General features: G+C 46.1%; 2 protein-coding genes and 1 long non-coding RNA gene across 3 annotated transcripts; 2 read left to right on the plus strand and 1 right to left on the minus strand.

Moving 5' to 3' along the window:
- Positions 1-5,851: 5,851 nt before the first annotated feature.
- Positions 5,852-45,812, plus strand: LOC144174469 (cytochrome P450 2A12-like). The gene is made up of 9 exons (XM_077703186.1): positions 5,852-6,007; positions 12,948-13,174; positions 21,040-21,164; positions 21,288-21,394; positions 27,543-27,844; positions 30,916-31,028; positions 31,631-31,889; positions 40,761-40,951; positions 45,529-45,812. The coding sequence occupies exons 1-9, from the start codon at positions 5,972-5,974 to the stop codon at positions 45,705-45,707; spliced, it is 1,539 nt and encodes a 512-aa protein (XP_077559312.1). The 5' UTR covers positions 5,852-5,971; the 3' UTR covers positions 45,708-45,812.
- Positions 45,813-52,956: 7,144 nt separating this feature from the next.
- LOC144174470 (cytochrome P450 2A9-like) lies at positions 52,957-86,913 on the plus strand. Its single transcript, XM_077703187.1, has 9 exons — positions 52,957-53,094; positions 57,932-58,161; positions 67,224-67,348; positions 67,480-67,586; positions 68,599-68,900; positions 70,233-70,345; positions 70,965-71,223; positions 83,240-83,430; positions 86,665-86,913. Exons 1-9 carry the CDS (start codon positions 53,059-53,061, stop codon positions 86,841-86,843), a joined length of 1,542 nt encoding a protein of 513 aa, XP_077559313.1. The 5' UTR covers positions 52,957-53,058; the 3' UTR covers positions 86,844-86,913.
- LOC144174471 (uncharacterized) lies at positions 73,020-77,958 on the minus strand. The gene is made up of 5 exons (XR_013323479.1): positions 77,809-77,958; positions 75,747-75,888; positions 75,400-75,559; positions 75,190-75,312; positions 73,020-74,750 (listed from the first exon to the last, which is right to left on the minus strand). It is a non-coding gene; the product is annotated as an uncharacterized LOC144174471 (long non-coding RNA).
- Positions 86,914-113,691: the final 26,778 nt, after the last annotated feature.

Raw genomic sequence — 113,691 nt, forward strand, 5'->3', positions numbered from 1 at the left:
CAAGGTCTTAGGAAGCAGCATCAGCTAAACAAGCGCCGAGAGGTCAGCTTTGGACGGGATGACGATAGCATCGTCGTTTTCTTGTCGTCTGTCTAGAACCTTTCTTTTCCTGTGCCAAACAACGTGGAAGTGGTTTTCGCGGGCCCATTGCTTAGTTTCCTACAGAAGCGTCCGACTTCGGTTAGATTTTACTGAATGTAGACCAGTGACTTCGTTTCCCTTAACTTCTTACGAGCGTGATACCAATCATCTCTGACAGACTGCCTCGAAAGGGGACAATGACAGCAGGTATCTTGTCTGGCGTTGAAGCAGCAGTGACGTCATTGCCTTTTGAGTTCGGAGACCTCGAGTTGCGCGGCAATTTTGTTTATTTTACCGAGAAAGTCTTCTTTATCGGTCTTGAATATGCCATTGAACTCGAGGTTTAGTTTAGCCACTTAAGCTCATTCACATTGTGTTTTATCTCTGTGATTTTCCCTGGTCTTGAATCAGCGTCCACGTGCTGTACTCGTGGAAGCTGAAAACCTTAAGATACACTCGTGCCCACCATTTTTCAGCCTTTCCTGGTAATCATCTCTCCAGGGTGAAGTGGCCTAACATTTTTTTTTATTAAATGTGTCGCACGGTCCAGATATCCGGGAATAGAGCCTCGCGTTACAGATGGACGGATGGACGGAACGACAATTTTCGGCCGGAGTCACCTTAAAATTCTTACGCATAAAGAAAGCTGGTGGCCACCGCTCCCCGCCGCCCGTCAGGTTTGGTGGTGTCCGACGTAGGACCAAAGCATGCCTTATGCAGATTCATTATCCTAACTACGTTGCCGTCAAGAGAAATTCGTGGTTGCAGCGCCCTACGGGTATTCTCTAGAATTGGAAGTAGTGGGCCAAAAATCGAAACCGGCTTTGTTTCCACTCTGGGTCGCCACTGTGCCTTCTAGAACGGGTATATGCAAAAAGCCGTATAGGCCTTACAAAGAAATATGCAGCCGTTTCTCGAACTTGAAACGGTGTGTGTTGTCATGTTCCTTCTAGCGTACAAATAACATATGCATTAATACATGTATAGCTATGGGCATCTTAGGCCATAAAGCTGGCCGTGTACTTGCCTGCTCCCCTGCAAATGTCGTCGAAAGACAGCAGTCGCCTACCACGTAGCTCCTTCCCCGCTCTCCGCTCCCACCACTCATGCCCTTTCCTTCATCGCTTCTCTCGCGATGAATTAAATAGACGTTTGCTCAATGCAACTCAATTTTCTCGTCCCTGTACTGCTCGCGGGCCACCTGTTGGTGCAGCTCGCATATTTTTATTTTGTTTCTTGATCGGGGGAAAACAGAACGAGCGAGTCCAGTGTTAATTTTGCGCTTGCTTTTACCGCGAACGTGCTGGAGCCTTTCTGCGCCATTTTTAACGTTTTTTTTATTTCCTATCGTAAAAAACCAACCGAATATGTATTGGATAACTTAACGTGGGTAGTACAGGTTAAGTACCTACAATTCTGCCTCAAATGTGCGTGGGGCTTTCTTTGCGCTAAATAATGGAGTAGGACAGACGTCACATCTTACCACACGATGTCATGGGCTCCACATATTCGAAAACGGAAAGAGCGGCTTCTCTATTTTGTGCGCCTTGTGCGTATGCTCGGCGGAAATTCCCGGGGCTGCTCTGTACGCTCACTCCTTTGCCTACATAAATACCTTTTTGTCGGCCTCTTGCGTGACAGCCTGCCGGCCCTATATCAGCTGTCGCCTACAAATCTGAAGCTCATAGACTCAGTGCTAGCAAAAGCTCTTCGCACTTGCCTGAGTCTACCTAAATGCACATCAACAGTTGGAACTCTATGCGAAGCTGGGTACTTCTCTGCCACAGTGCTACAAGGCCAAGAGGTGCCTCGAACGTCTGTGCGCCATTTCGCTCAATGTCCTAAGCACCACTCGGCAGCCATCTCCACACAGCATGTTAGACACCTGCTTCCGGGTAATTTTCAAAGACCACTCAAGCCGACATTGGCACAGGGGATACTGGCGCTGCGGAAAATGAGTACCGCAATCCGCCTTTTTTATTGCGCTTTGGCGGCCTCTGGTGGCGCCGCCGAGAAGCGATATGGCAGGGGTGCAAGTGGGCTGCCACTGCAGCGGAAGGGGAATCAGGGCTGCGTTGCTGGTGTTTATTTGTTTCACGTGAATTGTGCGGCCAGTCTGAAGCTGCAAAAGGACTAACTATGCTGGAAGACGTACGTTTTCAACGTGGGAAGTATCTGAACAAGCGCGCGACGCTCGTTTCTTTTTGCTGAGGTTCCGCAAGTGTCAGTACCGGAGAGTGGCTATCGGAGGCTGTGGACGCGTTGTTCTCACGGCATTTCTTTTTTTTTTCTAGCTCTTAAAAGAGAAGGGAGGGGAACATGGGCGTCTGTCAGCAGCATAAACGCAGGCGTGGCCTTTACAAAATCATTGCTTGAAGCTGGTATGTGGATTTCAGCGATGCAACAAAATTATATCTGGCTGCAAATTTATTCAATTCCGCCGCTGTTTTTTTTCTTTGTTTCTTTTCATAACGAGCATAAATGCATGTGCAGATTACATTTGTGAGCGTGTTGACCGGAGAAAGCGAAGTCCAAATCAACCGAAGTCTCAGAAAATTGCTTCTTGTGGTGCATTCCTAAGAGCACTTGTTCATCCTAGTCGTACGGTTACAGTTTCTTCTTTAGAAGAACCGTCAGTTTGCGATGTTAGCATTGGTTCATTACTTTTAAACAGCGGCATTATCACTGGCGAAACAAGTGGTGCACAGGAACTACATTTCTACTGAAATCACAAGCTCCTCGTCATTTGGATGAATACATTTCCCAGCAGTGGAGGGCTGTATGCAAAAATACATCACTTTCCGCAAGCATGTCAGGACGAAAAAAAAAAAAAACGATCCCCAAAAGGATTCGAACCACCACATTCAAGCAGGCCGGTGTTTCTGACGCTCTAGACCACTCGGCCATCGCGCAACAACCTACCAACCCCGAATGCCGCCGGCACAAAGCTGAGGTTTACCTTATGTTTTTGCAACTCTCTGAAAAAGTTTTTTTTTTACAGTATTGCTGGCACAGAAACTGATCGTCATTCTTTGAATAGCGCTTTCCCACTAAGCGTCTCTTGATCTCCAACCCCACGAATACCAGATACCCATAGGCAGCTGCGTTACTTATTATTCCAGGGAATACGATCGCAAATTTTAGAGGCACATTCATCGCGGCCCGATTCTTGTCGGGGTCTTCTGGCTGCCTTAGTCAACGAGCCTGTCGTACTACGGAAACTTTCGCTCGGCCGGTGTGTTCGTATCGTCATCGGAGTAATGTGACAAGGCGATCTCTGGATTTGGCGCGCCAGCAGGTTGGCGTCCGCGGCGGTGTGAATGCCTGGTGCGACTGCGACGGGACGCAGAATGGGGCGTTCATGCATAGTGCCGAGGCGGACAGCTCCTATTTGTTTACTTTCGTTTCGGGGTTTGCGTATGTCGATAGAAACAAGAATTTCACCCTTCATGTTATGGTTTGCCCGACAGTTGCATTTCTAAAACGTACTGCATTTTGTTTTCTCGATGGGGGCCGAACCCGGCCGCGTGTTTTCACTACACAGGCTCAGTTACAGCCGCAGGAAGCCGTGGAATCACCGCGGAGCAGACCGGCCGACCCCTGCCAGACTGTTTTCGGCCTCCTCCGCCAGGGCCTTGCGCATGCGCAGTGGCGTTGTGAAAGAGGCGGATTCCCTAAAGCAGCAAAAAGTCCATAATATCCACGCTTGCGACGAAGTTCTTTACATTGGAGTACATCTTCAACACCTACAAAGGCTGCACTCACGTTTGTCCGGATGGCTCGGTTTTCCCTGGCTCATCCGCCATCGGTGTGTGGGTTCCATCAGCGCGGTGCTCTATCGGAAGAAAACTAAGCCACGAAACATCTTCGACTGCTACCGAACTGGCCGCTGTAAGGGCTGCACTTCATTACATCAGCTGACATCATGCTAGCAATGGGGAATATTCTTCGACTCGCATAGTGCCTTACAAGCCCTCCGAGACCTTCACAACTACCGCAGTCAGCTTGGATGTGAAACTGCCGAAATTAACACAATGCAGTGAGCGAAGGTCCTGACATCATTCTGCAGTGGCTGCCTGGTCACTCGGGCATACAAGGCAACATTAGATCGGACGCAGCCGACAGTGCACGCCACTTGTTGCGCGACACGACCCAGCTGGATTTCCCCAGAGAGGACAGTAACGCCCTTATCCTCGCGAGTGGGTGGACTGTACAAATGTTGGAGTCGCAGGACCCTAGCCGCAGGTATCCACCTTTGCACGCTATTTACCCCCGCTCAGACTTACACTTTCCCCGCGGTCTCAGCAAGCGGTGTGAAGGTGTGTTGCACCGACTGGGCCTGAATGTAGCGTTTACTAGGAGTTTTAAGTTTAAGATAGGTTGGGATGATTCCCCCCTCTGCCGTACTTGCGCCGTGCGTGAAACTGTCAATCATTTATTGTGCGCCGTGTGCCCTCGATTCGCTGCTGCGCCAAAAACTGCCGCTAGATCCCTGTCTCGTATACGACATAGAGGCAGGCTCGAACTCTGTCATTTTTTGGGTCCTGGGTCAATACCGATGGTAGTACCTTGGAAACTAACGCTCTAATCCGCTTCTTACGGGACTCTGCACTTGAAATATTTTTTTATACCGTAATCAGTGCAAGTGCCTCGAAATATGCACTCTTTCGCGTAGCGGTGCTTATCTATTTCTTCCCCTGGGTTGGTGTTGGTTCCATTATTTGCCCCGCTTTCCTTGTATTTTGATTCAGAGTTTACCTCAACGATTTACTTTTCAGATTTAATTTCTTTCCGAACTCTGCAAGAACCATTTCTTTTTGCCTTCTCGCTGTTGCACCCGTGATTTCCAACATTTGCCACTCGTCGCTGTAGTCACCCTCATCTAGCGTAGCAAGCCATGTCACAAGCAGGGCAGACTTCACTAGTTCCTATTAAAGAGCCTCCTCTCTCTCTGTCTCCAGCAGTTTAGTGGTTTGGAAAGGGTTTTCTGTATATACTTCCTTTTGACAAATTGTTTCAACTTTTGGTCGGAGGAATGTATCCAGGTATAGACGGACGGACGGACGGACGGACGGACGGACGGATGGACAGACAGACAGACAGACAGACAGACAGACAGACAGACAGACAGACAGACAGACAGACAGACAGACAGATATTTTTTCATCAAAGTAGCCAAAGAAAGACAATCGTCACTAAAATTGAGGAATTTCCCAACCACCCCCATCTCTCTGTTCTTCAATCCGGGCCCTTAAGACATCTATTGTCTACGCCGTCACTACGTCTACTACCGAAATAGAACAATGTCGGAACACCGGTCAGGCTAACCCTGTTACATCCTTCCTTTTATTACCGTGTAGGTATTGTACTCTATTTGTAGCAATGCGTTCACTTTACGTTTAATGGCTACAGTTCTGGTACTTTTATATAGGAAGGGAAAACCCAGTAGCGACGAAATAAGAAGCCTCACTTTTTCGGTAACAGAAAGATTGTGCGCTTAGGTAACTGGGCCCGTATAGCGAACCTTTTATTTGTAGGTGATGAACAACGTATACCAATAACACGTGTTGTTGGGCAAGTTGGTTCGTAATTATGGACCAACTCGCTCAACAACACCTTTTTTTATTGAACGTTTCTGTATCTTAACGGCCGCCCGTGCAGCTGACCTGAGCAGTGTCGCCGAAAGATAACGTAAAGCAAGGTGTAGCAGCCCTCGTGCCGGTAATCTCGTTCCCGCGTGCAGCGACCTTAGTAGCTGGATAGCGCGGGAAGATAATGTAATGCGCGCAAAAGCAAGGTACTCTCCGGGTAATTCTGCTGTAAGTAGGCGGTGCGTGCTCAAACTGTTTGTGCGCATGAGACAGCGAGGCGACGGCGCTAAGAACATAACATGGCGCTTGACTGTGTGCCGACGTTCTTCTCCAGCGTAAGTACTAATCTTTTTTGTGCGCGTTTATGATTCTATCTACCCTTACTGACGTTGAGTGAGTTTAGACCTGTTTTGCTGCTGCCTTGGTCCAGTGTTGGCTATAGAGACTAAACGAACATGGATAACTGTGTCTAATGGGTCCATCCGCATGAATATCTCTTGCTATACTGCACTATCCTACGCTTTTACACATAGCCATATTAATTACTGCATAGCATCTTGGGGACTAACCTACAACTCCCATATCGCTCCATTACAGCACGTTCAAAAACAAGCTGTTCGAACACTTACACACAGCACTTACAACGTGCATGTTACAACTCTTTTGCGCCAACTTAATCTGTACTCAATCACACAGCTTATCAGCCACAGTCTATGCCTCATTGCCTACCGCCTGGTTCATAATCCCGGTATTCTTCACATAATTGACCGCCATACCCTGTCTAACCCCAATAAAACTAGGTTTGCAGAGTTAACTAACTTCTTACTGCCTTCAGTGCGCACTAACTATGGGAAAAATACAGTCTGGTTTGCTGCTATAAAATCTTGGAACAGCTTGCTTTTTAATGTTAAATCTTCATCATCCTTGTCATCGTTCAGGCATGCTGTCAGGACATTTATTTTCTCTGACGATTTACGCTGATGTAGGTGCTTAGTAATGTATTCCTTTCCAGTTTTTTATGTACTTCAGTTTCTGGTATTTAATATTCCTACGTGTTTGTACTATGTATAGAGTTTCTTTCCATGTCATAGTTAAGTATTATTACTGCAGCTATCTGTTTATGCATATTATTCGCGTTCATGACTGCTACTAATTGCTTAATTGTGTACACTAAATAAAAAGTGGTCCCATTACAGTGTATAAGTGTAATGGGACCCCTTTTGTATATGTACTTTCCCTTTCTGTATATGTACTTTCACACACTGTATTTTCAATACGAGCATAAACTGAAACTGAAACTGAAACTGAAACTGAAACTGAAACTGAAACTGAGACTGAAACACGAAGCGGTGGCTCTGTGGCTAAGGCATTCTGCTACTGAGCATGAGGACGCGGGCGAGATTTCCGGCCACGGCAGCCGCTTTTCGGATGGAGCCGAAAAGCAAAAACGCCCGTGTGTACTTGATTTCGGACGTGATAAAGGTCCGCAGGTGGTCAAAATTAATCCGGAGCCCTCCACTACGGTGCGCCTCATCGCCTGCGTTGCGTCTGCGCGTTAAACCCTATAATCAATCAATCAATCAATCAATCAATCAATCAATCAATCAATCAATCAATCAATCAATCAATCAATCAATCAATCAATCAATCAATCAATCAATCAATCAATCAATCAATCAATCTCTTTTGAACTTGCACATAGCGGCCACTCCGTCTCCGTGAAATAATAGGTTCATGCCTCCTTCCTGTGTGAAACGTTTGAGACTTGCCCGAAAATGTATCCTGGGCAGGATAGACCACAGGTACACAAATTTATAAAGACAACACTCTGCCTTGCGGCTACCTAAACCCGAAAATTTTGTTCTGTCTGGCTGTCGCTCGAATTAGCCAGAAATGTTACTGGTTTTAGTCTTCAACACTTCAACACTGATCTTCAACACTGGTGAAGCTGCTCACTCGTCTGTTACTGATCCACTGGGAATGGGCGGGTAGGTGACTAATGAGAGGAACAGGAGTACTATAAAGGAGAGAGGGACGTAGGAAAGTAAACTAATGAGAGGGAGGAAAATAAAGGATAAAAGAAAGAGAGAAGAGGGTGACGGAAAGTGAGCAACGGTGGGCGAGGGAAGGTGAAGAGTACGAAAGGAATGTTGGAGTGGGTGGATGAATATCATCCTGCGGATGTGGGGAAGATGAAGGGTTGTGGGAGGCACGCGTGGCGGAACGTCCGCTTGTTGCTGTCTAGGAGTCAGATGGCCTTGGTCGAGCTGCCATCGTCGCCGCCGACCTCCAACTGGCAGCCACCACGCTTCCATAAACCTAGTGGCTCAATAAAAGTTTCTCTCTCTCTCTCTCTCTCTCTCTCTCTCTCTCTCTCTCTCTCTCTCTCTCTCTCTCTCTCTCTCTCTCTCTCTCTCTCTCTCTCTCTCTCCTTGGGGCCACAATTTTCTGCACGCGGAAGATTAGGGGTGCAGCTTTTGTGTGGGCAAAGATACTCGATATAGTATTTTTTTAATGTCCCAAGCGGCCTGCATTTAATCCGTGAAAATGTACGAGTTGTTAATGTTCCGGCAAAAGCTGTTGTAGATAATCGTCACGGCTTCTGAAGTCGTTTTAAGTTTAATGAGGGTTTGACGGGTCTTTCAGTGGGATAGCTGAAATGGGAAAAAGTTAGAGGTCAGCGCTTACGATTGTCTGATCCACTACAATCGATAGAACGTGGCACAAAACTTCTGGTACGTGTTAAAACGCGAAAATATTTCGCTTTTCGGCCTCATTTATGGAAGCGAAGACGTCTAACCAGCTTATGCGGCCTGCTCAGAAGGGTCTTCACTTCTAAAAGGATATGTATGACCAATTTTAGCTACTTTAGTTTTCCTAGAACCAGATGAAATAGGTCCACAAGTACTAAACTATTCGTGCAAGAAGGAATGCAAAAATACAAAAAAATGGCACCAAAAACAGTTGTACCAATGTACGGTGAACTACAGTGACGTAGAAAACCAGGGCAGTTGATAGACGTTCATCATCACAGCGCAGAAAGAACGGGACAAAGACGGCAGAAGGACACGGGACAATCTACAATGAAAAAAAAAACTGCGGCTAGCAATATTTTTTCGAAACATACAGGTAGGATAGTAACAAAAAACGTCTGAGTTCACCCAGTGAGCACAAAAAAAGCATAACAGAGCTAACAGTAACGTTTGCAGGAAACACGATCTGCACACATAGAGAGCGGTGTGGTTCAACGGTGGTTATTATTTATTTTTTATTTGTTTATTTTTATTTATTTATTTACTTATTTATTTATTTATTTATTTATTTATTTATTTATTTATTTATTTATTTATTTATTTAGGGGAATGGATACAAAGATACAGGCCAAATACAAAATTGTATGGACGAGTACAGGCTTGTTAGGTTCCTGGGTATACAATATTAGCTAGCGCCGTACGAAAAAGTTGGTGGTCGACAATGGTGGCGGTTGGTCCGGGAAGATGGTTCCATTCTTCTGAAGTGCGTGGTATGAAGGAGTGAAGGGAAGCTCTTGTTCGGCAGGGCTGGATTCCAACTTTGTAAACGTAATCAACTCGTGGGAAATGTACATTGGTGGAAGTATGAGTTCGGTGCGAAAATGAGAACTGTGATTGAATATTTTATGAAATTGGCATAGGCGAGAAAATTGACGATGGGATGCAAGGGAAGGAAGGTGCAATGTATTTGTCATGTACGTTATGCTAACGGCACGGTTGTAGTTATGCAGGGTGATAGGAGCGGAGTTATTCTGTTCTAATTCTAAGGAGCTAATTAAATTATCAGTACTTGGACTCCATAAGCAAGAGGCGTATTCTAATTTACTACGGTCTAAAGTTTTATATAACGTTAGTTTTAATGGCATAGGTGCGGAAGAGAAATCACGGCGAAGATACCCTAACGTTCTGTTAGCACTATTGATTATCGTGTTAATATGAAGTCATAAGGTGAGGCAGGAATTAATGTGAACACCAAGATAGCGGTAAGAAGTGACTGACTCGAGAGGGGAAATATTAGGATAGTACGAAACAGGACTTGATAATGAGCGAGAAATTCGCATTGCTTTGCATTTGGTAGTGTTAAGGTCCATTAGCCACGTGTCAAACCAGTTTGAAATCGCGTTCATGTCAGCCTGAAGAATGTGAACGTCGTTTATATCATTAATCTCTCGAAATATTACTTAGTAGTCCCCGAATAAGTTAGAAGGAACACAAGAGGGAAGGTCGTTAATATTTATTAAGAACCAAAGCGGACGTAAATCAGACCCTTGAGGGACTCCGGAATGAGCAGTTCTAAAGGGAGAGTTGAATAGCAAGCAGTAACAAACTGTGTTCGGTTGCAAAGAAAGTGCTCTAGCCATGTTAAAAGATCGCGAACAAGATTTCAATTGCTTAATTTAAGAAGTAATAGCTTGTGTTATACGTTTTCAAACGCTTTGGAAAAATCCAGAAAAAAAAAACAGTCTGCCAGTGAACAACTATCAAGGATGATGTGAAGTTTATTAGTGAAGGAAATAAGTTGGGTTTCACAAGAGAAGGTTCTGCGGAAGCCATGTTGAGCGCTGGTAAAAAAGAGTTAGATTCGGGAAATTTTACGATGCTTGAGTAAAGTATGTGGTCCAGTATTTTGCAAAGAATGCTAATTAGAAGATTGGACGGAAGTTGAAAGGTGAATTTTTACTACTTGAATTATGCATGGCCATCACCTTCCCCACCTTCTAGTCCTCAGGAAGAGTGCAGGTGTCAATAGATTGCTAGAAATTCTTTGACAAAATAACAGAACAATACAATTTCATACCTTTTAAAAATTTGGGGTTAAATAAATCAATACCAGTGCTCGAGGAAACGTTTAGTTCTTGAATTATTTTTTCTATTCCTTTGGGTTCGGTAATTATTGGATCCAGTTAAAGGAATTCATAAGTGGGGATTTTTGGAATCGCAATGTTGGGACCAGAAGTAACAAAATTACTACAGAAAACAGCGTTTAAAATAACTGGACATAGTCTATCAGGAATGACCGAACCATCCTAATCGAGTTGGTTGATCGAAGCACTAGTGTTGGGGTTAATGACTCGCCAGACGTTTTTCGGATCGTTTAAGAGCATATTAGCTAATGTGTTTAGGAAGAAATGTTTTTTCGCTTCTTTTACCTTTGACACGTAGTCAAGGTTAGCCGCCTTCTGAGCATCCCATTTGGCAGCACAAGAGGAATGCTTTGGTCACGGTGCAGGCGTTTCTTCTTGTTCGAGATGCGCTTTGAGTACATGGTGTACCACGGGGCTCGGGAATGGGACGAGATGATGCGCAACGGGACTTTTTTTGTTTATTAAGTCGTTTAGTCTTTCTTTAAATGAAAACTCAACTTGGAAGGCATACGTCGCGAAATTAGCCAACCAACGTGTACGAACTGCTGGACGGTTGTACTAAACCACTTACATCATTGCTCTCTGGTTAAAAAGGAAGCTTTACAACACCTTTTTTTCTCCACGTTAGGCTCTGGTGCACAAGTAGGAGTTCCTATAAATACATAAAATTCGAAAAAAGTTAAGCACTGTGCATAAATGAACGCTCCCGGTTTACGTTAATTAATAAGGCGACATCGTTCATCTGGGATTGGCTTCACAATTAAGCAAATATGGCAAACAATTTGCAAACACTCCACGCATCCAGCATATCACAGCTATCTCTTCAGACTACTGCAAAATATCCGCAAGTATCAGGGACAGCGCATTGAGAGTCAACCAAGCAACGTACTATTCTTTCAGCCATTAGCTCGACACACTCCCAGAAACAGGACAAATTACGGAAAAGAGCGCTTTTATTTCAAGCAATTATAGTACTTTATTTTCTCCATCGTAATATTTAAGAGGCATATAAGAAATCTCATCCTAAGAAATAATAGTCGCTCGACCCAGTCCAGTGAAAAGGTATAACATTTTTAATTTTTATTAAATCTATATCTGTATTTCATAATATGAATTCTAAATTTGATAATCTGAACTTAATATTTTTAGAATTAGATATAACTGGTATCAGAACCCGTTCATTCTGGTTCTTATGTCGTTTCAGTTGTAACCGCCAAATTCCAATTCAGATTGGAATTTAATTAGAATTCGATATAATTGGTATCAGAACCGGGGCGTTCGTTCTGGTTCTTATGTCGCTTCAGTTGTAACTGTTAAATTCCAATTCAGATCGTTTACAAAAATAAAACAAATAACGCCCCTAATTGATTGCCACGTTACAGTATATTGCAAATAAACAAGTAATAAAATAAAATAAATTACTGCTTCTTATTCCCGTCAAACTTCGAAACGTACAACGCCAGCTCCAGCGAGTACTGTTCATACAGTTCAAATTATGAAGGAACATTTGGGGATATTCACCGTGTATATTGTTGATTAGGGTAGAAATGAAAACAAAAACACAGGCGAATCCAGCACATTAGAATTACACGCATGCGCCCTATTTGCACTGCGCGAATATGCGCACTATGTGAATCAACCTGGAGAGCGCTTTCCTGCCAGGTGACTTCTTACGTAGCGCGTTACCGAGAGCACTTGGAAACATCGATACAGTTTGAATGATAAGGCAAACATTATTGATTAGAATGCGCGTTCTACGGAGACCTTTCGTCCATGGCCCATTTCTCTTACCCTTCCCCCAAACTGGCGTTTTTTCTGGTATTCAATTTCTGTTAAAGTAATAGTGCACCGTTAATAATAGCGCACTGTCGTCGCGACATTTTTTCTTTGACGTTGTTTCCAAGGGTTAAGCTAATTGATCTTCCGCTTTCACAACTGATGATTACGAGTATTTCAGGAGTACGTTGGCACGTTAATAAGTGTGTTGTTTAGGCCAGCATAACAATTATAGTCATTCCTTAAGACTCAACGTTTATATTTTAGGGGAGTCAACACCAAACAATCGTGGCCACCGCTTTAGATCGCACGTAAAAATGTGCAGCTTCCACAACACTTTTTAAGCGTTGTATAAGATCTTCACTTTGCAGGCCTAACTCTTATTACATATATACAATATGCCGAGAAAATTTCAGACATCTCTCACATCGAAAAGAAAATTACTTCTCCGCTGAGTCAACCACAAAAAGTGCGAATAAGTATTGTCTGATTAGAAATTTATTGTATCCTGTTTGATTTTAAAGATTTGACTCTATTTACATTGATTTGTTGTGTATCAGCCTAGTTCTTAATGTGTGTGACGCCACATTCTTTACTTGCAGGTTTTTGCTTTAGCAAAAAATAGCCCGTTGATTACCGTGGGCTTGGCGGTAATTATTGCTGGACTAATTACCCGACAACGCTGCACTCGGGCAAAATGCGAAAACAAGAATTCTCGTCTTCCACCTGGGCCATGGGGCGTGCCGTTACTCGGCTACATCCCGTTTGTTAGGAAGCCCTGGCATATTGCCTTTAAAGAGCTGAGTGACCATTACGGCCCGATAATCAGGTACGTGCTTTGTAACTTTTTCCCGCGGGGTACACGGCATGAAGATGAATTCTCTTTGTGAAAACGAGTGGGCAGCAAAGGCACACAGCTGCACAACACAGATATTTTTACCAAACTACAGGGAAGTAATTAATGGGGATGCAAGCGAATATGCCGCTTGATATACTAGTCAAGAAGCGTATGAACGAACGCATGGGCAGACGTGGGAACGCATACTCTGGGACTAATTTCCGCTTGGAGTTTAGAATGCCTTATAACTTATTCATGAAACTATTAGAATAGATTTTTTTACTGTGGCTTATGGGATGCGCAGCACACAATTATTAAATTACGTAGAGACACGCGCCGGAAGATATGTTAAGTCTCACTTCATAAAACCAGTATGTGTGGAACCTAAAAAATATGGTTTCGGTTTGGGTTCGGGCGAACTCATATCGTTCCGGTTCAGTTCCGGCTCGGATAAATTACGCACCGAACGTATTCTTGAACCGGTTCGGAATCTTGAACCTGTTCGCGCACCGGTTTGATGAGTTGATTTATTAGTGAAGACCCACTGCGGTGGCTCAGTGGCTATGGCGTTGGCTGCTGAGCACGAGCACGCGGGTTTGATTCTCGGCCGCGGCGGCCGCTTTTCTGATAGAGGCGAAAAGCAAAAACGCCCGTGTGTTCGAGATTTCGGCGCACGTTAAAGATCCGCAGGTGGTGGAAATTAATCCGGAGCCCTCCACTACGGCGCGCCTCATCGCCTGCGTTGCGTAGGCGCGTTAAACCCTACAATCAACCAATCATCAATCAGCCGTTTAAACTGATATTTTGCGTGCAGCTGCAGTTCAATGAAATTTTAGCGACTCTTAAATTAAGGTAGGTTTGATGAATAACGGTGTCGGATCACTTATTTAAGGCTTTCGTCACAAGTGAACTTGCAAATTAAATTTCCAATTCGTGCGCAGTACCATGAACATCTCATAGCTAGGCTTGTGTAAAGTGACAAGCAGGTTTACAGTGTGTAAACCAAGCTTCTTGGACCTCATAGTGAGCACTGATTATCTGTTATGGCTGCACTGTTGACCATTTGTGTTCCTTTTAAAATCTAACAAGTGCCTGGAACAGCGAGATGTGCTTGCATTCTTGCGTCATGTCGCTTACGAACCATAAAGATGGCAAATGAAGTTGCCCTGTTGCAGATGTAGTGCAACATTCTTGTTTATTTCTGGTTACGAAATAGCGCAAATGGTTCCCGGTAACCGCTTTGTGTTGTAAACTGAACCTCGCTTTTGTCTTGGCATTTAATTCTTGAGGATTGGTTAGAAAAGGCAAGAATAAAAGCTTTGTGTGATTTTTTTTTTATGGTGGGTGGGGAGTTGTCCAAACATTCCAAACGCACAGAGCATACTCATGGGGACAGTCATAAATTAGAGCCAAATCATAATCATAGCTCAGCACTCATAACCATATGTTCCCCATATTACCTCATGTATACACGTGGGGCGCATCATATCATCGTCATGTTTCGTATATCATCGTAAGATAGCATAGCAATAAGGCTATAGTTTAGCACAGCAGGAAGAACCTTTGACAAAGCATAAAGAAAAATCTATGTCTCGGGAACGTAAGATGTCGAACCCCGTCCTCCTCGCTAGTATAGTGGTCAGTATCCCGCCTGTCACGCGGCAGACCGGGGTTCGATTCCCCGGTCTTTTTTTTTGTTGTTGTCAAGGTATTTATTTTAACTTTTACTGACGAATTAGGTAAGGCTAACAGCACGCAGAAGTACGCCATTCCCTTCGGCCGCATTCGTACGAGCTTAGGTCGCACCAAGCAAATAGTGTCCCGAATGCGAATTTAAGACTCTTGTTCTAAATCGCCGCATTATTCATTCATGTAGTGTAAACTGTTCGGCGCCACGTAGTCCCAAGAGCGTTCAGGTAAAAGTTAAATGCATTCGCACTCACAACTGATAAAAAATGCTATGGTGCCATCAAAAATGTTTTTATGTTATATATAATCAGAGGGTCGATAGCATCAGGCCCTATATGTAGAAAGGCGCTTCCATCCCGTTTCTTTGAGGGTTCAAGAAAAATCTTAGTTTAATTATTGGCGTGCAGAATGTAATTAACACCTCTGTGAAAAAACAAAACTGGTCTAAGGTCCTAGTAGGGCCAAAAGGGTGAATTGCCTGAGCGCTATAGGAGTCATGTTCACGCAGTACTCGCTACTTATTTCAACGCCTGGCTACTTAACTTGTAATAAGAATAAAAGAATGAGCCTGAAGGTCATATTGTCGTTCTGCAAAAACAAAAAACAAAAAAGATGTGGAGGTGCGGGGAATGAGATAAGGGGACAGATGGTGTACTCCACGAGCACAGCGGCGGGTCTACAACCTGCGCTCATTCAGAGCCCGCGTTTGATGTTCACAATATAGATACAAAGGATCGGCAGGAATAATGCAAGACCACCTCCAACAGGCCGCCAACGTAGTTCAGGCCTATGCAAAAGGTCGCGATCTAACGTGCGCACCCCCCCCCCAAAAAAAAAAAAAAAAAAACATCCGAGTTCTTACTCGTGCAAAAGAGGCGACACAGCCATGGATTTTCATAAAGATATCACTGGACGGACATAGTATCCTTCCTTCTGCAGCAATTAAAATATTGGGCATGACCTATCAAGAAAAATGCAAAAACAACCCGCTAATCTAAAAACTAGAAGGAACCACAGCGCAAATAATTAGGATTCTCCGAAGGGTTGCGATTTAGACCCACGGCATGAAAGAGCAAGACATGCTAAGTTTGGTCGAAGCGTTCATTGTTTCTCAAATCACATATGTCGCCCCCTACACCATCTTTGAGGTGCGAGGAGGAGGAGGAGGAGGAGGAGGTAGCCTTTATTGTGGCAGGAGTGGGGAAGGGGAAGTAGAAGGTGGGGGGTTTGTAACTTGGGGCATCTTAAATGCGTACAGTTCGACCCAAAACAGGTGGGCTCCTTAAGAATGCTGAAGAGGCCGCGTGGGGTGAGGAGAGCAGGCTCACGACTCTAGACTGCTCGCGCTAGACCGCTTTTTAGGGAAAAGTGTGCAATTAAAGCCAGCATGGAGGGTTCCAGTGTACGAGGGTCGATGTAAAGAGAGGGTGTATTTGGAGGAGGCTTGAAGGTTCTGTAGCGCGCGAACTTCGGGCAGTGCCAAATCAGGTGCTGGAGATTGGCGGGAGTTGGGGAGGCGCAGAAGGGACATCGAGGCGGTAGAGACGGGGTGTACCATTTACGGAAGGTCTCAGGGGTAAGGCTAGCATAAGCAAAATATTTGTTTATGAAAATTTCGGCTGATGATGGGAGCGAGGGAAGGGCGGATAAAAAGCAGGTGGGAGTCAGGGCCTTGAGGTGGTCTTCTTTTTCCCTTTTTGTAACGTAGAAGCTGTATCGCTGGTGGTAATGTCTCAGTAGGTGGAGGAGCAAAGTCGGGTAGCAGTGGAGGACTACAGGTTATACACTCCCGCGCAGCCGAGTGGGCTGCCTGGTTCCCCGGTGATGACTCCTCGTGTCCAGGTGACCTGTCGATGCGAACATTCATGCCGCTAGATTTCAGGATGGAGATCTGATGAATGATTTTGTTGGCGATGGTATTGGTAGACGTGGGACATTTTAGAGTCTGTAGGGCTTCGAAAGAGTACGTCAGAATGCGTATCTGGGAAGGCAAGGAGGAGTGAAAGTCAAACATGAGGTGGTCTATGGCTTGAATAATAGCATGGAGTTCCGCTTCGAGGATGGTAGCACATGGAATACTAAGGGATCGTTTGCCTTGGATGGAAGGGAGGTCAGGTGAAGCCCATGCGATGCCAACTAGTGGAGGAGAAATGCTCGCGTCGGTGTAAATGTCGATTTCGTGGGGGAGTTTACTGTTTCGGAGGGCGTTGATGCAGCAGCGCGGACGGGGCGGGCGTTGCGCGGAACGGGATGGGTGGCCGTAGAGTCCGTGACAGAAGGGCGGCTCCACGGAGCGAGAGGCGATGGGATGTCGGGGGGTTCTGGTGGCTTGAGATTGTCCCAGGCGATGATAGAGACACATTGATGAGTTAATGTGCGCTTATGAAGGGATTGATTCATTTGCTCTTTATTATATTTTCCAATGGGGGAAGAGCAACTGCAGCTTGCAAGTTCTCCAGACGAGTATGTTTTGGTAGTCCGCTGATGGTGCGAAGGGTGGCTCGGTGCAGGTGTGTTGAAGCGTTCTCATGGCCGTTTTTTGAGGTCGTAGGTTTGAGCTGCGTAAGTTATGGTACCAATTTCGACAGCATGGGCTAAAGTTGGGTTGCCTTCTGGCTTGCTCCACCAAATTTGTTCGAGAGGCGATGTATGACATATTGAATCGTTTTCCATTTAGGTTTCAGTTGCTGTAACCATATTGACGGGCTGTTTTTGTGTCTGGTTGGGATTCCGAGTTGTCGTATGGGTTGAAAACTAGCTGTTATAGGAGTAGCGGCGAGAAGAAGAGTTGGAAGGTTATAGTGTGGAGGGGGTTTGTGGCCAAATACGGGTAAGAATTCGTTTTTTTCGGGGGCTAATTCCAGACCAAGAGAGGCCAAGGAGCATTCAAGGCTATTTGCAGCGGCTTGGAGTTCGGTTTGCATGTCTTCGGAGCATGAAAAGTCGGCTGATTCAGTCCATATGGTTACATCGTCTGCATATATTGTGAATCGTGCTGCAAAGTCACGTTCGAGATTTCGAGTGACCCTCCCCATGGCGAGATTAAATAATAACGGGGAAAGTATGGATCCCTGAGGTATCCCGCGGACAAGGTAGTAAGTGCGAGGAATCCAGTCTGGGTGAGATCCTTGAAGTCGTATTGGCCGAGCGTTCACAAAATTGCGGATCCAGATTTGTGCCCGGGTGCTTGGGTATACGCGTGCGCCAGTTTCTCTAGTGTGGCGGATTGGTTGACACAATCAAAAGCCCTGTGTAGGTCAACTGCTAGGATCAAGTAGGGACGGGAGTAGTTGTGATAGGAGCGATTGATCACTCGACGTAATAGCCAAAGGCTATCATGAGTGCTCAGGTTAGGGCGGAAGCCAGTCTGCGCCGGGTGAAAGTATGGTTTGACATATTCGAGGTAGTGGGTGATACGGTTATTGATTAGCCTTTCTATGAGTTTGCAGAAAACAGGAGTAAGAGAGATGGGTCGGAGGTTGGTGATGTCAGTTGGGCCGGGAAAGCTGAAGATAAACACAATTATCCGCAAAGCATACAAACTGGCCCTAGCTATGCCCACAAGTACATCAACTCGACTGCAAGCACTTGGACTACATAACGGTCTAGAAGAACTGACTGAAGCCCACCTAACCACGCAGGGAACACGGCTAGCCATTACCCCCCTCCGCCCCCCACACCCTTCCCAGGACACCACGTACTCCAGCGCCTAGGCTACGCCCTTCCACAAACCATCGAAACGACGTTGGACATCCCACTGGATATTGCGTCAATGCTTCGAGTACCCCAACTTCCATGGAACATGAACCCTCAGCACCATGAAGGTAGAAGACGAGCCAGAGCCCAGCCCCCAAGAAACTATAAAGAGAATCTACCACCACGGTGTAGACTGATGCAGCGGACTACGAGCGCGAACACCAAAACTGCAGTTATCGCAGCCCCCACTGCCCTCATCGCGAGCATAAGTCAAAAATATATCAATAATTTGGGCGCCTTCCGATTTGTTACTCCGCGGCAATCAAGTAGCCCACGCGTTCGCGCGAAGTTTCTAAAACCGGGCACCGTTGGAAGATGACGACCGGGCAGATCACCCTTTCACTACTTTCAGCGACACAACGCAACACTACAAGCTATCCCGATGCACTTACCCACCAGGAGCTGACTCGCTGTGCAAAGAACAAGAAGTGACCTTCCGCCGTCTGCAAATAAACACGTTCCCACCCCCCACGAGACTACATGCCATTCACCCCTCACCCTATACCCTCTGTGCTATTACTGAGGCCAATGCGCTTCTCTATATCATATTGCCACGAACCATGTACGGTTTCGTATATTTATTGTTTGTTTTTGATGCCCGGCCGCGTCCGGCTTTGTTATCTGTGCCCCATGCGAAGTGCGTGTTCCATTCTTTATTTTTATGCCGCACGGGCTATCTCATTCAGATAAGGAGGCTGTTTCGGCCTAACGTCACTAGCGTAGAATAATCTTCCTTGATCTACAACGTTCTGGATGTGAATCGACGCTTCGAGAACCACGTGCGCCGAAAGATAAAAAACCTGCAGAGCAGACGCCGCGGTATTACTATTGTCGACGCTCGCCTTCGCACGTCACTTTGTTGACTGCTGCTTCGCCGCCTGTATTGTTCGAGTTGTTAGGGGCGCACAAGTTCGCTCCAATAAACTTGTTTTCCTTGAAGACAACTGCGTCGTCTTTAGCTACGTGACAGTACGGTCTGGCAGGGCCACAATAACCCAGACTTGAAACCAATTTCCAGTCCCTACGAGCAGTGGGAAAGTGAACTTGCCAGCTCTGACCCGAATAGGCAGTTATGGCGTACCGAAATGGTGAAGACGGCGGGTAAAACCAATGGAGTCCTGGTCTAAGGACCTTGCCGACCTACCAGAAGAAAAGCGTACCGGATGACGCTCCCACAACAGATAGTTCTATGCGCGTGCGCATACCCTCGCCTACTTTGTCGGTGAACACCGTGATAAGGCACTGACATGCCGATCGATCGTCACTCCCGTTGTATTATTTAAAATTTGGGAGGCTGAATGGGCCTGATTTTAAGGCCCGATCCCGGCCCGAGCCCGCTTTGTGAAGCCCGAGCCCGACCCGGGCCCGTAACACCGAGCCCGGGCCCGGCCCGGGCCCATCGTATCAAGCCCAGGCCCGGCCCGGGCCCGTCGTCTCAAGTCCACTCCCAGCCCGGGCACTGTCTTTTTTTTTTTTGAGCCTAGGGAGGGCCCGCATGTGTGTGACCAGGCCTGGTCTTAGACGTTGAAGAAAATTTGTTTATTATATTTGGTCGAGTGTCTCCGTAGCGGGAAATCAGAAGGAGCATGTAGTCTGTACAAGCACACCCTGAATTGTAACGCAAAAAAATAAGGGTTTAAAAGTACACCGTCTGCAGTTCACGCCACATGGGCGTAATAATAGCTCATATTCTTACACGAGAGGCACCATCACCTTTGATGACCAGACTTTTGGCAACTTCATGTGGTTTTTTCGGTCACAAGTTGCTATTAATGAAATTTCTTCTTCTCCATTTGAATCCACGGGTATGTGCGTGCGTTGAAATATTTTCCCTGGAGTGGTTGTTAAGCGGTGGCGCTTCTCTACCACGCGAGTTTGATTTCCAGCCACAGCAGCCGCATTTAGATTGGTTCGACATCTAAACCACATGTACACAGACATAGGTGCGCAGCTCCGGGGTGGCTTAATTAATTCCTTCCCCGCTAGGGCATTCCTTGTAACCGTATCTTTGATATGTTATACACCAAAATATAAAATCTTGATGCAGTAAAGAAATGTCATTAAAGTTACAGTATAGTGACTATCAGCCCTAGCAAAACACGTTTTTAAAACAATGTGTACAAGTAATATCAAGAAGCGCGCAAAAGTATACTCAGAAAATTCAATTTTATGCTTTTTCTACACCACGTCGGAACTATTAATGGCCGGGCCTATAAATTCAAGCCCGAGAACACCCGGGCCCGTGGTGTCGAGCCTGAGCCCGACCAGGGCCCGTGGCACTGAGCCCGAGCCCGGCCCGGGCCCACGGCACTGAGCCCGGGCCCGGCCCGGGCCCGGCGATAATCGGCCCGGCGATAATCGGCCGGGCCCGTGCAGTGCTCTTGCATGCATCACTGTTACTGCTTGTGCAGGTTACGTCTTGGCTGTAAGGACGTGGTCGTGCTGAATGACCTTGGATCCATTCGTGAGGGGCTCATGAATCCGGACGTGCTGTTTCGCCCCGACAATACGCCCTTCCGTTTTTTGGGTATAAAAGGTGAGACCGATTTGAAGCAAGTGCATTTCCCATTATTTTTTTTTGTATTTGTGTGTGGGCACGTTATTGGCTACCGTTAATTCTATGTGGCTTAATATTCGTTTTGGAATTGCAATTTCACAGCTATCGCAACTTTGAATGGCGAACCATGGAAAGTAAACCGGAGGTATTCTTTTCATGTGCTGAGAAATCTGGGATTTGCCAAAAAGGGCATGGAAGAACACATTAAGGTAAGACTGAAGAATTTTTTACGTAAGGTCCGTTGATGCAAGTTAGCGTTTTTCACGACGAACTACATGTACAGGGTGTCCCAGCTATCATGCACTTTTAAAAAGGGCAGGGACGTTACTCAAAGAAAACCTAGTGCATTATGTTCGGAGTACTGTAAAGAAGCGGACTGTAAATTTTTTGTCGATGAGACTAAAAGTATTATGTTTTAATTAATTGTCTGAATAAAAAATACTCCCTTAAGTGTTAAAGTGTCAATGGGGCACTTGCAGGTACCCACGAGAGGCATCTAACTGCGGTATTTTCAGCGACGAACAAATTGCGTGCTAATTTATTCCGACTGATAAAGAAACCCCGCGAAATATGAAAAATACCCTTTTAAAGTACGCCTGCCCGCTTCATAAAGCAGCGCCCTCAAATAACCCGATTGAAAGCAACTGTTTCGGCTGTGATCCGCCCTAAGAGACAGCGCATCACCTTAATAATGGCATGCAAGGAAAGAGCAGACACAGCAAGTTTCGCGGGGCTCGTGTGGTAGATAAGACACAAACTAGATGGCGACTTCTTCTTTCTTTCTTTTCTTTATTTTATTCTTGCTAACTTAGAGGCGGCCTGTTTGACAGTACTGCTTTAAGATGCAGGCGGGGGGCGCCGTTACGTGGTATTTTTCGTATTTCGCAGGGTTTCTTTTTCAGTCACAATAAATGAGTACTCAGTTAGTTCGTCGCTGAAAATACCGCAGCGGGTACTTACAAGTGCCTCATGGACACTTTAATAATTGGGAGAGTACTTCTCGAGTTAGATAATTAAAATTATTTGCATCATTAATAACAAAATTATTTTCCGCTTCTCCACACTTCTGAAAACAATATACACTAGGCTTTCCTGGAGTAACGCGATTGCTCTTTTTTGAAATCTTGGTGCATGATAGCTGGGACATCCCGTATACCCGTTAGGAGGCGCGCCGTGACAGATTCTTACAAGCAAATTATTACAATTTGGGGTTACTTTACACGATCCGAAATATTGTGCGCGCAAGGCGTTTCTGTTGCTTTTCGACTCCAACTGGAAAGCAACGTTTGCTCCGTGCCGCGTCTGTTACTTCTTGAGCTTGACAACTCCACTATTCAGCACGCCGGACGCCAGGTTTAGGCACGGCTCTATGGTTATTATGCGCGTATTTACTCGGTGAAATGCGGACATACAATTATTCGAAGATTTTCTGTATCGGTTGGGATCGCCACGGCATCACAGATGGCGCCACGGAATCGCCACGGCGTAACGGATGCCGTGGCGATTCTGTGGCGGCATTCACGGAATCACCCGGAGATTAACCGGTCACGTGATTAAGCGCTTGGAAGGCTAGAGTTGCCGGAGTAGAAGCAACGGGTTTGGTTGGCTTCTCGGGGCTGATGCGTTTGGCTTTGAAAAAAATACAGGACCAGATGTCTTGACTTGCACATTTCTTTCTTTTTTTTTTAACTTAGCAAATACCTCGATTTCGCGGGCTTTTGCATCAAATGAAAATCATCTCATTTTCTCGCTACCTTACGTCTTTATGGGGCAAATATTTCAATAAAAAGATTGATTGATTGATTGATTGATTGATTGATTGATTGATTGATTGATTGATTGATTGATTGATTGATTGATTGATTGATTGATTGATTGATTGATTGATTGATTGATTCAACGAACAGGCTCGCAGCCCAAAGGGGTTAGGGATTATAGGAAGGGGATAGCTGGATGGCACGCCTTCGAGCCTTCAGTCACGGATGCCGTCTTGGGAGGTTTGTCAGGCTCGCCTGAAACTGCTCTAAGGAGACCGCTTTTTATCGCGCAACGGCCTATTTACCCGTGTAAAGATGGTTCGGTTCAGACTAATCCAAGATGGGTATTTAGGCCGGAAGGTGCTTCCCTATCCGTACCCCGCTTTAGCTTGTGTAGTCCTAGATTAAATAGTAGTGGTCCGGCACTACATGTGTTCCGCAGAATGTGCTTATGGGTGCCCATGTACAGGACGTGGTTCCATTGAACCATTTACGTATATTGTCGGGTTCTTGGACAATAATCAGTTAAAGAAGGAACTCTTTACACGAGGCTAGTTTATGTTATACACGAAACCGGAACAAAATGCACACAATGAACAGATGCAACCTAACCAACAACAGGGGGCTGCGAGGACGCGGTATAAAAAACGGAGAGTACAAACAGTCGGAAAAGTCCTAATCGGGGAACGAAGGAAGATAACATAGTACGTGGTGGTTACCCGCACAAGTCGAAGTAGCGTAGGAATGTCCACGTGAAGTGCCGTGGCCGAGGAGGTCAAGCGCGCTCCCAGCTCCCGTAGCCGAGTAGCGAACGCAGCTGTCTTGGGGCGCCGCTGTCTGTAACCTATGCGCGGCGAGACGGCACGCTTGCGGGGATGACCTCGTGGAGGTTGCAGTCGCGGAGGACCTCTTGGGGCAAGGCACGGGTATGGTCTCCCGACCGCCGCGCATCCCGGTCACGCTTCACACCCCTGCTCTCATTCTCGGTGTTCTTCTAGGGATCGCTTCTCTGCCGCCGCCGGCTGTCGCTGGCAGCTTCTCGTTGGCCGGTGGCCGGCGCAGCTCGTGCTGTGGTCTCGAGCGCTGGCCGCCGTAGCCGGGATTATAGGACGGGGATAGCTGGATGGCAGGGTTGGTTGGTTGGTTGGTTGGTTGGTTCCTTAAGTCATGGCGCGTACCCACGCAGGGGATTGGCCAACAAGCTGCCTGTAATAATTAGGCTGTGACCCGATTTATGTTAGAGAGAAAAAAATGAAGTACCAGAAAAATATTGAGAGTAGAAAAAGAAATCTTTGAAGAGAACAGGATTCTCAGGAAAAAAAATTGCGAATGAAGACATAGCTATCTAGCAGGGCATCCAGCCTGTCGCCGCAACAAAGGAATGAAAGGCGATCACAACATGTCTGTGGCAATATCCTATGACGGAAGCACCCAGGGAAAGAATAACGGTTAAAGATAAAGGGAGATTAAGCCTATTAAACGTGCATTCAAAGTGCGCGTGTCGCATCGAGGAAAAACTGCGGCAATTTAAAAGAAAGTGTTCTATAGTTTCGGGGGCCTTGCAGAAAGGGCATTGAGGAGATAACGCCTGACCAGCTTTGTGTAGATAAAAATTTAAAGGGGGTATTCTGCAACGAAATTTTGTGATTGCGACCTCACATTTACGAGATTCGCCGAATTTAGGCTTCCATAAGTGGGAGAGGTGAATATAGTCGGAGCATGAACGAAGGGCATCTTGCCGATTAATTTGTAAAACTTGAAGGCGCCTGAACCTCGCCCCCCAAAGAAAACTGTCAATTGGGCCATTCACGACGGCAAGACCCCCAAGAGCCAAATTGGCTAATTGATCTGCCAGTTCATTGAAGGTCATCCCTGCGTGACCAGGGACCCACACTAACCGGATCTCGCGAAGCTGGTAAGGAATGAATGAACGGAATGACCTGAGAAGGGAAGAATCTTTATCATTTGTTAGAGCGGTGCACACGGAGAGAGAATCCGCAAGAATAACCACCCCCGCGAATCTGTGCTGTAGTTTATTAAGGGCTAAGATTATCGCCAATAATTCTGCCTGAAAGATCGGGGTATAGTCTGGCAGCCTGATTGATAAGGACCAATCTAGAGACTGAGAATATATTCCTACCCCAGCCTTCTCATCACTTTGCGAGGCATCTGTGGCAATGACGACATTAGTATGAAGAGTAGCCAAGTGATCTTCAAGTAAATGATTGAGTAATCGGGCCGGCAATAATTTTGCATGCGGGGGAAAAAGTTGTCCAAGCTTATGTCGACAGGCGACAAATTATCAGAATAGAGCTGGAGTAGAAAAAGATCTGCATGAAGAGGCTGCAGCCATGCCTGAACGCAATCCAATTGAGGACGCTGAAATCGGGGCCACGTAAATCCTCGAAAAAGGTCAGGCCTCAAGAGGAAAATGGGTTGAGCCTCGTACAATACAGATTCAAACAGTTTTAGAAATGTTACAACAGTTAGCAATTTAAATTGATCCAGAAGTGAAGGCAACCGTGCCTCAAGGTACAATACAGAGTTATCTACATACTTTGGCAACCCTAAACATAAGCGCAAAGCCAATCTCTCAATAAGAAATAGGGGATGGAGTTTGTACGTCGCGCAACCAGAAAATAACACGCGACCAAATTCCAATACTGGGCGAACATTGCAACGATAAATCATTAGCAGGGCGTCTCTACGCATACCGAATTTATGATTGCATAGCCTACGCAGCACTCCCGCAGCTTTTCACCTTTGGCAGCAATGTGCGAAATATAAGGACGCCATGTGAGGTAGGCAAGCGCTGTGTGCCGTGCGTCGTCTTCTTCGCCATCTCTTTTAAACGGCGTTTCGTTTATGTCGTTGCGATTTCTTCGAATGACAATATCTGGGGTGTAGGCTACATTTGCAAAAGTCAAAGGTTGTTGAAATAATGCGATTTGGAAGGGTATCTCTCCTACTTTGCTCGATGCGTTCTTTTGAACCTTCGCCAGCCATTCTAAGGAAGCATCTGCTGTTGGTGGTGGTAAAAACATTTATTTGAGCTTTAGGGGAGAGGGAAGGGGCAGTGGTCAGCCTCTCAGGTCCAGGAGGCCGCGAGCCTGCGCCGATTCCAGAGCTCGTTTCACCAGGGCGAGTTGCTGCTCCGGTGCCGAGCTGGTCAGAGCGGACTCCCACTGCTCAAGGGTTGGGGAGTGAAGGGGGTTGGGTGCTGCGGGCAGGAGAAAACTAGGTGGAAGGTGGTAAGAGGAAGGTCACACGCTTGGCAGTTAAGGGGGGAAGAGGGATGGGGAGATGTGTGAGAGAATCGTGTGATTGTAGAAAGTTTCTGTGTGAAGGCGGCGATAGACATACGCTTCATGTGGGGTAAGGGATGGGTGGGGAGGAGGGTACCTTCTTCTGTTGTTTGTGTAGTGGGAAAGGATGGAGCTATAGGTAGAGTCCAGCGGTGTTAAGGTGGTGCTTGCGGAATCTGGACGTCCTGTGGTATCTAGCCTTGCAGAAGGGAGTGCCCGGTTGTGGAGAGCGCGGGCTGCGGCATGGGCCGCTTCATTCCCAGCAAGACCAGAGTGGCCAGGGGTCCAAACTATTGTTATCTCTATTTCTTCGGGGAGACAGTGAAAGATGGGAAGAGCTTGAGGGGGTGCCAGGCCAGCTTGATACCACCGGCATGCTTGCTGAGAATCGGTGATGATAGTTAGGTAGGGCTGTTTTTGGTGGGTGGTGGTCGCATGAGCGACGGCGAGTGCCTCTGCCGTGGGAACTGGTTGCTGCTTGTAGGTGGCTGCAGTGGCGAGATGGCCGGTAGAGCCCAGGGTGACGAGGGTGGTTTGTGAACCGTTGGGAGTATGGGCGATATCCGTGTAGCGCGTTCGGGCGTCGGTTTCATATCGCCTTGTGAGCGTTCTGACACGAGCTTCTCGCCTTCCCCTATTGAACGTCGGATGCATATGTTTCGGGATTGGGGCGACCCTAAGCCGCTGGCGAATGTGAAGAGGTATGCGTTGAAGTTCGTGAGTTGCATACGGGGTGGACCGGCCAATGGTGCGAAGCACGTTCCTGCCAGTGGGAGTAAGGGCCAACCGTTGTAGCTGTGAGGTTCGTTGGGCTTCCAGAATTTCGCTGAGGGTATTATGTAGCCCAAGTTGGAGTAGACGGTCAGTAGAGGTAAATGTAGGGAGGCCCAAGGAAGCTTTGTAAGTTTTGCGGATTAGGGCGTCCAGCTTGCTGGTTTCTTGGGGTCTGAGATTCACAAGCGGGGTTCCGTAGGTGAGACGGCTGACCATGAGGGCTTGGACAAGACGGCAAGTGTCTAGCTCTTTTAGACCGTATGCCGATCCCCGGATTCGGCGTATAAGGTGGATGAGCTGTTTCTATAAGTAAAAGCGGATTCAGAAGCCCGCGAACTGAAAAACCATATGAGGACCATAAAGTAAGGAAGATAATGCCAATGCATTTTCGCTAGCATGTGCAATTTTAGTCGCACAAGATTAAAACATAAACTACATAACACGTGTTATTTATGATGAACTGCTAAAATAATTTTTACCCTGTAAGTGGGCGAAACGTTTGTTGTGTTTTTTTTTGCCAGGAATCGGTGCAGCGTTTCGCTGACTTCCTTGCTACTGGTGAAGGGAAGCCACTGGTCGCCGCCCAGCCACTCGCCACCAGCATCGCGAACGACGTCACGGCGCTGGTGTTCGGCCAGACGTACGACCTGGATCACCCAATGGCTCGCTTTATCGAAAATATGCTGAGCAAGTTCTTGAGACGTGCTAGCTTCTTATCGGTCGAGGACTTCCTGCCCCTCGTGCGCCTGCTGACTGCCTGCATACCCAACACGAGAATGGAGATAACGAAACGCACACTAACGCAGCTCGCACAGATCGTTAGGTGAGTCGTGCCAAGGCATATTTTATACACCGCCGATAAGATAATGTACGACGGTAACAAGCCCGCCCCGTGGGCATACCCGAGGAAAGGAAGGTGTGAATCGGGCCCTGCTGTTCCTGTTGTGCTTGACAACACATAGACCATTGCAGCGGACGTGACAAAAATGTCCAATTAGTCAGATATTACAACCGTGGGATGTGCGCATTTCAGTAAGAAAACCGACGGATCGTATCGAAAGTTCCGCGTTTCTGCACTCAGACTCAGCACGCACTTTATACAGCTGCTGGGATTGGAACTTGGAGTAAAATGATTCTTAGCCAGACGCACTACCGACCGGCCTATAGAGACCCTTGTGACCAGAAACAGTTGCCATCAAAAAGGACAAAATTAATATTCGCCACATAACATGAGCATGAGTCAGATATCGCCTCAGATGACATCTTATCTTTGACAGCTGCACAGGGTCGAAAATAATTCCAACTAAAAGTAGACTCATTTGGAAGAATAATTCCGGCAGTATGAGGCTAACCTCTACCAGCCTTCGAATAGTCTGACGCTTCTGTCATTAGTAGAGGGGACATCGCAGCAAGTGGTGCCAGCTATTCGTAATGGGAGCAGCCTCTCTATGGTTGTTGCCTGTTTATTCTCTTTTTTTCCCAGCCAGGGCCAACGATTCCGACGTGCCTTTAAAAGATGATCAATCAATTAATTAATTAATTATTTATTTACGTTATCCTACATGTTCTCCCAGGAACATTGAGTAATGAAGGGGGGCGAGAAAAGCTACAACAAATTTAAGAGAAGCAACAAAGTATAAAACAATGCAATGTGGTAGTACAGTACAACTAATAAAAGAGGTGTCGTAGAAGAAGCGTACTGTAGTTACAATAATGTTGTCTAGTACAAAGGTGCGGAAAGGCGACCGGTACGCAAGCAAAAAGGCGCAGGAAGCCTGTACACTACGCGCAAAGTAGTTTGTACGGCATCAAAAACGGCAAAAAGGCGGCAAAACACAAGCGCATATGTACAAATCTGCATTTTTATGATGAATGATGCTGGTACACTTGGTTGCGAAATAATGTATGGTCAGTGATTAAAACAATTTTGTCGGGAGTTCATTCCATAATAGTTCGACTGTTGGCAGTGCCGATAAGTTAAATGCTTGGGTATGGCCGTAAATGCTTTTCAAACACCGCAGATTGTTTAACCTATTGAACATGAGTACTTTCGAGGGAAAGGGGTGAAAGATAAGAGCAGTTTACATACTTGTGAAATAAACGAACTATAGCAACGGAACGGCGTATTTCTAAGGGTTGGAGGTTGCTATAGGTCCTTATTTGAGTTACGCTAAAATGACGGCTGTAATTCTTTAGAGATGAAACGTGCAGCACGGTTTTGTATTGCTTGGATCATAGAGTAAATTAAGTACTTTTGGTATGGTGACCCGAGGGATAAAGGAAACTGAAGTTACTGGCGGGCGTACGTTAGGTAGGCAGGCTAACGGGAATTTTTCGGGCAGTTCTTTCAGTTACGACGTGAGTATCTTAGTGTTATGGATGATTTTTGCGCGAACAGCGCCAATGTGCAAAGATGCACTTCCAGATACTTATATTCATTTATTGATTTATTTTATTTATTTATTCATTCACAATACCGATAAGAGCACCGGTGAGGGGGTTTCACATAGGGAGGTTACATTTATACACATGTTGCGTAAGCGTAACAAAAGAGGGCAAGAAAAACAAAAAAAAAAAGCGGGAATATTCAAAAATGAGAACGAGAAGGTAAAATTCTATAGATAACAAGGAAAAAAGACAGAAATACAATAAAAATGGTTCAAATTGTAGCACGAACACGATGTACAACGCATCAGCATAAAAAAAGGAAAATAAAGAGCAAGAAAGAAATTAGCGAATGTTTTAAAAGAAGGAACACAAAAACACAGAATAAAAGCAAAGCGTTAGATTAGCTCTTGGATTAGTTCCAGAATTTTCGTGTTGTCTTTCTGAGAGGCGATATGTGATGGTAGATTATTCCATCCGCCTATGGTACGGGAAATGAAAGACCGGGCCAAAGTAAGTATATGTCCTTTACTAATCGCACCTCCCGCGTCCCTACTCCCTACGCGCTTGATAATATTGCCATTGACATCGTCTCCACTTATAAACATCTGGGAATTCACTTACAGCCTGTCCTGTCATGGCATTACCACATAAAAGACACCCTCGCTTCTGCTATACGCTGTTTAGGGTTCCTTATGCGTAGCCTTAAAGATTATCCTTCTGGCATTCGGAAACTTGCATTCACTACACTATTACGTCCTAAAATGACCTGCAACTTGTGCTTTTAACTTTGTAAGAATCGTCGCGGCGCGGAAAAATTACAGGAGGTGGTTCAAAGAACTGATCGGGAAGTGACGCATGGTGATAAGCTTATGGAACAGTTACAGGGCGGGAAAGTTGGCGACAATGTGCTAGATCCGGTAGTTCGGAGCGACATTTTAGTGCAGTGACGATAGAATGACGTGAGTAGTCTGAATACATAATCACGAGGTGCATGCACTCACAAGTGTTGTATTCGCGATCACAGTACTCATGGGTACATTACTCGTAAGTAGATTACTCGCGAGTAGAGTACTCGCGAGTACATTATTCGGGAGTGCAGTGCTCGTCAGTGCAGTACTCATAAGTACTCATACTCGTGAGTACAGTACTCATGAGTGCTTATACTCATAAATATTATCCTCACGATAAGGAGTATTCATGACTATGAGTACTATTAATCCTCATCAGTGTTTATACTCATACGTACTGTACTCACGAAGGCTGAACTCACGTCTGTACTCCCTGGTCATCGCACTCACTTTTGAAATCCGAATGTGTACTCAGTCATCATCGTACTCACTCGTGCGTTTGAATACAAATGAGTGTCCTCACGAGTGAGCACGCCGCCCTATGCTGTACGCACATGTTTATGCGATTTGACATAACAATTATAAAGGCAATACTTAATGATTGGATTGTTGCCCAGTGGCTCTGAAGTAAACAAACCCGTGTTTTTCACTGTTACAGGAACGAGATAAACGATCGCAAAGGAAGGATGGAGCACTACATAGGAAGAGATTTTATTGATGGATACTTGAGGAAGATTGAAGAGAACAAGGGGACCACCACCCATTACAATTGTGAGTGACGGCGGAAAAAAATCAGACGCCCGCATAAAACTGAAAGGCTTGGCTAATGGCCCTTTCTGGAGAAATATATAGGTTATTAGTAGGAATGTGCTTTGCTACATGTTTGATTTCGGTGCTTAGATTCCTCCTGTAATACCGAGTGCGTGTCTCCAGCGCACGTTTATAAATCGAGGACCGCAGCCTACTCACCAGCATCCCCTCTAGTCAGCTGGTCACTTCGAGCAGTGGTGACTTGTTGGTTCCTTTCTTGCCTAGCATTCCAGAGGATCCTGGTTCAAATCCATCGTAGTGGAAATTTATCCAAAGTTTGTTTTTTGACCGGTTAGTTATAGCGCTGCCCTAGCTGGGAAATTGGGCGTCGTTCGTGCATTCATTGTTTCTTATGCCTGAGAATTATTTGTCTCTTATGTCTGTTGTTCCGTCTCATTAGTTTTGATGAGTCGGCCATTTTGTGTGGTACGGGCGCCGGATTTTGAACGCAGTTAAATAATGCTTTAGCATTAAATGTGATTGTTTTGCATGACTGCTGGGGGAACAAATGTCGCCCAGTTTGCTCCCCCACCCCCCTCTCAAAACAACAACGTTAATCACAGTGGCAAGCTTGGAAGGGAGCACGTTGAACTTCTACAGTGCGTCCACGAACACTGTGCGAACCGCGGTGTTGTGGGACCTCTACATTATGGCCAGCGATCCGGACGGCCTGCAGGCGCGCGTGCAACGGGAAATCGACTCTGCACTGGGCCGGCACAAGAGCCCGGACTGGGATGACCGACGCAACATGCCTTTCACCATGGCCTGCATATTGGAGCAGCAACGCTGGAGGACTGCGACACCGATCGGTGTACCGAGGGCGTAAGTGGCTCACTTACGTCTTATCGGCAAATAACCAGGAACTGGCCTTCATCTTCCTTCGTGCGTAACGTGCGTGGGCTGAATAATCACGTATGCGCTTTGTTTCACGTATTGTGCTCCTCGAGTTCTGGCTTACACTCCTTCAGTTTTACGCGCAAAAATTACTTGGTTGAATTTACAAAGATATATCCTAGCCAATATTAATAAAAACTTTTTTTACAGCTAATAGGACAAAAAATACAGCACGCGTTTTTTACTTTAATAAGACGGGGGATAGCCCCACGGATAAAGCTTAGAAATTGCGCATACGTTCCCTGTGGTGTTTTTACCTGTGAGGGAAAACGATGTTGGCGCCGTAGTAAGCACAATAAACGAAGCTATTGCACATATTCAAGGGTGCAGTAAGGTACAGTGATAGCAGAGGTGGTAGATCCACACTTGTGAGCAAAAAAAATCCGCGTATTGATGGAATTGCACAAAGGGGCTTGGGGTGCGGCCTGACCCCGGCGACCATTGCCGGTAATGCACTCCCTCACCAGAGCAGGATTGGCCACCCTGGTGTAGTAACGGCCACAACCTCCCATGAATACGCCAACTAACCCTCGGCCCTCAGTCCCCAGCGTCTGCGAAGCAACTGACCACGGCGGCGGTCAGACCTGTGACGCAGCAGAGGGTGCTAAGAATCCCTGGATCCGGACAGGCCGCCAATGGAATCTGAACCTGGCAACGTTTAACGTGTGAACCTTATCAAGCGAAGCAAGTCTCGAGGTGTTGTTCGAGGAATTAGAGGGCATTAAATGGGATGTAATAGGGCTTAGCGAGGTTAGGAGGGCAGGCGAAGCCTTTACGGTGCTGAAAAATGGACACGTCCTATGTTACCGTGGTCTAGAGGACAGAAGAGAACTGGGAGTGGGATTTCTAGTCAATAAAAGCATAGCTGGCAACATAGACGAATACTATAGCATTAACGAAAGGGCAGCAGGTCTTGTAATTAGGCTCAATAAGAGGTACAAGCTCAAGGTGGTGCAGGGCTACGCGCCCACAGCCAGCCACGACGACCAAGCAGTGGAACGCTTCTATGAAGATCTGGAATCGGCAATGGCTAAAGTAAAAACGCAGTATACTGTAGTTATGGGGCACTTCAATGCTAAAGTAGGCAAGAATGAGGCTGGAGACAAGGCAGTTGGGAACTATGGTCTGGGCTGTAGAAATAGCAGGGGGGACCTACTAGTTGAGTTTGCAGAACGGAATAACCTACGAATAATGAATACCTTCTTCTGTAAACGGGAGAGTCGGAAGTGGACCTGGAGGAGCCCGAATGGGGAACACAAAAATGAAATAGACTTCATATTATGCGATAACCCTGGCGTCGTGCAGGATGTGGAAGTGCTCGGAAGGGTAAGGTGTAGTGACCACCGTATGGTAAGATCTCGAATTAGGCTAGAGTTGAGGAGGGACCGCAACAAGCTAGTACGAAAGAAGCCGATAAATGAGCAAACAGTAAGACGTAAAGTAGAAGAATTCAGGATCGCGCTGCAGAACCGATATTCCGCCCTTAACGAGGAAGCCGAGCTTACGGCACAGGAAGCCAGCGACAACCTTACAAGCATTCTCACGGAGTGTGCAGTAGAAGTCGGGGGCACTATGGCTAGACAGGATACTGGCAAACTTTCACAGGAGACGAAAGATCTAATCAGGAAACGGCAAACCATGAGAATCTCCACCGCAGCTGACAGAATAGAACTAGCAGAGCTCTCGAAGCTAATCAATAAGCGCAAGACAGCTGACATACGGAAGTATAATATGGAGAGGATCGAATACGCTGTAAAGAACGGAGGTAGCCTAAAAGCAGTAAAGAGGCGTCTTGGCGTGGGGGAAAATCAGATATATGCACTTATGGATAAGCAAGGCAATGTCATCACAAATAGGGATAAAATAGTCACAGTGGCCGAGGAGTTCTATAGGGATCTGTACAGCAGCCGGGACATACAGGATAATTCCGGATGAGACAGTAGTTCAGAGGAGATAGACATCCCACCAGTAACGACCGAAGAAGTAAGGAAGGCTTTGAAAGAAATGAAAGGGGGCAAAGCACCTGGTGAGGATCAGATAACAGCAGACCTCTTGAAGGATGGCGGAGAAATTGTACTTGAAAAACTGGCAAACCTGTATACGCAATGCCTAATGACCGCAATGGTACCGGAATCTTGGAAGAACGCGAACATCATCCTAATCCATAAGAAAGGCGACATGAAGGACTTGAAAAATTACAGGCCGATCAGCTTACTGTCAGTCGTCTACAAGGTATTTACCAAGGTAATCGCTAACCGAATCTCTGCAACCTTAGATTTCAGTCAACCTAAAGAACAAGCAGGGTTCCGTAAAGGTTATTCAACAATGGACCATATTCACACGATCAATCAGGTGATAGAGAAGTGCGCTGAGTATACTCAACCCCTATATATAGCCTTCATAGATTATGAGAAAGCATTTGACTCTGTCGAAACCCTAGCAGTCATTCAGGCATTACGGAACCAGGGGGTAGATGAGCATTATGTAAGAATACTAGAGGATATCTATAATGGGTCTACAGCTACCATCATCCTCCATAGGGAGAGCAGTAAAATACCTATAAGGAAGGGTGTCAGACAAGGAGACACAATCTCTCCAATGTTATTCACAGCATGCTTACAAGAAGTATTCAGAACGTTGGATTGGGAACAGGTGGGAGTAAGGGTTAATGGAGAATACCTCAGTAACCTCAGATTCGCTGATGACGTTGTTGCTAAGTAACTCGGGGGACGAATTGCAAAGCATGCTTTCCGCACTGGGCGAACAGAGTAGAACCGTGGGCCTGAAAATTAATATGCAGAAAACTAAAGTAATGATCAATAACCTCGGGACAGCACAGCAGTTTGAGATAGATGGCGAGGCAGTGGAAGTGGTAAGCGAATATATATACTTAGGCCAAGTTGTGACCCCAGATCCCAACCATGAGGCAGAGATAATTAGAAGGATCAGAATGGGGTGGGGTGCATATGGCAGACATTCTCAGATAATGAGTAGCAGCCTACCATTGTCGTTGAAGAACAAAGTGTATGACAGCTGCATCTTACCGGTACTCACCTACGGGGCAGAAACTTGGAGGCTCACTAAGAGGGTTCAACTTAAATTGAGAACGACTCAGCGGGCAATGGAGCGGAAAATGATAGGTGTAACATTAAGGGACAAGAAGAGAGCGGAGTGGGTCAGGGAGCAAACTGGTGTTAAAGACATATTAGTAGAAATTAAGAAGAAGAAATGGACGGGGGCAGGGCATGTAATGCGAAGGCAAGATAACCGCTGGTCATTAAGGGTAACAGAGTGGATCCCTAGAGAAGGCAAGCGCTGTAGGGGGCGGCAGAAAGTTAGATGGGCAGATGAGATCAAGAAGTTTGCGGGGATAAATTGGTCACAGTTGGCACAGGACCGAGGTAATTGGAGAATAATGGGAGAGGCCTTTGCCCTGCAGTGGGCGTAGACAGGCTGGTGATGATGATGATGATGATGAGATCCACAACCAAGCCGTGCATATATTTTTTTTTTTCATTTACTTCGTCAACCATTCAGGGTACACTCAGGAGTGCAATGAACTAGGCTCTTATGAAACGTCATTAATGGAACTTTTCGCAGCCGCCAAATATGACTTTAATTCACGCGGACAACCACGCACCAGTCTAAAAACACCAAGTTACATCACGGTTATAACGCGGAATCGGGTCTTCGAGGTTGCGTGCGACGGGTAATTACCGAAAAACATCTTCAGCTCCGTAGTTCGTTTACTCCCGACATCAGGTAGGAACATGGAGGGGGTCAGAGAACCAAGGCGCACATATATGCGTGCCGCCGTTAGAGGCAGTGGAGTTTCTGCGGACGTCTACTAAGCATATACCCTGGAAGTATCGCAATGCAGCCTTCGCTGCCTTACCATTCTACGAAAATAGACAGGACAAAGCATTTCGTGAGCTTCACCTTGTCGATTCTCTTTCTAACGAATTGTTTCTCACGTTCACTTAAAAGCAAAACGAATTATTGTTTTCGGAGAGACCACACCGACAAAGCTTCCTCTTGTTTATTCAGCGAAATGCGGCACATGCGTTCAGCGATACTTGTGTTCGGCCTGAAAGTATGTATGTACTCGCAGGCATTACTTCATTGCAGTGAATAAGTGTCAGCTTTTGCCCTACTTCTTCACGAAAGTCTGCGGAAATCTTTCAGAGTAGGATGTTCAACGAGATATTTTCAGCGAATCGCTAAACAGGCTTCCCTTCTGCTCCGGTTTTGCAGGGGCCGTCTATTAAGAAGCCGAAACCACCTGACCGGACCCTTATAATACTCGCACTTACATTTACAGTAGTACTGGCCTCAATTCCTTCCTAAAATATGAACGCTGTTCTATAATTCAGTTCACCTTCACACGGACGAGGCTTAGTGTGAGCACCCATAAAATCGCGAAGGACCTCAAATATGGAGATGCGCGAATTTCAAAATTTTCGAGAGAAAATTTGTCATGCAAGTTATAATCCTATCACACTCCTCTTTGGTCAAGCTCTAGATCACCTTTGTACCAAATTTGAACCTCCCAGTAACAATAGTTTTACAGGTATAAACGTTTTATTTTCTTCGGCGTGGGGATGGCCGCGTTGAGTCACACCGGGTGTCAATGCAAGTAATAGAAACTTAGCTAACTTCCGCGCGCCAGGGTGACCCTTAAAGGCCTTAAAGGCCCTCAGTCCTAAGCAGCTGTAGAGCACCTGTCCACGGCGGCGGTCAGAACAGCCATACAGCATAGAATCTCGGGGTCCGGACAGGCCACTATTGGAACTTGACCCGGGCAACGTTCGACGCATGCACCTTGCCTATTGAGGGAAGCTCAGCTGTACAACTAGAGGAGCTCTGTGAAATTAATTGGGATAATAAAGGGTTAAGCGAAGTTAGAAGGACAGGAGAAGGCTTCATGGAGCTAACTAGCGGGCATATTCTGTGCTACAGGGGTCTCCAAGAGAAGCAAGAACGCGGGGTGGGATTTTTATTCTACAGAGAAATAGCAGGAGACGTGTAGGAGCTTTTCAGCATTAGCGAGAGAGTCGCGGCTGTTGTGATGATGCTAAACAAGCGATACAGGTTAAAGACAGTAGATGCCTATGCGCTAACAACGAGCTATGATGACGAAGCCGTAGATAGCTTCTACGACGACGTCGAATCAGCAATAAAGAAGGCAACAACGCAGTTCACGATTGTGATGGGAGTCTTTAACGCGAAGGTCGGTAAGAAGCAAACGGGAGAGAGGTAAGCGGGAAATTTCGGAATAAACAATCGAAACATTCGAGGAGATAGAGTGGGAGGATTTGCAGAGAGAAATAACCTGAGGTTGATTAACACATTTTTCTACAAACGAAAGAATGGACGTGCGAAAGTCCCGATGGCACAACAAAAAACAAAATTGACTTCATTTTGTGTGACAACCAAGTATCGTGCAAGACCTAGGAGTCCTAATTAAGATTAAGAGCACCGACCATAGAATGGCTAGATGCAAGCTAAGGCTGAATCCCAAAAGAGAAAGACAAAAACTCGGGAAAACAAAACAAAAAAAACTCCGCATGGAGTCAGTCAGAGCCAGATTGCATTAGTTTAAAATAACTCTTCAAAACAAATTCGCGCTTCTGAACGAGCAGAACGAGGTCAGTGTACTCAGGCTTAATGATAACCTAACATCGGCTCTCCGTGAATCAGCAGCAGGTGTGGGAGAAGCAACATGTAGGAAACAAACTGCAAATCTAAGAAAACAAAGGAACTAATTGCCAAACGTAAGAACATGAAAGTGTCAAGTACGGCGGATCGGGTTGAATTAGCTGAGATTTCGAAACTGATTAACAGAAGTAAAAGAAACAACCTGCATGAAGCATGTCAGTGATCGAGGAAACAAAGAGAAAGCGAGCCATCGGCACAGACAGGATGTACGCACTTTGAAACGAGCAGGGTAGCATTACGTGCAACTTGGACGAGATAATAAAGGCGGCAGAGCGGTTTTGCCCCCGGCTGTATGCCAGCGACATTAGACCAAAGGAAACTACTGAGAGTACATGCTCAACTAGTCCCTAAAGAGGAAGCTGGAAAGGCTCTCAAAGGTATGAAAATAGGAAAAGCTGCAGATGACAATGGCACAACCATGGATCTCTTGATGGTGGGAGGAGATATTGTACTGGAAAAGCTTGTTGCACTATTTTCAGAACGCTTGAAGACTCAAAACATGCCCATAGCCTGTAAACATGGCAACATAATTCACATTTATAAGAACGGAGATCCCGAAACCTCAAGACGTACAGACCCATCAGCCTACTCTCAGTTGTTTACAAGCTGTTTACCATAGTTATGGTTAGCCGCAAAGGTGGCAGCCTGGATTCCCAACAACCCGGAGAGCAGGCTGGGTTTAGGAAAGGTCATTCAACTATGGATCACATTGATGTTGTCAATAAAGTGATAGAAAAATCCCCAGAGTACACTAACCCCTTTACATGGCATTTATAGATTATGAAGAAGCGTTTGATTTTGTACCACCGCAGCCATGCCAGAAGCACTAAAACATCAGGGAATAGAGGAAACCTACATACGATTTCTAGAAAACACATACAAGGAATGCACTGGAAGGATAACCCCCCAACACCAAAGCGATAAATTTCCGCACCGAAATGGAGTAAGACACGGGGATACCATCTCTTTAAAACTTGCACAGTTATTCACAAAACTCTTCACAAAAATATTAAGTTTTTTCTGGAGGGGTATTAAAAATGCATCACTGGGAAAACGTTGGATTAAGGATAAACTGGAAATAATTGAGCCATTTGAGGTTTACGGGTGACATAGTCTTGTTGAGTGAGACTGCAGAACACGTACAAAAAATGCTTGATGAACTACAATGAAAAAACACGGCTGTGGGGATGAAAATAAATATGAATAAATCGAAAATAACGAGGAATAAGCCTGCCGAAAGCGCCCTCTGCAGCTTAGAAAACGAAACGCTAAAAGAAGTAAAATAATACAACTACCTCGGACACATGTTTAGTGCTGATCTCAACCACGAGAGAGAAAGCCGGCGCACAATAGGTATGGGCTGGGGATCACTCGACAAGCACTCCCAAATATTGCAAATTAAGCTACCTCTATCACTCAAAAAAAAAATACAATCAGTGCATACTGCCGGTGATGAAATACGGAGCTTAAACTTGGCGCCTTACCATACAACTGAAAAGCAAAGTTACATCCCTGTCACACGGCAAATCTAAAGCAATTCAAAGTGTTCGGCATCAGCTTTTAATGACATTCGGTTTGGCCTTGCGGGTCCACATGGCATAACAAATGTCATTTGATAGGGATCGCGGTGACAATTATGCGAGCTCGCAAAATTGCAAAATTATGGTTCAAGTGCGTCTAGATTGTTTTCGCACATGATAATTTTTGAAAAATAAAAGCGATCATTCGTTTTTACTTAAAAAGAAGAAAATCACTGATTTAGTTGACATAAGCAGACACCACACAAGTCGAGACAAGTCCGCAAATAATCCGTATCAGGGCAGCGCGCCCATGTGGGACGAGATTTTTTCTTTGTAAGTATTTCTTTGTCTTTCGTTATTTGAAAAACAATACGAAGGGAAAAATATAAGTCTACTTACAGTTCTTAGAAACAGTATGCTTGGTTTAATACTGAACTTTCTTGTCTAGTGACGCGCCACTGCTGTCGACGCTATACTCATTTAACCGCTGAATGAGCTCCCGAACCTCAGTTAGTCGCTAAATTCCATTCGCATCGAATGCCATTCGGTATCCTCGTGTAGCGCCGAAGTAATGATATTTAAAGCAAATGACATTTGCTCTAAATGTCATTAGATCTCTCGTGTGACAGGGGTATTAGATCGGCTCATCGGGCCGTTGAACGTTACGAGTAACAAGGGCGGACAGTAAAGGAGCTTCCTAGATTGATGTCATAGTTCTAGTAAAGGGGGAATACCTTTATTATCAGAGGGGGCATGAATGCCCTGTTGAAAGAAAACGAGATGGACTAGGGATGGCCGTGTGGTGAGACGAACTGAGAACCGGCGGAAAATAAGCTTGGGTAACAAAGTGGACACCTAGAGATGGGTCGAGAAGAAGGGGAAGGCCAATAACACGATGGAGGGATGGAATAGAGAAATTCGGTGGTAAACTGTGGACTCGAGCAGTGCAGGACAGGTGTGGTTCGAGGTCAGTGGGAGTGGCCTTAGTCTTTCAAGGGACCCGAGTAGGCTGGTGGTGGTGATGGTGATGATGCTCCGTAAACACGACAGATTGTCTAGTTGATGAGAATCGACTATTGGGCAACTTGGGAGTGGCTCTTGAATATCTTGAAATAGAGCAGACTCGGCGCGGACAGAAGAGGTCTGTTCTTTTTTCTTATTTTTTTTTGTGTCTCTGTTGAGTCTGCGCTACTTCAAGATGTTTATGTAGTTGAAATCACTTGTCTGATATATTAGTGTAACTGAATTACCGAACGAAAAAGCTGCTTTAGCTCAGCTAAGTCATCCTTTTATCTATGTTGCTTGCGGCGCAGAGATTAACAATTTATGATGCTTCTAGGACTCATGTTCTATCGTAGGTCAATTCAAGCACTTGCCTGAATTTGAGATGTTATGTAATCAGCCATGTTAGCTTTTACCACCATTTATACTACAGTCAATCGTCGATTTCACTGCCGTCAGCACACACATACAAATTTTTCACTGGGACACAGCCTTTCACTAAAGTCCGGGGGTGTACTAATATTTTCTTGCGCGGGCTCGTTCGTTTCAAACTTCCCAGGGCTGAGCGTGATACGTTCATCGGTGGCTACCACATCCCCGCTGGTACTGTGGTGATACCGAACCTGTGGAGCCTTCACAACGACCCCAAGTACTGGCACAATCCATCCCAATACGATCCCACGCGGTTCCTGAACCCAGATGGCACGAAGGTCAACGACAAACAGCCGGCTTTCCTGCCTTTCTCAATGGGTGAGCGCCAGAGCATTTGTTTTCTTACTTTTTCTTTCTTCAACGCTTTGATAGTAACATAGTGTGCCATTGATGAGGCTGTCTTCTGACCTCATAAAATGATGTAATTCGAGGAGGGTGATAGAAAAAAAGATTGTAACGGAAGGAAAAAATTCGTAGATCTCCTAATAATCAATAAATCCGAGATACGTAGGTGTAGTATAAATTTATTTTTTTAAAATTAAGTACGGGACATGTATATCACTGTGTTTTGCTCACCGAAGTTACTGTCCGCGGTTTTCCAAATAAACATCTTAATCAATGGCGTGTTCGCAGGAAGATGGGATGGTTGGGTAATGATGTTTATTACCGGAAGGACCTAGCCTTGCTTGGTATGCCGGCAATTACTTTCCTGATCAACACCTTCTCGTCGCTATGCGCGGGAAATCACCAGGAGTCACTTGATCAGTACCTTTTTGCCGCTATGCACGGGAAATCACAAGGAATCACTGAGGCGTGTGCTCTAAAAACCCGAGGATCAGGCGTAAAATGTCTCTCCTGGTGATCGAATGGCCTATTCGAAAGATGATATCACCCAAAGAGGCATGCGCAGCGGCTCTCCTTCGAAGTTCTTTAAACAAAGCTAACCGCTGCGTCACATCCAATCGGCAGTGTGTTACGGTTGAACCGAAGCTCCCTGTGTTTGGATTGGAAATAGTAACCGCTTGTCCAAAAGACTTTTAAAGTGAAAGCTCTCCTCGGCCAGGTCTCGCAAAGTCATTCATCGTTTTCCAATGACTTTGACTCGCCATAGTGCAAGTGTGGCCTTAGGCCACGTTGTGTAACATCTCGAGATGTAGGTGTAACATCTGCAGGTACCAGAGGAGGCTACACCTCATAGGGACGCCAATACTGGGAAGGTTTCCTGGTACACAAACAGCATTCCCGCCCCAGTACAGGAATGGTACCTCTGGTGCAGAATTAGCGCTATTGCATTCCGAGACATGTACAGGCCAGACCCTTGCATTAGGATGAAGAACGCTAATTAAACATGTTGGTATGCGGAACCCCGCTCGTAAACGGACCTAGACATACCAAACCAGTCTTATATTACGAAAAGAATGCGTGGAATTAGGACGCGAACGCATTTTACAGTAAAAAAAATCCCGGTTCTTGGGAAAACTTTCGTGCTACTACGGCTGGAACCCAGTCCGTTCGTGCCAAACTCCGCGATTCTATACCCGTTAGGCTACTGAGGCCCTTTTCCGAACAGCCTGTCTGCGTTGGTACTTCGAAACAATAGAAGTGTCCGAGATGAACCAGTAGGTTGCGCCGGGTGCGTACAGGAACTGGCGGGCTTGTAACCAGAAAGAAACTATGGTCCCTTAGGAAGGGACCATAAAGGAACGGAATCTCGCGTAGCATTTGGCCGAATGCTCTTATTGCGAGAAAGACATTTGTCCATCATCATCGCCAACGACGACGACGAAGGGGTTCAGTGCATTCTGCGGATTTTTCTATCACTTGATTGGCAAAAATTGGGTCCATCTCCCCGCGAGGGGGACTCGAGTAAATGCGTCGCATAGGGGGTGGGTGTATTGCGTTAACGTTTAGTGTTTGGGGAGTTGGTGGTAGTGAATGCGTTGTATCAGCAGCTTCTTGACGTAGTTTGAATGAGTCAAGGATATAAGGCGCGTTCGTAGCCTCCCATTCTGTGTCGTCTTTGTGGCGCAGTGGGAAGAGCCCCATGTACATTGCGTTCCGCCCGCAGGGTCGAGGGATCGAAACCAGGCGCCGGATAGTGTTTTTTTTTATATAGTGTAGGGGGAGGGGTGCGGACTACGACTACGGACGTCAACGCGGGTGACATCGTGAGTTACTGAAATGCTCTGCATTTAATATGAATGTGATCCATGGTTGAGTACCCTTGCCTAATCGCCGCCTGCTCTCTGGGTTGGTGGGAACCCAGGGTGCAACCTGTGCGGCTAACTATAACTTTGGTAATTAGCTTGTAAACAAGAGAGAGTAGACTGATGGGTCTGAAATTGTTAAGGTCCTTGTTATCTCCCTTCTTATGAATCAGAATAATGTTTACGTTTTTCCAGGCTATGGACATTTTTTGAGTATTCAAGCATTCCGAAAACAGTACGGCAAGCTCTTCCAGTGCAATATCTGCTCTCTCCTTGCAAAGGTCCACGGTTATGGCGTCGTCACCTGCAGCTTTTCTTCTTTTCATGCTCTTGAGAGCCTTTCCTACCTCCTCTTTAGTTACTTGTGGGACACCGCAAGTTAAGCTTGTTCCTCCGCGTAGTTTCCGCTGGTCTAACGTCACTGGCATACAGTCTGGTGTAGAATCGTCCTGCTATTTTTACTATCGCCTCCAAGCTGTGCGTAATGTTTTCCTGCTCGTCTCTTAGTGCGTACATTCTATTGTATCCGATGGCTAGCTTGCTCTTAGTTGCTTTCAAGCTTCCTCCTATTTGCAGCGCTTTATCGATCGCTGCCACACCAATGCAGTTTCTTTTACTTCTGTTAAACATTATTGACAGCTCTGCAAACTCAACTTAATTCACCGTCATTGACACTTTCAAGTTCTTACGTTTCGCAATTAGTTTTTTTTTCCTTTGCTTAATTTTGCAGTTTGTTCCCCTACATGTTGCGTCTGCCACAGTTGCTGCTGGTTCTCTTATTGCTGTTGTTAAGTTGTCATTTAGCCTGTCCACAGTGCCCTCGTTCTGGTAGTTCGGAAACGAAACGCAAATTTGTTTTGGAACGTTATTTTAAACTTTTCCGTCCAGACTCTGACTGACCCTACGCTGGGTTTCGTACTTTTCACGAGTTTCCTTCTTTCTCTTTTGAGATTGATCCTTGCCTTGCATTCAACCATCCTATGATCACTGCTCAAAATCTTAGTACCTCTATGTCCTGCACAATACCTGGGTTATCCCTTAAATAAAGTCAATTTTGTTTTTTGTTGTATCATCGGGATTTTTCCATGTCCATTTCCTATCCATTCGTTTGTAGAAGAATGTGTTCATCAAGCTTAAGGTTATTTCTCTCTGCGAATCTTACCAGTGTGCCTCCTCGACTGTTGCGATTGTCTATTCCGAAATTTCTCACACGAACTCTCTCCCATTTGCTTCTTACCGGCCTTTGCGTTAAAGTTTCCTATCACAATCGTGAACTGCGTTGTTGCCGTCTTCATTGCTGATTCGACGTCCTCGCAGAAACTGTCTACGGCTTCATCATCATAGCTGGTTGTTTACGCATATGCCTGTAATATCTCTGACATGTACCACTTGCTTAGCTTGATCACAATGGCTGCGACTCTTTTGTTAACTCCCACGTTCCCTGATACTGCTTTAATGATGAAGAATCCCACCCCATGTTCTTCTCTTGGAGTCCTTTGCAGCCCAAAATACGCCCGCTAGTCAGTTCCATGAAGCCCTCGAGATCTTCTGTTCTTCTAACTTCGCTTAACCTTATAATATTCCACCTAATGTGTGAGACCTTCTCTAGTAGTACAGCTAAGCTTCCCTCGCTAGACAAGGTTCATGCTTTGAACGTTGCCAGGGTAAAGTTCCAATGGCGGCCTGCCTGGACACAGCGATTCGTAGCAACCTCTGCTGTATCGCTGTTCTGGCCGCCGCCGTGGTCGGGTGGTCTACAGCTGCTGGCGAGTGAGGGCCAAAATTTGCTTTGCAAGTCATAGGAGGCGTCGGCCAACTACTACACCATAGATCCTTTTCTGGTGAGGGAGTGTTGTTTGTGTACCAAAGAGCCTTTACTGCATGAGTTAATCTATCTGGTTTAGCCTCTGAGGTATCTGAGATAATTGTTACTGCCGGAGCAGGCAGGACTGCATTCCGGTGTGGATTGTTCTCAAAGAGACAGACGAAGAGCGAAGAAGGTGTAGAGAGAGAGAGAGAGAGAGAGAGAGAGAGAGAGAGAGAGAGAAAGATAGAGAGAGAGAGAGAGAGAGAGAGAACGAGGAATGGCGAGAGAGAGAAAAGCATCCCGCGTATGATGACGTTGCCCCACACGCGGGCAGTAACAATGCGCCTGCGTTTGTTCGATTATCGTTTTATACGGGTGGTTCCAAAGACATACAACGGACAAAAATAATGAAATACACCGACACTGGCGTACCTACAGGAATGTGAAGCCCCAGGGCAGGCGGCGAAGTCTTCCAGATGTTTCGGCGCCCGTTCGACTGGCGCAGATACATCTCCCGCGGTCGCGGGAGAAGGTCGCACACTGCGCCCTTTGTCCTCCAGTGGACATAAATAGGCTATCATGATTATTACTATTTATGTTGGTCACCTTCTAATCTTTCACGATGATTTATTTCTTTGCACTGCTTTGAACTGCTGAGTTTGTTTTCACTCTAAACTTCCAGGTTCAATCTGAAAACATCCTGTCTGTTATCTTATCGCACGATGTGCGCAACACTCACTTACGCTATTGATCATTGATTTCTTGATCTTGTAGCCTCTAAGTATTCTTACAAAATCTCCACGACTTAAAGTAGTACGGCTTCCACTTAATTACATATTGTGCAAGTAAGATTTAAGCCTCCATTGTCATATTTATTTCAGGGAAACGAGGCTGTCCAGGGCAAACTCTGGCCTTGATGGAGATATTCCTGTACGTGACCGGCATCCTTCAGAGGTTCACAGTGCTTCCAGAGGAAGGCGTCACCCTTTCTTTTGACGCCGAGGATGCTCTCTTATCAGTGGTCAATGATACACAGAAGCTGCGCTTCGTTACGCGGTGATCCACCAACGAGCGTGGAACGAGAAGGCGCTACGCCTCCAAAATTATTGACTTTTAAAAATAAAGAAATGTGACGTCGTACATAATAAAAAGTTGACACGGTTAAGCTCATGTTCTGTCTTTAAGTGTTTGACGTATAGGATGGGCTCGCGTGAAGAATTCCCGTGCCTGACAGGTTTCGACACGCAAGTAAGGGTTGCCGGGTGGTTTACGTTAATCCGCCATCCACCATGGCCATCGCGCAGGCGTCGACTTAAAAAAAAATTAAAGCCGTTCCACTCAATATGAGAGCTGTCGGGAATGCAGAGCAGTGATTCGCCATAATGGGCTGTAGCGCCGTTCGCACTGCCCCCGCCGCCCTATGTGATATCTGTAATCGCCGCTCTGCTGGCGTGTCATACTGGGCGTGATGGTCTTCAAAAGGCCGCGCTGGGCTATAGAGGGGCGCTGGTTGCATCGCCGCTCGCAAGCACCAGCGGCGACCGAATCCGCCGCGGTTGAAGTAGATGAAGCTATGCTACGCGCTCTAAGCACAAATGCATTGTTATCAGACATTACTTTAGGGGAAATATAAGCCGTCTTCTATAAAATATGAAGGCCGTTGGACCACTTTTATGTTTTTATAATTTTTTCCCTCACTGGGATCCGTTTTTTCTTTGTGTGTGTGTGTGTGTGGGGGCGGGGGGGGGGGGGTGTAGGCAGCGGAAGGAGCGCGACGCGATACTACACCTGACTGTCGTAAAGCGCAGCCCTAGAACATCTCCGCTGTTAAAAAGTATTTGCCTGACTCTGTAGCAAAGGGATAGTTGTTTCAATTTGGTCAATATTTGTGAAGGGGCGGGAACAGAAATGGACAACGTCCCAAGTCTTGATGGTTCTGGATAATATTGGTTTGGATATTTACGGACGGCGCATGATAAAGCTTACCATTACGTTCCCATAACTAATTTTAAATGCTTTTTTTTTCTAATTTATTATCTGTAGTTTTAGGGGATCGGCATATCTTTTTTTTTGTTTTTGACATTTTTGATCATTATGTTTCCGCACTGCCACAAGTTTGTGACGTCGCAATGGGGTTTATGAACACTCACGACGTCCCCTAGAAGCAGAGGCCAGCTTTTGCAGGCGCCCTTGTTTGTTACCGTTGGCTTTCCTTGCGTATCGCAATCCTTTCCGCCCGTATGAGTCCCTTTAATTTCTAGGGCATCGTCTGCTGTGGGTGGTGCTTCAGCGGCTCAGAATGGGGTCTTATAAATTATTTACGACCCAATCATTCAAGTTATTAGGACTTGAGCGCGCAACTTTGAAGCCGGTTTTGGGTGATAGCTCCATATACCTTGGCTGCAAATGTGAAGGAGGGCGTAGTGCAGCTCCTTTGTGCACTTGTGGCGCTGTTTTAGCTCCTTGCTCCTTTCGCAATCTGTTGGAAGCACACAATGCGCAAGCGTTCTCTGCCCCCTGGGAGGCAACTTTGAGATATTTGCCCCTTGAAAAGGGTGCGGATGTGAAGGACAGCGTACTGCCATTCCATGTTCCGGGACGGGCTAGATTCTTTTGCAGCCGACAGTCGAGGTTCTGCTCTTCGGAGCTCACGCGAGCTTCGTCATGCAGCCAATAGATTTACGTTGAGGACCGAATTTCCGCCCACAAATTTTAGACTAACCAATTTATAGACCATTGGAAGTATCATTTCCCTCCAAATGGCAACAGGATTTCATCTGTTTTACGGCGAAGCTGGATATTTCTCGGTTTCCCCGTTTTGGATGCTCAAGAAAATCGGAGTAGGACAGAAATTTTCACGGAGGAAGTTTGGTTACTGAAAACGGCTGTCTCTCTTATTTTATCAAAACTATACAGAAACAAAATACATGACAATCAGCTGTTAAGACGATTCTATCCTAGATCGAGTATGTGTCCCAGGTGTTTAGCAGCGGTCGGTGTTCCGTAAATTCGTGGGGGCCAATAACGAGGGACCGCCTTGGCCCTCTCATTCTCTTGTTTTATCAAAACTATACAGAAACAAAATATATGACAATCAGCTGTTAAGACGATTCTATCCTAGATCGAGTATGTGTCCCAGGTGTTTAGCAGCGGTCGGTGTTCCGTAAAGGCGTGGGGGCCCATAACGAGGGACTGCCTTGGCCTTCTCATTAGGTTTCCACGCCTTTTCAACTCGTCCGCATCCTGCCATGTCACCGACAACGAGCTTATCCCTAACGCCCTGAACGGGGCCTTCAAAGAGGGGTGCTACATCTTACAACATGATCCAAGCACCTTCCGCACTTTCCAAGCCGTTTAGCGGCTACTGGAAGAGCGCGGTGGGCGGCTGTTTGAGTGACCTCCGAATGGGGCGATTTGCACCCCATAGAGAACATTAGCGGGCAAAGGAAGTATAACTTCGCTCATTTCTAACTCACCGCGGCGAACGCAGACTATTTGTGACTGGCTCTAAAGGTGGAATGGGAAGCCCTCCGCCAGAAGCCAGGGCACGCTGAGGGTTCGCCTCACTGCCCCTCAGGATTCATGACGTCATTAGGGTAAAAGGCGCCTTCATTTGTTATTGATCATGTGAATTGTACATAACTTTATTTTGTAACGTGTAAATTACTTTCATCTAAATTATTCATGTAAGAACCCTTTATGCAATTTTTGTTTCAAAACATGCAAATTATTTTCACGTATTGAAGACGTAAATGAGTCGGACAGTCAAGATCCGGGCGTTGCCCATTATTGGTCACGCACCCTCCAGAATACGAACCGGATTTCAACTACTTTCACGATGCTAGACGGTTAGACAAGGTGTTTTTTAACAGCGGAGTGCTATGGTATCTCGTCACGCTCCTTCCGGGGCAGGTTTTCCTGCCACGAAAAAACCAGTTTCCAGTATGAACAAATGAATAAACCTTATAAAAACACCAAAAAAGGTACTAGGACCTCCATAATTTAGAAAGGGCTTTTATTTCACCTGCATAAGTGCTTTCTAGCAACGCATTTGTCCGCAAATGTGAAGTCAACTAACAAAAAAATTTCACCATCTTCCCGTAGGGGAACCCTGAGTAGTATGCCAAGCAGCCATGGGGTCAACGCAAGTTCCCATTCCGTAGTTCCGCAGTATGCAGCGGCTACCGTCGCACCTTTAACCCTAAGCTGCTTCGCATTATCGCGCGCGGAGCCGCAGGTGTTGCCATTCGTTGCGCAATCCCGGAGAGGAGGGGAGCTTCGGAGAGGAGAGGAGGAATGCCGGAGAGGAGAGGAGTGTCGGAGAGGAGAGGAGATGAGACAAGGAGAGGAGAGGAAAGGGTGGAGGAAGCGCAAGCGCAGTGGGGGTGTGGACGCCGCACAACGGCGGAGGGAACAGGCGCGACCATAAGCTGCTTCGAATCTAAAAATCGGGGTAAACTCGGTTCTTGTAAGCTGGCTTTCTCACATTGCCTGTTGAGTAGTGAAGCATAGCCATTTACAGATACAGTATGATTACAGAAAACGTCTCAAAATTTGGTGTTATTGAGTTGACAGTGAGGGTGTAAACGATACAGCATTACTGTCTGCTGATGGTCATCTACGGGGGGAGTTTTGGTTACATAAAACAGCCGTAACTGTTGTTTTACCCGAACTATCAGAAATAAATTATATGACAGTGAGCCGCTACGATGACTCTAACAATACGCACTACAAATCCGCTGGCCATCCTTCACGTAGTGGAAGGGCCTTGAATGTTTTTAATGGCGCGTGTTGAAGCATCGGCTAATTACCATCGACATAGCAGCGCCAAAGGGTTTAATTCAAAGCTGCAACTTTTTCTTAACTAGTAGAGGGTGATCGTTAAAAAAGACAACGTCGGTTTTAATGCGACAATAAAATAAGCGCCCCATGAGGCACGCTGTAATAGAAGACAATGATTGTATATATTCTTTAGTGCGTTCTTCACCGCATAAAATTTCCACCGCATGGGCGTTTTGCAGTTTCCTTTCTTCCGAAAAGACCTGAACTGAGTGGTAGCAATAACTTGGGAGAAACCCAAAATAAAAAAAAGGCTGAGTTACGAGCGGGATGTTTTCTTTTTCGAAATAGAGACATTTCTGCGAATGTGCTTTCTGTATTTCCCAGGAAAATATTGTCGTCGGATTACGATTACTTATGTCGCAAACACATGCTATGGCAAACCGCAGCGGCCTACAATTTTATGCCGCTCTTTAGAGCGCGCAACAAGGCACGTTTCCGAGCGCGCGTAGCATAGCTTCATCTAGTTCAGCCGCGGCGGATTCGGTCGCCGCCGCTGCTTGCGAGCGGCGATGCAACCCAGCGCGGCCTTTTGAAGACCGTCACGCCCAGTATGACACGCCAGCAGAGCGGCGATTACACATATCAGATAGGGCGGCGGGTGCAGTGCGAACGCACTCTTCGACCGGCGCTCTTTGGTTCCCGTCGGCGCCCATACGCGGCGCAGCGATGCAGTTCGGCCACCGCTTCCGTGCTCCGTTTACTTCTGCATGGACCTGTACCTTCAGTTTGCTTTGCGCTAAATAATGGGGATAATGTATTACCAGTGCCAGGGGTTACAGGTGTTTCGAACGGTTCTGCCTATATAAACGTCTCGTTCAGCTATCCTTTTAACTTTGCCCGGAGGGCTGAATTGAGGGGCGAGCGGGTCTTTTCGAAGCCTCTTGCGTGACGCCACGTGACTCTGATTGTGTGCGTGATGCAGCGTAACTGCGGTGGCTAGATACCGTGACCGGGGATGAGCTACGATGCGAAGGCTGGACCCTTAAGGGCTCCGCACTCACACCCTAAACAGCGAGTGCGTAGCAAATGAAATTCGCCAGTTACTGACGCCGAGACCAAGGCAACGCGGACACCACTTGCTGGGAGGTGCACACGTCTTTGCAACACGACAAGTTGTGTCTTCGAAGCGAACGTAAATCCTTTCCGAAATTGAAACTCAGCTGCCACAGGGGAAGAAGAAGAAAGCATGTTTTATGCCCGCGTAATTCTCTTTTATCCCTCGTTTGTAATAGGAACGTCGCAGTGTTACGCAACTTGTTCCCTTTAAGCCCTGTGTTACTGGGGGAAACACATCGTAATTTCTTCTCTGTGCGACTGAGTGGAATACAACGCAGGGAATAATGCGTTCTTGGCTGCCAAGCTGCAAAATGCCCAGTTTTTGGGGGTGCTGTTGAATCGTTAATTAGCGCACAAAACAGCGGATAATGAGCGGAGGCTTGGACAGTGATTAATACGGAGCTTCTCATAAAATAACGACGCTAACAAGGGCTAGCTCGTGGCGTTTATATACGGGAAAACCAAGAAGGCAGTTCGGAAAGCACCAACATTGTAAAGTGCTTGCGCCAAGTCTTGGCGTTTTTTTTATGGACTAAAGAATAGCGCGTCTTGAGAATTGATCTGCAGTTTCAATGAAAGTTAGCTCCATTGCACCGTAGCAATATTTAAAGGGACGCCGAAGGCAACCTCTAAGTTGGTCTCAAATGAAAGATCTTCCCATAGACATTTTTTTGTTGATTCGGTGCCGAAAGATGCTTTAATTACTGAAAAATCGGCAATCAAACGCTGATAAAACGCTACGCTAACAGTCGCCGTTTTTTTTGCTTTACCTTTCTGAGCCCATTTGCCTTCTTTTGCCCTCCTGAGCCCGCTTGCCCGCTTCTTCCGGGCAACTTCTCATGTACGCTCTCGCTGCTACTCTCCACCCGTTTCCTTGCTTTTTTTTTTTCTGTCTAGACCAGGTGTCATCACGAGCTTCAGTGGTTTACTCTGTCTCCTAATAGAGGGTGCTCGGGAGGGTTTGCAGTATTCAGAAATGGAGACGAGCAATCCACAGACAGCCACAGACAGCTACCCAAATATGATTTGAAATTTACTACCGTGACTACGGCCATTGCAAAAGCCCTGTTCCACGTGAGGTATTCAGGCGCCTGTAGTTACATCGCTTTATTTACCTGAGCTTTAATTATCCACTATCCAGGCCTTGAAGGTTCCCAATGAACCGTCCCTGCACCGGGTTTTCCACGGAATTTTCCTGTGCTTGTATATAAAGCTCAGCATCTTTCGATTTGTGCTGGTACTTTCATTGCCCTATTTTTTATGTATACGGGCAAGCTTTATGAATAACATATTTCCGCAAAGCACGTTATAGTTGTTACGCTTATATTTTTTCCCTGGCCTACTCACGTTATATCTTCTCCTATTGTAAAAGCGGAGCGCCCGCTTGTTTAAGCCGGTGTATGGCCTCACCCGGCAATCTTGTATGAAGCAAAAGGATTGTATTTCGCTTGATGTTTACCTAGATTCTTCTAGCCTTTATCTCAAATATTTCCAATATGATTGTACGCTTGTCGGATGGATGGCGCGGGTTCGCAAATACGGGCCGGTTAAACACCGCTGCCTTCGATTTGCCGGTGCTCGACTGTGCACGTCATGTTTTTCAACTGCTTATTAGACGTCTGTCTAGTTATCTAGTTAGATATCAGACGACTGTCATACGACTGTCTGGCGCTTATCAGACGACTGTCTGGTAATGTAGTTAGGGCGTCACGTGTGCTCTAAAAGGCCTTGTTAAGTTCAGACACTTTTTTCCTCCTCCCCCCGGATTGCATTCCAGTTTGATGTGGGGAGAATTTATAAATGTGAAGATATATCCACATGTTCCTTAGTACCCGAGCAGGCGGATGAAAGCACATTCCTAGACACATTAAAAATGTTTTCTGCATGTGGGTATTATTTTCTACTCTTAGCAATTTGCTTTACCTACATCGTTAATGGCTGCAGCTCTGGTACCTTTAAATGGGAAGAGAAAAATCAGTAACGACAACATACCGTGCTTCACTTTTTTTCGATAACAGAAAGGTTATGCGCTTAGGTAACTGCGGCCGTACAGATTTAATTTCATTTGGGGGTGTTAAATAAGGTGTACCAATAAAATGGGGTGCTGGGCAAGTTTGTTCATAATTATGGACCAACTTGCAGAGCTTAGGTAACTAGGGCCGTATAGGGTTTCTTTTATTCGGGTGTGATGAGCAACGTATACCAATAAAACATGATGTTGGGCAAGTTGTTTACACGGCTTTTGTTGAGGGTTTATGGATCATAACGGCTGCCCACACAGCTGGCGTGAGCAGTGTGGCCGAAAGATAATGTAAGCACGGTGAAGCCGCCCTTGCGTGAATAATCTCGTGCATGCCTGCAGCGACCTTAGTAGCTTGATAGCGCTGCAAGGTTATATAATGAGTGCAGGAGAAAGGGTCTACCTGGGCACTTCTGCAGTGAAGAAAAAGCTGGCTCATTATTCAACTGTTTGTGCGCATGAGACGACGAGACGAGGGCACTAACAAAATTTCATGGCGCTTGATTGTGTGCAGACGTTCTTCTCCAGCGTAAGTACTATATTTCTGTTTTGTGTGCACTTTTGATTCTGTTTTCTTTTTCAAGTATATAGAAGTTGAAGTTGCGTCAAGTGCAAAAAGTCTATCAAGTATTCCATCAAGTATTTTCAAGTTTCACCCAGTTCCGTCGAGTAAGCCCCGCCCGGGAGGTTAGACCCCCGTTGTGCAAGCACTTCACTCTGCCGACGGTCTTTGTCGATGACTAATTTGTTAATACGGTCCAGGGGAAATAAAGGGAGATGCTGCATTATGAGAGGCAGGCGTGTCGGCATGTCCGCCTGTTGCTGTGTAGGATTCGACGTCCTTCGAGCCATAAGTATCTTCACGCATAACAGGAGGAGGGTGGCCTTCGTGTGGACAAGAATACTCAATATAGTATTTTAGATGCGACACCCCTCCCCCTACACTATATAAAAAATAGTTAGTGGCGGCCGGTTTCGATCCCACGACCCTGTGGGCGGAACGCGAGGTACATGGTGCTCTTCCCACTGCGCCACAAAACCGAGACAGAATCAAAAGCTACGAACGCGCTTTATATCCTTGACTCATTCAAACTACGTCAAGATGCTACTGATACAACGCATGATGGGGCAATGATTAACACTTGCAATAAAAGAAAAGAAGCTCCTACTTACAGCAACAATGATGGAGTAAAAGTCGTTGCGACAGCGAAGCCCCAAGCATACCACTTAGACAGATTGACCAAGATTGGCCAATAAAACATAATAATAATAATCATAAAACATAATAATCATACGCGTTCCCGACACGTTTCACGCTATTTCAGAATCAATCCAACGGAAACACCAAGTGAACCCCACGATGCGTCGCATCTACACAGGGTTGCCCTCGCGGGGAGGTGGGCGCAATTCTTTTTCGAAGGTCCCAAGCGGCCTGCACTGAATGCGTGAAGATTACTACAAATTGTTTCTGTTGCGGCAAAACCTATTGTATATAATCAGCGAGGCTTCTGAAGTCGTTTTCAGTTCAATGAGGGTTTCAGCCATTTAGTGGGACAGTAGAGATAGTTGGCAGAAAGTTGCAAATCAGGGCTTGCGGTTGTTTTGGAAACACGACTGCCTGATCCACTACAATCGATAGATCGTGGCACGAAACTTCAGGTAAGTAATAAAACACGAAATTATTTCGACTTGGTGCCCTTATTTATGGAAGCGAATGCGTCCAACCAGACTTATCTGGCATTCGCAGAATAGTCTGCACTTCTACTGGAATATGTATGACCAGTTTTTGGTATTTGAGGTGTCTTAGAACCAGAAAATAAAGGTCGCCAAGTCCTACACTAGTCCTGCAATATAGGAAATTAAAAATAGAAAAATTGGAGCCAGAAACTGTCGTACCAATGTAACGTGGGAAAACTGCCTCAGAAATATTTGTTCGAAAAATACAGGTCGAATAGTAAAGAAAAGATATGTCGTAGTTAACACCTGTAGCCAGAAACAAACAAACAAAAAAACAATCACAAAGATAACAATAACGTTTGAAGGTACCCCGATCTGCACGCCAAGAGAGCAAAAGTTTGCGTTGAACAGTGGTTCAACGAAAATTCAACATGGAATGCGTACATCATGCAATTAGTCAATGATCGGGCCCGAACTACTGTAATGTTTTACTGAATCGCTTGCATCGTTCTACTCTGGTAAAAAAAGAAGCTGTATAACACCCCTTTTTTCTTTACGTTACGCTCTAGTGCAGAAATAGGGGTTACTAGAAATAGATAAATTTTAAAAACGTAGCGCACATAAAAGAACGCTGTCGGCGTGCGGTTATTTGGAAAGTGACATTGTTATTCCGGGAACGGGGTCACATTAAAGCAAATTTTGCAAACACAATTTCCAAACACTCCATGCTCCTATCATTGCTGTTACTGCAGACTACTGGAAAATATCCCGAAGTGTTAGGGACGGTCAACTAGAGTCAACCAGGCAACACACTGTTCTTTTATACATTCTAAATAGACACACCTATAGAAATAGTAGATATTACGGAAAATAGAGCTGACATTTGATGCCATTATAGTCCTCGACAAAGAATCCGATCGCATTTAGCTTTAGTCTTTCCATCGTAGAATTTAAGTGACAAATAACACACTTCCTCCTAAAGCCTGTTCCACATGGTGCGAATTTACCTTCGAATTAGACGTTGTGGCACTTGTCATGCGGCAATACGACCAAATTTCGTTGCTGCGGAAGCTATGAAATTATGTTGTTCTGTCGCAAGAGGGGCGCCGCAGCTATGAATTCGCAGGTAACTTCGTACCATGTAGAACGGGCTTAGGAAAGAACAGTCGCTAGACCCAGCCAAGTCAAATGGTATAAAAATTTCATTTTCAATTAAAACTAAAACTATAATTTCATATCATTTGAAATTGGAATTTGATAATCTGAATTTAATATTTTGAGAATTCGGTAGAGCTGATATCACAACGGGGTCGTTCTTTCTGGCTTTTGTGCCGCTTCAGTTTCAACGGTTCAACTTCAGTTGAAATTGTTTGCAAAAGACAAATAGCGGCCATATTTGTCCGCCTTGTTACAGTAAAATACACAGTAAACAAGTACTAGGATGAAATAAATCACTGCTTCTTATTCCCGTCAAACTTGGAATCATCAAAAGACCACCGCAGCGAGTACTGCTCACAAAGTTCAAATTCCGAAGGCACATTTTGGGATAGTCACTGTATATACTGTCAATTACGAGAGAAAAGAGAAGAAAAAGACGGGCGAATCCAGCTTATTAGGATTATGCGCATGGGCGTTATTAACGCACATATGCGCATGACCCTGAAGAGCGGCTTCGTGCAAGGTGATTTCATAAGTAGCGCGTCAGAAAGTGCACTTTCAAACATTGGTGCAGCTTCCGTGATAAGGCAAACATTATGCTTAGAATGCGCGTTCTACGGTGAGCTTTCCTCTATGGCACGTTTCTCTTACTCTTCCTCGAAAAGCATTTCTTCATGTATTCAGTTTTCGTCAAAGAAACATTGCACCGCCAATAATGGCGCCTTAAGGCACCATTATTGGCGGTGCAATGTTTGCACCATTATTGGCACCATTATTAAGGCACCATTATTGACGGTCGCGACGATAATTGTCGTCGCGACATTTTGGGTTTGATGTTGGTTCCAAGGATTAAGCTAATTAATATTTCCCTTTCACAACTGATGATGACGACCGTTCACAGCGAAATCTCGGTATAGCGAACTTCAGGACACCACTGCAAATTGCTCGTTATTCTGAAAGGTCGTTGTAGTGAAAATCGCGAAATTTAAGACAGCAAATTACGGCGCAGCCCGCTTGCAATGTAACCACTTATGTGCGAATAAAACGCGGGTTTTCCTGGCCACCGACAGGCCTCCCATGGAACCTAATGCATACTACGCGTGCCACTTAAAATGCGGTGATCCTAAGCCCAATACCGTTTATGGTGCAGTTTTTTGGTGGGTCCTCTGATCAACCGGTGCAGCTGACGTATCGTTTCATGGTCCACACACACAAAAAAAAAACAGACATAAAGAAGATGGATTCGGCCTTTTTAAACAGCCCGCGCTTCCTTCTCTCCATTAACTTCCACACGTACAGAAAATAAAAGAAATAGGCACTCTTTAGTTCATGCGTTCCGTTTGCACTCACATGATAATCACAACTGCCCTTGAAACCTTAGGCGCGATAAGTTGTTGGGATTAGAACCGCATGCAGATAAGCAACCACCCTTTTCCTGTTTCGAACATTTGGAGATAGCAAGCCGATTGACGCCGGAGGTTATTGCTACCTGCACGTTGTGCTGATATGCAACCGCCTTCGACAGAGCTAATGCAAGTCGCGGATGAAAAAAAAAAAAAAACATATCCGACTTGCGTTTATATCACATTTTCACGCTGGTATAAGCCCGACTTCTACCCTGTCTGCAGCATCCGAAAACGATGGGCGAAAAAAAAAAAAAAAACAGTTCCTTTCTGCGTTTAATTTTCGTCCTCCGACATTGTACCAGGTTTTCTGAACCTACGGTCCGATAACCTCTGAGCATGAATCCGCGCTCCATGGCACCCCGAAAACCTGAAGCGCCGTCGTGTAAAAAGGCCACCCACCCTTCATTTATATATATATTTTTTGCTCCTCCTCCGCTTCCCTTTTTTCCTCTCTCAAGTACTCCGCTTACGGTGCTTTGCCGTTTCGTCTGGTAGCCTACGGCTCCGGTTGCAGCGATTGTTTAAAATATGAGTTCGTAGTACTTAGGCATTGTTAATATGGCATGGCATTAAATAAAACTATCGTTATTTAAAAGTTTCGCTGTTTTGAAGTACGTACTAGTGAAATATTTTACGTTAAAATTATAAGCAGTCAGCGTGTGATTTCTTAAATGTTCGTTCCGAGATTTGACACTAAGGAGTGCGTTGTTAGCACGTTAATAACTATGTTGTTTAGGCCAGCTTGGGAATTATAATCTTTCCTGCAGTCTCAAGGTTTATATTTCAAGGGAGTCACCACCCAACACTCGTGGCCACTACTTTATATCGCGCGTCAAAATGTGCAGCTCTCACAAAACTTTTTTAAGTGTTCTATGAGATATTCACTTTGCAGGCCTAGCTCTTATTACATATATACAATATGCGGAGAAAATTTCAGACACCTCTCACATCGAAAAAAAAATTGCTTTTTCCTTCAGTCAACAACAAAAAGTGTGAATAAGTACTATCTGATTCGTAATTTATTGTATCCTGTTTGATTTTAGAGATGTGACTCTTTTTACATTGGTTTGTTGTATATAACCTTAGTTGTTCAAGTGTGTTTGACGCCACATTCTCCACTTGCAGGTGGTTTCCGTTTTGGCAATAAATTTCCCGTTGATTACCGCTGGATTGACGATAATTATTGCTGCACTGATTACCCGACTACGCTGCTCTCGGGCAAAATGCGAAAAGAAGAATTCACGTCTTCCACCTGGACCATGGGGTGTGCCATTACTCGGCTACATTCCGTTTATTAGGAAGCCCTGGCATATTGCCTTTAAAGAGCTGAGTGACCAGTATGGCCCCATAATCAGGTACGTGTTTTGTAAGCCTTTCCTGTGGGGTCCAAAGCATGAACAGGTTGCTTCAATTCCCTTTGGGAAAGCGGGTGGGCAGCAAAGACAAACTGCACAACACAGAACTACACGCACGCACGCGCGCGCACACACACACACACGCGCACACACAATATATATATATATATATATATATATATAGCGAATCAGAATAGGAAATGAGGGGCTCGTTGAAAATAAGACAGAAGTAAGAATTGGCAGTCAAGAAAACCTGGGAAAGCAAAGGGGAGGATGTAGTTAGTCAAGATAAAAAATTTGGAAAATAAGAAATTGGAGAAAAAATGCCCGCCAGGTGGGATCCGAACCCACGACCTCCAGAATACCGGTCTGGTGCGATAACCACTACGCTACCGGCGGGGCTACTTTAGCCTCCACTTTCTGGGGTATTTATGTTCAGGTGTTTTTGTTTCCTGCGCTTGGGGGTGGTAGCCAGCGCCACTCGGACTACTCGGGGTGAAGGGGACTTTCTTTTTAACCCCTGGGCCGTGACTCGAGCGTCTACGACATGTCGAGAGTGGTCGACCAGGTTCCCAGGTTTTCTTGACTGCCAATTCTTATTTCTTATTATATTCTTATTATTATTCTTATTATATATATTATTATATTATTATATTATTATTATTATATTATTATATTCTTATTATATATATTTTTCTTATTATATATATATATATATATATATATATATATATATATATATATATATCAGTGTGTCGAACCGAAAAGAAATACCGGTTCGGTGATCGTTCTGGTTCAATCGAAATCATTTCGTTCCGGTTCAGTTCCGGTTCAAAACACGAAGTACCGACGAACCGGTTGGCGAACCGGTTCGAAGAGTTGAATTATCACTGAAATAAAAGAAAACATTTCGTAGTTTAAAACGACAGTCAAATCAAACTACAAACAAAAATTCAAAATGTTGCTGTTCCCAAGGGCAGTCACGCAATTGCGAAGCAAAATTTAAACAATGACGAGATATTAGAAAAACAGATGAAGTGGCGACGATTTACGACCTACTTTCTCGCCCAGACTTTGTGTTGTCCTTGCGACTATTCATAAAGCCACCATCAACAGATACGACGGTTAGATTTATTTTCTGCTTTTTCTTGCTTCGTTGAAATCGCAATCGTCGCTATGGAATCGCCCATCACGCTAACCTTTAAGCCTTAAATGTAGGTCTGCGTACTGTATCGTCTCGCGACGATGAACGACGAACGAGACAAGGCAGCCTTCTGGAACGCAATGCAAATAGGTTTATTCAGCCGTAGATTATATGCTTATATCAGGGTGTCGAACCGGAGCCGGAACCGAACCGAAAACCGGAACCGAACCCGAATTTTTGCCCGGAACCGGAACTGAACCGGAACCGTATTTTTTCCGCCATTTTGGAACTGAACCCGAACCGGAACGAATTGAAGGAACCGTTCCGAACCGGTTCCGGGGCCTCAAAACTGTGATTTCTAGTTTTCCATCCCGGCACCCTACCTTGCATCCGAAAATATTTTTACCATTCGCCAGACGGCACACGCAATATTTTGCTTAGTCTGCAGTTCCCAAAGCCCAAAAGGTTCTCATCTTATTATTACCCTAAATTTAATGTAAAGTCCGTATACACTATTAGTTTGCTTTAGGTATAGCCCATCTCCCCAAATTATCTTTTTGCATTTACAATAACTTAAGTTAGAATGCATATTCCGTGGCAACATATCATGGGGTATTCTTTATGGTTTCTATCTGCAGTGTGTTTAAAATCGTGTGAAGTTTTCATGTTGGTAATTCGAATGCATTCGTGTCCGCTTGCGAAGGCCTTCAGGGACACCATCAACAATAAATCCGTATCTTACACTTAATTTGGTTTGAGTGGGCACTTATATAAAAACAGCACTGAGACACAAACACTCACAGTTCTCTACGTCACCATCACTTTTTTTTGTACAGTGCCGTTGTGTCCTCTGGTTACTGCCACAGGAGAACATGAGAATCGAAAAAAAAATTGGGGCCTCCTCATTTTCCCTTTTAAAGTAAATGCGATAGAATTTCGATGCATGGATTTAAGTCGATTAACGCGGATTAGCGGGTAGACTAGGGTTGTTTAGTGAGATGAGTGAATGAACTAATGTGAATTAGTGGGACTGCGGAGTTGATTAATATGGATTAGAGGAATTAGTGGGTCAGTTAAGGCGGATTAGAGGGTTGGACCAAGCATGACAGATTTGGGGTTCTTGGCATTTGTAAATTTTGCAGCGTTCTCTTTCTCGACCAATCAGGAAATTTAGTTACGCACAAAATAGCCGGAAAGTTATGCGTCGACCACCTGAATGCTATAAAAGGCCTTTTTTATATTACGCTCTTATGTTATTTCTCGCGTAAGATTTACATCTCGCAATGAAGTTAAAAACTAATTGCCTAATGCATGTCGTATATTCACCAAAAGGTTCTCAAAATGTGTATATATATGAGGTAAGACTAGGAAGCAACTAAACTGAAAGAAAAAAAAAAGGAACGATCAACTGGTTGATGTGAAGGACACCCGATAGCATTCTCCGATACCTTCTCTTTCTTCGTGCTACCGTTGTGCAGCCTTCCACAGGTGTAGCATCTCAACCCCCGAACACAGCCCCTTCCAAGCTGAGGAAAAGGCGATAGCACGTGCGCTTAGCCAAAGGACCGCCAAAAGTCTCATAACAGACTCTTATCAGGCGTGGCGCAACTTTGCCAACAGTCTATTGCATGTTACAACACTTCGAATGAACAAGCAGAGACCACCAACGAGACCAGCCAGGATTGTATGGGCACCAGCTGATACTGGCATCGCCAGCAGACAAGATCACCAACCTCGTGGCTGGACATTTGACCCGCTTAGCCAGCGCTGATGGAAATTAATTAGCACTATAGGCTCTCCCGTAGAACGTATTCCTTCCCGCACAAATCGCTAGCGAATAACCAGGAAAGATTATTCCGTGCACTGCGGATTAACACCTTCCCACACATCACCAGTCTTCACGTTTTTGACGGGACACAATTCTCTCCATTTCGTCGCTTCTGTGGTGAGCCTGGGAATCTCATACACACAGTAGGCGGCTGCGACAAGTCCACCCTAGATCCATTGATTTGATTGATTTTAGGGTTTAACGCGCCGACGCAACGCAGGCGATGAGGCGCGCCGTAGTGGAGGGCTCCGGATTAATTTTGACCACCTAGGGACCTTTAACGTGCGCCGAAATCTCGAACACACGGGCGTTTTTGCTTTTCGCCTCCATCAGAAAAGCGACCGCCGCGGCCGGGAATCGAACCCGCGACCTCACCCTAGATCCACCCAACCTGCACGTTTTCATAAAAATTTGGGAGAAAGCCTTGGCCAGCTCCGACGTGGAAGATCAGTTTCTCTTGATGGAAACGACTGTCGACTCTACCCCTTGAATGAGGACTCCTCTCTGAAACTTTTCCTATATTTATTTAAAGTTCATTTTCCCTCTCTCTGGGAGGGATAATTACTGCTGCTTGTGACTTCACTCAGCTATTATCTTTCGTAGAGCCCAACCGCTCTCACCTGTCGCTGAAGTGCCATTTAGGAAGTTTCTATCTCCGGTGGTTCCCTATCCAATGCCGTCCTGTACACGACGTCCAATGAGTCATTAAAGCCGTTCTTTCTTTCTAACTGGTACGTTAGCATATGAAAGATAAGGAGAAGGAAATCGCTTTAAACGCCACCAGCCACGCTTGATAGTCAGAGGTTGACGCCGACGCGGGACTGTTTTCGACTTTTAGCAGTGCTAATGGTTTCGTGTTAAAGCTAAAGCGCCGTTGAAACAAGGGGTACATTAAAAGCGTAGCAGACCAATCAATTTATTTAAATGCAAAATTATTTGCCTCATTGTGCGAAAACATGGGTGCACGCGCGCGTGCGTGCCTAGACATTTGGTGGAACCAAAAAAGATGTTGGGCGCTCAGGCTCTCTTGCGCGCAAAAGACTTCCCGCTCGCCAGTAAACTACCTGCCTGTCTGGCTGCCTGCCAGGCAGGCGATTCCTGCGAGGATGCGTGATTTCGGGACGAGGGGCGGCCCGCCACGAGACGCCCGGGCGGAGGGGGGAGGCGGCGGAGACGCAAAATACTGTACCATGGCGACACTCCAGGGTACTAAAAAATTTCTGCAGAAATTCAAACAATTATCTACTAACGCGTAGCAGTCCTATGCCGCTTGTCCTCAGTGTGAGTTTTTACAGCCAATTTTTTTGGTTTTATAAAACCTGTCCGACGAATTATCTCAATTGACGCTGCTTTAGTTACAAATGGAACATTGGCGAAATCTCCATTATTGTGGAAATGAAGGCAGTTATACGGTTTCCCATTTTCCTTAATTGCTTAATATTTTTCTTATTTTATAGGTTTTCAAAATATCGTTCGACCAATTATTTCCATTTGCGCTATTATAACGGTTACATTTGTAACTCGCGAAATCTGCCTTATTGTGGAATTGCAGGGTGTTACACGCTTCGCTAGTTTCCGCAATTATTTTACATTTTTTTATTTTTTACATTTATAAATTTTGTTCGACTAATTATCTCCATTTAGCCTATATAACGATTACAGGTGGAAATTTCCCGAAATCCTCATTACTGTGGAAATGCAGGGTGTCACGTGGTTTGCCAGTTTCGGTGATTACTTTTCTTTATTTTTTAGTTTTTCAGAAATTTTGTGCGACCAGTTATCTCCATTTACGCTATATTATAGCGATTACAGGTGGAACTCCCGCGAAATCGGTATTTTTGTGGAAATTGATTGATTGATTGATTGATTGATTGTTGGATTTAACGCGCCGATGCAACGCAGGCGACGAGGCGCGCCGTATTGGAGGGCTCCGGATTAATTTTGACCACCTGGGGATCTTTAACGTGCGCCGAAATCTCGTACACACGGGCGTTTTTGCGTTTCGCCTCCATCAGAAAAGCGGCCGCCGCGGCCGGGAATCGAACCCGCGACCTTGTGCTCAGCAGCGCAACGCCTTAGCCACAGAGCCACCGCGGCGGGTATTTTTGTGGAAATGAAGGGGGTTACACGGTATTTGGTGTGGGCAAAGAATGGTACGCATTAAAACGATTGTGGACGGACGGGTCGTCTGCTTAGTAGGACGGGACAATAGGCAGTCTGCAGGGAGGCTGCCCATTACCAGAAGATTCTGGCGAAGATGCACCGAGGCGGAGGCGTCGGAGGCACCCGTGTGCTGCCCACTGGTCAGGATGCTACCTGTTTCCCTTCCAGAAGACTGTGGCGCGGATGCATTATTTGGAGACGATGTGCGACCCGTCACTTGTCGGCGAAGGGAGTGGATCACATGGCTGCACAGCGGCTACGTAGAGCTATGCGTTAGAACGCAGCCCTTAAGCACCCGCTCCTCTGGTTTCGCGTAGTCCCTCAGCGTTGGACTCGTTATAACCGAGAGAACGAAGACGCCACCGAAGATAGAGCTAGCAGGAAAACTGAAGTTGCAAGTATGACGAAAGTGTAAGGGGGAGGGCGTAATTCCGTGACCGTGCGAGACGTGCTTCACAGTGGCGACCCCTGACGAGATAACGACAGAGTATGCCGCGCGCCGTCGTGCATTAGCTGATGACGCGATCACTTCCTGAAGCACAGCATCTATGTGCCGTCGCCTAGAAGACTACAGTGCGCGCTGCACTCAAATTTCGCATTAGCGAGTGTCGTAATCGTACGTCATTTTCTTCCTCAAGAAAACAACTGCGGGGTATAAAACTGCAGTGTTATGATCCAATAATAAATTAAATTAAATTATAAAAATGAAACAAACTAAACCAATAAAACAAACTTGCGGCCATAAAAAGCAGGGCTTTCAAATTCATACAAATACGCAGTCTTATGCGTCCGAGCGAATTTTTCATTTCGCTTCAGTTAATGTTGTAATCGTGTACCTACTATAGAAAACATTTTGCAGTACATTTTACAGTTAAAGGAACTCTTCAACACTTTAGATCAACGCTCTCTTTCTTATCTTCGCTTCTGGAAGCACTGCAAAAGTTATAGCTATTGCCAGCACAGAGGAGCAGTGCGGGATTTGCTCGTCCCAGCAGATACACCTTCCGTTTCTGCTTCGGTTTTGTGGTTTCATTTTAAGGTCGCAATTTAAGGAAAACCGGCAAATAGCCGCTACATCGCTGTAATGACGTCATTCCAGCGGTAGAAGAACGCCAAGACTGGGGAAGAGAGAAAAATATTTCAAGCAAGTTTGTAAGTTATCTGATGGGGACAGAGCAGTACTTTTTGTCTGAGGGACTGTCCGACTCCCTGATCTAAGTACTGGATGTGTTGGTTGACTACTTTTTGCAGCATTCAAGATTTCGAACAAAGTTGAAAAAAGTGTTGCAGGGTTGCTTATTTTTGGCCAAAACAAAACATTTGCACACAAAAACCTACATTATGGCTTCGTTTTTGACAAGGAAGCTGACAAGGAAAGAAAAACCGAACACAAAAAAACTTAACAGAAAAAAAGCCGCCTGCTTTTTTTTTTCTCCGAACCCGTTCGAACCCGTTTGATCCGGTTCGAACCGGTTCGAACCGGAACGGAATGGTGCGCCGGAACTGAACCCGAACCGAACCCGAAAGGCTTGAACCCGAACCCGAACCGAACCCGAAAAAATTCCGGTTCGACACCCTGGCTTATATAGCGTGGGTTGGGGGAAAGGGGAAAAGCAGAAAGGGCACGCCTCGTGCCTAGCAAACATAAGGCGCGCATTCGCGTCTATCTTATCGCACGGATACACGTACTGGCGCATTCAAATACCAGCGTTTAATACCAATGGCGCACATTTGTTCTATTTGTAACAAAACAAAACAATCCTACAACAGGCACATAAATGCTACTAATGAATTCGAATATTTGGTCCCCCTGAATAATTTGTTATCTGCCACCTTATCGAAGGTGTTAGCCACAATTTTGTTAAAAGTTAGCTTTAGTTAACGCTCAGTCACTGCTTTATTGCTCTGAATACTGCAATTCCTTTTTCGATAGCTATACGGGATGTGTGCATTACAATCAGTAAGTCATCGTACGGCGTGACCCCCGGCCATCGTTCGGTATGCTACATTCGGAATCTTATATCAGATTATGCTGTTACAAAATGAAAGGGAAATTTGACGCGCGGAGCGTGAGATGGGACGTTTTTGGGTAGACGCTCTTTAATTCGTCCACAGCAGTACTCCCCTCGGGAACGAGTAGCAGTAAAAGTAATGTAGCGAGTTGGGCAGTCAGTACAAATGCACCTTCGAAAAAAAGCAGATCTGAAAGGGACAAAACTGCAGAACAAGCAGAAAAGATGACCGCTGGGCGAATATGGGACAGTGTGAGCTACCGGCCTGCCTTTCTACACGTGTAATCTGTTTTATTACTGTTTCTGCTTCCAAGACAAGGTCTACTGTTGCAGTTTCTTGCCAAGGGATTAAGTGCGCCCCTCAACAGTATTCCCTGACGTATCTGTTGTTATTTGTATCTGTACAAAAACGGAACTTGACCACTGTACACTCCCTCCCAAAAACTGACAACGGAACCAACTTGCTTCGCATTGATGACACGTTTGGTTTGAAAGGCAGGGCAAAGAAACGTATAGAGCAATATCCACGTTTTGGTGCTTTTTTTATGTATTCGGTTTTACCTACTTTTTGCGTGATATTTTAAAACTACGGGATTCGCCTTTTCTTTTTTGTTGTTTTCCGTGTAAACGACTTTTTTTAAAAGAACTGGCGCATTTAATTCCCCGTGCTATATCTCTGCTCCGAGGCGCAGCTTATGTTGCAGGTCGGCAGACTTATTTTCACCAGCTGGTGATACTAAACGTGCATCCAAATCTCGATGCACGGACGTTCTTGATTTCCATCTACTTCAGAAAAACGGTCGTGGGGAAGGGAGATCGAGGCCCCTTGTAGTCAGTAGAACGGCTTAGCCACTCAGCAGCTCCTGCGGTCACACTTGTCAAGTATTAACAATTTGCAGGTGTCGGACCTTTTAAACAAATTATGAAATGCAAGAAGTTTGCACACATCGGGTGTGGGCTTTCGCTGTTGCGCAGTGGAGCACTCCTGCAGCCTGATTGCTCCAATAAAGTCGCAGCTATAGGAAGGGCAAAGTCGTTTTATATCCCCTGCAAGCTGCTGAGAATGACATTTTGTTTGATCAGCTTGTACTACGCTCGCGCTTCCAGCAGCAACAGACCTTTATAAAACTCCAAAGGCACACCTAAGTAGTTTTCCGGCGTGCTGACCCAATTCATGTTAGCAAGATGCTAGGGGTTGATGGCCAGTTTCCATGCCAAAACCCCAGGCATTTTTTTTCCGATTTACGGTACTCCCAGTCGCCTTACAGGCTCGTTTGACAATTTCCACTACCGCATTGATGCTTTCGACATCTGAGCAAAAAACAGCGACATCGTCGGAAAGACGGCGAGCTCTCGCTCCTCTTCTCTGTTGCAGGCTTAGGTTCTATCCCTGGTGGTACCAGCAGTTTGTTTATGTAACCACGGGTGTAGTCAGAAGCCAGTGATAGCCTGGGGTGCTTGTTTTGTGTAGCCAGTGGTAGCCTGGGAGTTTTCTGCTCACGCGTACACAAAAATGTCCTTGTCTGGTTATGCGTATACTGCTTCGTAGTAAAAATAATACAACGTGTTTTTAGGTGTAGGCTGGCACTCACCGCTATGGACTTGTATTTTGCCTCAAACGCACCAATTCTCCATTTCGCGATGAAAAATGATTACACGTGCGGCCACATCACTTGTTTTAGTTGTTTGCAAACGTGCTGCCTAAATATATACCCCGTGTAAACATTCGTTTTCTGGCAGAAATAATTTTTGCAAAGGAGGCGGGAAATGGCATCAAAGAAAAGGCAACGCCAAAGGGGGGCTACGCAAAAAAATCTGTGCAAAACATGTTCTTGGGTGTTCCGCTTGTAAAAGTTTTAATGACCACATGAGTGCCCTATTTGAGCAACGCACAGCGCTTTTATTTCTGGCGCAGGTTACGTCTTGGCTTGAAGGACGTGGTCGTGCTGAACGATCTCGGGTCCATTCGTGACGGTCTTACGAATCCAGACGTGCTGTTCCGCCCCGACAATTTCGCCTTCTGTACTATTGGTATAGATGGTGAGAACAATTTGAAGGAGTTGGACCTTCCGTATTTTTTTTTTGTATTTGTGCGCGGGTACCTTATTGCCTACCGTTAGTATTATGTGGTATCGCTTAATATTCTTCGTCTTGGAATTGTAATTTCGCAGCTATTGGATCTTTGAGTGGCGAACCGTGGAAAGTAAACCGGAGGTACTCTTTTCACGTGCTGAGAAATCTTGGGTTTGCCAGAAAAGGCATGGAAGAACACATCCAGGTAAGTAGCAATGTTTGTTTACGGATGGTTCGTTAATGCAAGTTTTTCACCACGAAGTACATATGCAGGCGGGTAACGAAGAGTGGCGCTGTGATTTTGTACAAATGAAGTATTACAATTTCTGCTTACTTAGCGTACTCGGGAACATTGTTCACGCAAGTTGTTTTTGTTGCTTTTTGTCTGCCTTGGCAAGCAACGTTCTCGTCATGCCACACAACCGTTACCTCTACAGCTCAGCAGCTCGCTTATTCAACCCGTCGGAAGCACGGTTTATGCGCGGCTGAATGATTATTTTGTGCGTATCTGCCCGGCCAACGGTCCAAATACTGCCCCGGTATTCTGCGCCTTATCGTATTCTCCGTGAAGTTACACCCGTAACATACGAAATCGCCCCAGTAACACCTGACACCTCGCGCCACATCCTTACGGACGTCGTGCATGTCTCCCGCCTCAAGCCCTATCGCCAAACTTCCGCACCAGGTTCTACCGGCGGGGGTTATGTCACAGGATGGGTATGCACCCTCTGAAAGGCATACGGACACCGAGGAATCGGCCCTGGCCCGGACAGCTCGTGTGGTGGACGGTTCACCGACGAGGAGGAAGAGGACGAACCATCTCGCTCTCTGGCTGCACCCACTTGAGACTGTGTTCTGCTGTGTTCCCCACCATGTGGCATCTTTAATTAATTTCAGTATACCATTTTCCCCGTAACAATACCATTATTTATTTTTTTTTTGTCCCCGCGTTTTTTCCGACCATAACGGACACCATGGTGATTCATTCCTTTAACTTACAAATTCCTTTCTTTTTAACTTTTAATTTGGCAAAGAATTTTCCCTTTCTCCACTTCACTAATGATGATAGTTTTCTGATAACGCTCCACGGCGGAACTACAAGCTTAAACAGCTCCGCTGTTAAAAAAAAACTTCATAACACTTGTTAAATATTATGAACCGTTATAATATTTTGCCCCTGTAAGTTGGCGAAACGTTTATTGTCTTCCTTTCGTCAGGAATCGGTGCAGCATTTCGCAGACTTCCTTGCGAGTGGCGAAGGAAAGCCCCGCGTCGTCTCCCAGCTGCTCGCCACGAGCGTCTCTAACAACATCACGACACTGGTGTTCGGCCAGAGCTACCACCTCGACCACCCTACGGCTCGCCTTATCGAAAATTTGCTGACCAAGTTCTTGAGGCATGCTAGCTTCTTGTCGGTCGAAGACTTCCTGCCTCCAGTTCGCCTGCTGGCTGCCTGCATACCCAACACGAGGTTGGAGATAATGAAACGCGTATTCACGCAGCTCGCAAAGCTCGTTAGGTGAGTCCTGCCAAGGCCGAGGCACATTCTCTACACTGCAGATAAGATAATGTACGGCGGTAATAAGCACACCACGAGGGCATTCCCAAGGAAAGGAAGGCGTGAATTGGGCCCTACTGTTGGGGTCGACGCGGTTGTAGATGTCAATCGACGCGGTTGTAGATGTCAAACAAGTCTCGCCACCCTGAAGGCGAGGAAACATCTGCGAATCGCGTCGCGGCTGTATGCGGTCCGCGGGCATGGTTCGTTGGATAAAACCGGATCTTTATCGCTTGATAGGCCACGGAAGGAGGCTTGGTTAGGTCAGAGAATGGTTGCCCCGCCTGAAACGAAAGAATCGCGATGAAGCTGGTCATTTTTGGTTAATGAATGATGAGGGACAACTTGCGTATTGTAGGAATTATAACTTATTATATCACACTTGACGCACTGAACGGTACGTTAAAACAACGCACAAAGGAAATCCACCAGTACACAATGCCCAACAGGGAACACGGGGAGCAGTCTTATTTTTGCAGCATAGGTATTTCAAAATGCTCGGAAAAAATAACAGAACGTAGTACTGCGGGCATGATCCCAAACCACTATCTTCGGGTAAGCCTTCTGATTCTCCACGAGTTCAGATACAGGAGCGAGGGAATTCACCTCCACTTCATACCAGTAGGAATTCTTTTGCTATTGTAACACGAGAGTGTATTACGCCCGGGTACACAAATATCTCAGTGACGTGATATTCGTAACGAAAGTGGCGTCGCCAGAAAGTGCTATTAACGCGGCGGCGTCCGGTTTCGAGCCCACAACTCTCTCGCCACAGCGGGAGGTACGTGGCGCTCTTCTCAGTGAGCTATGAACCGAGACGTGAGCAGCTCTACGAACACGCCTTATGTCGTTCTCTGTGACTCATTCAGATGGTCTTGCTGCCTAGGATAGGCGAAGCGAAGTAGCGCATCATGACGCTAATGAGTGCCGACAGTTGGCGCCTCGATGCCAGTGCCTTCGTGTAGGGGGGACGCACGTGATTTGAGGCACCCTCCGCTGTTTCGTGTTTCTTGCGTGTCGGTGTCACTTCGTCTGGCGGGGTCAGGCTCGCGAACCCTTCGCACAAAAAGGAGGTTCCTTTAATATTCAACTGCTCCTTTGAAGGCCCCTTTCACTTTCGTGTTTTGCCGGTTCCTCTGAAAGAGGGATCAACCACAATTTTTTTTTGTTCCATTTTCACTGTACGCAGATGTTTATGCGATTTGACATAACATTTCCAAAGCAAATTCTTAATGATCGTATTGTTGCCGAGTGGTTCCGAAGAAAACAAGCCCGTGTTTTTCACTGTTACAGGAACGAGATAAACGATCGCCAAGGAAGGATGGAGCACTACATAGGAAGAGATTTCATTGATGGATACTTGAGGAAGATTGAAGAGAACAAGGGGACCACCACCCATTACAATTGTGAGTGAGGGTGGAAAAAGAAATCAGGCGAACGCATAAAACTAAAAAGCTTGGCTAATGGCCCCTGCTAGAGAAACATATACGTGATTAAGAGGAATATGCTTTGCTGATCTTCTAACTGATACATGTTCAATTTGCGTGCTCATATTCCTCCTGTAGTACCGAGTGCGTGTCTCCAACACACGTTTATAAATCGAGGACCACAGCCTATTCACCAGGATACCCCCTAGTCAGCTGGTCACTTCGAACAGTGGTGACCCATTGCTTCCTTGCTCGCCTCGCATTCCGAAGGATTCTGGTTTGAATCCCACCGAGCGTTAAATTCACCCAATTTGCTTTTCGACCTGGTTGGTAAATTGTTTATTAGCGTAGCCAACAGTAATTTAGCGCCTTTCCGGGCATTCATTGTATCTTATGCTTAAGGATTTATGGTATTTCATGTTTCTTATTCGACCTCATTAGTTCTGATCAGTCGGCCATTTTATGTAGTAAGGGCGCCGGATTTTGAACGCAGTTAAATAATGCTTTCGCATTCAATGAGACTACTTTTGCATGACTGTAGCGGCACAAATGTCGCCTACTTTGCAACCCCCCCTCAAAACAACAACGTTAATCGCAGTGGGAAGCTTGGAAGGGAGCACGTTGAACTTCTACAGTGCGTCCACGAACACTGTGCGAACCGCGGTGTTGTGGGACCTGTACATCATGGCCAGCGATCCGGACGGCCTGCAGGCGCGCGTGCATCGGGAAATCGACTCCGCGCTGGGCCGTCACAAGACCCCGGACTGGGATGACCGGCGCCGCATGCCTTTCACCATGGCCTGCATATTGGAGCAGCAACGCTGGAGGACTGCGGCACCGATCGGTATACCGAGGGCGTAAGTGGCTCGCTTACGTCTTATCGGCAAATAGCGAACAACTGGCCTTCATCTCCCCCTTCCGTAACGTGCATGGGCTGAATAATTTGGTATTCGCTTTGTGTTGCGTATTATGCTGCTCCAGCCGTTGCTTGGGCTCCTTTATTTGATGACTGATTAAAAAACCAGGTTCCGAAGGGTCTTGTTAACTAGCCGAATACACCGGACCAGGCCCTTTTAATGCCCACTTTTACCCTGCTCGCATTCCAAGAAGTCACGAAGCATTGCCGCCTATCCCACTGCCGCTATTGTCCTGCCCACACATCCCTCAAGAACTCTCAGTTACGACTATTCCCTCGCAAGCCGATCTCCCCGCAGAAAATCCGTCTCTCTCAGTTCTCTTCCTCCAACTGTCTCCTCTCTGACACCCTGGGCATTCTAACTCATGCAATTTCGGCCTCTACTCTTAAACCACTCACCCCCATCTCCAGCATTGAGCAGTGGGAGCCAGGACGCGCTATAGGCAGCTCATACCCCGGGGTACAACTACTTCTGGTTGACCTAGCCGACACCCTCGCCGCCAGCCTTCGTTCGGCGGTCATCACGCGTTCCTAAGCCATCTTGCTTAGGAAATAAACTGATTTCTCTCTATATATTGCCTAACCACGCTGTCGGTTTCGGCGGTCTTACTCTTGTTTTTTTTCTGGTAGGAGACCGAACTCGGCCGTTAAACGTTGCAATAGGCGACTTGCTCGGCTTGTGTTGGCTTGTCGGCTTCCAGAGGAGTAGGGAGCACAAAGGGTGCGTACCCAGCAACTTCACCAGATGTCACTTAGCCAAAGATGATGCTTTTGTCTCGAAAGAAAAGCAAGTTTATTGGAGCGAACTTGTGCTCTCCTGTAACAACTCAATGAATACACAGACGGCGAAGCACGAGTCGACAAACCCAATGCCGCGAACCATGCATTGGGTTTGTTTATTTACATTTTATTTTTACTAATCGGATAGAAAACATTCGGACGCCGACTGCTTGTCAGGCGCCCCTGTCGAACCGCCGCGGCAGTACTCCGACGAAGACGCCGACGAAGCGCTCTTCGGCATCGTGACGAAAAGCGACCCTGCACTCTTAATCTGGATCCACATAAGATCCACTTAGTAACTGGAACTTTTTTGCAAAAAAGTTCCACTTATATATTTGGAACCGTGTTCCACATATCCTGAAAATGTAAGTGGAACAGTGCACCACATATTTTTGCAGCTATATTATCTGGATCGGCGTTCCAAATAAAAATATACGGATCACTGTTCCAAATAAACTGGTAGTGTAAGTTACTGGAACACTGATCCACGTAAAATAATTATGGATTTATCCGGTGCGCCGTTCCAGGTACCTTCAGACCAGCTGTTTATATAAAACGGTGTTCCGATAGACGTTGAGAAGCTGTCTATGGGACTCTACTTTTCCAACATATCTGCTTTCCTGTTGGTATAAACTGAGGTCATTTGCCAGGTTGGCGGATGCATTGGTATCAGAAGGAAACCGCAAGCACCATTCTAACGCAGCCTTGACATATGGCCCACAGTGATACCAACAATTGGAAAACAGAAACCGCCGCAGCAGTGTGGTCCCTGACAGTTCACAACAGTTGCCTATCGGAGCACAGTTCTATATAAAAGTTGGTCTGAGATACCTGGAGCGGCACACAGAGACTTTGGCTTCATCCGCCGAATCCTGTTCTGGGTTTTGGCTGCATGTAAAAGAAACAAGACTCGCATTAAAATACACACCAAACCAACTATTAGCACTGATACAATGCTTTTAAAAACACTAAGGAAATTTTATTCGCTCGTATTATTGCGTACATTTGAGATACGGAGACATATCTGTTTCCACTTGGGCAGAAAATGACCAGCGTACAGGATCAAATACCAAAACGATATCAAGTGGACAAAACGATCTAAGTGGCATTTTCCTATTTTTGCTAATATTTACCATTCTTTTTTGCTAAAAACACGTGGGTAATAAAGATGGCTTTAAGCGCAACCGCGTCACAAACAGACTTGTACATCTACCCTCGCAGTAACTCAAAAAGCATTATACAACAGTGAGCATAAAATATGCTGTTTTATGACATGAAATCAGGTACCGCAAATGCGGAAGTACCCACAGCGCTTGCCATACCATGTTTACGCATCCCGGTTCCAAAAAATGCAGTTTGCTATTAAATTGTAGGGAAAAGCCAAAAATACAAGCCATACACGGTTGGATTATCACAAGACCTGCAAGAGTGTAGGAAAAGAACACCGGAGCCAATACTAACAATTTAACATTTGCACAGAAAAAATTACCGGAAGCATGTGGCACTATTGCACAACTAAAACATACACCATATATCAATATCAAGCTAACTGTAATATCAAGCTAACTGTAGCCAAAACCGACTATATACGCGCCCTGAAAAAGCCTTTCACTGAAGCCGCGTTCTTTCCCCGACAATTTGTAGCTATTTAAAATAACTTATTCAAAAAAAAGCTCATAGCACCCAGTGTGAATCTTACAAAATTTTACAAACCAGATAGCTCGGAGCATGTTACGCATTTTAAAATTTATCAAGCAGCCTAACTCTAAAGACGTTATTAATTCCCTCAAGAACAATTCAGACATCCCAAATAACCAAGCCAGGTAGCGTTGAAACATACACGTAATCAATTTTACCAAGCGAACTTGGAAGCATTTTTCCAGCCGGAACATTTATCTCAGGTAAAATTCACAGTTGCGTGCTATACAAACCCTACTATCATGACGACAGTATGCTTGTGACCAAAGCACTGCCTCTAACAAGCGAGAAATGCAACTTTGTCCAAAGTAAACAACTTTTTCAAGCCAAATGTGTATATTTCGCATTCTTCTAGGGCTTAGGTGTCAGCTAAGATACAGTACAAAAATTGTTTAATGAAACCCCAAACCGTCTGTGTAAATAATTACTCTCACGTTTGCATCCATCAACAGCAGCACTGCCATGGAAAAAAAATTCGAGCTGCACTTGAATAATAAAAACGTTACAGTGCAGTGCCATTAGCTACATTAACAGAGTAACAGAGTAGCGGCAAAGGCAGCCTGCGCTTTGTGCCAATAATGAAAAATTCTAAAGGAAAGCACGACTTCACTTTTGCAGTTGACATGCCGCTTGCATCTACCAATCATTTGAACCACGACATATCTTTCCGAATAGGCTTAAACGTCTAACAATAATTTAAAACCCCAAGTAGAGTGACCACATCAAGTCTTTCAACAGAGCTTTAAACTTAAATGACACCAGGTCACTGTTAAATGGCCAAGAACTCTCTGCAAAAGTCCCAAGAACTCTCCAAAGTCGCATAAGTTTCAGGAGATTAAGATGAAATATACGGCGAGGAGGATGACCACATCTTGATGTGACAATGCAGGCGGAAAATCCATGACGTGTTTCTTGCAGACAATATTTACGCTGCCATTCTCTTCTCTCAAAATAACTGGACGTCGAGAATAACTGGACCACGTCATGTACCTTTAAGGAAGGAACAAGAACATTTTGTTAGACGATGGCTTTAAATGAGTGAGTTGCTTAGGATACCCCTTTTATAGCACAGTAATTGATTGAAATATCAGCGATTTCTTGGTTTCTTTTCTGGGAATGCTGCTAACAATGTACAAAAAATATTAGCACAGACTGTCAATGGCAGTTCTCTAATTTTGGAAAGCAACCGCATTGGGCGTGGCCGTGGCGCCGTATTATCACAGCAGCAACTCTCAATGTGAAAGCAAAATGTTTGCAAAACTTGAATGCAAAATAATAGTCTTTTTGTCCACATGTTGCAGCATCCGAAACAGGCTGAATGTGAAGGTATTTCCCAATTTGAAGTTCACGATTTATTCTTAACAGTAAGATTTTGCTACAAAGAAAACTACCACAAATTCAGTCCCGCAAAAATAAAATGCCAACTTACCCAACTAAAATTAAGATGCAGGCGTTCCTGGCAGGGCCTCCTCGGAGTGATTTTCCAGGAAAGTTTTGCCAACGTGTTCCCAAAAGCTCTTACTGTCGTTTTCACCTACAGGTCAAGTTGTCACTGAAATGGTGTTCCGAAGCCATTACGTATAATGCAACTACCTAAAAAGGGACCATCAAAGTTCCAGAAGTGGGAGTGCGTACTTACTTGTAGAATGCAATGATTTCATTCCGTACAACGGCTTTCACGTGTTTCCTTTTTGTGAACACACGACTTCAAGAACGGTGAACACACGCCTTCAAGAACCAGGCAAATGGCAGTATGCATTCCTTGTTCCATTGTTTTAAGTCCCGGTCCGCCCTATTTCCTAGAAATAAAAACAGTATACAAATATCGAAGCATAAATTTACGCTTCCCTCTAAGAAGGGAGTACTACAAGATCTCGTACAAGGCCTGATTAGTTGTGCTAAAATTTATTTTGCATCACGAGCCTGGTAACGTTTTCAGGCGAAACAATTTTAAATATAAAAATATTTAAACATTTTTAGGCTCACCTGTCATTGCTCCATGCGGAGTGGTGAACGTCTGTATAATACGCAATACTCAAGAGGCACTCTTTCGTGGCTTTATGACTTCCACAATGCATTCACAATCTGTCACACTTGTCACGACGACGCCTCGGCGTGCCGAAGATGTCTTCAGCCACAGTGAATGCCACAGCCATGATTTCACAGGTATATGTAAGGAATGGAAATAATTCGTTTTAATTTCTGTTCTTCGGACAAAGGAAAACAATTGTCGCAAACTACCAGTGTAGAGACAAATTTCTCCCCAGTCAGCCATAGTCTGCATCTGGACAGGTTACACAGATCGAATACAGAATGTAGCCATCTGCTTTCGCAGTATATTTTCTAAGTTCAAGGAAGCACAGAAATGGGTTAATGTTGGGTGCACATAGTGATGCAAGAACTTATCACCGGAGCGTTGTCGGAAATTATTTCGACTCTCGGGTTACCACCGACATTGACGGCATAAAAATGCAAGAGTGGCTTATTTCTAACGCGGTTCGTGAAGTAGCAACCACTAATTATGGATATTGGATAATTATCCTGAAGTCTCAAGTTACCACTGACATTAACAGCATAGAAACGGCAGCACACTTTCTATATACCCGCTGCGTGTTTCCACATATTTCTTCCCCTCTACAAAAGAAACGTTTGTTACTGCGGTACTGCTAAGACAACCACTGTCCCTTCCATTTCTCTACACTTCAGGCAATGTAAAATAGATCATCTCAATTGGTCAAAGGAATTGGAAGAAACATGGAACTGCATAACACACTGCACAGATAAACGTAAGCTGACGCCTTGAAAACACATCAACACAACTCGAAATAGCGTCTACCTTGCGCGCAACGGGCAAGGTCGAAGACTCGCGCTCTGGTAAGCACAGTAAATGGCATTCTACTTATCAGACTAACACAACGCCGCAATTACCACGCAAGTTTTAAAAAAATCAAAACATCCCCCTTGCGAGGGGCACCATCAAATGCAGAGCATTTCCGCGGGGGGCGTGCCTGCAAGTCTTATGGATTACGTATTGGTTGTTGTTGTTGTAATTGTCTTCCAGCGTAGACATTGTCGATGAAGTCGATGGTGAAACGTGAAACGTGCCGTGAACCCCCTGCCGCGGCTATTACGCAACGTGGAGGCTATGACGCAACGTGTCGCGGCTATGACGCAACACAATCCAACACAATCCACTTTCATCCAACCCAATCCAAATCCAATCCAAGACAAGCCAATCCAATCCAATCCAATCCAATCCAATCCAATCGAATCCAATCCCATGCCCTTCGCGAGAGAGTGTTATAGCGCCGAAATCGCGCCCCACATGAACGCGAACCGAACGCGGCGAGAGAGGGTGTTGCGAGCGGAGAGAAGGCGAGGAGGATGCGGGGGAGAGGGCGCACCTGTGGCCGACGGTTGAATGAGTCAAGGATATAAGGCGCGTGCGTAACCTTCCATTCTGTGTCGGCTCCGTGGAGCAGTCGGTAAAGTGCCGTGTACCTTGCGTTCCGCCCGCAGAGTCGTGGGATCGAAACCTGGCGCCGGAAGGTATTATTTCTTTATATAGTGTAGTGATGCGGACTACGGACGCCAACGCGGGTGACATCGTGAGTTACTAAAATGCTCTGCATTTTAAATACCAATAAATCTAAGGACGGACGCTCCGACAAACTTGCTTGGAAGTTGTACACGTGTGCACGCGCGATTATCGCGAGCGACTAACCCGAGAAGATTCGCTACCGCAGACATACACAGCTACCGTCAATATACAACTAAGCAAAGCCACACAGTAAAGGAACATCCACTCATGAAACGCGCAAACCAGGAACTTCTGACGTACGCAGTCAGAAATGTCCAGCCGACTCTGACCCACGAACACGGGAGTTTTGGTAAATTACGGCTGCAAACGTTTCTCTAACACAAAATGTTACACGCCGCGACCACAAGCATGAACGACACACGAACAACGGGCATGTTTATCGGACGCAGTTAACAAGGATGTCACCGAACAACAACCGTTACCAGCACATAAATAAGCAGCACTGACCTTTTTTGCGCCTCCTGGCAAAACTCCACTTCGTCGAGCAGGAAATACAGCCCAGGGATATGAAAAAATTCGCAGTTGCACGCCGCAATCAACCCAATTTAAACTGCTAACGGCGCTAACGGTTCTCGCCAGCGTGACCGAGAATTTCATTAGTAAATATCAGGCGCATCGCGCGAGCAATTGAGAAACCCGCTTGGGAGTGCCACTGGTGGCGCTGCATGCGGAAGACCGTAAAATTAGCGGAGGGAATCCTGGAAGATGGGAGCGCTGCTGTCGTTTAAAGTGTTGACGCAGTCCCGATTTTCATCCGTCGTCATCGTACCCGTTGCAGCCCCACTGTACCGTGAATCAACGCAAAAACAGCTCTGCCGTGCTGCTGCTGACGCATGCGCATTGAATGCGCTACTGGAGTGGCGGTCTTTTCCTCATGGCTTCGGCGTACTTTCGTTCTCGCGGAGGCTTTGGCGATGCGCCCGCATAACAACTCATACAAACTCGGCACACGTGATGGCTTTTATTGGATTCGGAAAACGGGCGTATGCGTCTAAGCGGACGTTTACGCCCGCTGAGGCCGAAACAAAGCTCAGATAATAGCCGCGTTAGCGCGTTAGTACTGGCTAAAGTTGTTTCTCGCGGAGGGCCGTGAGTGCGTGCGATATCCGAGCTTAACTTTGGATGACAATTTCTCCGTTACTGTTTACAATGAACGCAAAAGGGCGTGGCTTCATTTACTGCTTTTCTTGACAACAAGCCTTTCCGTAGTCAATAAAATATACTGCGACGCTCTTAGATACCCACGTTATATAAAGCTACTTACAGCTAATTAGTAAGTAATTTACATCGGCCCGTTTCCCAGCCCTTTTCCCTCCTGAACACCAATACTACAGGAAAACAGCAACTGGGGAAGCAGCTGGAGAAGGCGGGTCATTCAATGAACTTCAATTACTATGACAAGACACAACAACAGCAAGTTAACTCTGCGTATTTTTGCCGTTACTGCACAGCATAATTAGGAATTACAATGTCATTTCAGCATTAATACATACAAAATAATGCAGGTATCACGTGGTATATCTAGGTTTAGTTCCGTTCACCCAGTCAACCGCTCTTTGCAAAGAGGCTCTTGTTTTTGCTTGTGGAAATTAAAAGGGACTCACATGTTAGCATTCCTATCGGACTTACTACGTCATGACCAACGGACTTAAAAACCATCGTGCACCAATACGAATAGTTTTACAAATACATACCGATATTCACAACGGCCTAGTTTGCTTATTTTAGATATATGTCGCTTCTCTACTGAAACAAAGAAATAAAACTCTCGCATGGTGAGACCGCTAGCACCTTCCAGTGAAGACTGGATAAACCAAAATGCGTTTCTTGTTTTTTTTTTATCTCTGCAAAGAAATGATATACAGCAGACTCCCGTTAAGACGAACCCGAACGGACCGTAAAAATGTATGCGTATTATCCGAAATTCGTCTTAAGCGGAGGTGTATTGTATTGTGGACGTTACAAGAGAAAAATGTTGTGGTTCTTAATCAGTGTTCGTTTTAACCAAGTTCGTCTTAACGAGGGTCTACTGTATTTCTAGAAGAAGCAGACCAGGTCGTTAGTGTCATTTCTGTGAATTTGTAAAACTTCTTGTATCGGTACATGGTGCTTTTGAATTAGTAAGTCTCATGAATTTGCGTCATGAATTAGTGAGTCCCATATGAAGTGGACCAGGTGAGTCACCCTTAATAACATGCACGGGACGAAAAATGCTAACGAACATCCAAGCATATATAACTGCATTCGTGACATGCTGCGTGCAGTGTAAAATGCGGCACAGTCGGTTAACACTATGTATATACCGCATCAGGGCATAAATAAAGTGAACTAAGTACCTATTTTACAGCAGATTGTAGCCATTCATACGTACCTGTAAAGCACTTAAAATTGTGCACGTACTACAACACAGCGAGCTGATGGCTGAGCATTGAGCAAAAAACAATGTTTCTGCGACGCTTTGTGAACCAAATGCAGAACTTGCAATAGTCTCAACAACTATATATATTTCTTTATGAGGTATCCACAAAAGCCCAATGAATTCTTCAGCACTACCACGGCTCTGTCCCAAACTCAGAAGGAGAACCTGAGGACATCTGGTCCTTCTCAAATTCAAGTCATTGGTGATTTCAGACGTACTGCGCGTCTGCAATTAGCAAAAGACGATATTCACTAAAGCGGTCTGAGCGCCGCAGACAACCTGAAAGGGGTTCTTGAAATTTCTATTTTCGCTAAGATACCCTTTTCTCGCACCTTTCATGCTTTGTACGGTGTTGTTATAGCAGTGGACGTTTTCTATCAAATAACGTCACTAAAAATACGTCTTAGCCGTCTTATATAAGTAAACTGCTCTAAGACAGTTCCATAGATATCGACGAAGTTTATTAAATTTTATGTGGTGCGTGCGTGTGTGCGTGTGTGACTGCATGCATGTGTGTGTGTATGTGTGGGTGCGCGGCTGTGCGTTCGTGTCTGTATCTATGCCTGTGGGCGTGGGCGTGCAAGTGCTTGTGCGTGCGCTTGTGCGCCAAAGCGCGTCAAATATATATGTGGTTCATTGTTCCAGTTAATGCACGATTCAGTGCATACTTCACTGCAGCGCACAAGTTATGTGGAACAAGACACGAGCAAAAAATATACAAAAGCACTGTCCAAAAGTTTTACTGGGACATAAGTGGAACAGTAACTGGAACGGCCGACAGCGCATCCCCTCATTTATTCGGTTCCACATAATAAACACAAACCTGAAGAAAACAAATGGACAGTTCCAGATAAGATCCCCTTATATCTCTCGTTCCAGTTATTCTTCGTTTGGATCCAGATAAAAATATGTGGATCGCCCCGTTTAACTGGAACTTACATGGAACCAGATTAAGAGTGTGCCGTCCAGCAGCGAGCGGGACCCGAGTTGCGCGACATGATCGAGTACCTCGAAGAACGCAACGTCGCCGTGCCAAAACATTCAAGCGTAACTCCACCGCATTCTGCCTGAAAAATTCGGTTCTATTTAAAAAGAACTTCGACCACACAACGCTGACCTACTCGTCATCCCCACCTGCCTCCGCGACGAAATTTTGGAAGCGTGCCGCGACGAACCAGCATCAGGGCACCTCGGCATGGCACGCACTCTCGGGAAGACCAAGAAAAGATACTACTGACTCCGTCTTACATCTGACGTCACCCACTACGTCAGGAGCTGCCGCGACCGCCAGCCTCGGAAAATGCCGCTAACGAGACCCACCGTGTTTCTGCATCCGATCGCCGTCTAGTCTAGGCCCATTGAACAGGTTGGAATGGACCATTTTGACCCGTTCTCTTCGTCACGAGCGGAGAACAAGTAGATTGTCGTGGCAACAGACTGCATGACGCGCTACACAGAGACCGCCGCTCTTACGAGGGGGGCTACATGCACAAGAAGTCGCGAAGTTCTATATAAACAAAGTTGGGCTGCAACATGGAGCCCCTTAACTCGTAATCACAGACCACGGGACGGCCTTTACTGCGCAGCTAATAGAAGGAATCTTACGCTACAGGAATACGGATCACCGAAGACCCAAGGCGTACCACCTTCAAACGAACGGACTGACGGAACATCTGGACAAGATTGTCGCACGTATGCTTTATATGTACGACAACGTTGAACATAACATTTGGGACGAAGTTCTCCCGTATGTCCCGTTTGGGTATAACACTGCTATCCAGGAAACTACGCAGATCACACTGTTCGAGCTTGTCTAAGGAAGGTGGCCGACTAGGATGCTTTACGCCATGCTTCCGCACGTAGAAGACGACGACCTCAACGCCGACGTCCAAGGGTACCTTCGGCGCGAGGAGGAGGCCTCCTATCTTGCTGGGGTTCGTACCACGGACCAGTAGCTGGTGGATGCCGGACGCCACAATCTCCGAGCTGAGACGCCCAGTACCACCCAGGGGATCGTGTGTGGGTTTGGTCTCCAATCCGACGACGCTTCTGTGACAGGTATACTTCGGACCCTAAGGGTTCTACGACGTGTTGGCCAACTTACCTACAAGGTGATCCCCGATGGTGACACCAGATCATCACGAACTACGCACGCTGCCCGAAGTCGTCCACCTGATTCGCCTAAAAACTTACTACGCTAGATGAAGGACTCTTCATTTGTTCGGACCGTTGTTTTACTTTAGCATCGGGACGATGCCTCCTAGGGGGAGGGGGGGGGGGTGTAATGCCACGAACCATGCATTGGGTCGCCCGGTGGTGTTATCGGTGTGCCAAGCGAAGCTCGTGTTCCATTCTTTATGTCTGTGCCGCAAGGGTTATCTCATTTGATAGGGAGAGTGTTTTGCCCTGACGTTACTAGATTAGAATAATCTTCTTTGATCTCCAGTGTTCTCGATGCAATTCGATGGTTCGAGGAACAATCACACCGAAAGATAAATGGCCACAGAGCAGACGCCGGGGCATTCGCTTCGCCGACACTCGTCTGCGCACATGACTTAGTTGACTGCTGCTTCGCCGCCTGTCGTTGACTTGTTAGGGAAGCGCAAGTTCGCTCTAATGAATTTGTTTTTTTTTCAGACAGCTGCTTCGTCCTTGGCTACGTGACAATATAGTATTACTGGACTAAATTCCTGCCTTATATATAAATGCTGTTCAATCGTTCAGTTCAGATCAACATGAACAAGGGTTATTATGAGCGCAATTATGAAATCGCGAAAGACCACAGAGAGGCAGCTATTGATGCTGATGGCTTTATCCAAAAAGCTTTGATTATTTTTTTCAACAGAACAGCGAAAAGAGCAGAAATGAATGGAGACTATTATTTAATTTACTTTTTAGACGTTATCTCTCAGTAAGTTCTTTTAAATCAATTCCTTCACAAAAATAACAGCTTGTGCAGTTAAGAATAACCGACAATTGACTAGTTGGTAGTGAACTTTGAACATCTTGAAGTTGCGCAGAGACGGACACAAGAAGTGTATTCTTTCTTCTTTGTTCTTTCTTTTCGCGTCCGTGTTGTGTCTGCGCTACTTCAAGATGCTTATGTAGTTGAACTCACACATCTAACATTTTACTTTCATTTATTAACAGAACAAATAAATGTGCTTCAGCTCAGCTAAACCATTATTTCATCTCTATTGCATGCGGTGAAAACTTACCAATTTGTGATGCTTTTAGGACTAATACCCTACCGTCGCTTAATTTAAGCCGACGCCTAACAATGAGATATTACGTAGCCAACTATATTCGCTTCCCCACCGAATTACACCACAGTTATTCGTTAATTTCGCTTTCGGCAGCATATACATACAATTTTTTTTATTAAGCTAAAACCTTTTACTCCAGCACGGGCCAGTACTAATATTTTATACCCTGGCTCGTTCTTTTCGAACTTCCCAGGGCTGAGCGTGACACGTTCATCGGTGGCTACCACATCCCTGCTGGTACGGTTGTGATATCGAACCTGTGGAGCCTTCACAACGACCCCAAGTACTGGCACAATGCATCCCAATACGACCCCACGCGGTTCCTAAACTCTGATGGCACGGAGGTCGACGACAAACAGCCGGCTTTCCTCCCTTTCTCAATGGGTGAGCGCGGCGCATTTGTTTTCTTATTTTTTTCTTTCTTCAACGTTATGGAAATACCGATGGTGTATATCATTGATGAGGCAGCTTGTGACTTCATTAAATGAGTCAATTTAAGTAGGCAGATAAAAAAGAGATATTGCAACATAAGGAAAAATACCGTAGATGTCTTAATAAACAAGAAATACTAGATATTTTAGTAAAACATAAAACGTATGATGTGAATGCTTTCCTTTTTACACTTTCGTTTTTTGTGGTGGTGGTGGTGATGATTTATTAAGAAAGGAGAAAAGAGAAAAGAACTGGGGATATTTTTGAACTCAACGGGGAGTTCAAACGACAGGAAAACACGGAAGAAAAATGAGAGAGGAAGGAGAGGAGGGGAGTAGTCTGTGTCGCGTCCTTCTCGTCCACGGCTCGGCGGCTACAAACGCTGCGCTATTCTTGTCACGACCGGGAAGATGAGTAGGGGTGATGCGTGTATGTCACCGTGTACTGGTCGCCGTCATTACCATCCGAGACGGGATGCACCACATGTAGGTAGTTTACATGCCAATCAGCTTTGAATGGAGAGAGAGGGAGAGAGAGAAAGTGAATAAACATTTAATTAATAAGCGTAGGTGCTGATGGCAGTGCCATCACCCGGTGTATTACATCCATATTTCGGGGTACTCGGGCTGCGATTTGCTGTCCAGGCCATCTTTACCAATTTTTACTGGTGTCTAAGGTCCGGACATGCAAGACGAGCCATCCACTGCTCCAAAGATGGAAAGGGGACAGGGGGTAGTTTTGAAGTTTTTTGGCCACACCACAAGGTATGGGAGCTCCCATACCTTGTGGTACAGGGTTCCGGGCGTGGGACAGAACTAAAATTTCTGCTCTTCTAGGGCTCGAAGCCAGGCCGTTCGTGCCAAAATAGGCTACTGTGGCCGAACAGCGGATGTGTTTTAACAGTTCTTCGAAGGAGTTTTCGAAGTAAACCACCATGCGGCACTGGGTACGTACAGGCTATGGCGGGCTTGTACCTACAAGGAAAATGAATTTCCCGCACTAATCCTCCCATTCCGAGGAAGGCCTCTGCACTGCAGTGGACATAAATAGCTATGGTGATGATCATGTTTTATAGAGGTCGCGTTCTCCTTTTTCACGATGCTTTAATTCGTTGCACTGCTCCGAAAGGGAGACGTTGTGTTCACTGTAAACTTATGGGTTTGCGCTGGAAATATCTTGCCGGTTGTCTTGTTGCACGGTGTGCACAGCACTCATTTATTTATTTATTTATTTATTTATTTATTTATTTATTTATTTATTTATTTATTTATTTATTTTTTATTTATTTATTTTTATTTATTTATTTATTTAACATCTTTCAAGGCCCAAAGGCATTACAGAAAGGAGTGGGTGAATAAACAAAAAAAAAAACCCGCCCGCATCTTCCCACGGGGTGAACTCGAGTAAATGCGTCGCAGAGTGGTGGGGGTATCGCGTGAATGTTGCGTAATTGGTATGGTTTGGGAATGCTTAATTGTTATTTCGTCTTTATTATTCTTATTTATTGATTGAAGGAGGAGCGAAGGCAAGGAGTGTAAAGTTAAAGTCTGTCTTTATTGCTTGGTGCCGTCAAGCAAAGCGTCAAGTCAAGCGAAAGCCAAGCAAAGACGCCCTTGACTGAATTCCGAACGCGCGCTCCGCCGCTTATATACACACCGCCCGCGTTCGAGGGAGAGTAGTACGGAGGAGAGACGCGCATGCGCACACTTCCGTACACAAGCGCGCGAACTTTCCACGCAATGGAAGTGTTTGGGCCTGTTGGTTCATACTTCACACAAAAAACAGCGCTCAAGACGGGACAGAAGGAAGGAGGCTACACACGCAGCGCTGTGTGTGTAGCCTCCTTCCTTCTGTCCCGTCTTGAGCGCTGTTTTTTGTGTGAAATTTCCACGCACCCACCACGCCGTTATCACGTGTACACGCCCTGCCGCCGTTACTGTTGAGCGTGACACAGCGCACGGGTAGCTACGGCGCATGCGCGCACAGACGCGCTCCCCCCGCACCGCCGCAGCTGTTGTTGAGAGCGACGGAGCGCACGGGGTACACGCGCTCCTCCCGCACCGCCGCACCTGTTGTTGAGAGCGAGGAGGGTACGGGGGAGAGACGCGCACCTGCGCCTCGACGCGACGCGCATGCGCAGTGAGCGTGTGGACGGCGCCGACAGCATCGACGAGTGACATCGCGAGCCTAAGAAATGCTCCGCATTTAAAAAAATGTGCAAGGTACAAAGAAATCTTTCAACACGGCGTTTCATGAATGATGGTTTTGAAGGTGTCGGTATCCAGGATGGCGGCGACTGTGGCGGGAAGGTGGTTCCATTCTGTGCTTGTGCTTGGGATGAATGAATTGCACTAAAGTTTAGTACGGGAAGACGGCACACCAACTTTGAAACAGGGGTCAAAACGCGATGAAATGTATGATGGTTGGGTGATAAGCTGTACCTTCAACAAAGGGCTGTGGTGATATATTTTATGAAAAAGTGAAAGGTGAAAGCATCTACTTCGGAAAGAAAGTTCTGGCAATTTAAGTGTTGTTTTCATTGAAGTAACGCTAGCGTATCGGGGTAGTTGGATAAGATAAAAAGTGTTGCGCGATTTCGGATGGCTTCAATGCTGTTAACGGGAGTGATGTAAGACGGGTCCCAAATGGCGCACGCGTATTCTATTTTGGAGCGAAATAATGTTTTGTAAAGAGTTAGCTTCAGTGACGATGGCGCAGACAAGAAATTCTGACGCAACTAGCCCAACATGCCGTTGGCATTGCTGCATATAATATCGACATGCATGTGCCAGGATATGTTGCTGGTGATGTTTAGTCCAATAAATTTGTAAGGTGAGACAACTGAGACGGGGATATCATTGAGGAGATATGCATGCGGATTAGTAACATCAAAACGCTGCGATACATGCATGCATTTACATTTGGTTAAGCTAAGTTTCATAGACCACTCGTTACACCACAATAGAACGTTATTCATGTCGTACTGAAGTTTGTTAGAATCACTAAAATCAGTTTTTTACGATATATAGAAAGCTACCCTGGTACAGTTGCATATTCATGATTTCTTGATGTGGTAGCGTCTACGACTTCCCACAAAATCTTGAAGACTTAAATAGTAGCGGTTCATCTTAACTAGATATTGTGCAGATAAGATCTCTAAGGTCTTCGTTGGTAATTTTATTTCAGGGAAACGTGGTTGCCCAGGTCAAAGTCTGGCCCTGATGGAGATATTCCTGTACGTGACCGGCATCCTACAGAGGTTCACGGTGCTTCCAGAGGAAGGCGTCACCCTTTCTCTTGACGCCGAGGATGCTCTCGTATCGGTGGCCAATGAAACACAGAAGCTGCGCTTCATTGCGCGCTGATCCACCAACGAGCGTGCAACGACGAAGCGCTACAAATACAAAATTGCTGACTTTCTGAAAATAAAGAGACGTGGCGTAGTCTATAATATAAAGTATACGGTCTTAAGCTCATGTTCTATCTTCAATAGGTCCACGTGTAGGATAGGCTTGCGTGTAAAACTCCCATGTCTACAAGATTTCGGCACGCACTAAGGATACTCGGATGGTTTACGTTAGGCTGCCACCATCCACCATGGCCATCGCGCAGCTGTCGACTTGAGAAACGACAAGCGAAAAGAAAAAACAAATCCCGGGCCACCTCCACTAACGTGAAACATCAGAAGGGCGAAGCATGCGGTGTATAAGTGTTTTTGGTGCCTTGGCATTTTTGCCCATGGAGATGAAACCGTTGGGGTGTGGAGCTATACAGCTTTGTTGTAAAAGTCTCGTGTCTTTGAAGCATGAAGCGTTCTAGCGCAATGCGTTGAAAAACGAGTGTCCCGGTGTATTCTTTTAGTACGCGTTTTTGCCCACGGAGATAAAAAGTTCTAGCGCGAGGCGTTGTAAAACGACCGTCGCGGTGTGTTGTTTCATTACGCGTTATTGCCTACGTAGATGAAACGTTGCAGTACAAGGCGTTGGAAAACGAGTGCCCCGGTGTGTTCTTTTAGTACGAGTTTTTTCCCTCGGAGATGAAACATTCTAGCGCGAGGCTTTGGAAAGCGAGTGTCCCGGTGTGTTCTTTTAGTGCGCGGTTTTGCCTACGGAGATGAAACGTTCTATCGCGGGGCGTTCAAAACGAGCGTCCCTGTGCGTTATTTTAATGCGGAGATGAAACGTTCTCGCGCGAGGGGTTGGAAAACGAGTGTCCCGGTGTTTTTGTACTGTGACTACATGAAACGATGACGACGAGCGGAGACACCGACGGCTCTTGCCCCTAAGTTGCTTCGCCCTTAGAAGCAGCGACCGGGCAGCGAATGAAAACCCACTGTTACTTACGCCGAACACGGACACCGCGTGCTGGGGGGCTGCTCCTGTCTTTGCAATTTAAAAAGTTGTGTCCCCGAAGTGAGCGTAAATCCTTAACGAAACTAAAACTCAGCTGCCTCGGGGGAGGAAGAACAAAGCAGGTCTTTATGCCCGTTTAATTCTCTCTTATGTCTTGTTTTAAAGGGAACTCCACAGTGTTATGCAACTAGTTGCTTTTATGCTCTGTGCGACTGAGGGCAACAACGTAGTGAATAATTCGTTTCTGGTTGTAAAACTCTGAAAGGGCTTCAGTTTTCTGATGTCCTTCAGATGTTAATGAGCGCCCAAAACAGCGGATAAGGAGCCGAGGCTCGGGCAGTGAAAATAATGGAGCTCCTCCTAAAATAATGAGGCCGGCAATGGCCAGCTCGTGGTTTGAATAAACAAGTACGCCAAGAAGACAATCCGGAAAGCACCAGCAGAGCGACGTGCTTGCTCCAAAAGTCTGGGCAATTTTCAAAGAAGAGTACCGCTTCTTTGCAGTCTATCGGCAGTTGCAATGAACTTAGCTCTGTCCCCATCGTTGCAGTCTTCTAGACAGGCAAACACAGTTTCTCTAATACTCCTTGCTTATTCTCCTTCAAGAACGTGAAAAAAAAAGGAAGCTTAGTGATGCTGCTGAACAAGTGATGTGAGCTACTGCGACTGCTACCGCTTACATCCCGTCTTCCTTGATGCCCACTTTGAGAGAGCGAAAAACGTTATTGGAGAATGCAGTTAAGGGGGTGGGGTTGCCGCTTAGCTTAGTGCCAATATTTACCACGGAGACCTGCTTTTCGTTTGAAACGCTCTTGTGGAATCCTGTTCTCGTTTACACTAAGCTTTTTGGACGATCCTTTAGAGAGTGTTTGCAACGTGTTCTCTTACCCACGAGTTCCTTCTTAAATCGGGTAGAGTAGCTGCCATTTTTTTTTTACTTCAGGCAGAGTCCTTCAATGGTTTTAATGGTCACGAAACTTCGGCTCCCGTTTCATATATCGACAGCACGCGCCGCTGTTAAGGGGGCATGATAGGCCGCGCGTGCCGCACGCGTCTCCAATGTTTACCCGATCTCGGCATGCGTGCGCTCACTGTGTTTCGTCGCCCCGTTCTGATTAAGGTGCAAATTTTAAAGCAAAGCTTTACTAGTCACGTCGAATGGTTTCACCATTGTGGTAAATTTGACCTTCATTTGACCGCACCTGCCCAATATCCTTGGCACCGCATCACGTGAGTCGTCGGGCCGAGCTCCGCCGAGGGCCACGTTCGCCGCCTCTGCCGCCACTGCCAGCTTGGTGCATGCGATCTCCGCAGCTGGTTCGCTCCTGACCACGTGACTCGCCGTGTCCATGCGAGCTTGGCCATGAATGAGAGTGAGAGACGTTCACCTCGGAAAACGGCAGAAGCGGGATCACAAGGGTAGACAGAGGGAGGCTTTGGACGAATAATATAATAATTACAGCTAAATCAAAGTTTACCCAAGTGAAACCAATACATAACCAGGCGTAGCCAAGCTTTCGCTTTGCATACCCGGGGTTCGCTGAGCTAAACCCCAGCAATTTCTCCACTGTTACGGTCGGCGTATTGGCATTGCGACGACCGTCTGCAATATTATCGGGTTCAATCACCGAATCCTACCGTCGCCCGGTTTTCGTCGGTCCCCCCCCCCCTCATTGACGGGGAGCGACCGGGCTTTGTGTGCAAGGACGTGGGGGCGACTGACGCTGCTGCTGGACACATGCCGCTTTCCGCGGCTTCACGGCAACCCAAGAGCCCGCCGGCGAGGCAAATCACAATGAGCGAGAATTTTGCATGGAGGGATTGACAAAGGCGTAGTGCAGCATTGCTCTTTCGGCGGCAGTCTTCAGCTGCGAGCCGCGCATCGTGGGGCCATTTGTTGCGTGTCCGAGACGCCGCTATTCAACGAGCGCCCGACGCCGGATTACCGACCGGGCCCAGGCGTCCTCCTGTCGCTTAAACCTCGGATCGTCCCAAGGGCTTCGACTTTAGGAAAATTGCACCACCGAAGTCAACAGGACGATGACCTGTGTGAGAGGAAAAGTGCCGTGTCTTTGTGATTGTGTGGAAGTCAATTTCAGGGCCACGGGTTTTCGTGATTGGTGCGTTCCTGGAAGCAGCGGGAGGACGGGTGAAAGGCGGTAGACCCAACCTGGTAATTTACCAACCTGGCTGACTGCGCTGGTCTTCGTGTCTCCGTTTATAGTCCTCGTTTTTTGTGCGCAAAAGCTATAGCTATGAACTGTCACCAACTAGCCCGCCTTTCAGTGTTACTGGTAATTTAATCTCGTGCGCGCAGGAGCGCAGGTCCCTGTTCACTAAGTCAAACGCTATGTGAATATCTGTACATAAAGTATCTTTCTTCGTCCTACTCGGCCCCAATGTTTGCCCCAACTCCTCCGCACAAACGGGCGCCATAACAGGTCACGATACCAGATCCGCAACACTTCATTCGTCCAATCTTCGTAATCATATACCACCTGCTTTACATGGGTAGATTTTCTTTTTTCAATTTGCCTTCTGCTATTCCTGCAGCGGCTGACTGCAGTCGCGTCCTCTGGTGTTACCGCATTGTCATGTTTACGGACTTAAAAAAATTCCATCTTTTTTTGCGCAGAAGTTACAACCATTATAAAGACGATAGCTGCCTAATCAGAAGCTGCTACCTGGTAATGGAATGAAAAAAGAAAGCACACGCCCTTCAAGGATGGAATTAATAATTTAATTGCGCTAAGATGCGCATAACACGACAAATGAAAAGAAACACTGAAAGTGAAAGCCCAATACATTACTTGCAAGGAAGACAAGGAAGACCGCTACAGAAAGACAAGAGACCGAAACACGGAAACGCAGGCTGCCCCGTGCCTTTCCGAAGCAAGAGTTCTAAATAGTTGCAAATATTGCAATTATGAAGGGGCAAAAACAATATTAAAATACATTTTATAACAGGCTACAAAAAAAGGCCTAAGTCTACAAAGAGAAACAAAGCAGCGTCATACAGAGTAAGCGCAATAAACTTGGTTCTTGGGCTATAAAGCGCAGCACACAGCGAAAAAACAATAAGGAAAGTAAGAGTACAAAGACAACACTACAAGCCTTTCTCACGTATTAGCCACGGCAGAAGGCAGCACAAATTTTCAAGCCGGTAATAAAACACAGCTTCTAAGCACGACGAGCTTTTTAGATAGCGACCTGCGATTTGCAGCCGCCGATAAGGGGATCCAGCATGGCATAAATTTTTTTCCGTTTAGGAAAGGTGCACTCCGTCAGGTGGGGTCAAGCTTAATCCCCAAACTCGCCAGCTTCGCTTCTCTCGCAGTGGGGCCTGCGACCGCTGGCATATAAAGTAGCGGTCGTACCAATCAATGCCGATTGTGCCGATCACTAGCTCCAATACCGGGCAGCAACAAAAATTCATGGTTTAAAGGGACACTGAAGTGATATGTAAACATTGCGGGATTACTTGCGCAAATTGTAGTCCGGAGTCCCCAGGCCATGTTTCGACCACCCTGGGCGCGTTTACGCGATTTTATTTAGTAGAAAAATTAATTCGCAAATGTTGCCCTCCTCTCTTTACGCTCGCCCATTTTCTGCGGCGTTTTCGTGTGACGTCAGGAGGGGATAAGCTGGCAATTGGCTCCGCTACTGCACGGCTCCCCGGCCTTCAGACAGAGTCAGTCGGCCCAGCGTTTCGTCCGCCGGCCGCCGACGGGTCGTCACAATTCGTTCGCTCAGTTGAAACGAAGCCAGGACACGTTTGTGAATGGTAGAATTTGTCTTTCTTTACTTGGTTAGTTTGTACACTGTATCTAGCTCCAAGTCAAGGTCGCTTCACACAAGCGCTGCACAAGCGCACATGCGACGCTTCGCTGACTGGTATGCCAGTAGGAAAATATAAGGTCTCTTGAAGGCGGGAGAAGAGTCAGCGAAGTCAATATAGGTAATAAGGAAATAAAATCAACTGATATTTTTACCGTACAGCGTAAAACTAGGGTGCGGGAAGCACTTTTTTGCGCTGGGCGGACAAGCACAGCGGTCAGCAGCACGACTACGCATCTGCGAACGCTTTTCCGTCTACGAAATGCAATTGCTAGACGTGAGCTATTGTGGAAACTCGGGCGACGCTTACTGCACGAGCGCAATACAACAAATAGTCCCCTAAGCTGCTTGAAATGCCAAAACTAAATAAAAGTGTAAACTGGTTGTACATTATATACCCTATATTACCAATGCCAGCGGAGCCCGCTACGTGGCCGAGCAGTCTGGGTTGCTAGGTATGCCACCGCAAGTGTTTTGCAAGTCACAAGTTCAAATCCCGGCGGGTACGTGTTTTTTTTTTTGTAAGATAACTTTTTCGTTTTCCGCCGATGTTTTCTATATTGAGTTCACCTTTTCTTGGGCGGCAACGTTCATGGCTCCACGAACTAGTTCACAAAACGCGCGCAGGCTGGCACTGGCGCGCTAGCGAGCTCTCGTTGGCGTGCTGTTGCCATAAGCACCGACTGCTTGCAGGCAGTGGGCACAGGCCAGAATGAACAGACCCTTGGCCTGGTGCGAACACGCTTTTTACGACACAGGCATGAGGGAGGCAAGCTCCAAATATGGGGGAAAAGCGCATGACATTTGGGCGTCTGCGGGTACGCGGAGGGCGTTCATGCACTGCGTAGGTTTCGGCTAGTGAATGCTACGATTCCAATCCGTCCTAGGAGGCTTATCTTTATGCATTTTTACAGCTGACAACATGGCAGAAGCGCGGTACGATGATTACTGAGTTATTGAGAATGCCCATCCAACAACGCCAACGGTTGTGTTTTACAAAACCGAAACCGAAACTTGTTTGGTTGCTCACCTTGGACATCGTCCAATCACGGTGCCCGCTCCTCCCAACGTCACAGCTTTAGTTGGTGCGGCCGCCGCAAACCGCGCATGGTAGTTTTTCTTCTTTCGCGCTTTGTAAAATAATTACCGATTTGTCAACCGAATAAACGATGAAAAGTGTGCTAATTCGAGCCAGTCTACGCAGTGCAAGCAAAAACGGGAGCTTGACAAATTCACTTCAGTGTCCCTTTAAACTCGAACCGTTTATTAACTATGCAAACTTTAACGTACAGGAATAAATCACACTGCTACAATGTGATCTTGCTCGACTGGTATTCCTTATTTTCGAGCATTTTCATTAATTAAAACACGCGGAAACATTTTAGACTTTCGCTTTACGTGGAGGAACGTTCATTTGGCGTCAAGCCGGTTATGCCCGCGGAAAAGTACACAGGGTAGCCTGGAATTTGTATAAACACCCCAACAAGTCTATTCCGTGCTTGGAAGCGCCGCCATTCTTGCGAAAAAACATTCTTTAGCGAACGGAGCCCTAATCAACTGCAACCTTTTCAGCAGCTGCGGCGTTTTCACTTTAACTGCAGCGCCACGTTTGTAGGAGCTCCGTCGGTGTGGCTTACGAGCACAATAAATGGCATAGTTGGGTATGGCCACCATCTCAGGTCAATGCTTGCGGCAAGAACCACAGTTTGCTTCCGTTTTGAGAACGTTCCCTCGTACCGGAACCTGGAACCCGGTGAAGCAAATTGCTTTTACCGTGCGCCTGCGGGCTTGCTTAGCTGCACGCAACAAATACTATCGCGTAGAATATATTCACTGAAAGAACGATGCAAAAATATTTAAGGATCTTTCAGCATATTCTTTCGCGAAAGGGCTTCCTTTCGCTATGTTCGTCGCCGAGCCTCCCGCCTAGGTCGACTGTAACACACAGCCTCGGCACCAGACTTCCTGCAGCTACTTTTTCAAGATTCACTATTCATGCTGCTGCTACACTGCCTCTACCGAGGTTGGACGTTGCCCAAGGCTGCGCGGGCAATTTCTGACGCGCTCTAGTTTTTTTTTGTTGTTGTTGTTATACTTGCGCTATGCGTCGTAAGCCGCGCGCAGAGTGTTTCTTCCAGTTCTTTCTTTTTTCTTTCGATGCCCTACATGAAAGAGTGCGCGCAAATTGCTCCTTCCTGTTATTTTTTTTTGGTTCTATGCTATGAAACAAAACGCGCTAAATAGTCTTTTGCTGTATTGTTTCGGATGTACACCAACTATCAGACGCGTGGAATGCCACACAACGCGTAAGCAAAGGGTTAGTCGCTGTGAACAGTTTTTTCGTGGAGGATATCCGCGTGGGTGCGCTTTCTTTGAACACCGGCTGGGTTCGTGCTCTCGCAAGCCTGACCAAGTAACAGTTTCGCCTTAAAGAACTTTTAGTTAAGCCCATCGTCGAGCCCACAGAAGGTATGCACTTTCCCTAGTGTGAATCGGCCAAAATTGAGCACAACGGACCGAGGGAAAGATGAAATAACGACAGAAGGCCGAGCAAACGTAGGGATTAAATGCAGCGCCAGCCGGTGCAGTAATATCGGAACGAACTAAAATTACCAAACAAGCAGTAACAAATTCAGCACGCGGAATCGGCGCGCGTGGGCAGGTCGCTGTCAATAAAGCCGGTCGTGCATCTAAGTTGCTGATCACGCAAAATGATGATTTTTTTACCCGCCGCGGTGTCTCAGTGGCTAAGGCGTTGCGCTGCTGAGCACGAGGTTGCGGGTTCGATTCCCGGCCGCGGCGGCCGCTTTTCTGATGGAGGCGAAAAGCGAAAACTCCCGTGTGTACGAGATTTCGGCGCACGTTAAAGATCCCCAGGTGGTCAAAATTAAGCCGGAACCCACCACTACGGCGCGCCTCATCGCCTGCGTTGCGTCGGCGCGTTAAACCATACAATCAATCAATCAATCAATCAATCAATCAATCAATCAATCAATCAATCAATCAATCAATCAATCAATCAATCAATCAATCAATCAATCAATCAATCAATCAATCAAAATGATGATTGAGGTTCAGCCAGTGTTGTATACGGTAGGTCCAGGACACTCGCAAAAGGTCACACTTTGTTTGATCACTGTCTTGTCAACTTGATAATATCCGCCCACTTGTTCCTGCTAGGCAAGTTGCTCTTTTTATAACACGGTATCGCTTATTTCTTTTCTCGCGTGAAGAAATGTGGGCGGCATCGAATAAAAAGTGAAGCACACACGCAGACGTTCCCACACAGTGTATGTAGCAACCGAAAGCCTCTAAAACTATACGGCTATCGAAGAAAGCGTGTCCAATAGTGCCTATGTAGACGCAAACACAAGCAATTTCGTTTGCGGTTAATTGTGTAACGAGCGCTTCAAAAATTCGGAGCAAGCTCGTCGACGGCGTTCATCTGGCGGTTTCGTCAGAGCGCGAGGTCGCGGTTTGAAGGCTGCTAACAGGCTGAAAAGCCACTCGAGACGGCGCCACGCTTGTCGCACAGAAGTGACCCCGCACCCAAGTGGCAGCGAATTAATAGGCCCGGATGATGTCTGTGGCGTTAAAATGCTCCTGGGACACACGCGTATACTTGTACTCGAAGTAGAAGTCGCCCTTACCCGCCGCGGTGCCTCAGTGGCTAAGGCGTTGCGCTGCTGAGCACGAGGTCGCGGGTTCGATTACCGGCCGCGGCGGCCGCTTTTCTGATGGAGGCGAAAAGCAAAAACGCCCGTGTGTACGAGATTTCGGCGCACGATAAAGATCCCCAGGTGGTCAAAATTAATCCGGAGCCCTCCACTACGGCGCGCCTCATCGCCTGCGTTGCGTTGGCGCGTTAAACCCCACAATCAATCAATCAATCAGAAGTCGCCCTTTTCTTGCCGCGGATTGGCTTGCTTACGTTTCTCATGCTGCTGTGCGTCGCTGGGTATACACAACAGTGAAACTCCTTCCTTGGCACACTTGTACCGGAACGGCGCCCGGGACACCGCATGTATTTCACATCGTCCTTTGCACGCACTACTTAAGTTCCATAATGATAAACGGCGCAAGAAGCTCGCTGGATGTCCTTCTAGCAACAAACACTCTATAGCGACTGCGTCCCCGTCGCTCCGGCCAGCGTTACGCCGCCCGAGGCAACTTACTGGCCCGAACAATATGCAATGTCCTCGGTGCCCCCAAGCAGATGGTGGCGCCACCGCGCGGTAGCCAAATGCAAGATATGAAGCTCGTCCATGGAGTTACGGATGAGTTTCTTGACCAGCATAGCATTCAAGGACCCTGCTTCAACTCAATCGTAAGATCCTTTCTGAAGTTTGTTTTCTTCATAACGCACGTGCCTGTGGTGAAGCACGCGCACCTTCTTCTATAAGATGAAACAAACTACGTCGCCACTCGGCTCACACTGCGATGTGCGAGAAACCCTCCAGTACCTGCTCTGTGAATGGGCTCAATTTAGTGCGCGAAGAGTGTCCCTCGCAGCATCTTTGGGTCTGCTGCTTTCCGTGGACATTCAACCACAGGACGTTTTAAGACCGTGGGCATGTCCCATACGTGCTTTACGGGCTGCAAAAGTTCTGACTGAGTACCTGCAACAAACAGGTCTAGACCAGTCTCTAAATAGTTCAACGTCTCTCTGGGCATCAAGTTCTTCAACATCATCGCCATCATCTTCATCACGTCATCGACTGGCGCAGCAAATTAGGCACTTTAGCGCGGCTAACATCGCCAGACTTCATCAAAGATCGTTCTCTCTTTCTCTCTCGTTACAGAAAACATTTTGTCGGACAGCGGATGGTTAAAAATACTGTCAACCTCTCACACACGACTGTCACTGCAAAAACTCTTTTGAACCTATTCTAAACCAATCGTGAAAACAGAATGGGCATTTATGTTTTGCGAAACGAGTCAGCTAGCTGCTTACGTGTAAAGTGCTACACAAGCCATGCGATTAGAAAATGTTTCCGGGGGTTAGGCGTTCTTTGCTTGCAACTGGGTTTGTATCGTGGGTGCAGTCATTGATTGGACAAGCCGTTGGACATCCTTAAATGAATAAAAAGCACAAGCAAGAAGGTCGATGAAGGCACACCGAAGACATGGACAAGTTCCACTTAAAAAAAAAGGGCCCATCTCCCCGCGAGGGGGACTCGAGTAAATGAGTCGCATAGGGGGTGGGTGTATTGCGTTAACGTTTTGTGTTTGGGGAGTTGGTGGTCGTGAATGCGTTGTATCAGCAGCTTCTTGACGTAGTTTGAATGAGTCAAGGATATAAGGCGCGTTCGTAGCCTTTCATTCTGTGTCGGTTTTGTGGCGCAGTGGGAAGAGCACCATGTACCTCGCTTTCCGCCCACAGGTAGTGAATGCGTTGTATCAGCAGCTTCTTGACTTAGTTTGAATGTGTCAAGGATATAAGGCGTGTTCGTAGCCTTTGATTCTGTGTCGGCTTTGTGGCGCAGTGGGAAGAGCACCATGTACCTTGCGTTCCGCCCGCAGGGTCGTGGGATCGAAACCAGGCGCCGGTAAGTATTATTTTTTTATATAATGTAGGGGGAGGGGTGCGGACCTGTTGTTGAGAGCGAGGAGGGTAGCGTGATGCGGGAGAGGAGGAGCGGTGGAGAGGGCGCAACTGCGAGCGATGCGGACTACTACGGACGCCTATAACGGGTGACATCGTGAGTTAAAGAAATGCTCTGCATTTAAAATGAAGGCTATAAAAAAAACACCTGTAAGAATAGAGTACGATACATGTGGATCACCACTCACATCACACATCTTGCACGCATAAATATGCACACACCTACGGTCATGCACAACTGAGAAGGCGATAGCATCAGAAAGAATACCGACTACTGCGGCTTACACCTTCCTTCAATTTTCAGTCGTTCCTCACAAGTTTTGAGTGAAGCTTGTATGGCTAGGCTTCCGTGTATTCTTCACGTCTGCGAATAACATAAAAACTCCCGAGGCTCTAAGTGTCTTTAAAGCGCGAAGCCTTTGAAAGTGAGCGTCCCAGTGTGTGAGCTATTAGCGCGCGGTCACCATCAAAGTTGGAGGCCGTTCAAAACATATGGGCCCCAGGCTTATACGTAGCATCACTTCAATATGGACCTGAGTTGATTAGTTTATATGAGATTTAAAAGAACTGCGACCTGGGCTTGTTGGTAAATGTTCGTGGTGGGTAAAGCGCAACGACGACGAGGACAAGCAAGTACACGGCACAAAGCGCTACTAGCAGGTAGCGCTTTGTCGCCGTCAAGTAGACCGGTTAAGAGCGGCCGGGTTTCCAGATGAGTGTGTTCTGTTGGCGTGCGAGAGGAATCACCGAGAGGTTAAAAGGGCAGGGAGCACCGATCAGAGCAGGGGACAATAAGCAGATTCCGGCGACGAGAAGATAGCGGTGATTCCGTACCTTCATGGCACGTCCCATCGCCTAAAGAAGATAGCGTCAAGATAAGGGGTGCGAGTGGTGTTTTCAGCGCAAAAGTTGGCGAAAATTTGCCCAGTGGTGCAAAGGGTGGTAGAAAAGAAAGAAACAAGGAAGAAGAGATGTGGTAGGAAACACGGCACGAAGTTTGTATATAGCAAAAAAGACGTTGTACACAACATTCCCTTAACGTGTGGAAAGAAATACGTAGGACAGACCGGCCGCTGCCTGAACGTATACGCCTTCGCGAACATCAGAGCTCGCTAAAAGGGTCACCGTATTCACATTTAGCCGTACATTTCAGAGACTGCAAGTGCCGCCCAAAACTGCGAGATACGTTAGTTGTTGATAAACACAAAAAACGGTTAACAAGAGAAATAATAGAAGCCTTCCGTATAAAGAAATAAGGGAATGAATGTGTCAGCCAACCATCGGTCTTGCTGTCTGACACTGAGTATGCCTTTTTGAATCAGGGTTGATAAAACGGGTTGCGTTTTGTTCTTGCCAGCACACGTGCGGTTTGAATATGTATGAAACGTTCGGTTGTTGGTGCGCCTTAATCTTTTCGTATGATAGATTGTAAATTTGATGTTATGACGGTGGCGTTTATTCCATGTATATGTGTGTATTTTTCCCGTAATAAATTTTCAGTTGCTAGTAGCGCTTTGTCCCGTCTACTTGGTTGACCTCGACGTCGTAGCGCTTTTCCCACCATGAAAGTTTATATGAGGCATCGTTTTCGAGATTGAAACCTAACATTAGACCTGAAGCTCGTTGGTCTCATAATCAGGTACGCATTTTGAGTAGATTAGTTATCAACAGGCACCACTTTCAATATCAGCAAGTTCGAAATAAATGTGTGTGCGCGTTTATATTCAGGTCAGGTTCTCAGAAATGGTCTGATCCAATGCTCATAGAGACAGAATTTGCTCATACCTTTCCCCTAAACTCAGCGTGACCTGTATGCCGTGTGATAAAAGGCTTCACTGGGAATCCCCCTTCCCTCACTACAATGGCTCGTGATTGCCTTTCCTAGACCATTACTTACTTTTTTACCGGAGCCGCCCCGATAAATTTGACGTCAATCCTTGAATTTGTGACGTCTTTTCACTCTCCGCCCCATTGGCTATCGTTGGTGCCATCCGCTGTGGACGATCAACAACAACACCAGATTCTCCGACTTTTGCGATGTGCATACTTGCTTTCAAATGAAATCCAGAAGAAGCAAAGGGACGGACAGATGCGGCTCAGTTGACACGATCGTTTTGAGGGGTCCAATGCGGCAAAAATGTTTTCCTTCAATGCCACTGCGGAAACGTAAGGATGGTTAAATGGAGAAGAGCCGCAACATTGCTTGCGCATTAATGAGAAGTCTAAACATTTGTGTATAATTTTTATGAAATCCTATCATATCAATGTTGTATTTCTTGTGCATGGGATAAAAGTAAATCTGGGAAATTAAAAAAAAATGAGTCAAGGGCTTGTGGCTATTACAATGTGTGAGAATACGGCGCAAATCACGTCTGGTTATTTTTATCCTGGTACTTTTTTTCGTCAATTCCGCCAACAGTTCCCCATAGGAAATAACTTTGTTCAACAATAACTGTTGTCCCATCTGTAGTGCCCAGGGCAGCATTCCTAGACCCTACTTTTTCTCATTTATTCTATATATCTTCTCACACAAACTTCCACTCTGGTGGTAACCGTTAAAGGAGCCATGAAGAGAAAAGAAAAGTTTGTTTTATTCGAAAGATTAGGTGTTTCATAGTACCCCAAGCGTTTTCCCGGAAGCAAATGATGCTTTATTCTCTGAGAAATAAGGCAATTTAAGCCAAAATTTTAAATCTCCCGCTAAAATTGCACATTCCGTGACGTGAACCATGGCGTCATACGAGCCGGTCTATGAAACAGATACTTAGTATGTCGACTCCATATAGCACCCACACGCGGGAGTCGACCGAGACGGCGGCCATTTTAAAAATACTAGTAAAACCTAGTGCACCCGCAGCCCTAGTCATGGAATCGCCTGATCCGGAGAACAAAACTCTCGCCGAGGAGCTCGGGCTTGCATTTAACAACCTCACACCACTTGAACGCTCAATGCTTCTAAGTGCACGAGCGGCAAGAGTTGTGGGATACGCGGTGGACGGGAAAGCGACCATTCCGCGATAGCCACAACAGACGAACGCCCTGCCGTCGGCACCGCTGCCTCGTCAGCCCCGTCGCGACGGACGAATACAGACTGGTACGTATGTGCCGTATTTTTATTACGGTTAATAATAGTTCAATTTCAGTAGCAGTATCGCTTATGTCAGTTGGCCGGTGTCGTGTTTGGAAAGCCGTTCGCGCGAGCTCTCTGCTTCGACCAGAAAGATACGAGCGTCAATGCGCGGTGTTTACGGCATTTTTTTCCCCCAAGGTCAGAGCGCTTTGACCATTTGACGAAGTCGGCGACGAGCGCCAGCATGTCCCAGGAGTGAGCTAACGTAAGGGTCCCTGCCTTAATCACTTCCTCGGAAATGAAGCGAGCACACTCGTACTTCCTTTAGCTCTCTTTCTCCTCCGTTTGCAAAGTTCACAAAACGTACCCACTTGCTTCGCCGAGGTTCGTCGTTGGGCAGCACATGAAAGAAGATCTCCTCACCGGCGGGGATGTCGCACTCCCTCGACGATTTGCCCGTACTACATGGGCATTTCAAAACGTAGCAGCGAAATTTCATTGTAAAGTACTCGAACAAACTGAAGTTTTCAGTGGTTGTAAACTGGAAACGAGCTCCTAACAATAGCAGCAGGCCAACACCATTCCGAAACTGCGACGACTGTCACTATCTCGTCGCTGCTTGCTGTTCCTTACTCCCCTCGTTTCTATTTTTACCTTTGCTGGTTGGCGATATGACGGCCAACCTCCTGTGAAGGGATTACGATACCAAGCAAGGTCGCGGCTGTGCGTGCTGGGACGGTTCGTTGGCCCCTAAGAGCCTCGAACCCGAAAATTCGTCTGCGCAACGGCGAGATGTCGAACTCGGCCGGCGGTAGTTTCGTACTCATTGGCGCACACGCTTGCGTGTTCGTTCGGAACTTCAACCGTTTACTCCACCGTTCTTTGTCATAAAAAGAATGTGCAGTATGTTTCACAGGCATTTAGCTCGCTATGCAAACTGTAAGCCCTGCCTAACATGCGTTTGCTTCTGCCGGCCTCCGCCAATCGCAGAGCATTCTCGAGTGACATCGTAGGTTCTGTTGCGGAAAATGAGCTGGTGGGTCGCATGGTAATTTCCTTTTTTCCTAATTATGTAGCTTATTTGAGCGAAGTTTGCGTTATAAGTGGTGTCGTTATGGTTCTAACGAGGCAATCTTTCGAATGAACCGAACTTGTGTTTTCTCTTCATGGCTCCTTTAAGGTCGAAATTTTGTTTCTGAGTGTAATACTGTGTTGTTCCTTCAACAATGCGGTTCATGGACGTCGTTGTTGGCTGCAGTTATGGTACTCTTAATTAGCGAGAAAACAGAGTAGCGATAAAGTAACGTGCAGTACGGTAATGGTAATAGCGTTTCTTCCATCCGGAGGTATCATGGAACCGTATTGTGCTGCCGTTTTTTAAATGTGCCAACAGCCATATTTAGTTACCTTCTTTTATTCCACCTCAAACGCTGCCCTTGAGTTGTAAGCAGTACCAACAACGGAGAAGTTCCTGAATGATAACATCCGTCCGCCTTGCTGACGTGAACAAAGTTTCACGTATGTTAGGCGGCCGAGAGATTACCTAGGAAAAGGGGAATACACCCTGTACGTGCCGTCTGGTTTCTATCTGTAGCGGGCGATAAGCCTAATTAGCCGGATAGTACTGGAAGATAAAGGGGCGGGCACGTGAGTAGGTCGCTTTCTGGATACGTCTCCGACTGATATAACATATGTGGCACATGTACTGTTTGCACAAACGAGGCGATGAGCCGACGGCATCAAGGTTTTATCATTACGCTTGTTTCCCTGTAAACATTTCTGTCCGGTTGGAGCACTATGGTTTTTTTTTATTGTTCTTACCGTTGCTCACGGGGTCTTCGTCTAGGTCCTGAGTAGCTGCAGCATTGAAAGCGTTTCGGCCATGCATGCAAGACAAACATAAAAAAACTGCGTTAAAAGGATCGGCATGCCTCAAGTATTGTCCTTGCGCAGCGTGAAGTGAAGTGTATCTTCAAGGGAAATCAAGTAAAGTAAAGTTTGTTTCGTCCTACGTCCTCGTTCAAATTCGCGCAACTGGCCCGAAAAAGACATGCAGCAGTTTGCGAGTTCCGGACAGGATAGATTATTGATAGACTACTTTTTTTGAAAGTGTATGCTTTGCTTTTTGTATGATGTTCCTAGCCAACACTGTCTTAAATACAGCAGAACTGGGCAGTTTTGCATTGTTTTTTTGGCGCATGTTTTATCTTGAACGCGGCACGAGACGTCCATCTGTTATAAAACACAAAAACATTTAGTTTTCTTGCCCTCTTCCATAAAAGGCACGTCGTGTAGGGAGCCTTGTCCGTCCTATTCACAAGGTTCTGCACTTTGCGAGAATAGGTAGGAGAAATGTTTTGTCCCAATGACCATGGTTACCCTAGAATCAAATGAAAAAGTGCTCATGTCGGAACGTATGCCTGCAGTAGAAGAAAGAACCAAGTACTGAAAAATATTTTAGAAAATGTCCCGCTAATACCGTAAGTCTTTTACGCATAGCTTGGACATTGGAAAAAACATTTCGACCTTCCCTACTACGGGTGAATTGTTTCTTGGTGGTTACAACTTGGAGGGCAGAAAGCCAAGATACAAAAAATTAAGCCCCAAACTGACAAGTATAAACTTGTGGTAATTAACAAAGAGCTCGCCAACGTTCCAGATGCTGTGCCGAAAGGAGTGTCCTCAGAGGATTTCCTGAGTTTGGACGGCGATGTTACCGTGACTGTGATCCCCTCGAGCGCACACACCGTCGCCGATGTCATAGCAGCTGGTGCTGCTGAAAGCACTGAAGACACTGAGGATGTCACAACGAAAAGCCGTCCGACGCTTTATGGAGCCCTTTTGCCAGCCGACGTTCTCCGCCAATATTGGTTTGAAATTGAAGGACACGGACTTGAACTGGGGCAAACGATATCTCGTGTAGAGAATGCGGTGCTCTTTGGTGCCGCCAAAACGAAAGTGAAAACAAAAATCACCCCTTTCTTGCGAAGGTGCCAGTTTGAGGCGGAAAGTAGCTTTATTGCATGCAATAAATGGATTGTTTTGTGTAAGTATACTGTATGTGTTCCTTTCGTTACGTGGGAATAGCGGGGGGCGGGGGGGGTCCTGCGTGTTGCGAACTCGTGACAAAAAAATTCGTTACAGACGGGTTCGGCTTTATTGAATTATTGGATATATTGAACTAATCGCGGCGCATATCGCAGTTCGCTATAACTGGGTTTGACTGTAACGAACTACATTGTATGAGTTACGGCCGCATTTCAGCTTTCAAAAGGGACGTAAATGGGGAATGAAAAACTCCACGTGGAACTTAGGCGACCTGTATAACCTTTGACATAAATTTGGCTATGCCCGTAACCCACATTACTCTACACGGGGTAATCAAAAGAAAACAAAAGTTTTTAGGTTGGCCAATAAATTCGCCGTTGGTAAATGACTTTCGATGTGTATTCAACTGTTAGAGGGACCCTGTAAGACTTTCGATAAACGGTTTCACTCTTTCCTTTGCGTCTGGAAGCAGTTCGAAAACTATAGTTATCACCAGCACGGAGCGGCACGGCGTGATTTGCTCGTCGCAGAAGGTACGCCTTCCATTTCTGCTGTGGTTTTGTGGCTTTATATTTTAAGTTGCCATCGCAAAGCGTTCATTGCAGCAACTGAAGAGAAACCGGCGAACAGCCGCTACATGGCCTTAGTGACGTAATTCGAGCGGTCCAAGAACGTCAAGACTGCCGGAAAGAGAAAATCTTTTGAGCCAGTTTCCAAGTTGTCTGATGGGCATAGAACAGTAATTTTTTGCTGGGTTACTTTGCAACCCCCTGATCTAAGCACTGCAGGTGTGTTGGCTGACTACGTTCGGCAAGCATTTAGATTTCAAAAAAAGTTTAAAAATGTGCTGCAGGGTCCCTTCAAGAAGAAAATGATTCCAACCTTGCTGGTGGCAGTCACTTTATTTTGCTGGAGCCAATTCTTTGCTTCTCGTGAAAAGGTAAACCCCGTTGGCATTCTCTTGCTTCCTGCCACCATGCCCCTTTACCAGTCCCGGCCCATTCGAGTCGGGTTACAGACGAACACGTCAAAAAGCTCGAACCTTCGGTTTAGGCGTTGCGATGCCGCGCGGATGGTGCAAAAAGCGACTTTCGTAACCAGACTCTTGCTTTTGTCGTGTAGTCTCCTGCAGAGGAAGAAATGGCGAAAACGAAGCAGGGCGTTCCTTTCAGCGACAGGAGGCAGCAACAAGATAGCAACGGTGCACTTTATCCCATATTTTAGTTCCACTGTTTTCCGTTAGGTGTACTTGTAATAAGATCGAGCAACGTTAAATTCTTATGAACGCTGCCTGAGCTATCTCGTTAATTCTATTCTTATGGGGTAAATGATAAATAGAGGAATTGCTACGTGTCATGATCCATGCGCATAAAATGCAGGTGCAATGTAGGAGACGTGGTATTTGCATCAGTCCAGTGACCTTAAGCGCTGTAACTTAAGAGCAAAATATGTTTTCCTACGTTGAGCAGATGACCAGAGCTTAAAATGGAAGATGAAGGAAGGCACAGACAGGCTAGACAGCTCCAAGTGAGGGAGAGAGAAAATATTTCAATGAGCGTAATAGTGGGTGGAACCCTATCCCGGGAATTCATTGGTGCCCTCATGTGGAGGGTCTGATCCTCCAGTCGACTCCTTGTCAACAGTGTCTCCAACAGTTCAGGAAAAGAATTGGTGGAGAGGGTGGCAGGCTTGGGTTATGTGTTAATTACGGAATAGGTGTTGGAGGGTACCTAGCTGTGGACAAAATTTGCATGCAGCTGTGTACTGTGTGGGGAAAAATAAATGCGTTCGGGCTGGTGTGCGAATGTCCCTGTTTACAATTGTCGGAGTGTGATTTCGTGGTTTTTGTTGAGGAAAACGGCTGTCTTCGCTCAGCGAAAATGACTACGTAGAGAGACGTTTTATCTAAGCAGCCTGTGTAAGCAGCCTGTGTGCATAGTATACACCATAAATAAAAAAGTACTTGTCTATTTTCTGTTAGTTAGGTCACTTTAAAGTCCCATAGAGCAAGATAGTGAAGGGGAGAAACGGATAAGTACATAAAACGCTGCGGTTATTGTTTACCTTACGAAGTCAATGAGTGTGTAAACATCAGTTGTTTTAGATGTAGTTATATCAATGGCAGCATGGTACAAGAGGCACTTCTAACACGTAACAACTTCTAATAACTTCTAACACTTCTAGCAAGGTACAAGACACAATTCTAACAAGACACACTGACTGCAAACGTTCTGTGGTAAATTCGTTACCCCCTGAGCATTCAGAACTCAAGGGCAGTTTTCCCGTCCAAAAGTGTTCCGTCATTGGTTACGACGTAAAAAATACCCTGCAACACGTTCTTCAACTTCTTTTCTAAATCTTAAATGCGTTCAGAACGCACTCAACAAACACATTTTGTACAGAAAATAACGGGTCACAAACTACCTCAGAGAAAAGTTGCTGCTCCAAGTCCATCAAATAGCTTTGAAACTTGCTCCTAAGATTCTTCTTTGTTTCTTGGTCTTGGCGTTCCTTGAGCGCCCGAATGACGTCACTAAGGTGGTTTAGGTGCTATTGGCCGGCTTCCTTTCAGTTGCAGCAATAAACGCATTCGGTAGCCTTTTCAAAACAAATCGCCACAAAATCAAAGCAGAATCGGAAGGCACATGTGCTGCCATGAGCAAATCACGCAGTGCCAGTCCATGCTGGCAATACCTATAGCTTACACAATGCTTCCAGACGCCTAGAAAAGGTCGAAATCGTTTATCGAAAGTGTTGCACAGTCCCTTTAAGGGAAATCAAATCATAATTAAAAACGTTTGCCTACTACAATAACAGACATAATGAGCGATTTCCTACATCGCCTTTTAGATCCCGTCGTCTTTATGTGTCTTGGTATAGCGATTCATGGCTTCTGGGTGAAGGAGTTCGGTCTGTGAGGGCAAGTATTCGATTTTACAGGAATAATCACAAGAACGATAACACCGCTTGGGCAAAAAAAAAAAAAGCGCATTGTTGTGCTTACGGAATGCCCTACAGAATTGATAATACGGTAGTACAGCTCCGATGTATTCAATTCATTTTGGTCGAAACATTACGAAAATAAACACGAAATAAATAAATAAGACTGTGTGAACTGCAAGGACACAGCGTGGTTCGTCCTCTTACGTATTGATCCTGGCTTTCTTCATATATCTGACATTAATTGCATTTACGTAATTAAGCGCTGGATGACACAGCTGAGATACGTGGTGCCATATTGCGTAATACGATGTGAGCCACAGAACTCGGGGCATAGGCGGGCTTTCGGGCTGCTTGTTAGCCGTCGAAACGACCGTGCGTGCGCAGTGCGACACCTGAGGTCTCTGCAAGCACGGGTGATTTTTCCTGTCTTTCTGTTACGTGGCTGCAGTCGTGTAAGGCTCAGCTGCACTAATTAGGTCCCTCACGAAGATTAACTTAGATGTACTGGAGTAATGTCCGTCTAACAAGTTTAGCCTTGGGTTACTTGAGCGGATTCCCTTTTTCTTCAGGTGTACGTTTTCTTCTTCCTCGTCTTTCGTCTCTCCTCCGTAGCTGCTTGCCTTCGGGCATGTTGACATGTGGGGGCTTTATTGGTCGCCGTGGAGGGAAAAGAGCCTTTCTTCATCGTTCAGCTCCGAAGCGAGCATTTAACCTGATAAAGAAACCCTTTCAGACTCCTCGGTAACTACCATTCGGCCCCGACGTGAGGGTGTAACGCAAACAGAGCCGCGTCTTCCAGGCACGTCACCGACTAGTAATTAGCACTAACTAGCAAAGTGCTGACACGCCGTGGATGCAAGGAGAAAAATCAAAGCAAAAATTGAGAAAAACAGAATTTGTACGGAGCTCTCAGTAAAAGCAATGTGTATCCTCGGTGGGCAGGGCCATATGTACGTCTTCGTCGTAAGTGTTGCACACAAACAAAGCGGTAGGTTCAGTTTCACCCTTTTCAGGCTGGGATTACCTACGCCTTCTGTCTAGTCCTGAGAAAAGCAATTCATTGCCGGCTTCACTTCCTTTTCCGTTCCCGTTATTAATGCGAGGCGATTAGGGATTAGGTTGTTTACCAGATATAAAAGCACGGCATCACTGTTTTCCGGCGTCTGTAGGGGCCCCTATACAGTACGCCCTCCTTATGCCAAAGTCCTTAGAGCAGGAAGCTGGGTTCGTTATAAGTGATACTTTGTTAATAGCGGAGATGGGTCGCTCTCAATTTCTTGCAGCAGGGACCATGACACAGTTCGAATAAAACAAATTTCATGTGGAACTACTTCGTTATAACTAAGGTTTTTTTTTTTTCTATTTTATCAACTATATAATTCTACTGCAAATTCGTCAGAGAGCGAGGTAGAGAGAGAGCGAGAGAGGGAAAGAGAGAGAGAGAATGGCTTTATTTGCTGGATGGGGCATGAATGCCCTACGGCGCTATTCAAGAAGGCCCGATATAGCTTGGTCTCGACTTTCCAGAGCTGCTCGAGTTAACAAAGTAGTTATAGTACAGCATCTGATAAACCTGAAGCGACACCGGCGCAATCGCGTGGAGCACGCTTGGCATTATCAGAGCACCCAGTTGAGGGCGCTCACGTTGGAAAAGTCAAGCTTGTGCGAACATCCGCATGCAGCACCGTCTTGAATCGAGTGTCAATATGCACTCCGCTGCGTAAAGTAGATAACCCAGCTATTCCTTTGAAAACTTCGGACTGGCGCCAGCGTTCTTTTAAAGCTCCGCCTTCTAAAAGCCGCGTGGGGCGGCACCGATTTTGTCGGTGTTCTGTTCTTACACTGAAATGTGTTTGCTGCGTGGTTTGAGGGTGGCTCCAGTGCAGCTCAGCGCAAGCCCAAACCAAGTAAGCTAATCAGTTCACTGTAGCGAAAGGAACGCGCCCTTCTCCGGACTGTCAAACGTGACCGGCTTTGTTTACGTGCGGACGGCGGCCGCAGTATCAGACATCGCCCCAAGTTAGCGTGTGATGAGCGTGTTTCAACCTTTCACGAGTGCGTTTTAGACGTTGAAAGTGTGTCATCTGTCGTCGACTGTGGTTTTGCTGGGTATGAGGGCTGCCGTGGGAAAATCTTGTCGTCTTGGTCGCTCCTATCGTCCGGACTAGAGCGAGCACTTCGTTCAGACCGAACCCCCCTCCCCCTGCGACTGGGGCAGCATTTGACTGACGGTGGCCTGGGGACTTCATTCGTGCATTGTTTTCTGGGCTGCGACGCTATCCCACCGGCACGGAGCCCACCGGCGATGTGGGCGCCATGACAGCCATAGTTGGGTGGGGCTTCCGTCGCTACGCCGCGCCCACGAATGGGCTGGGTAGGTGTGATTGACACGAGAACTCGGAGCAAAATCGGGATATTGCAGGGCCGAGTTGAACTCGTGGCGCTCGTGCTGACGGCTGCTGCGGCGTGGTTTATTGTTCATGGTCGCCGTAGCAGGCATATATTAGATGCGAAGCATCTCATGGTCGGGGCTATGTCCCTCCTTGTTGTTCGGCGGGCCGTGATTACAAGCAGCCCACAACCATCCGGGGAACGTGCATCGACCTCATCTTCAGCAACTTTAATTGATTGATTGTAGGGTTTTAACGCGCCGACGCAGCGCAGGCGATGAGGCGCGCCGTAGTGGAGGGCTCCGGATTAATTTTGACCACCTGGGGATCTTTAACGTGCGCCGAAATCTCATACACACGGGCGTTTTCGCTTTTCACCTCCATCAGAAAAGCGGCCGCCGCGGCCGGGAATCGAACCCGCGACCTTGTGCTCAGCAGCGCAACGCCTTAGGGTTCATCCACTACAACAGCCCTTGACTTTACATTTCACAGACCATAAGGCGGTCATAATCAAAGCGGAACGCCAACTACAGCTCGACGTCACCTACGTTGAACATGATGATGATAATGCTTAAATAAAGACAAACTCATACAACGTACAACGTCTCTCTCTCTCTCTCTTTAATGCCTCTCCACTCTCACCCCCCCCCCTCCAATAAAATAACACCATCTTCCCGTAGGGGAACCCTGAGTAGTATGCGAAATAGCCATGGGGTCAACGTGATTTCCCATTTCGTAGTTCCGGTAAGTGAAAAGTGTGGTAGTTACCATGGAAACCAAACGGTAAATATAACGGTAGCTATGTACCTCAACCTAACGGAAACGACGAACTGAAAACTAATGGGCACTTGAATCGACCCCATGGCTGCTTCGCATACTACTCAGGGTTCCCCTACGGGAAGATTGGGTAATTTTTTCTATTTTCTATTGGGTAATTTTTTCTATTAGCGGAGGAGGAATTTCAAGCTCTTTTTCGTCTCTCAAAAGTCCCATGCTTTGGCTGTGCAGCCATCTGGCGCACGGCCCCCTTTGCAACAACTTTGAGGCGGATTTCGCTTAATGACTGCCGAGGAGCAAGTGTTGCGTGCGCTGCGGTTTTACGCGACGGACACCTTCCACGGAAGCGTTGATAGCGACCCCACCAGCGACCGCCCTCAGGCGACAGTCAGCCGGTGTGTGCGTGCGCAATAGGATTACTGTAGAAAAGATTTTCGCCTTTTTTAGGTGGATAGCCGGACATGGCTTCCGCAGGTTCTACCATGCGTTTATCCTTCTGCAGCCAGAGCGTATGCTTCAGTCGCGACCACGGAGCAAGATAACCACTCGATGGAAGGAAGGCAGGTTTCCATCGAGTGGCCGTGCTTCAGTTATCGCCTACTTGCAAACCTTTCCAATGTGGCATTTATCGTCCGCGCGGCAGACGGTTTCTCTTGAGGCGTTTTGTGTGACACCATTCTTGCAAAAACTTTACTCGCAGGATATTATATAATCACCGGCGCGTGTCTATTATCGGAGGCGATCTTTACGCATTTCAGCAGGTGTTGTCCAGCGTCTTTGTCGTCTGGCAGAAAGCGGATCACGCAAACCTTGTGAAGGGAAGATTGAGACCGAAAGAAACAGCGTGGCGCCAAAAGGGGGGTGAAGATATAGAGTCCATAAAAAAAAAAAACTGTGGAGAGCTTAATCGAACACGAGCTGTGAAGGCCAATGCGAAATAAAGGAAACAAATGTAAAAAGCTGCGGTTGTTGCTATTCCTTTCTTTGTAGCACATGCACAATTGGGTTACTTGCCCGCAATAGAGAGCTTCGAGGAGCGAATGGGCGTGGTATTGAAAATTCACAAATCTATGAATTGAAAAAGTGAAAGTTGTAGAATAAAGGCTAGAATACATGGAGCGATCTTTCACGACGAAGTTCGCGCGGCGGAAGACCAGCCACGTCACGACGCCGAATGTTCGTCGGGCTGCGCTACATGTAGCAAAGTACGGCGGCCGCCGCCGCCTCGCCGCTGCGCTGCTGTCAGTGTGGCTAGACGAGGCAAATACATTGAAGTGAAACACAGGAGAAGCAAAAAAAGCCGTCAAGACTATTATTATTGCTTTTTAGTTGCAAAACCCTCTAGAAAGGCGTAAAATGTTGTGTAGAAGTTTTTAATGTTTTTGTCTCGCCACATCTCCGAGACCGTTGCTATGACGACAACAAACGCTACTGCGTCAGGCTTAACAGCTAGAAAAACGCCTGTCTATCTGAAAAAAGAAGGCTATTTGTCGCTTGAAAATTGATGGGAGGGCAAGAGTGGGCAAATTTAATTCCAAGTAAACGGTTTAGAACACGATATCGCATTGAGAAATTAGCGACGAAGCTGTTATCGCTGTGAAGCGGGTGGAGAGGGCGCCGCCATGTTTGGCAACGCTTTGCCGCTTCCGTCGACGCCGACGAACTTTTTCTGCCCCGGCTAGATCGGCGGCGGACGATGTTCGTCGACTATTCGCCGCATAAACGCTCCATGTATTCCGGGCTTAATGCGTGCCGCGTGGCACGTGAACGTGGTGGTACATGAGAAGGACAGGTGCACACGAGCAGCACAGAACCGTGATTATAGGGAGGCTGTGGTGTGTGCCAGTCTTCTTGCTGACGAGTTCACTATGAAAAAAAAAAAAAAAAAAACAGACTCAAACACGTTATAGCAGAAAACAAGCCGGCCGAATGCAAAATTCTTGCCGAAAGACAAAAAACATAAAAGCGAGGAAAAATACCAAAGTGCAATATATCAGTTAAGAATTATCGCAAGTACAATCATCAGTTGTTTATAAGTATCGCAAGTACACTGTATCAGTTGTTATTAAGACTCTCCAAGCTTTCGCCTTCAAACCACGTAAGCAGGCTTAAGTGTCCCTAGGGAATTTCTTATCTGAAAGCGGACGGAGGGTTTCGATAGCACCGAGCAGAAAGTACTTTGAATGTGGCGCATTTCCATCACCCGCTTTCTTTTTTTGCCAGTTGGCCTTATTCACGTGATTGCATTGATTTGATTGATTGTAGGGTTTAACGCGCCGACGCAACGCAGGCGATGAGGCGCGCCGTAGTGGAGGGCTCCGGATTAATTTTGACCACCTGGGGATCTTTAACGTGCGCCGAAATCTCGTACACACGGACGTTTTTGCTTTTCGCCTCCATCAGAAAAGCGGCCGCCGCGGCCGGGAATCGAACCCGCGACCTCGGGCTCAGCAGCGCAACGCCTTAGCCACTGAGCCACCGCGGCGGGTGTGATTGCATTGTCTGCCACAGACGGTAGAAATGGGCAGAAACTGAAACTGCTTCTTAGGAAGGCGAATTTCAAACAAAAAGCTCATAAGAACGCCTAAAATAACAAAAAATAAATGAACTTTGGAGTGCAATACAGGTTAATAGAATAAAAGCGCGATAAAATAATGCATTTGGATTTGTTTGCACACCAGTGCAGCAGTGGAACGCGAGACAGCAGTGAAAAACGCGCCACGCCCTTTAGTCGCGCCTCCTTGGAACGCGCTGCTCTGGACCGGTTACGTCACCCCAATTATCAGCAAATATCATGAATTGGATTTTTAAGCGCCTGAACTCCGCCTCGAAATATTATCATTACGTTACGCGGGCGTCGCTAGAGCTCGTGTTTCCCGAGTTTCGCTCAATTTTGGGCCTTTTGGAATAGCACCCCTGGTAAGAAACAAGGACGAAATAGGGGGAAATAGTGAATGATGAAAGAAGTCACAGTTCATGGTTATACGGCCTGTGCGAGACCCATGAGGTCACAAGTCACTTGGAGTGGTTATGTTCACTTGATGAGCTTCATAGGGAGACAGGCGCACGAGAACGTTTATGAGGTCGGGCCACAGCAGCTTATATAAACCCCTGGTTAGTGTATGTTTTATTATGGTTTTTAGGCAGAAAGAAAGCCCTGCAATGAAAATGAGCGCACGCTTGCCAGCGAACGGGCTCAGCTTAGCTAGCGCTTGGCTACAAATGGGCCTGTACCTCGAATAGGAAAGAAAGGTATCGATAGGCAGGCGTACGAAACGGAGTTTTATTTGTCCATTAATACAAAAACTGATAGTGCCCGTCAGTTTTTCAGCCAGTCAATATATAAATTAGAAGCGACACCCTAATGTTTGCTTGGAGGTTTATTTATTCGTTAATTTTATTGGCGGAGAAGTTTATAGGCGAAGGAATATTATAGGAGGAGTCAGGAGGAGGTCTATTCATCGTCCCGGTATTGCCCCAGACTTTCCCCCAATTTTTTATTATTTATCATGCTGTTTATTTGGTTTCGTGTCTGTATAAGAGAATTTTATAAATTTGGCATCGACAAGAACTCTAACCATAGCTAAGCCTATAAAATTCACGAATAAATAAACCTTGATGCAAATGTTATTGCGTCACTTCGAGTTTGTATATTGATAGAGTGGAATTCTGATGGCCACTTCTTTGAACAGGACTTACCAATTTTTGAATTAATGGACATATAAAGCTGCATTCGCTACGCATGCCTATCGATTACCCTTTTCCTACTCGAGGCACAGGCCCATGTTTTAGATGTTGCCAGCTTAGGGGTGACAGTCTGTACCCATGGACGGCAATATTCAAAGAAAAAAAAACCCCGATGCCAGTAGCTGCTTATTTCACTTTTGTCTTGCATTTTTCCCGGCCAGTAGGGTTCGAGGTGTGTGTTGTGTGCGACGGGATCGACCTCAATGGAACTACTCTCCTCTACGTTTTCTCCCCATTCTAATCATTACTCTTCTCTACCCTGTCCTATTCTCCACCACAATATTGCCGCCCCCCGGACAGGGCTCAATGCAGGTAAACTCCCCTGAGGAGTTCAATGATATCACCAGTCCTCTTCCTTTCCTTCTGTTTTTACATTCGAACCACTTCCGCATGCTCCTCCCCTCCCCTCTCTCTGGTGTAGCAGTCCTGTAGTACATAGACCAG

Source organism: Haemaphysalis longicornis, unplaced genomic scaffold (assembly GCF_048455015.1).
Source record: "Haemaphysalis longicornis isolate Haplotype H1 unplaced genomic scaffold, Haemaphysalis longicornis Haplotype H1 scaffold_3, whole genome shotgun sequence".
In the NCBI taxonomy this organism is placed as follows: Eukaryota; Metazoa; Arthropoda; class Arachnida; order Ixodida; family Ixodidae; genus Haemaphysalis; species Haemaphysalis longicornis.

Excerpts from the sequence above, each read along its gene's own strand:
- LOC144174469 (XM_077703186.1), top strand. The coding sequence starts at position 5,972 with ATGGCGCTTGACTGTGTGCCGACGTTCTTCTCCAGC. Across the intron at positions 21,395-27,542 it reads GCATGGAAGAACACATTAAG|GAATCGGTGCAGCGTTTCGC; the intron begins GTAAGACTGAAG and ends TTTTTTTGCCAG. Across the intron at positions 27,845-30,915 it reads CAGCTCGCACAGATCGTTAG|GAACGAGATAAACGATCGCA; the intron begins GTGAGTCGTGCC and ends TCACTGTTACAG.
- LOC144174470 (XM_077703187.1), top strand. The coding sequence starts at position 53,059 with ATGGCGCTTGATTGTGTGCAGACGTTCTTCTCCAGC. Across the intron at positions 58,162-67,223 it reads CAGTATGGCCCCATAATCAG|GTTACGTCTTGGCTTGAAGG; the intron begins GTACGTGTTTTG and ends TTTCTGGCGCAG. Across the intron at positions 68,901-70,232 it reads CAGCTCGCAAAGCTCGTTAG|GAACGAGATAAACGATCGCC; the intron begins GTGAGTCCTGCC and ends TCACTGTTACAG.